Source organism: Chaetodon trifascialis, chromosome 3 (genome assembly GCF_039877785.1).
Source record: "Chaetodon trifascialis isolate fChaTrf1 chromosome 3, fChaTrf1.hap1, whole genome shotgun sequence".
Lineage (NCBI taxonomy): Eukaryota > Metazoa > Chordata > Actinopteri > Chaetodontiformes > Chaetodontidae > Chaetodon > Chaetodon trifascialis.
This window is the reverse complement of record NC_092058.1, coordinates 18,452,170-18,596,348: the sequence shown is the minus strand read 5'-3', so window position 1 is coordinate 18,596,348 and position 144,179 is coordinate 18,452,170. Positions and strand designations below refer to the sequence as shown.

Genomic DNA, 144,179 nt, shown 5'->3' with positions numbered 1-144,179 from the left:
GTTAGTTCAGTAACTCCATCCCTCCGTCCCTCCGTCTCAGTGAAGGACAGGAGAAGGAGGGATGAAGGAGGCCCTTGTCTGGAGAGCCAGGGGTTTTCCACATCTGTCCTCCGCATTGTAGCCAGCCTCTCTAAACAGCCCAGGAGTCTGTTATGGCTGGGGGAGACGCACACAGCACACACACACATAATCACACATACAGCAGCTATGTCTGAGTGAGCCTTGTGGAACGCTTTAACACTGATTGCAGTTAAGCGTTAAATCATCCATACTAAAGTTACCAGTGAGAGAAAACACATCAGGGCTGGTGGGCTGGGCGATGTCTGTGTTTGGTGCGTGTGTGTGTGTGTGTGTGTGTTTATGAAACGCCAGTCACGCAACATTTCCCTGCCTGCTGAAGGGATCCTTGTCTTTCTTTTTTTCTCATTTTTTTACCTCTGGAATGCTCTCTAAAGCACTCTCGTCTTTTCTTTCTGAGGGATATGACAGGTTGCCCCCCAAACCCCCACTCCACACCGTACCACCAGCAGCCTAGTACCTACCCACCCCCACTCCCAAACAGTGACGCTGTAGCCTGGCAACTCTTTCAAACTTTCAGCCACATAAACAGAGATGAGCACATTCACCAACATATCCTCCAGCATAACTCATGCATTACACTGGCTTCAGTTAGGCCTGAGGCATGAGCTGCAGGAAGGGAGGACTCATTCATACCTGCTCGTTGGTGCCCCTTGTGGTTGCAAAGGAAAATGACTATAAATGCTGTGCACTAAGTCAAAATGGGATTAGGCTCGGGTCAAGACGTTATCCAAATTCTCACTATTCAGTGTGTCTTTAAAGAGAATAATGGGCAGTTTTCAGCCAAGGAAAGCAATCACACAATGAATAGCATTCCTTAATGAGAAACCAACTCCAACTTCTGCATTTCCAACGTAAAGTTACACATTACAAGGTACAAGTAAGCCTTTAGTTTGTCATAACCAAAGGTTATTAAATGGTCAAGTACCTTACACAATGCAGGCCCTTTTATTTCTTGACTAGAATTTCCTCTGTGTCAGTTTTTAGCAAAGCAGTCACTCAACATTATTTCTTTCATTCTCTCCATTTCAACCATTTTATGCTCATCTCAGCAGGCTGACATGTCATTGTAGTGGGCGTTTGACAGTCAAACACATTTCAATGTAATTGCCACCTCATAACGTCATAATTACCATAGACGCTACAGCACTCACTTCTGTGAGGCTTGACAATAATGGGAAAGCTGTAATGATAGGTGTGTATCATGAAGCACACACACACACACACACACACACACGCACGCATGGGCCAAAACAGCATTGTTCCCACATGTCTACCCTGGCCCTGGCCCTGCTTTTTTTTTGCCATTTCTCTTCATGGAGATATCTCCCATTTAATTCAATTAAAACTTTTAAACAACCTAATTGGAAACAACTGCCTGGAAAAATTAAATTACATAAACAAAACTATTCTGACAGATTACGTCTAATATTAGGCATCTGGGCCTTATTAGGCTCCAGTAATAACACGGGGTGGACAGGGGAGCAAGCCATTTTCTGCTGTATTAGCTTTGACTCGCCACGCAACCAGAAGGTGGTTGTGTGTGTGTGTGTGTGTGTGTGTGTGTGTGTGTGTGTGTGTGTGTGTGTGTGTGTGTGTGTGTGTGTGTGTGTCTATAGGAGCTGTGCACCCCACAACAGAGCAGTGTTTATTTATCCTCTATTAGAGCAGGAGCAGACATTAAACCCAAACAGGCCCTGAGTAGTGCCCCCCCTCGTCAATTCTTTCTTTCCTCCCTCTGGCCCGATTAAGAACATATGGAAATGGGGCACGCTAAAGGTGAAAGAGAGGGGAGGGGAGCGCCTGTGAAGTACACATATGTAAAGAAGTGTCAGCAACTATGTGTATGCCTTGCTTGAGGCTCTAATGTAGAGCTTTGTAAAAAAAAAACAAACACGTGTTTCTTCTCTCTTATAGCTGTCATTGAATGTATTCTCTAAAAGGCTAACGCACTTACACAGTACACAGCCTGCATATCATCAGTGTTGTCTGCTACCCTCCCATACAAGGTGTTCCTGTATGCTGAATTTGAGTAAGCATTGGGTGGGCTGAGAGCTTTACAGTGGCAGGTAGCAACTTGTATGTTCTAACCATCATGGCTGTAGATGCAGCCCGGCATCGGTCCGCTTTTTTAAGAGCTGCTGCTGCAGCTGTTGTCAAGGTCAACTCTCTCTCTTAAACCCTCTCTCTCTCTCAAACTTTCCCTCTGATCTCCAACTGACCCTCAAGCTGCCACTTGCTGTCTGTCTGTCCGTCTCTCTCTCTCTCTCTCTCTCTCTCTCTCTCTCTCTCTCTCTCTCTCACTTTCTCACTCCCCTGCTGTGGTTTCAGCCCATGTCATCACATCAGAGTCGACAGCTCTAATCACTGTGCAGAGCGGACGGGCTGTAAAACATGGCAGGGACTGACAGCAGGGCTCAACACACACACCTTTCATCTTCCTTTACCAGCACACAGACTCTCACTTATACACATACAGTATAAATGCACATGCGCAAAAACACACACACACACACACACACACACACACACACACACACACACACACACACACACACACACACTAATATACACAGCACAATAATATGCACAAATACATGCACACACAAACACACACGGTGCACAAATTCAAGGAGACCTCATGTTTCAGCAGTGTGTCTCAGGTGTGTTGTAGTCACGTTTTCCCGCCTGTGTTCTTCCATAACCCCAAACACGGCGTTCCTCGACGAGGTGGAGGCAGAAAAAGGAGAAACTGTCAATCAATGTCTGATCCACCTAATCCTCAGGTAAGACATGAGCTTTAGGACGGAAGGCTGTCGCAGGCCAGACAGAGAAAAAACACACACCAACATCTGACCCTAGACAGCAACTCACAGCTTCTTTGCAATCTGAATTAATTTCATGTGTCACTGGTGAAAAGAGGCATAGGTGTCCATTGTTTGGACCTAGTCAGGCTTTTATCAGAAATGAAATCTGAGGCCCACAGCAGGCAAAATAAATTATAATATGCTTAACCACGCTGGCCAGCGAAGACATTCACATGTAAAAAAAAAAATCAGACTTTGTGTTTGTGTCTATTTACCATCTTTAAAAAAGTGGATGCTAGGATATAGCTAGTGCACTAGTTTGTCTGTGCCCCTGTATGCATGCACACACAATTTGAGTAATAAAAAGCAGCGAGTTCTTTGTCAGGTTGCACAATTGGTTTCTTCGAGAGGTTGGTTTAAACAGCTTCAATCTGCGGTGTAAAATAAGTCATAGCTGAATTTTAGAAAAGCCTTTTCAATGTTTATCTTTAGAGACAAGGTTTTAAAGGAGCGCAATCAAAAATGTTTGGGTATTTATCAGTTTTTGCCATTCAAAGCAAGCAAATTTTGTAGTTATATAGGTATTCAAATTATTTTTTATGCTTCGTTGAGGAGAAAGGACCAGTGCCTCTCAAGGTTGGTCTGATTGTAGTTGAAGTGGGTTGGTGTCCTTGCACTGTCCAGTCCTTGTATTCTCTCTAGTGTTTATGAAGCTGTGTGCGCGTGTGTGTGTGTGTGTGTGTGCATGTGTGTGTGAGTGCATGGCAGCTTGTGTGTGTGTGTGTGTGTGTGTGTGTGTGTGTGTGTGTGTGTGTGTGTGTGTGTGTGTGTGTGTGTGTGTGTGTGTGTGGCCACACATGTGCTTGCATGCATGCACACATTAATAAAAATTTATTGACAGCCACTGTGCTCCCAATACAAAAGAAGTCTGAACTCCAAGTCTGGAATTCATTAAGGACACTTTAGCATTCAGCAAGACAACAAGATCAAATACTGAATACAGGATGAATGCTCAAAAAGTTTAAACAGTTTTACTCACCCAAACTCAGTTCAGCACATAATAAAATATTCAGGCGGACACAAATAACTCCTAATTAAAAGCGGCTGCTATTATCTTGTCACGAGCACAAATAATCACTGCATACTCAGAACTTTTCTGCAACATTATTCAAAAACACTTCTCACAAATATAAAAGATAACTGTTGACAAAGAAAAGCACTGGTTAAAACACCTTAAATTGTTTGTCCTTGAGCATTATTGGAGTACAGAATAACATCGATACATTCCCTCCAAAATATAGCCATGAGGAAAGATTGAGATCTTTAAACCACCTGAGCACCAGACAGAATTTCAGCGGCCTTTAGTCACTAAAAATACATCACAACCTCTATTCAATGGCCACAATGTTGAAAGTGTCTCTGGTGCTTTGAAGGAAGGCTACTTTCCTGACTGTTAAAATGACATTTACTGACAGCAACAACATGTTTTACTTCACCAAGAGCAGCCATTATCCAATTAAAATGTATTGATTAAGAGGAAAAGGATAATGGTGAGAGTGAGTTTTATACCTCAAAAAAAAAAAAAACTTTTAATATGGGAAAAAAAACTGCACTACCTCCAGTGAGTCACAACTATAACATCTCTGCTGTAATATAATGCACATAGGGGACAGTTTAAGTGATGCGCGTATCCTTTTCAATGTCGCCCTAAGGGCTCAGTGGGTAAGAGGGAGTGAGAGGGTGGAGCTGTGTGTGTGTGTATGTGTGTGTGTGCGTGTGTGTGTGCGAGTGTCAGGAAACAGGATGGCTTCAGAAGATTTATCACTGCTTGATCAGGTTGCGAGTGAGTTACTGCTGTTACCCCCCCTCCTCTGCCCAGGGGCCAGGGTGGTATATCAGCCTCTATATGACACATGCACACATGCACACACATACACATGCATGTACACACACATAGCGGGGCAGTATATCAGCTTGTCTGCGACAGGCTGTGTGTGTGTGTGTGTCTCTCCCATCATCTGGCCATTAGACAGTAATGGCTGGGAGAGGAGAGTAGGGTTTCCCTGTGGGCTCAATACAACAGCGTTTATTACACACAACAGAAGCACCATCCTGGCCCTGCCACTCACCGGAGAGACAGAGGAGGAGGAAAGAGGGAGAAAAAAACAGGCGGTGATAAAGGGGAGGGAGTGCAGGCCATGGGTAGCATGTCAGGAGTTCAGGGGAACTTTGTGTACTCTCTTGTTTGGGTGTTTAACCACGTCCACCTGCGCAGTTGAAGCAGGCTATGTGGCTTCTGACAGGAGAAATAAGAGAATAAACACTGAATTTTGGTCAATAAAGCATCCTTTCCATGGCACACATTTCAACCAGTCACAGTAGGAAAAGCACATGCGTTATAAATAACATGAACAATTACTATTCACTCAAATATGCTGTCTTTAAAGCAACACTTCATGGGGGGAATTACTCTTATTGGCTTTCTTTCCAAGAGTGAGATGAATAGACTGATTGTGTTCTCTCACTTTCAAAAAGCCATCATATATGTTTTTCTTGCCTTGACCTTGTGCGACATATCAACTTGATAGTGCGTTCACTCATATGTAATCTGTGACATTTGTATTTCAATGGCTGTTTGTATTGGTTGTGTTGGCTATATCGTTTAATTCCTCTTAGAGAGGTAACACATTCCGAGGGTTGTTGAGTTGTGCTGATCGCTGGAGGTAAACTTGAGACTAGAAACGTGTCACACACTCCGGCTCCACATGCATTTCTTTTATCAGGTCGAGATCTACTTCTTTTCCAGTCTCAATGCTGCCTTCTTCTATATACTTCTTACATGAAACTTCAAAAATATTTTATCTACACAATGTCCTGCCCTCTCTCGTCAACATGTTACTGAGTCAGCTGGTGGATGCTGCTCGGCATATTTTTCTATTTGAACAGAGCCAGGCGAGCGGTTGTCCCCAGCAATCCTTACGTTAAGCTAGGCTAGCCATGTTCTATATCCTGCTATGTAGGCCTAATTACTGTACAGATGACACTTATCTTCTCCTGTCACTTTCAAAAAAAGGAAAGTAAATAAGCCCACTTCCAAAAATACTTAACTATACAGTTAAAGCAACTGATTGAAGGCAATCTTGGGAAATGTAGGAAAATTCAGTGCAGCCAGTGTGGCAGTTCTGACTGTACAGAAAAGTTGCATAGCTCAGCAAGGAAAATGAGGATGAAGACTGTAGAAGATCAGTTACATAAAAGGAAATTATTTAAAATAATGTAACAAAGCAAATTAGATGACAAATAATACATTTCTTCCTGTGATCCTGAAAGGTTCCCCTGAGCGAGCCTCCTCTGTAACCCCCACAGCAGGATTAAGAGGCGTGAAAAAGCAGGGTTTCACATGCGGGACACAGGGACGTACATCATGTTAGCATCGCACAAAACATGTGCGAATGGGCTGTAATTCCCCAGTTTAAGTCCCTTATTTCCATTTTGTCATGTCTGAGCGCTTGTCATGCTTTTGAACAAACATTGACATAATTAAAATGCAAATGCAGTTTGGTGGTGGAGGAGACAGAGAGAGATTTCTAAGCTGATATGCACACAGACACGGACGCACAGAAGGAGAAACACGCAGACACACACAAACACACACAAAACGCGACAGAAAACACACACAAGCAGAAACACAGCAAACGATGATAAAGGTTTAGAACAAATTCCCTGTTTGCGCAGAAAACTATTGAGGACCGTGTAAGTGGGTTTTGTGCTGATGAGTGCACTGTTGTGTATGTCTGTATAAGAGTGTATGTATACACACACACACACACACACGCACACACACACACACACACGCACGCACACACACACACACACACACACACACAGGGCTCCATGGGCTTCAGGCTCCCCAGCCCCTGGCCTTTATTAAGAGCAGTTGTTTGATGAGAAAAGAAGCCGGCCTTCACTCCAGGGCCTGGCAGAAGCCTGGGGAGTGGGTAAGTGGGTTAACCCAGAGGCCCAGACAAAGCCTGAGGAATGGTTAAGTGGGTCACCCGCCCTCAACTGAACACTCAAAGGATCCACTCTGACTCCTCTCCCTTTTATTATTAGAGCTGGTCTAATGTGTGAAGGGACCTCAGGAAGGAACACAGCACTCATCTCTGCATGAGCGAGTGAGCTTGTGTGTATTGGTATGTGCATGCATGTGTGTGTGTGTGTGTGTGTGTGCTCTTGCAGCTAAAGCACAGAAAATGCAGTGGTCCTTGAAGACACTGAGAAATTAGAAGTACCAAGTTCAAGGCTGCTACATGGGAACATGCGGCGCTGCTATAGTGTGAACAACACAGGAGAAAATGATACAGAAGAAAAGTGGCATCTAATGTGAAGGATGCTCACACCTTGGCCATGATGGGTCCCGGCATGTTGAGAGAATGTAGGACACTATGATGCTGCCATTCAGTCCAGACACGGCTAAAACACACTTTTTATGAGCAATGTCACACAGGGTCCAATAAATTCCTGTCATAAACATAAACACTCGGCTATTTTCCTCAAGGTCTCTCTGTAAGCAGGACACTGTCATTTGTCAGGACTATTCTCTTGACTGCAGGTCAAGTAAGTTTGTCACACTTTCTTCATGCTAAATTTAGCAACTTCTTTACAATTTGCTGGTATTGGAACTGGCTTACCTAGTTTTCTAATGAGGACGTTTTTACCATTTGCGCCTCTTTTGTTGTCTTTGAAAGGATAAAGGATGAGGTTTGTCTTAAATCTATTTTGGATTTTATCTTATTTTTACTTCAGTGTTTTCAGTCAGAACTCATAACTTTCTGATAATATTGTGCATAAAAACAAAACAGCAAAAGAGAGTCAAGAAGAGAGCTGGAAAAAATAAATTGAAAAGTTGTACTTGAATACACATTATGGTTCGGAGTAATATAAGCAGAGCTACAGTCTGTAAGAACATTTTGTGGACAGTGACACTGTAAGATATGAACTTAAAAGTTGTGAAGTGAGATTAACTTGGTAAATATTACTTCAGATTTAAGCGCCACCTATGGGTTGCTCATGACCACAGCTGTGTACTATGTATAACACATGCAGGAAGTAAAGCTTAACGACTTCAGTGCAAAGACCATGCTGCACTACAACATGGTGCAGCACACACACACGCACGCACATGCACACACACACACACACACACACACACACACACACACACACACACACAAGCATATATACTTCAGTGGGGAGATCAGCAGGAGGATCAAGTGTAAAGTCTCTTGTGTCATGGAAAGGCCTTTGATGAAGAAACACAAACAGTGAAACCACACCAACATAAACACACACACACACACACACACACACACACACACACACACACACACACACACACACACACACACCAATTCACTAATTTCCTCCAAACTGTAATTATGTTCTCACCACAGTCTCGATAAAGATTTACTTTTGTTCATCTGGTTTTTCCTTTATTCATCTGGCAGCATCTGGTTTCCTGTCATTTGTTGCGTTGCAAGATTAATGAATGACTTTTACTTCACTAAATCTGAGTGACATCCAACACACACACACACACACACACACACACACACACACACACACACACACACACACACACACACACACACACACACACACACACACACACACAGTTCCTACATAAACAAACAGAGTGGGTCTTTGTATTCCACTGCATATCACCACAACACAGATCAACAGTCCCTGAGGTAATGGCCAAAATAAAGATCTCATTACTTTACACTCTCTCCCTTTCTTTCTCTCTCTCTCTTCCCCTCTCTCTCCATGACTTGTCAGCTGCCAGACCCTGACGTCTCCTTTCATGTTGGCCAGGCCTCTGAGAGGAGCTGAGAGATGCTGAGAGGCGCAGAGAGCCTCCCAGGGCTTTGAGCAGCGTTTGATTCCTGCTAGATAATAGCTGGTTCACTGTCAGCCCCAGGATGATCAGTTAAATCCTTAATCACTGCCTGTCCACTTGCATGACAGTTATTTTAGGGCTCTTTTCTGGACCTTCTCTTCTCGCTTTCCAGCTCTCCACCTCTCTCCCTCCCTCTGTGAAAAGTAATCCCACAACAGAAGCAACAGAAACGACATGCTGTGGATGGGTTCAGGCATGGAGGGATAGGGGGTCAGAGGCAGCTTTATTTCTGCAGGTAGTTTATACAGTATGTGTTTGCAAGATGGAGAGGAGGATGGAAAACGCTAGAAACCTGCATCTGGAGTATTATATGCTGTGTGGCTATAGCTCATTCCTTCTGCATTAAGGGGGAAAAAAGAAAACAGAGACGGATGAAGGAAGAGGGGGCTGGCACCAAAAGAGAGAAAAGGAGTGAAGATAAGTGCAAAGACCAAACTGAGAGGAACTCGTCTTTGACATGTCAGCATGAGGACAAAAAGAGGGCGGACCGCTCTCCTTCTCCTCCACTCTCCTCGACCTGCCTGTTTTTAAAGGACATTCAAAGCCTGGCAGAGAGACAGTTAAGGCGTCGTCTGTCAGTCTGTCCTGTACCTGTGTCACGGGCTGAGCGGTGCAGGGAGATGAGCGTTCTCTGTTCATGTCCAATCCAGGGCCTTGATCAAGGCTGCTCCACAGCCAGGTGCTGCCACTGCTGACAGCCTCACCCCCACCCCCACCCACCTCCGTCTGAAAGACGATGGGCATTTCACTCTGACAAAGACAGAAGTTTGGGGGTCGGCGGGTGGGGTTGGTGGGGGGATGCTTGAAGTACAGTTTGACTACAGAGGAATCACAGAAACTTTTAGACAGCCTGGACGTTGACGTTGTTGAGTGTGCGCAAAGTAATCAGATCTTTGAAGTTCCTGTAGCCTGAAAGGCTTTAGGGTTACAGTTGAAGTAAGTTCAGAGGTGTTGGATTTAAAGTATGAAGAACACATTTTTTTACAGGTCACTGCTGATTCATGCAAAGAATTTGTTGGGTTCTTGAGCTATGATTTGGATTTTCAGAAGATTTTACATTGCATTGAGTTTTATTTTGTTTCTGCCGTGTTTGAAGTGTTTTATGATGAAAAGGAAGCCTGGTGGCTTTGGAGAGCAATAAAGCGGCTGTTTCTGGTTAAACAAAAAGGATGTTTCTCTGGTCTTTCTCTGTTGGGAGGGATTACATTGGACAAATCTCAAAAATTGTTGTCTTCATTAGTACTTGGGTACAAATACATGGGAAAATAAGGTCCATAAACACATAATATTTAGAAACCCTGACTGGGGAATGCAGTGCAGTCAGTTCCTCAGGTCAAAATATACTGGTTAATTACTGGTAATTACTGTGTTGAGCTATTGGCAGCTAAATTAACCAAAACTGACGTCCCTTGTTCAGATGTTCATACCTGTTTTAAACAGACCTCCAGGTTAGTCTTTGTTATTTTAGAGACAAGACAAAGATAAAGTCTAAAATGAATAATCAAATAATGCAAATTAATTACAAAAGCTGGCTTGGTCCCATCTCATGGTTATGTCACTAAGGTTCCATTCTGCAAAAGATCCTGATGAAATGTCTTCTGCTTGTCTTTCTCATAAACTCTCCCGTCTGTCACTCTATTTCTCCCTCTTTTCTTTCATATGCACTACTATGAGCACAGAATGATGGTATTGTGGCCGTTCTGTAAAAGGCAGACCATACTCCATTGCCTCATTTCCACGAGTCTCAACCTTTGACCCCTTGATTCTGACTGGCGGCACTTTGCTGTAAGGCACAGGGAGCCTTTGAGCCAATAGAATCAGAGCACAGCTGGAGGTCAGAGGGTCATAGACACACCATGTATGGAATTCCATAGAGCCCGAGAGGTCAGAGGTCACTCTCAATCACAGTCAACACAGTAAAGAACCAGGAGGCTCCTACAGCCACAACAGCGACAGGGAGAATGAGACACAGAGGAGAACAAATGAAAGAGAGGGGGGGAGATAGGGGCAAATGATTTTAAGGATGATGACGTAAGAGAAGATGATCCATTCTTATATATGTATGTCTGCATTATCTGAACTGGCAGTAGGACATGATCTAAAATCTCCCACACTGGGACCACCATCTGTGGTGGTGGCGGCTTGTGTTTTCATGTTATCTTTTTTTGGTGATATTTACACTATTCTGACATTCTTGTATGTTATTCATAAATAACTCAGGTATTTAGTCTGTGGACTTGATTGCCATGAACTCCGTGCAACCTGAACTTAATTCAAGTCAAGAAATCAGTCCATATTTCTGAGAAATTGCTCTCAGCTGGCGTGTTCGTCCAACACAGACGGCTGTCTGCACACAGGTGCAGAACACAAGCTCACCTTTGTCTGCAACATATGGCTCATTGGTCGACTTTCATTACCATTTTCATGGTCACAGTTGCTCGTGAACGCCGCTTTCCAAAACATGACTCAAAACATTAGCAGCGATGCTAGCTCAGCGGCACCTGCTTACAGAAGAGGATGAGGAGGAGGGTTCAGTGGACGTGGCTGAGGAGTGTAATGCCACATTTCCACTAGCGCGGCTCGACTCGACTCGACTCTACTCTACCCGGTTGTTTTGTGTTTCCATTAGGGATAGTACCTGGTACCAGATACTATTTTTAGTACCTGCTCTGGCGAGGTTCCAAGCGAGTAGAAGCGATACTATATGTGTGACGTCAACAGCCTGTCGGCCACTGATTGGCCGGAGAGTGTCGTCACTGGTCTGCGACGTCCAACACCGGAAAAACAATCCCGCCCCCTCCATTGTAACGCCGGGCAACAGCAACCGCTGAATTTATTCTTTATTCTCACTCGAGGGAAATGGCTGCTCGTAAAATATCACCGTGGTCCGTCGACAAAAAGCCACAAACCAAGCAGCAAATACAACATCGCCTCAATGTCCTCCATTGTTTGTCGGCTCTGTTTGCGTCGCGTACAAATTGACGTCATGGCAGTTTCGCGCTGCCGTGGTATGACGACCCCGCCTACGTTGGGGAGGTACTATGAAGTACTCAATTGTAATGGAAACTCAACCAAACCAAGCAGAGAAGAGTAGAACCGAGTCGAGTAGAGCTGGAAGTGTGTAATGGAAATGCGCCATAAAAGAAGGCTATTTGTTTGGCAAATTTTACTTCATGCTCTATTGCAAAGTATTAATGTTTCTCAATTAGTCAGACATTTGCGTATGTGGGGGTGGTTATGGTGACAAGGATAATACCCCATATGTCTATTCTACCATTTATTACGTTTGTATATTGCTGATATGCTCAATAGTAGGGGTTGAAATAAAGTGTTCCTAATATTTTTAGCGTATTACTCATTAAAATTCACCATATCTAGAACACTCATTGGGCAACATTCATAAGATTTTTGTGGTACTGTTCAGCTTAGCAAGTAGCTGTTTGTGCTCCACAGTGAAATGATTACATTTAATGAAATCTTAGTCTCATTAGCAGGTGTGTTCAACACAGCAGTGTTTGTGATCACGTTCAAGGTTACACCAGGTGCCATCCAATAGTCCCTCTGTGATCCACACATACAAATTAAACACGATGTGTCTGACAGAACGCTGTGTAAGTTTGGAAGGTGTGTGTGTGTGTGTGTGTGTGTGTGTGTGTGTGTGTGTGTGTGTGTGTGTGTGTGTGTGTGTGTGTGTGTGTGTGTGTGTGTGGTGTATACATGTGTGTCTAAGTCTGTGAAGAGTCCCAGAGGTGCCCTAACTGCCTAAGCCACTTCTGCAGATCTGTTGAAAGATCATCAAGAGACTTTTTTCTCAATCCATGGGTGTGAGGGTGTACGTGTGTGCGTGCGCACATGTGTGTGTGCGCGTGCGTGCGTGTGTGTGTGTGTGTGTGTGTGTGTGCGTGTGTGTGTGTGTGTGTGTGTGTGTGTGTGTGTGTGTGTGTGTCTCTGTGGGAGCATGCTGGCTGTGTCTGCTGCTTAACACTCACTTTCATCACGCACACGCTCAGAAGTGACAGTCCCTGTCTCTACAAAGGGATTTAGAACATCACCAAGAGACCTGCCATCTCTTTCCCTCTCTCACACACACAAACACACACTCATGCACATACACAAACATGCAGAAATACCCACACAAAGCTTGCTACAAAGGGATTCATGATGTCACCCAGAGACGTAACTTAGTTCCACATAATTTCCTATTATTCCTCCTAATGAATCTTAAAACAAGATAGCGGCTGTTAAATTACTCTCCTCTTCCATCTTCTCCTCTCTCCTCACCTCTCCTCATCTTTATTTCCTGTCATCCCTGGCAAATCTCCCCTACATCCCACTCCCTATTGACACGTATCCCCAGAACGCACAAGCAACCAGGCCCACAAAGGCCTAAGCGCCTAAGCTAACAACCGATACACAAAAACACAACAACAAAGCAGTTGTTGTCAGGTTGTTAAGTCCCTGCCACTGTTTCCAAGGGTCGGGGAGACGGCAAGTAGACAGAAAGAGGGAGAACAGGATGAGATGGGCTTTGGAGAATAAAAGACGGCTAATCCCTGCATTTGGATATGAGAAACGCAGGCCCGCAGGAGAACGCATCAAAGCCGGCGCTAAATTAGCCTACATACAGAGAGTGAGAGGAGAGTAGAGTGAGAGAGAGGCCGCTGATTTGAGACAGTGTGAGAGGAGCAGGGAGAGGTAGTCTCCTAGGGCCCAGATTAGCAACACACACTCATTATTCTCCAGCATTGCTGCTGCACACAAACACACATGCACACCCACAGCCATGCACACAGATTAGAAACATACACTCATTATTCTGTCTCAGTGGGACACTAAACCCTAAAATCCAGCACGCTTGCTGGGAGCACTTGCGCAGAAACTGGCCGATGGACTAACGGGGCCCAACACATCCTTTGTAGCTGTGCATCGTTAGCCACGTTGGGCGCTAGCACCTCACAGGGGGGTGTGTAAGTGCATGCGTGTGTGTGTACGTGTGTGAGGGAAGGGCTGACGAAAGCAGGCAATTAGGACAAGAGTGTGCTGGTTCATTCAGCTCCACAAGTGGAACCATCCAAAGCACATTAAATAAGGAAGCTAGGCAGAGAGACAGCGTAGGTTAGGATGCCTCTTTGTGTGTGTGTGTGTGTGTGTGTGTGTGTGTGTGTGTGTGTGTGTTGGGGGGTGGGGGGGTGAGAGAGGAGAGAGAGAGGGACAGAAAAGCTTATCTGGAACATGAAGAATGGGCGAAGAAGAAGATGCAGAGAGAGAGTTCACAAAGTGAGTAAAGATTTTGAGATGAATCATGCAAGGTCATCGACACAAACTGTCTTACAATTAGGTAAACCACCGGTGTGTGAAGAGAACAAAACAATATTGAAGAGAATACAGCTAAAATAGGTGTTTTGTGAAATCTGAATGCATATATTCATATAACAGAAATCCAGCTGCTGATGAGGAATGTGAAACAAACTATAGACGTGTTCTGATTACTGAGACGTCAACATCACGATGAATGAGCGTGCACATGTTGAACACAGCTGAAGGACATGAAAGTGAACCAAGAGGCATCTCTCAAAGCGCTGCATAACTTCTCCAAGCTCTCTCCTTGAGTAATGTGCAGCAGGGCTTAGCCGGCTGGACGGGAGGATGTGGAGAGGTCACACCTCACACACACCAGCTGCCTCCATCAGCGGCAGCACCATCAGTGGAGAAAAAAACGCTGTGCAGAAATTATTTTGATGGAGACCACAACTTGATGCAGCCTATTTCAATTTAATAAACACGTTAGCCTGAGGGTTTATTAGCATGAATGAGTGAGCGACAATAATGTTTTCGGCATAATTACTTTCTGTCTGAATCCTTATATTTTAGCTCCTCTCAAAGTGAAGCAGGATGCTCCTTTTTTAAATAAGAATGGAATGCACTTAATTAGCAGCGTTTGGTGTCATTGTAGTGAGGCACGGCTCTGACTGCAAGCATGACACACTTTTTCTTCTTTTTTTTCAATGTTCATTTATGTCTTTTTTACATGAAGCATTTGGTGCATGTGGTTTCTTTGTTGTGAAGCACTCCAAGTTGCATTTCTTGTATGAGAGGTGCTACAAAAATGAAGTTTATTATTATTTTTATTATTATTATTATTATTATTTTAAGCACCTGATCTATTTGTCAAATTTGAAAAGACATTTTTGATGCCATAGTTTTACAGCCCACAAACTATAATTCTGTTTATACAACCTTTCCTTCAAGTACTCCGATTTTCTCTTGCATTAGAGTAATCTGCCGTATTTCATATGTTTCTTTTATCTTGTTGCCGTAGCGTGTCGCGCCTCACTTCAAGAGAAGATGCCGATCTTTGAGCATTTGCCGTTCTCAATTAGAAATTCAGTCACACTATTTTCCAACATAACAGATATTCTCCAGTGTAAAAAAGGAACTAAATAAGAGTGTCCATTGCAATGATCCTCAGCGCTATTATAGAAATTAAAGATCTTTACACATTTTTTGCCTCATGGATAAATGAGGAAAGCAAAATACTGGACATTCAACAGACTTTTTTGCAAAGCGTCACATCTTGTGCTCCAACATCCAAAAACATACATCATCTATTTGAGAATAGCACAGATTTCTCTCCAGCCATAACTTAATGATTTTCATGTGAGTTTTTATTGTTTATCATGAATTTCTGCGTAATTCCCGACCTATGATAATTTTAATCCCCTGCTTTATCGCTCTCTCTTTCTCCTTCCTCTTCCTCATCTCCTTTATCTTCTTCTCCTAATAGGATAGTGGTCCATGCTGAAAGCTGCCACGTTACCTAGCAGGTTGTACAGCCTTCCACTCTCAGTCTGACATGTGCAAGCAGACACACGCACACACACACAGACACACAGACACACAGACACACACACACACACACACACACACACACACACACACACACACACACACACACACAGTAGCAATTATGGCAATCAGCAAGCCGACCCAATTAGTGTTTCCTGCTTGTTAAGCCCTAGGGGTTGGCTGCCCGACCACCTCACTTTGCATAACTTAATCTGCAATGACAGGGTGTGACATCCAGACTTCTGACCCTACCAGCAGCTTGTGTGTGCGTGTGTGTGCGTCTGTGTGTGTGTGTGTGTGTGTGTGTGTGTGTGTGTGTGTGTGTGTGTGTGTGTGTGTGTGAGACCCTACTAGTTGTCCAACCCATGTGTGGTTACAATTTACATTCACCAAATTGCTCCCAGACTGAGCTCGCCTCAGCCAGGCCTAAGAGTTCTGGATCCAGGGGAGGAGCACTGTATCTGGGTGTGATTCTCCAGCTGCCTCCCTTCTCCTGTGGGTTTCTCTTCTGTCTGAGCTGGTTAACGGCTGATGGACAACTTTGTTAATATGCAGCTTGTGAGGAGAGGCAAAACATGGTCTTTCCTGCCGTCCGTGATGCACATCAGCACATGCATGCACACACATACCAGCATACCGCACTCACACTCATCGCTGTGGAAAAAAAAAACTCCTGCTGCCATGTTCAAACTCTGCTCCTCTAAGCAAGTGCCACGATAGTAAAATTTGTTTCATGGTCAAACACTTGTGCTGTTATGAAGTGTACCAGAGGCCCTCCCCTTCTCAGTGAGTGGTTGCCCCGTGACACATGTTGCTAGGCATTAAACCTGACAGAAACCATGGTTACTGAACACAAAAGAACCATTGTGGAGGTGTGTTTGATCTCAGCTTGTGTGTGCGTGTGTGTGTGTGTGTGTTTGAACTCAGTGTGAACTGCATGGAGTCTGCGGAAGCTTTCTGCGAGGGGAACAAAAGCACAGCGGAGTGTGTGAGTGTGGCCATCACCCTGATTGCTGAGAGAGGAAGCAAAACAACAACTTCTATCTCCTTCAGCTCTCCGAGTTTCTCTCCTCTCCCTCTTTTTAATTCTCTGTTTTGCTTTCCTTGACTAATTGTTTTTTGTTGGGTTTTTTTTCTTCTTGAGTTCAAAACTGGCGAGGAAAGCGTAGCGGGGTGTGTTTTGTACGAGTATCTCTCTGGTGCCTATTCCATTAAAGGCAGACTGATAAACAGGCTAGGATAATTAAAGGGGAGTGATAAATAGTGCTGCCTTAATTAAAGGGGAGTGATGAGGACACGTGTCGAAATGTTTTGTTAGCGGGCCGACGGACAGATGAAGGAGGAGAGTAATTGCTTTGGATTAATTATTTGGATACGGGCGGCGAGAGGGTACACACATCTCTTGAGGGCTCTTTCAGGATGGAGGGATGAGAGGAGGGGGAGATGAGGAAGAGTGTGGGGAGTGAAAGGCTGGTTTCAAGGAAAGATTCACTGGCATTCATCTCTCTTCAAGCCTAGAATGGCACTAACATGGACATCAACCGTGAGGGAGAGGCTGTTACCGTGCAAGGCTGCTGGATTTGTGAGATCATGAGATCACATAAGATCACGTGAGCGGAGAATCCATCTTAGCAGGCTTCAAGTTAAGTGTCAGTGGCCAAACCACCACAGCAGTTCAGACCAATCAGCGTCCTGTGAGGTACTAACAGCAGCTACATATGTGCTTTAGGTGTGACAACAGCGAATGTTCAAAAAGAACAATGGTGGCTCCTAAAAGGGGGGCTAGGGCTAGCATAGATGCTGCTCTATCATCATTTATATCACAACTGGAGAGATCTACTATAACATCATATAGTTGGTTGATCTGATTGGTTGAGGTCAGCTCGTGACAGACAGATGATTCATCGAATCACCCGCCAAGTGTTTTGGATGATTCTGTTCATCTCTATTCAACTATGAAGAGTTGACTGAATGAGTCTTTTCCAGTAACAAAAGTACACAAGCACACACTTGCAGACCTGGGAGCTGCCCAGTATAACCACATGCTTCAACTGGTGTCTACTGAGCAGCAGTCAGAGGTGAATCACCTCACCACATGAGCAGTTACTGCTGGATAAAGGCTTTTATTCTTTCACTTTTCCTTTCCAAGTTTTCACAGGATTTGGGAGATCTTGCAAGTGTATGTCTCTACACACTTGGTTTGGTTAAACCTTCAATCAGAATTACTGTCAAGTCCAAGTTCAGTAACAAATGCTCAGGAAATAGTCTGGGTAATTGTAATGCCTGGATATGACACCGATACCAATACCAGTACCTCACAACACAACATTTACTGTTAGGAGTAAAAACCATGCCCAGAGTATCACGGGATTTTTGAAGCCAATGCTGATATTAATTTTTGTTCATGTGAAAAATCCAACACTGGAGCACCTTGGGAGCTGAATGGTTACAGAGCAGGTACAATACCAGCTGGCAACCTTTGTTAAAAGTCATACCCCTCCCTCTCCCATTTCCTATCTGCTTCTACTGTCCAATAAGATGAAAAATGGTTAAAAAAAAAATCCAATATCAATCTACTGATATGGTGTCTTTACAAAACCCATTACATGTTTAATTTACATTAATTATTCATTCAGGTTGCTTTATATTTTTTTACAGTCGAAGAATAAACTTGACATGAGCATCATATGGAAAAACTATCAAACGGTAACACTGTTTCAAAAGATTTCTTTCACAAGGTTTTTCACAGGGTTCCTGAGTCCATGTAGTAACATCCTTCTCCTCTCCATCCTCGCTTGTGAATGACTGAGCCTTTCCAGGATGCCCCTTTCATACCCAATCATGATACTTTCACCTGTTACCAATGAACCTGTTTACCTGTGGAATGTTCCAAACAGGTGTTTTTTGTTTCCCAGGTGTAATTGTGGGCAAAAACAGAGATCTATTAGTTATTTTTCTGCCTTTTTAAGCTGTTTTGTTTTCTTCATCTTCTCAGGGAAAATATATACTACATAAAGTATGATCTTGGAAAGGTTATTCCTAAAATCTGTTGTTTTTTTGAGTGTGTGCGTAATTTGTCCATGTGCACACTCAAAGCCCTGGTTCCCCTAAAAAAGCCCAGAAGTCAAGCATGCGTGACCTCCTCTCTCAGCAGTGTGTATGTGCATCCCACTGAAAGGCTTGACTTCACCATTTCCTTTTTAGCAGCGGCAGTCGGGCACTAAAGCCTAAAAAACTAAAGTGCATACGCACACAGTTCACCACGCACGCACTCACGCACACAATGTCTGCTTTACTTCTCCACCTTCAGACTGTGTGTGTGTGTCTGTGTGCATGTGTGTGTGCGTGAGTGTGTTTGTGTGGATTGTGTGTGAGCAGGTAGAACCATCTGTGGTGTAGATCACAGCCAGATGTCCTGGGCTCCGCCACCAGCCAGATCACCTTACATAAATACTTTACCATGTGAGGGAATCATTTAGCCATATTAATTGACGGTAAACTTGCCCTGGAACGAAGGCCCCAGACTCCTGCAGACACACACACACACACACACACACACACAAACACACACACACACACACACACACACACACACACACACACACACACACACACACACACACACACACACACACACACACACACACACACACACACACACACACAACGCCACAATCCTGAATCACAGGTGGGTTCCTTCACTCACAGGAGCAGCGAGTGGGTAACCGGTGGTAACCGGACTCTGATCAAAAGGAAGATTGACATAAATAAAGAGCCTGCAGGAATGCATTGTGCAAACAAAATATGAGCTGGGCCCCAAAACATTCCCTGGAGGGGAGGGCTGAGGAGGAAGAGGAGGAGGAGGAGGAGAAGAGAGAGTGAGAGGAGGGGGGCAGTTGGGTAGTTTTCTTTTTTTTATTCCCTCTTGCACTCAGCTCTCCTGTCTTTCATTTTGGTCCATATAGACATGTGTCTCAGCATTCAAAAACAAGAGCACACCAGGTGAAAATAGCAGGACAAAAGGGAAAAAGATGCGGTGCAGGTTGACATCAGTGGCCTATCAAAATTAAACTGGAGAGATTAAAAAACATGTACTTCAGGGCACAGCAGACTGGGTTTCGCCCCTCTAGTGACAGTCTAATGTTTTGCCACCTATTGTTGTCACTTCTAAACAGGACCAAACCTTCTTGAGCGGGGGAGTGATATTTAATCCCCTGCTTACTGAACCTTTGATATGGTAGCCTTCACCCATGGGCCTCTAAGGTTTATGTACACACAGACACAGAATGACACACACACACACACACACACACACACACACATGCACACACAACAAAAACCTGTCTGGGGAACTTCCATGTAGCTTCTGGTGTCTGTTTGTCTCCATGTAAGGCTTTAAATCTAGAGGGGAAAACAAAGTGGCATAGCCCACGTAGACGTACACACACAGTGCTGTACACATGGTCATAACACTACCATAAGAGGAGTTTACAGCTGGCACAGCAGGGTCACTTCAAGAAGCACTGGGACATTTTTAGGCTTTCTTTCCAAAACAGAACCAGAGACTGTATCACTAAAAAGAGAGTTGCTAAAATCAGCCGCCTATGCACACAAACAGAAAAACACAGGCGCGCGCACACACACTAACACACATACAGATATTACTGTTGACTTTAAACAAAACTTCATGTTAAGTATTCTCTCCTGGGCTTCTGTCACAAGATAATGAGTATTAAGAGAGTACTAAAATAAACTTTTTGATTTACAATTGATATGTGCATGTAAGAGAGTACTAAAATAAACTTTTTGATTTACAATTGATATGTGCATGTTTCTGTGAGCACTTCTGTGTATACCATAAATGTGTGTGTGCTTCTGAGCTTTTTCTGTGTGTGTTTGTTTTTATATCCCAAAGCATCTGGGACCAGTTGATGAGGAGAGGAGACATAATGGAAGGAGGAAACAGATAAAAGGCAGCACAATAACAGAGATCACTACATCTCCCCTGACAGTAGGTTGCAACCTCAGCTCTGTGGGGAAAACACACACTAACACACTCTTTTAACTGCGCAGCAGAGACATCGTGCTCTCAGTAGGGACTGAGAGGGACCCACTGAGTGCCTGTTCAGCTTGAAATATAACTGTATGTTTGTGACCTAGGGATTCGTGTGTGTGTGCCCCACAGCAAGGTATCGCATCCCTCCAGGTGGGGTGAGGGTGTTGAGGGGCGGGGTGGGGGCAGCAGGGATCCCGCTGGCAACGCTCTGGGAGGAACCGCAGGGTGCTGCTGTTCCCACAGAAATCAAGGAGGCAGAGGACAGGTGACAGAAATGGGGGTGGGGGGAGCAGGGGAGGAAAAAATAGAACACAATGTAAGCAAGGAAAAGAGGTGGAGCTGGGATCCACCTCTCCTCTCTTCACTACCTTCACCCCTTCCCTCTGAGCAGGCCGCTCACGGAAGAAAAACAAGTTTGATGGAGAAAGAGAAAGCAAAAGGCAGGAAAGGGCTGCATGAAAGGAAAGAAAAACAGGGAAAGGTAAATCTAATTACAGAGGCCAGATATGGCTGCAACGTTAGTTAACACTGAGACAATAAACACCGCTCCCATGCAACCACTCTGTGAGTGCGCGCACACAGTGTGTGTGTGTGTGTGTGTGTGTGTGTGTGTGTGTGTGTGTGTGTGTGTGTGTGTGTGTGTGTGTGTGTGTGTGTGTGTGTGTGTTTTCTTATGAGTGATAGGGACCAGAAGAGGGCAACAGGGAAAGACGAGCCTATGTTTGTTTGTACATGGCTGTTTCTCAGGCCCTTGACACTGGCATTCCAGAACCGCACACATGCACACACACACACACACACACACACACACACACACACACACACACACACACACACACACACACACACACACGCTGACATTTCATAACCAGTGGAGGTCAGATCGCAGCACACACCCTGTAGGTAACTCAAGCCCCCGCTGCTGCACGACTTACAAATATATCAATACAACACACATACCCACAGAAGCATTTCCCACACACACAAGCGCTTATTCCTTGAATGACGGTTACCAGAAGTGTTTGTAGCTTGTAGTGACGGTGAGGAATCTCTGAGATGGCTCCTGCCAACACGGCGGCCTTGACACACAGCAAAGAGCATAAGCGGAGAAGGTCTGAAGGGTTTTGATTGATGGTGTGCTGTGTAGGATGAAGTAGCAGTGGTAGTAGTAGTAAGAAAACGAGTTAATGCTATCTTCACACATTATGATAACGCACATTTCTCTATATAGAGTTCATTTTTTCAGAACTGTTCAGGCTGTTCTCTTTCCCAATATGCCGTTCGGTTAAGCAACGGTTAATCATCCCAACTGCAATAATGCAACCAAAACACTTGATACACATCCCAGCTGCACCTATCCTCCTTCCTCACCTAGCTCAAGTCCTTCATGTGGCAAATCGCAATAGAACTTACAGTAATTTTGTGCTAAATCTAACAGTTTTTACAGCAAAATGCCACAAAGGACTGTGAAGACACAGAGTTTTGGTCTTGCTGAGTTTGAGTGAGAAAATATCTGACATTTGGACGATGTGGTCATTGACAACAAACAAAACCAGAAGTGATCCACAGTGTAGTCCACACTGGGTTTTGAAAACGTGAACTGAGTATTGAGAAATGTGCTATGAATTGCTAAAAAAAAGCCCTGTAATTAACACTGCATTGAGACATTTCCCATCCGTGCCCAGTGTGCCTGCACAAAGCCGTATGTCATCTCTCTCTGTCCTGCTCACACTCAGTCCTCCTTTGAATGCTTGGATGTGTTCGCAGCAGGTCTTACTCAATAACACCTGCCTGCTTTGTGAGTGCGTGCGTGCATGCATGTGTATGTGTGTCAGACATAGGGACCCCCAGTCTAACCTAAACACTTGTGAGAGGAGATTTTTATACAGCCAGACATTCAAAACAAACCTCTGCCTCAGCCACTATCTGTCCATGTAGACAAGTGAGACATTTTAAAAAGGCGCTTTTACCACACATCAGAAACTGAATGCTTCACAGACTTGGTGATCCCGTCTGTACACACACACACACACACACACACACACACGCGCACACACACGCGCACACACACACACACACACACACACACACACACACACACACACACACACACACACACACACTCACACACACACACAGTCCACCCACCCCTGGTACCCCATTTGGGAGGTCAGAATAAGGAGGGGGAGGTGGGTAACATACCGTTGTATTAGTGCACTTTTACCGTGGATAAAGAATGGCCATAAAAGGTAAAACCATCCTGCTCGGACCTGCTTACTGTAAACAAGCAGAGAGGAAAGTGGAGCGGGTGAGAGATGCCGTCTGGAGAGGTGCAGAAAATGAAGAAAGCAGCGAGGAGAGGAGGAGAGGGAGGGTGGCAGAGGACTGCGGAGGCCAGAGTTCCATATTTTGCTTGCGCTGCAGATAAAGATATTGTGTAAATGGTTATGAGTGCCAAATTTACAGACCGCACAAAGTTCTTGCAAAAATGGGTTATTTCTACTAATCAATCCATGAATTTTTTTTTTTTTTTAATTTTTCACGTCATATCTTCTAATCCGCCTATAAGCAGCAAATCGTAGCAAGCTCCTTCCCTCCCATTTTCTCCTTTATATCTCCTGTTACATGCGATCAGCAACTGAAGTTACAAAGAAAACTAAAATTACCACCACAGAAATGATGCCACAGTGAAGCTGACCTTTCACCTTTTGGATATAAAATGTCTTCATTTTTATTTTATAGGACATTTATGGGAAATTTTGTCATAATTAAAAGCGTGTTCGGTCACAGTGACCTTTGACCTTTGACCACCAAATTCTAATCAGCTCATCCTTGAGTCCAAATGAACATTTGTGCCAAACCTGAAGAAATTTTCTCAAGGCATTCCAGAGACAGAGATCACGTTCATGAGAACAGGATAGACAGAGGGACAGGCAACTTGAAAACATACTGCGTCCGGCTGCAGATGTCTTCAGTGTGGAGGCATTAAAAAAAAAAAAAAAAAAAAATCATGAACAGAGACGCGAAGACAAGAAACAAATAAACCTCAAAAGAGGCGGAAAAAAGAAAGAATTACATGGACCTTCCGTCTCTTGCAAAGTATACCATTATATCTTTATTCAAACGTGATCCAGGTCCTCTCGTACAACAAGATTCCGTGTATTACTATACATTAGATAATGAATAAGTGGTTTCCAGATGTATTAACAGGCTCTCCGTTTGCCTCTCAATGTCTGTATTGCTTCCATTCCCACACAGTCTGGTAGCACTGTGTGGGAATGAAATACATACACTGCATGGTGTACTTTGGAAGTGTAGCTTGGCAACCAAATCAGGCTTATTGGTCATTTTTCCACTTCAACGCAATAAGAGCTAAGCTATGGCTGTAGTATGAACATATCAATACACCTATGCTCAGTGGCCAAAGATCTTTTGCTCTTAGATAAGCCAGATGTAATATATTTGCATCTACCCACTGTCCACGGATTTTGTATTTTGTAAAATATTCTGTGTATATTTTCTCAGAAAACTACACAATGAAACTAACTTTAAATCAAATTTTTCCTATGAATTCTCATTTCAGGGCTGCACGGTGGCGCAGTAGGTAGTGCGCGTGCCTCACAGCAAGAAGGTTGCCGGTTCGATCCCCGGGTCAGGCGGGGCCTTTCTGTGTGAAGTTTGCATGTTCTTCCCGTGCATGTGTGGGTTCTCTCCGGGTACTCCGGCTTCCTCCCACAGACCAAAAACATGCTCATTAGGTTAATTGATGACTCTAAATTGTCCGTAGGTGTGAGTGTGAGTGTGAATGTTTGTTTGTCCTTGAATGTGGCCCTGCAATCGGCTGGCGACCGGTTCAGGGTGTACCCTGCCTCTCGCCCATTGTAGCTGGGATAGGCTCCAGCCCCCCGCAACCCCGAAAGGGATAGGCGGTATAGATAATGAATGAATGAATGAATTCTCATTTCAAGACAATGCTACCCGTCTTCTCCCGGGGAACACGTCGGACTCTGGTATCTACTTAATGCACCAAAAATCCAGTCGTCCAAACATTCCTTTAAAATTGCTCTTCTCTCTGCATGCAGTGTGCGTGCGTGCGTGCGTGCGTGCATGCATATAAATGTTGATTAAATTTGTCTGGCGTGAAGGGCGTTGGCTGCAGCTTCATGTTACTACAACATCACCTACTAGTCACTGACCAGAGCATGTGGCCAAAACCATGGAGAACATTCAGGAGCATGTCTCATACACACAGACTATATTATAGTAACATTTATTATATGTTTTACGATGTAAAAGCTGCCTCTACTACTGGTGGCCTTGGAGCTAGGAGGAGCGGTTGAATATAAATACTGAATAATAATAATAAAAACTATAGAATGAAATTGAGCAACATCCCTCACCACAGCACACTCTTTACGTCTTAGTCCAGCATGTGTTGACCCCAGCATCTGCTTTTTATTTATTTCAGGAAATCTGTCAACGCCTTTATGGGATTATTCTTCAGAGTATGTTTTTACATATGTTGAGAGACAGAAAGACATGTTGACTCAGGGTGAGGTGGGGTTGTGGGGTATTAATGTGTGCCTTTGTTCAACCAAGTCTACTTCACCTAATTCACTTCACAGGCAAAATTCCACCAATTTCCCCTCTTTGAATACAAATGAAAATATAGAAAGATAAATAAATAACTCACACTTCTAATAGTGAAATTGCATTGACCAAAAGCATTAAATTTCAGAGGAGTAATAGCTTTTAGGGTTTTTTTTTTCATCTTCTTCTTATTTTTGCTGCTGAAAAGGTCTGGACAAAAAATTTGTATATGCACACACACACACGCACGCACGCACAGGTTGGCCAGGGGCAGCGTAACAATGCAAAGTGGAAAAACATGAGTCGGTCTGTTAAGCGTGAAAAAAGATGTCATCAAATGAATAGAGTAAACCACAGCAAATGAAGAGATGCATCAAGGTGGAGGAGAATGAATGAGAGATGAATGGAAGCAAAAGGGTGAAACAGGGAGAGGCTGATTTGCGTAATCCCATCGTGGAAATTGACTTTTAAATGCAATATTCAATTTCCGCACTCCTGGAAGCGAGAGAGAGAGAGAGCCTGGCTTTTTTGGGTAATAATAATAACAAAATAATGTACTTGAGACATAAAAGCAAATAGAGAAATGAGAATAGGCGCGCTTTGGAAGGGTAGAGACAGCCTTCGCTAACAAGGTTGAGAGAATTAGTTCCACTTTGGCCTCTCAGGTTTCACAATCAGAAGCAGAAAACACTCTGAATTTCAATAGGAGCACAACAGTCACCACAGATATGCAGAATGGTCTATAAATGTAGCCAATTCATAGAGTTGCTGTGTGTGTTTGGCTGACCATACAAAGCTGAAGCTCCGCCAACATGAGAAAACAGGAAGGAGTGTGGAATAAACCTGTTGTCTGATTTAAAGGGCCGTGTGGATCAATCAAAAAATGTCTCTGAGCTGACCAATAATTTCTTATAAAACATAATCAGCTACTGAAAGTTAAACATAATCAACCTCTGATTACTGATGAACCTTTCTAAACACTCTATGAGCCCTGATTATTGTTTAAATAGTGTGTGTGTGGCACAGTATAGTTCCTGGTGTCAGACAATTGTTATAGTTTGCTAATTCAGTTTGTTAACGCGTATTTATAATCCGTCACACCTAAAGGCCGCAAAACATTATGCCTAATATTGTAATGATGGGGTGCCAGCAGTAATTAGTTTCTGCCACGGCGAACAGATCAGTATAACTGATCTGAACTGAACAGCGCAGACCAGATTGGGATGGAATGGAACCAAATAAAATAGAACAGAACTGATCAGAATTGGACAGAACAGAAGTGAATTAAGTGGAAGGGAATCACACGGAATAGACCAGAATGAAATGAATTGGAATGAATGGAACAGAAAAGAATAGAATGGAACCGCATACACAAATGGAATTGAAGGAATGGAACAGAAGAAAAAAACAAGGTCCTCACTGCACTGGTGTAAAACTGACCTTAGTGTCTGCCCACATACAAATGTGCAGAGTTTGCGTAAACAGCATAGTGCAGACTTTCAAATGCATATTACACTGTTAGTTGAATAGGAGTATCCATAATCAGCATGTCTGCTCTCAACATCTATTAAAAAAGAAGACAAAAAGAAAATAATCTACATATTTATGGGGGCAAGGCAAACGTGATGAGGTCAGAGATGCTAAGAGGTTAGTCAGGCTCATTTCACATTGAAGCACTTAAATGCTGTTTCACTAACACAAGACTTGTAGCAATAATTTCAAGTATTTCCACATACTGTGAATAAATGTACAGCTACACAATAGTGAGTCAACCTACAACCAGTCCATAAAAGCTTTAACAACTGCTGTTCCACACATGCAGCGTTGAAAAGGCGGAAAAGTCCTCTCCCACAGGTGATCATGGGTTTTATATCCCATCTATATGGAATTAACTGAAGAGGTGTAGTTTGTTAAGCACAAATAGAAGAGACAAAAAATGGAGTCTCCAGTACAGAAACAAACAGCACTAGGACTTTTTTTTTTTTTTCATTCGAAAAGTACAATACAAAACAACTCCACAGCAATAACTGCTTAGCAACAAAGATGTCATCAAAAGCAAAGCAGGCTTTCAGATTAACACTTAAAACTGCATATACATTTTGTGCCTATTTGACTGCTGCTCGGTGGAAAAGAAGGAGCTGTTACATCATCCTTTCTATGAGTTGGAGGACGAGGTGTAGAGGCTGCCCCCAACAACAGTAAATTGAACTGTGGTACAAATATGAATTTGGCTATAACTAAATTTAGGAGGCAAGGTTTACGAGAGAAACTGAATAGCATCATCACTACCCAGTGAAATTTGGGTCTCTCCATGTATGGTGCTTCTTATGTTTTCAATAAACATGAAGGATTACATGCATTTTCTTTGTCTTAAGAAATTCCCCTACAACTACGGCTCATAGAAATCTTGTCAAAACACAATGGACAACAAAAAATGCATCATTAGGCTTGAAACATGGCCGTTCTCTCAGTTCCTACAAAGTTGATGCGTGATATACAGGGTTTTCACGTGACATTCTGACACATTATCTGATAAAGGTATTCATTAAATGTGTTGAGCTGACCCTACAGCCTGGTTCACATAAACAGCGTCTCGATCACTGGCGTGTCCTGTACTTGCAACAATAATAAAGCGAGGTATAAAGAACCGTTGCAGCAAATGTTCCTGCCATTCGTCTTCAGCATTTGATGAATTCACATTCGCTGAGAGACAGTACATGTGACCATTAAATCTCAGAGGAGTATTAGCTTTTGGGAAAAAAGAAAGTTTTAAGGGCAGTTTGTACTCGGGCAGGTATAGTCATATGTTTAAGGCATCTTTTCTCAACAATAGACTACTTGTATGAACTACTTACATGAGCTACTTCAGTGGTTCTGTACAAAACTGTGTAGCATGTTAAGATGAAAATCCTCAGCATGGCACAGAATTAATTTTCTAAGGAGAAACATTTGATTCAATAGTTTTGACTCAGTTGAAAGAATGTTTCAGTATGCAGTCATCCAATCCATGTCCCAAGGGCATGTTGTCAATTCAATCTTGACAGTAATGGATATCAAAGGGTGCTTGGTGGGTGTATTTTATGCAGTCTTACGCAGTTAATTAGACATTCTTGGAATTTAACTTGGGAAAAATGTGTATCTGTGCGCATAAGCTCTTTTGAAAGAAATGTAATTGAATAGATGGGCCGCTGAAAGATGTTGCTGCAGAGTTAACACTTAAACACAGGTGCACATTAGGCATCAGTCACTTGCACACACATACACACAGGTCTCATAGCTCTATCCGTAATCAGTGTGTTTATATGGAGCGTCAAGAAACCTGGGCTGCTCTGACAAAAAGCACTGGGTGAAATGAGGAATGCCAAGACAACGCACTAAACAGCATAGACCTCATTATCTGTCTCTGAACTACACACGCATGCACGCACACACTGGCGCACACACAGTTGTCCGCTGCCGGTCACTGACGAGGACTGATGGAGTGAACGGAGACGGGGACAGAGGAGTCAAACAAAGGAGTGAAATATGAAGACAGGAGGAAACAGAGAGCCAAAATAAGAGGGGAGGAAGCAGAGGGATGGAGCACAGGATGAAGCTGACAGATACTAAAACAGCCAGAACACACCGAGAGAGCTTTCCCTTCCTGAGAGCTAATATACAGAGATTAGTGGGGGTGGGAGAGAGAGACAGGGAGAGAATGTGCGCAAACTGCACAAAAAAGAGAAACTTCTTTAAACTCACACCTGCCTTATCAGCCAGGCTTCCTTTGTCTCTCTTTCAAATTTTCAACACCTATTTCTAATTCTGATATTAAAAAGATGTAACATCCTGACTATTCAAGCAGCATTCAGCAGTGAAAGCATGTACTGTTAAGTGCATTTTAGGGATGACACTGCTGCTATTAAAATAGGCAGAAAATATAAATCACCGCACTGTTATTGCAATAGAATCCCTTTTTAAGCTGCTGGGAAAACAGGGCCTCTTCCACCCTACCTCCACCCAACAAATAAAGGTATAATGGATGTGCAGCGAGTTGCCAGTTAGTGGTTGTTTTATGTCTGGATGGGACGGCTGTGGCAGTGGAATCTCACTGACTATTTTCGCCAGTTGTGTAAGCCTAGAGGGGGACTGGAGGTGAATTTGAGACAAGCTGAAAATGTATCTTTTTTCCACTGTCTACATCGCTGCAACCATCCATAGATCACACACACACACATACACAGGCGCAAAAACACATACGCAACTCCTCTGCCTCCTCCAGCATGTGTGGGTGGGGGAAGGAAGGCGGGGGAAACTAATATTTCTCTTGAGAGAGATTGATGTGATCTGTTCGGCACTTCATTGTTTGAGGACGATTTGAGCGAGCTGCCTGTTGTCAGCAGGCCTGGCCGTCTGCGCGCGCGTGTGTGTGTGTGTGTGTGTGTGTGTGTGTGTGTCTGTGTGAGTCAACAGCAGACCATGAGCATTAAGGAAAGAAATTGCTCTATTATTTTAGCGACTGCAACAAATCAGTTGGTTCACCTTTGTCCCCCTCAATTGTTGGAGCGAACATGGACAAACTCAGCCAGCACACACAGGACTGGCTGCTTGTTCGTGCACTGCATAAGCCCAGCCGAGTGAATAGACCCTTTCACATCCAAAGATAAAAGGATGAAGGGTAATAAAATGTGTATACTTTATTCGCTAATACACTTGAGCTGTCCTTTCATGCAATTCACCCGAGCCATCTCTGGGGGAAACAGCAACACACTCACAATGTATTACCAGACTGACACGACAAAAAAACTTTACTCAAAGTGTTGCTGGAAATGTTTACTCAGAGTGCTCCCATTATGTAACCATGACAGACATCTTCTATCTAATCAGAATTGGCCACTCACCCAGGGAATGACTTAAGAACATCATCCTCAGAGCGGAGCATGCTATAAAGCTTTGTGCTAAATTGTGTCCTCATACTATATCTATCCTGTTTTTTTGTCAATCTCTTGCAAAATGCTCATTTGCAATATAAAGAAAGGAATAAGAAACAAGTTCAATTTAAAAATGTCTCCAGGTCTGGTGCAATAATGGAACAGTAAATATAAAATAAAGTAAAATAGTGGTTTGACTGATTACTAAAGCTAAGAGTACAGAGCTGACAGGTTCAGCTCTTAATTTCTGAAAGAAAACCATGAAGCAAGATGGCTAGCTGCCTCTCTGCTGTGTCATTCAGCTGGCATTGTTCAAAAATGAAAGCAGTTTGATGATAAGTGTCCTAGGAGCAGAGCAGAGAGTGCACATCTCTGTGTTGTGTCTGCAAACAGAGTTTGGCAGATCATAGGCATACCTGTGCAGGCCAGGGAGCACTCATACCAGTTTCTGTGAATGGTCTCTTTCCAGCAACTCATTCACTTCAAGTGAAACCTTGCCAATGAAACATTCATGAATTTATTTCCAGTTACAATGCCATTTTGTCTCAAGCTACAAATCCGCAGCTCAGACTTCACAATTGCTGAACATATCCTGAATAAATGCTATTTAAATGTTTTGGGGTTTTTTTACAGGTAACCTTGTGTGATTATAGCGTTGCAGTATAATCCTATTCTATACAAGCTAACACTGTGTAGCAGGCAGACCACAAAATGCAGCCTAAAAGCCAAGCAGCCTGCTTTATATTTAAGAAACATGACTTAGTATCACATGATGAATAACTTTCTCTTCTTGTTTTTATTTTCATAACACGGAAATCATGTTTGTAACTCACCCGCTGTGTCGCTCAACAGCTAGAGCTAATGCTTCAAAGACATGGTATCACATCTGCCTTTCTGTGAATAAAGTTAGTTGGACTGAATTCAAATTGGACAGATGTTCAGGCAGAGCTGAACATCATCTGGTTTGGCAATCAAGTGTTTAACTGTCCACAGATAAGAGGAGATAAAGTGTGAGGGTGTGCACACTGCATAATCCAGTGGTGAAATGGATGCAACTGCATGACATTTTGTGAGACATATTTTAAGATAGCACTGTTGTCTGTTGATTTTATGTGCTAGTCAAAGGGGTATCTGAAATTCTCCCAAATGGGATGTAATTAGGGGTGTGCCACATTACACTTGAAGTACCTTCTATCAGAGCAGAGGCTGGCAAAGCAAGTCTTTTCTATTACAGTCTGTGGTACTGGAATCATCTGCAGGCCAAATTCATATTGTGATAACAGCAATATTCCAACTTGCTGATGTTATAACATAATACCATAAGACACAGCAACAAGAAACATCACTGACAGTCAAGGTCACATTCCTAAAAGCTCCAAGGTGGAGGAGTTACTTCAACGACTTCAGTAGTGTGGAAGAGGTTTGGTTTGGTTTGATTAACAGATCAGATGTACAATAAACTACAGTAATATGTAAGAAGTGCAAGAAGGATGGAACAACAAATGGGGGCAAATACAACAAATTCAATTCACCATCTCAAGCAAAAGTACCCAGTTGAGGACCCACCTGTTCATAATCCCAACTTGTCACATACAGACACTTTTTCAGGTCATCTTACTTTTTAAAGGCACTGGGTACCCCTTAAGCATAATTTTTCAACATGCAGTGTAGTCTGACAGACTTCTATAAACAGCCCCCACTTATTCCAAACGCGTCAAATGTAGTCATATTAAGAGTGAGAAAAGTTTACGTGTGGAGAAGTTTGGGGTACTCAAGCCAGAGCCGGCCCAACACAAACTAAACACCCGCTTAGGTGTTACTGTCAGTGGTAATCATACAAAAACACAATATCATTTAAGTATTTGTTTAATATTGTGTGTTTTTTACATTTGCGATCATTTTTTATGTAAGAAGTAAACTTTACTGTGAGAGGTACAATTTAAGTTATTTGAGCTTTATTTTGAAAGTCTGACTGGATGTTGCTAAGCAGATATTGCATATCTATTATACCTAACTTGATCACGGAGCACTGCACATGCGAAACTGACGTTAGACGGGTGCTCAGAGTCACAGTTTTGCCTGTGGGGCCACAGACCAAGAGAGCCAAAACTCCCACAAGGAGAGCTGAACAGCTATTGCGTAAACCCAAAATATTTTTCAATGTTTTGTCATATTGCCAAGAATATCACTATTGCTGAAATACCCTCAAATATGGTGATATTATTTTGGGGTCCTTACATGCAACATTAATTTGTGAGGAATAAAAGCACAAACTAATGAGCAGATATCATAAAATGACAAAACATAAGATATAGTGGAGGTAAGAGAATGGTGACCCTCTTCCACGGTTCAAACGTCCTCAGTTTAAAAATGAACAATGCTCTGTAAAGAGGTCGCATTTAGTTTGTTGTTTCTTTTATTTTCCCGCCTTTCTTTCTCCTCTTCATGTAACAAAAGGCCGTCTTTATCTCTGGTCTTTTAATTTATCGCTGCTCATTGTGTGTGATCACAGTGGCACAGCAGTCAAATTTGCAGCTGCAGTGTGTCAGGAAAAAAAACCTGCTCATTCATGGGTCTCTGTGGCACAACAACCAGTGGATGGGACAACAACATATCAAAGCCTTATTAATTATCAACAAAGAATACAAGAGAGTATTGTACTGTGGATGAATCACTAACCAAGATGGAATAAAGAGTTGTGTTCAAGGTGGAATGCAAAGAGAAGTAGCTTGGTACTCAAAACTGCTGACATAGTACAAGTAAATAATATGGAAAATGCCGTCTTGGTTGGTCAGATCACATTTCTACAGCAGTGGATCTGAGTTTTTGGTGAACAACAGCACCAGCTTTCGCAACTACAGTCAAGATATTTCTCTATGAAAAACTGTGTAATTGTTTTCTATCTCTGTTTTGACATTAAGACAGTTGTGGTTAAGTGGTTGGTGATTTATTATTTATTATTATACGACTGTTGCCTAATACTACTAATAAATCAACAATGTATGTTTTACCTGGTCTCCTCTGTTTATGACTATTGTCAATATAAGTACATAATTGGTGACACTGTTTTGACAAATGTAAATAAAATGCACTATCTTGTCATTACCACTTCACTCTCTGTTTAAGTACTTTAACATTGTGGACCCAAATTGCAAAAGAAACATCATTTTTCTGCACTAAGTAGAACTGACATCAGATTTGCTCGCACTTTGAAAGAATCTTAAAATGTGATGTGTCACTTTCCGTCAACGTCCCCATGAAATGTGCTTAGGACGCTTCATAGTGCCTTATGAGCAGCACTTCAGACGAAGTGTTGGCACTTTGTTCTTTTCTCAGACGCGTCACAATAATGAGAAGCGTCAGGTTCCATCAAGCAGAAGAGGACAGGTCCACATTACAGATGCATACATCACTGCTCTCATTTCAATGTAATAACACCTGTCGGGCCTGATGAGGCAGGAGCCATGATGGTATCGGACAAACACACACACACACACACACACACACACACACACACACACACACACACACACACACGCACACACGCACGCACGCGTGCATACACACACAGACAGGTAAAGCAATCAAATCAACAAAGCACGTGTAACAAGCAACAGGAGCCACTGAACAGCAACATACATTTTCTGTTTAGGCTGACTCCACTGCATCGCTGTACAAATGCACATTAGATTGGGTTTGAGAGACTGAGTGTTAGCCATCTGCTATGCTATGCTATGCTATGCTATGCTATGGTTGCATCTTCAGTCTGTGATGATGCTGATATTTAGTAGGTGAAGCTTCTTTTATATCTTCTCCTGGTCATGTGTCTACGTCTATTATATCCTGCAACAACCACTGGAGAAATAAAATGACATGTCTGAGTTCTAATAATAGAAATGCTGTCATGTGGCTTGACAAAGTAATCTCAACTCATCCAAATTATGCACTTAAGGGTTTTTCTGATCTGACACCCCATATAGGCAGAAAGACATCATTTAGGAGTGCCTCCCAAAACCGAAAAATAAATTGGCTTTCTGATGTTTAGACACAAAAAAACAACTTGGTTAGGGTTAGGAAAAGATTGTGGTTTGAGAAGTAGTGGTTCTAACCCGTAAAACACAGGGGCCAGACTTGGGCCAGTTAAATTAACTCTTGAACGAAAGGCTCATGTCAGAAGCAGGATGGTTCAGAAACCAGATAGGTCATCCAAAGAAACAATGTACAAACAAGGACAATGTGTCACTTTACCAACCACGTCAGCATCCCCACCTCAGCAGTGCTGTTCTATTGTCACGCAACACAACAAACCACTTAACGTTCAATTAGGAAACAAGAAGTAGACACCAGTTTTACAGTTTATTGGGTACAGCCAGGGAGAACTAATGCAGTCTAATTTAACAGCCAGTAATCAAACCCTACATTCACAAAGGTTAAAATCTTCAGTTTTTGTTGAATCTGTTAAAGTAAGGTGCTGAGTCAGCTTCATGGTCATTTTGAGGCTGCAGTTTGAGGTGCTGCTGAACTGCATTGCTATGTACTCAGAGTGTTTCTATTATTCTCTCTACCGCCATCGATATAAATGATTTGGACGTAATATTAGAAACACCTCTCAGTGTAATGTACCAGAATTTACAGTATGCATACCATGAACTACAGCCTGCAAAATAACCATGAAGTTGAATTAACACCTCTCTAAAAAGGGTCCAAACAAAAGACTGATTATGACCTTCATGAAGAAGGTTTATCATATGCTGTATCAGACTGCATTTCTTTTACCTAGCGGTGCCTAATAAACTGGCAACTGAGTGCATGTTCACATCAAAACTAAAAAATGCACATATCATAGATACATGAGCCATTCACGTGGTCTGTGTAATCTCTTTGCACACAAAATATACAGTACTACAAAGCTTGTACTGTGACACAGGTCCAGGAACAGATCACTACCACTGAACGGTAAAAACACTCTGAAAAGGTTTATGTTCACATCAAAAAGGATCACTGCATGTATCAAATACACGAGGGACACAGTCTTATCTATACAGATGACACCACAACAGGCCAACAGCATAGTTACTGTAAGGAAACTGCGCCATATAGAGCACATCTAAAGACAAACAGGCGACCAGCAGGGAGGCGTTACCAATCACACACCGGCAACAGGTGACAGGTGAACAATCAATAACGAATAAATTAGAAAGAAGAAAAATTCAAATATTCAAAGCCCTTCAAGGCATTGCCCCTAACCAAAGACACACTATGAAACAACAGCCTCAATGTCCATGCCGCTAGGCGACATACTGTAATACGACCTCTGGCTTTTTCCACAGGGGGACACAGGTAAATATATAGCAAACACAGAGACAGACAGACAGACAGACAGACTGAAGGTGACATTTATTTGACTCACGTTATTTGTTGTCGAAGTTTACTCTCCTTTCTGTGATGGAGGTGAATCTTCCAGAAAGGTCCACTGCCTGTGTTGGTTATTTCGCGGTTAGCTAATTCTGACCAAATATCACTGGCAGCATCAGAAAACAAGCTAACTCTGGCGGTTGTTTAATTTAAATGACGTTGTTAACTATTTATTATTTGTTATGCGGCTACCACACTTCACAGCTCACTACAGTTTCTTTTCCAGCGCAACGTGTCCACACAGTTTCGCAGCGACCGCTGTAAAATGATACTAAACCATTTTTAATTAAAGTGACTTCACCTGTCTCCACTCTGGGGCTTCGCTAAGGCTGCAATACCAGAGAGCACCAGAGGGGCGCTGTCACTCATTTGAGGAAGCACTGAAAAAAGGTTCACATTTTGCTCATTGTTCAAGAAAATTACCAACCTGGATATTTTAAAATGGCAATAACTGATTTTTTTCAAGTTGTGAGCACAACACTTTTTAAATTGATAGAGCAAACTATGGTAAGAAGTAGAACAGTTGCTTATCCAGCAGCGTTCATGTTTAGTTGTGTTTGTGGCCTCCAGTAATCAAATTTTCACTCTTTTTTTTAGCTGTTCTTGGTCCCTACAATCCCCTGAAGGAAAGATCTGACTCTTAAGATATGCTAAGATAAGCTTAAGATAAGCTAAATATGTCATATAATGGTGTATGCTGTTTTCAAAACAGGTCCTATTTTTAAGCCCACCCCTTAGCCCTCAATGCTCCAATCACAGCAGAGCAATAATTTGTGCATCCTCACACCTGATTTTTCTTTTTTTCTTTTTTTTTTCTTTTATTTATTTTCTTGTTCATATCAAAAAATTAGACAGTCTTGGTGACAGTGAAGGGGGACCCAGTACGAGGAGATGCCAAAGTTTAAAAATAAAAAATGTAATCTTACACAAAAGAGCTGTGAAAGATATGCCTGACAAACGCTTCCATGTCATTTGAGCAGCTCAGCACAGATATAGTGAAATAAGAAGTTGTCTACAGCAGCAACAACAAAGGGTAAGGGGGACTCTGGAGTCAGGTAGATATTGTGTTGATATTGCAAGCTGTGAGTCAATATGGTGTCACTCCCAGTGTTATAGGTCAGATTATATACTGGAACACTTAAGTCACGGTTAAATTTCAAAATGCAACATAACTGAATCACATTTGTGAAAGGCAAAATAAAAGTAGTCCAGTCACCACCACTTATCCAGTGAGTAATCCTTTGGTTTGGTCTCCAGTGTATTTCCAACTTTGGAAATTAAGTTTAATGTCTCTCTCTCTCTCTCTCTCTCTCTCTCTCTCTCTCTCTCTCTCTCTCTCTCTCTCCTCTTTTTTTTCTTTTTTCAAACAAGTAAACATGATGAAATAAGACTTCAACAAGTTAATGGCAAGTTTAATAATGTGCACACATTTCCAGCAGCAGCGGCTGTCTCCAGCATGTGTTTAAAAACTCATCAAAGTCAAAATCAATGGAACAAACTTCTACAAAGATATAACACATATGCTTCATTATTAAGAGATCAGATCTTGCTGGGGTGGCTTCAAGTGAGGTAAATGGAATAAAGCAGAGTCGGTTTGCTAATGGACTTTGTGCCGTGGCACATTGGTTCATATCACTCAGTCACTGCTCGCTGCTGTCATAGACTTTAAGCTTTTAACCAGGCTGTACACACCAGGAAATAAAACTCCCCTCCAGAAACATCAGAAACCAGTCAAATACACGCAGTACTTTTTAGAAGAGCACATGCACACACACACACACACATACACGCACATACACACAGCAGAAGCAGTAGAACAAGGCATTACCATAAATTCATTAGAGTGGTTGGGCAGTATTTATAAACATGCAGAGATGTTGTTTACAATGTCTGACTGGATGGATTACATTTCTACACAGACAAGTGAAGGAAACACTCCCAATATACACACTGTTTACACTGGGAGAGAGAGAGAGAGAGAGAGAGAGAGAGAGAGAGAGAGAGAGAGAGAGAGAGAGAGAGAGAGAGAGAGAAAGGGGCCTGAGTCCATTGCTCGCTCTACAAGGCCCCTGAGTGGCATGTTTTACTGAGCGAAATAAACATCCAATAAAATAAACACCGCTCTGCTGCGCTCTGCTGCCATGTTCTGTCGTGGGACAGCACAGAGAGACTTCTGTGTGCCTCTGCCAACATTATATGTGGGCAAGTACAGAATACCTGTGTGTCCACAGGTGTGAGAGGAGAGGAGAGGAGAGGAGAGGAGAGGAGAGGAGAGGAGAGGAGAGGAGAGGAGAGGAGAGGAGAGGAGAGGAGAGGAAAATACACAGGTAGAAATGGCAGAAATAAGTTTTAATAGGATAGAAATATAAAGGTCCACTTACAATATACCTTTTTCAAGGATGATAATTATTTATTTAATAATATAGTTAGCCTTGAAAGGAAATATTCAATTGATATCAATGTGGATGTTAAAATATTTTTTGGATTAGTCCTGACTGTGACCAAATTAAAGCAATTGTTTGCCATACACATATTCTTTTACAGAGAATAAAATGAGAAGATCAATACCACTCTCATATCTGCATGGGAATGAAACTATCATCATCAGCCTGTTAGCTTAGCTTAAACACTTGAAAAAGGGTGAAACAGTCAGGCTTTGGCCGGGAGCAGTAACTTCCTGTAGTTCCTCCTGGTTGCCTTGCAACGGTGCAGCAAGACTCCAGAAAGTCAGTGGTCCCAGCCAAGAAATAGAGCAGCTCATAATCCACCGTGAAACCACAACATTTTAACACTTTGTCTTTTGTGCGGATTAAACAAACGAGATATAACATGTTAATTATTGAGCTTCTGAGGTGCCAGTAGGCAGATTCTGTTCCCTTAAAGCTGTTCCTCTTCTTCCAGCCTCAGTGCGAAGCTAAGCTAACTAGCAGCTGGTTGGTCATATATAGTATGAGAAAGATATCTCATCTCATCTAACTCTTGACAAGAAAGTGAATGATCGTGTTCTGAAAATGTTTAACTATTTCTTTAAACTCTTAATCAACGCCTTTTTTATTCGCTTACAATTATACATTGCTGTGACACTGTCTAGGTTTGTTGATTTAGAGTCTTTTTTTTATTATGCTGACTGATTCATGCATCCAAAGCTACATAAATAGTATGCAACCTCTGCTATGGTTGGCATTCCCTGTTAAACCACAGTGTTTTACCAAACAATGCAAAAATACAACCGTTTTATTTGAATCACTGGTACTGGCCTTGACACAAGCTGTAATAAACCATTTGAGTGCAAAGGTTGGCAGGGAGGATTTGCAGAAAAAGTGATAAGGGTGTTGACGGAGAAAAAAAGACAAAGAGATTTGGAGAGGAGAGGATGAATTTATTGCTCTGTGGAGAAGCGTATATAGAGAAGACGTGAGGAGGAGGAGGAAGAGGGGGAAGGGATGGAGGAGAGGGAAATCAGACAGGTTGGACTATGAGAGCACACACAGACGCACTCTGTTTAATGTCTCGCTGACATTTCTGTTCTCCATCTCCTCCCCACCAACCCTCTCTCACTGGAGACGAATGGGCAGAGAGGAAGAGCCAGGGGAGAGAGAGAGAGAGAGAGAGGGGGAGAGAGAGAGACAGAGGCAAAAGAGTACAGACGAGAGCCTGAGAGGAGACGTAACGCTCTGCCTGTACTGCCTGACTCAAGGTCACAAGTCCCAGACAAAGTCAAGGGTCAGGGTTCAGGGGAGGGCCAGCCAATCAGGAGGTGGGCAAGTATGGGAGTGATCAGGTTTCACTGCCTGCTGGCCCCACTCTGCCCAACTTGCTCCACCATCTTTTTTACGTCTGCGTCCTCCTCATTGACCATCTCGTCTTTTTGGTGCTCCTGTCTCCCAGTCTAACCTTCACTTTCTCTGCACACAGCTCTTTCATCCTCGCATACTGTAAGTCACAGTCTTGTTAGGAAGTTATAAATGCATTACAATGTGAAAAAAACTGAGCAGTGCTCTTGGAGTTTCTGCAGGGCAGTTTAGAGGCTACCTAATAGTTCACTCCCTGAGTCCTTGAGTGGATTCCTTCTGGATTCCGTCACTCCATTAACCCGTGCAGTCAGGGCTACGTGTATGTGTGTGTATGTGCATCATTGAGGCTTTCGTTCACTGTCACTGCTCTGTGTCTGGTGCTCATTTCATTGCTCTAAACCAAACCATCTGTGTGTTCAATAGCTGGAATGTTCTCCACACACGCTCTCTCACACACACACACACACACACACACACACACACACACACACACACACACACGCACACTGCTGCCTCCACACTTCCCATCCATTGACCCAGCCCTAAATGGTGGTGTCCATATCAACAGATGAAAGATGTTAGCTACCAGCTCCTTGCTGACCCTCATACACATTAGCACAGTCAGCTCCTTAGCTCTTTGTGCTGCAGCAGGTAGAAAGCTGGTGTTAAACTGGGCCCAGTCCTGTATAAAACATCCACAATGAGGCAGTAACGGACAAGAATCATTACTTCTGCCCTTTATTGCACCTTTACTGGTGATAGAGCATTTCCCCTGACTCGCTGCGCTGCTGTTTAGATAGTCCCATGAGCGGCATGAGCGGGCCAGTTTTTCTGGAGCCATGCAGTGCAGTGAGCTGGAGGGACAACAGGCAACAGTGTGTAGACTCCTGGCCAGGCCTGAGAACACTTCACTAACCTGATCAGCACCAAGACAAATAGAGGGGTGATTGCTTCCCCGTGGCACATCTGGCTTCTCTTAAAGCAACTGGAGGGGAGAAACAGGGGTGGGCGTATGTTTCTGTGTGTGTGTGTGTGTGTGTGTGTGTGTGTGTGTGTGTGTGTGTGTGTGTGTGTGTGTGCTTTAAAGGCTGCCACTTTACATAGAGTATTTCAAACACACTGCTGACTTGCCGACCAATTACAGCCAATCGGTGCTGTCGGCCCGGCTACTTTCGCCCGTCAATAAAAACATTTTGGTTGGGACTGCTCAGGCCCCTCTGGACCACAGCCCGGGCCCAAACAAACGGCTCACTCGGAGTTCTGACATTCCAAAACGGAAGCGGCAGAATTCCAGCGCCGGGGAATAAAGATTCCTGTAATTTCACAGAGGAAACGGAGGGGTGAGTGCAGTCCTGGAGGAGGTGAAGAGGGAAACGAGCTGACCATGTAGGTGTGAGTGGGTGTGTATGGTCACAGGCGGGAATGGTTTCCATACGGCAGGTGTGTGACTCGTGTTTCCTCGTAGTTATTTTAAGTGTTGGCCTGCATTCCCACTGCAGAGTGATAACCTGTGGCAGCCACCTAAAACCTAAAACTGAACCACGCAGGACCACCTCAGTTCTAGTGGGGCAGGCTGAAACTGAACTGATGAACCTACATGCTTCAAGCTGAAGGCCAATGTTGGGTCAAAGTCAGAGCAGGATGTTCGGCTCTGGGACTGACTGTTGCACACACCCCCACCTGGTGGCTACCATAAGAACAACAGTCAAATAAACGTTAATATCCCAGACTGTTCCAGACCATTAGCTGAAACATGTGTTTATTCTAATATAAGTCACTTTTTGTATCCGCTCAGACATGCATCTGCCGCTTGCTTTCTCTGCCTCTGCTTTCTGTCTCCGTTCTGTTACTCTGTCTTTAAGCTAATAGTAAACAGAGATGCTGTGGCCTGGGAGCTGTCCAAACAGCAGGACAATAATTACTGTTTGTTGTCACCACGGATACACACCAACACACACTGGAGCATCTGGCTTCTGTTAACTGTATCTAAGCATCTCCCAAACCTTTGATAAATCAGTGTGTGTGTGTGTGTGTGTGTGTGTGTGCATATGTGTGTGTGTGCATATGTGTGTGTGTGTGTGTGTGTGTGTGTGTGTGTGTGTGTGTGTGTGTGTGTGTGTGTGTGTGTGTAGTGTACACATCTGTCTGCAAATAATATTGATTGTTGGCTGACACACTCTCAAATCTAAGAGTCTTTCACATCCCTCAAACACACACTCGCACAGACACACTCAGGTTTACATATGGAAATGAATGGACAGATATCCTATAAGAGAGGGAGACAGAAGTTCAGGCTCTGACCACCACCTGCAAATTACAACACAGCACTTAAAGAGTTAAGATTGTGTCTCAGTTCTGTGTGTATGTGTGTGCGTGCGTGCGTGCGTGCGTGTGTGTACGAGAGAGTCAGTGAGTTTGTGTATGCACATGCATGTGCATAGGCTGAGGAATGCCCTTCCCAGTTAGGGAGCAGGGGCCCAGGCTAGGGGCTTTAGAGAGGGGCCCTGTGTGTGTGTGTGTGTGTGTGTGTGTGTGTGTGTGTGTGTGTGTGTGTGTGTGTGTGTGTGTGTGTGTGTGTGTGTGTGTGTGTGGGTGTGTTTGTGTGTGTCTGTGTGTGTCTGTGTGTATGAGTGAACCAGTGGGAGCTTAGCAAGGGGCCCTGTGTTTTGTTCTGTTCCACATCAATGGGACGTCAAGCCGGGTTTGGGCCTGACAGCACCCGGATTAAAGGTTTTCTACCAGACTCTCTCTACCCCTCCCCCGACACACACGCTCTCTCACACACACTCACACACACACACACACACACACACACACACACACACACACACACACACACACACACACACACACACACACACACAACACACAAACACCCACACAATGGGCTGAAAGAACACAGTCTTAACTCTTGGAGTACTAAATTGTAATTTGCAGGTGGTTACAGGCAGTAGGACAGGCCCTCCCAATAATGAGAGAAAGGGGTTAAGAATAGCGTGTGTGTGTGTGTGTGTGTGTGTGTGTGTGTGTGTGTGTGTGTGTGTGTGTGTGCGCACCACAACAAATGGGCGCAACTAAATCTTACAAGACATGGCTCCACTAATAAAAATCAGAGCAGCATTTTGTTTAAACTGTTGTTGATAATCTCCCAGCTGACTTGCTCCAGAAGCTGCTCATTCATACATAATTTGCTTTAGGATGCACAAAGAGTACATCTGTTGAATAACTCATTAATATAACAAAGAATAGGGAATTAAATAAGATAAACAGGGCCGAGAAGAGATACCAGCAACAGCATGTGTGCAAGTATGTTTTAAAAATGTTTTTTTCATACAGGAGTTGATGTTGGACTGGCTGAGGCCTTCACAGAAAATCAGTGAAAAAATATAAAAATACGAGGGCCATATCAGGCAGGCAGACAGAGTAGAAATGTAGAAGAAATACCTAAGAATGATGCATGTTGGAAATATGAGAGAACATAAAAGCCAGGCTCACACAAGCAAGGACAAATTACAAAACCAGCACCATGAAAAGAAAAGTGAAGAGAGGCCAGGACCAAATACCTTAAACTTTGTGTGTGTGTGTGTGTGTGTGTGTGTGTGTGTGTGTGTGTGTGTGTGTGTGTGTGTGTGTGTGTGTGTGTGTGTGTGTGTGTGTGTGTGTGTGTGTGTGTATGCATTGTCAGTCATTGTCGTCACTGACGTGCCATCACACAACCAGATTTGCATTTGCATATTACGGCATCCTTAAATCTCACAGTATGTATACACACACACACACACACACACACACACACACACACACACACACACACACAATTTTACAAGTTCATTCTCTTCAGTGTCTGCCAAGTTCGTATAATCAACAATAGTGGTGATGCTTCACGACTGGCTATTCAAAGCTGTGGTCATGAAGTATGTCACAGTGCCACTTAAACATATAATATCCATTCTATTAAATCTCCATTGATTTGTGCTTGAAAGTTAGCTACAACAAGCTGACACTGACCTTACAGACAGGTTCATACTTTGACAATTCGTCTGATTTTACAGAGGATATTAAACGTCCAAAGGTTCTTTCTGGCTGTCTAATTTTTGTTCTGAGGAAAATAAAATTAAAAATTGTTAAATCCGATTTAGTTTTCATGGTTACCAGCAAAATTAAGGTTAAACCAAAGGTTAAAAATATGTACTTTACTTTATTTCACCCTGTGTTTTATTGTATTAACATGTGTTTAGAGTGTGTATAGACCTGCCTAAGCTCACCTCTTGACGGAGAACCTTACGCCACTGAAACAGCGTAAGGAACTGAAACGCTGCTGTGTTTGCCTCAGACAGTGGTGGCATTTGGAGCAACTTTCTAAGCTCTGCTAGGGGCAGTGAGATGGAAGGAAGAAAAAAGGGGAAATAGACAAGCCTATCAGCACTCAGGCTAAGAAGCTGCAGCTTGGGCTTTTTTTTCCCAGGTGGCCTCACAGATCCAGCGGTTCATGCCTCAACCGGACATTCAGCTGACAGTAAACACGTTTGATGCTGACTGCTGTTGGGCTGTAAAGTTCCCAGTAAACCCCCACGGTCTGAGTGTTGGGGAACACATCCATGCCGACCGCCTCGGATCCCCCATGACTTAATTAGTGCTCTCTGATTCTCTGCATTAGTTTACTGTATAGGAACAACTTTTATCCTTAACTGTAATCAGCTTGCCCAGAAGAATAGAACACAATAAGAAGCCTGTTTGAAGTTTTCTTTGTGTTATCTCGAGCACTTCAACAAAAGCCCAGTGCAGCTTGCCTCAGAGTATAATGCTGAGCTAGTAGGCAGCCCATTTGTCGAAAACCTGCACTGTTGCGTATTGTGTGGCACCTGCTGTTCTGTTTCCCCAGACTAAGTATGGAAAAGCAATTGTTTTTATTACCCCTTAATTATGAAACTAATGTTCTCAAGCGTATAGGCTCATTAGTTCCTAGAAGACTTGTTGTTTTACGTGGTTAAGTGATCATATTGCATATAAAATTGATTTAGTCAAATTATTGAAGAATCCAAGCAGCCTGGCCTCCCAGTCTCAGGACAGTTTCCTCTTCTGATTAAAGGGATTATTCCTAAAGTGAATAAATTCAACCATTTATTACCATTTGCCCTCCTCACCCGCTGAAAAAAGATTTTTGTGATGAATTCTTAAGGTGTCATTAATATGCATAATCAGGCAAAGCTGGACATTAGCCTAGCCTTTTGGGTCTATTATCAGGAGATGACCATGACAGACTGTAGAGCTTTTATGAACCCTTTTATATTTCTTATAAGATTTTCCATTCCCTCTGATGATCAAGGTGACCGCTAATTTGATGGCAATCGTCCTCGTCCATCCTAATAATGACATCTACTTGGAATATTTAAATGCAAGATTATTTATTCCATGTGAAAAGGGAAGCTCGGTCTTTTAAAATGGCTGGCCTCTTCATGGAATAAGCTGGGATGGGATGTTGTTTTCTGTGCTGAATAAAATCTTCTCAAAAATATACAGACCACATAGTTTGCCTTTATCGGGATCCAGATGCTGCTGAGTTTTAATTTTGCTCATCAGTAAGAAATAAGTTTGTCCTTTGTAGGTTTTCTATCATCCCAGAAATAAAGTAGCACTAACAGAGACATGGAAAATATAGATACAAACAGTTAGTTTAGAGTAAATTAGTTGTCTTTATTTCAGTATGTTCCTTTGACACACAGGTGTTGTAGGTAGCTGTCCCTTTCCACAGACAGTCTGATGGTGGCCTCCATTCATGGTACAACTGCACCATCTAGTGTCAAGCGGACAAAGTTTTTCTTGGTTGTGCACAGTCCCTGAACTCAAGGAAATTTTAAGAAAACACAATTAGCAGCATTTTTCAAGGGAAAACAGCTGTTCTCATCATGCAAAACTAAGAACCATTCGCTTATTAATTTGTTTGGAGGCCGGAGCGTTTCTCATTTTTGCTTAACGAGCCTTAAAAGTACAATCCACGGTCCAAGCAAAGATTTAATTGGTCTTTTAATACAAGGACTAACACCAGACAACAACTAAATTAAATCTGTGCTATTAATGTTTTCTGTTCGTATCACTGGTTTGTTTGAATGTGTCATTTTGTCAACGATGCAGCGAAACAGGGAAACACTTTTAATTATGATCAGTTGGAAAACACACAAAAAGCTTACTTTGCATCTATGAGTCAAACTTTTAATATATGTATCTAGATAAATGTGTGATTTATGTGGTTCACAGGCTGGACCTTTAACGTGTCAGTACTGACGCACTCAGGCCTCTATGTGTACTTCCAGCCTTTATTTGGTAGATACTGATTATGATGTTCTCTTGGGCTATTTGTGGTCTTTATATTCTTTATTAAAGGATATACTTGATTTAAACTTTCATAAAGTTAGTTTATGTACAAAGACACAAGCACACACAAGCTGTTGATCCACCAGCATTGCCTATTTAGTCATCATCAGTGATATCATGACTGAAATAGGCTATAATAACCACTAAATCATACATTAATTTCACACTATTAGTTTCCAGATCTACTAATAGCAGCCAGATTCTTCATCCAGTGGCTGGAAATCTTTACCTCCACTGATGTATTGTCTCTTCTTTTATCTTAACATTCATCTGATTTTTGTTTTGCCAATAAAATGTCTGAAGGTTGCAGTCTCATTATTCTTTTACATATTTAGTTTTTTCCTGAGGGACTTCTATTGTTCACTGTTTGGTGTGTATTTATTTTTATATTTATTAATACATAGATCTCCACCACTCTTGGCCATCGTGAGCGAAGGACCAGGATGTTTGGGCATGTGTAACCATGACAGCCACCTTACTGTGCCCTGAATTACAGGAAAATCAAAGGCTGACATGATTTCAGTCTGATTATTTAATCATAATTATATCAAAACATCATCTGTTTCCCCTTGCAAATCACCACAGTAGCAATGGGAACCTAAAAAGCTGAACGTGCTGCATCTGTTCACAGGTTTCTCCCTTACCCACATTACACAGTACATCCAGCAAAACCAATGAAAACAAAATGATAGGTCACACAAGTGGATGCCCGGACTTTTCTCATATTTGGAAAATGATAAGAAGATCTATTTATATATGTGTGTGTTTACTTTCATTTAAAGCCTGATTCTACAGTAACGCTGGATGTTCAGTGTGTGTCATTGCACCTCACATCCAGCAGGGTGCGTCAGAGTGTTCTCTCTGAGCTCTTCCACCAAAGCATCAGGAGGTCAACTGCAGGTCTGAAAATACTTGTAATCAACTAGTTGTTCCAGTTCCTCTGGTTAAAGGCTCTGCACATCAAAGTCACAACCACACAGAAGTTATTTCTGGCACATTTGACTCACGGTTCATTCTGTGCTTCACTGACGTCGTCCTCACTCTCATGCTTGTAGCAGTTTTGTGCCCCCTGTGAGGGCAGGTCACCTGCTTCTGTCTTATTTGTACTTGGAGTCTTGTGAACTAAAGTGCCTCCAGCAGAACTCCATCAAACTTAATCTGAGGAGAATGAGCAACTGAAAACACCTATGGCAGATGTGCAGCACCTTTAAGAATGAGTTCTTCTTATAAGGAGTGACTTTGCTTTAATTTGGCTTAAATTGAGCCACTTGGCATAAATTGGGTCATGTTATTCTAACTGGGCATCCCAAAGTGAAGGACTTATTTAGCAATGTGCTCTCTTTGTTTACCCACACCCGAAGCACTGAATATTGTATACAATATTCAGTGCTTCCTCTATAGAGGCTTCTTTCACAGCAGTCATGCCATAGTAGGAAGCACAGGTGTGATGAATAACACACTGTGGATTACAGGGACATCTGAATGGAGCAGAGTCATTATTACGGTCACACCTGTGCTTCCTGGTCGGTCACAATGCTGCCATGTAAATGATTTCTGCATTTTCTTAATAAACTCATGAGTCTGTTTAACAGAGCTTTATTATCGTAACAAACAAGTGCTTCCAGTTGAATCATCTGCTCCCAACCTTATACTCACTGCCTGCTCACCTGGCTCCTGTGTGTTTGTGTGACACAGCTATGCACCTGGCCACTTGTAGCCACAATACAGAATGTTCCACACACCTGTCCACCATTCACACACAGTTCACTCAAACAGCTGCCATATTCACTCCATCAACTGTCTGGTTTCCTGCTCAGCTCCAATTTTAGCCCATTGCTGTTCCCATGGAAAATGCCAGCAGGGAATTTAGCCTTAAAAGATAGGGCACATAATAAAAGCTGTGAAAACAGATTATTCATCATCGGCGTGTCATGATCATGCTTGAGAAGGTGGCTCAATCAGGGTCTGTGTGACAGGATGCGATCTGTTAGACTTGTGTTCACATGCTGTTCTTGAAGCAGAGTGTGCTCGATTAACCAGCTTGGCTGTCTCTGGAGCAGAGGGCAGGACATTGGAGTTGTTTATCCTTTATTTGTCTAGGGCAGGCAGTCATGCACTGAAAGCTACACACACATTCTTTTATTCAGCAACACCCTACTTCACATGCTTTCAGCGTCTTGCAAACAGTGTCCTGCAGGTCACTTGAGTGTTTTTTTATCTGGGCAATGAATGGTTCTAGGAGTCTAGCTTCTTTTTATAGGCGAAAGAACATCCAAACCATGTATTTTTCCTGACCCCGACCTTTGGATCTGCGTGAGGAAGTCTGTGGGGAAGTTATCAAATTGCACAGAAAACAACAGACTGATACAGCTCATGGGGTGGTGTAAGATAAAACACAAACACAGAGCAGATGTTTGTGAGGGCACGATTTGTAACTTGGGTGGTTGCTACAAAAACATGTGAAAACAGGGCAAGCCACAACTATTTGTTTCTGATTTTTCTTGCCATCACTTCTTAAATTGCCCTGCACATGTCTGAACAGCAGCAGAGAATGCTTAAGAAGGAGGCATGCTAAAACAAATTACCAGCTCAGTCGGATCATTCTAAGCTGACAACCGCACACTCAGTTTGGAAAAGACCACAATGCACAGAGCTCCAAAATGAGTGGAGGCTTTTTTAAAATCTAGATTGCACATGACAGTCTTACTTTCTATGGGTATTTAAGGGTGAAATGTCTACTTGTAGCTAAGACCTCACCTGAATGAACATCAAAATCTGTAAATCTCATGAATTTTCAGTGCATCCACAGAAATGCTGCCCTTACATTATAAACCCGCTCAGCTTCAAAACAGAAGTATCTTTCCGAAGCTGCAAGTGGAGGAGGGCTCACAAATATTCAGCTAAAATCTCTTTAGCTAATGAACATCATAAATCTGCAAAGACCCATTTCCAGTGCACTGACAGAGCTGATAAACAAGTCCGCACCAACGCTGCACGTCAGAGATACCTGTCGGCTCCACTGCTTCACCCAGCAGAGCACTTTAGCGGTTTGAGTGACGTTAATGATGAATAATTCGCCAAACACGCACCCCTATACAACACAGACACATGGATACACTCTGAGGGCATCCAGACAGCCGCTAACCAGGAACACAAACATCATTTCATTGTTAATGTTCACTCATGTCTTCACCTGGTGTGTTGACACAAGCAGGTACTGCGTATTTCAATCATCAGGAGATTTATGGGATCAACATGCCCACCAAAGAGATTATTAATCATTTTTGACACTTTCACTGATAATCTGATGAATTTACACAAACTCTTTGATTTATCACATTTAAATTAACTTTGCACTTTATTTTATACTTCATGTAATAAATCACACATCTCACCTATTGCAGGCCTGTCCATCCTGGAGGAGGAACCCACATTTCTCTTACTTCACTTCTTGTTTTAAGATTCTGTTTTTCCTCATCTGTCTTGAAAGTCTGAGGATAGAAGGTGACGTATGTTTGCGGATTGTGAAGCCCTGTGAGACAAACTTGTGATTTGTGGTTATAAATAAAACTGACTTGACTGATAATTCAGTATCGGCCTTGGCAGTCATCTGTACCCAGTAAAAATTAGAGAGAACATCGAGAGGGCAAACCAAGTCCAGTACACCGCTTCACGTTTGGAGCATTTTGAACTGAAACAGGATGAGGAGTAATTAAAACCAGAAAAAGCATACAAATATGATTTGTGAGAACTTTTCCAAAACATTCTGCGGTGCCCCTCGAGTGTTTGAGACATGCAACGTCAATTTTGTCCACAGTAACTTTTCATGGAGCCCAGGATAAGCAGCAGATATCGGGGTAGAAGCTACATTAGGAGATTTTTTTTTAATGACAGCAGAGATACAAAACATTTAAGATATTTTGAAAAAAAAAAGTTTATTAATTTAACAAGCATACAAAACAACAAATCATCTTTTCAAACTACCAATGCAGTTTCAGTGCAATTCCAAAATATACATTTTTCAGCAGGGCCTGTTAATCAAAGTTATTCACGTCAGAAACATCCATTTAAATAATTCTTTTGATTATCATTTGACAATTGTCCTTGCCAGAGGAAGCTCGCAAGTGATACCCTCTTGAGGTAAAACTGTACACATCCAACCTTTAAACGTACAAAACAAAGCACTACATCACAAATGAAATATTGAAATACATGAACAAAAACAAAAGTACTATAGCACAATACAGTACAAACCAATGCATTTGTAAACAAAGCTTGTAAACAAAAAGGAAGTATGTGGTTATACGTATTTGGTTTGTGGATTTAATAAATACCTATCTGATGCGCTGTATCCTATCAGTTTACCACATAGACAGTATTTGGTGTGCAAGTGTAGCAGACTGTCAGTTATAACTTTAAGATGAAGGATGTGAAAATCTGGTTTTCCTCCAATGTGCATTTTTCCACAACTAAAGGCTATAGCATAGATAAACACCGAGGCCGATTTAAGTTAAAAAAGACCTACTTTCTTTATCCTTTTCCTTCAGGCAAGAAGTGACATTCTATGTAGGCTTCCTTCAACAAAGTTTGCCCACAATACAGGCAAATCTCATTCACTCACAGAAAGACTGTCGCTTTAAGACAGCACCGTCGTGTCAGCAGGGCACCGCAGTGAAACCATAACAAGAGCAGAAGGATGGCACTGCCAAAAAAGGGCCGACTTGAGTAAAGTCCCTCGTGACTGGAGGATGTCGAAGCACAACAGGCTGAGGAGAAGGCCTGGTCAGTTGCTGCTGACCAACTAATACACAGCATCAACCCTCCCCGAGTCCACAGCTTAACAAAAGGTCAATTGTCAGCGAGCACAGCATCAGTAAGGCCAAAAGAATACTGAGGACGTCAGCTCCACGGACTTCAGCTTAACTTAAAAATGACAAATTCAATAAAGTGGCCCAAAATGACGTAACTATCTCTTTTCGAGGGGCAGCCAGTCTGTAGGGTCAATATTGATATGTTCCATGATTCTTTGGAGTTGACTTTTTCTTCTCTTCAGATGCTACAATTTTGCTGCTACATAAAACTGAACAGTAAGGTAACAAAACCAGAGCATGGACACAGAAATCCACTCCCGTTTTCAGAATTTTGCTTAATGATCCGCATGGAGGAGTTACGGGATGCTGCAAAAGCGCACCTATCGTTAGTTCCCGTTCTACCTTAGCCTGTAACACCAATCTCCTAACAAACACTACACTTTAAATCCAGCTGCTCCAGGCCTTTGTGGAAGCACACCCTATGCATAAGTTAGTATGTTAGTATCAGATACTGCTACAGTGAGATTCATCTGGGTGTTAAACACATACCGCTGCTGTCAGGTGTGGAGCAAACACTGTATTAGCAAATCAAAACATATCACTGATAGAACATCAGATCATAAGGTAACCTAAATCAAATGTGCCCCAAACAAGCGAGAAACTCGTAGATATACAGTACCATTCAATAATTGTGCTATTTCTCCAATGCATGGGCATCAAAAAAGCACTCCAGCTTTCACTCAGCACCCAGCCACACAGAGAGCATGTAAGCCTTTAAGACATGACTGTTAATGGGAGTGCTTGCTTATTACGGCATATCCAATGCACAGATCATAACTGCCATTTAAAAAGAAGGTAGCGAATTGTGGTCATCTCGTCAAGAAGTCGGACTGAACTCAAACAGCGTGAAAGAGCACAGCGTTCACGGGTAAGTTCCACCGATTCATCACGGCACGCTCCCAGCTGCACAAAACGCCGATCAAAACAATGAGCTCAGCGGAGACTCAGGGGTGAAATGCGCTAGATTAAACAGTCTAGCTGTCTGATATTTTCAGGCTACTTCAGCCACAGGTTTTTGAATAGCCCACACAAATGTACAAAAAAATAAAAATAAAACAAAGACAGAAAGGGATGAGTGACAGTGTGTGCGTCTGTGCTTTTAACAGTGAAAAGGTGACGGGGAAAGGCATGGTCACGGGTTAAAGGGCAATTCAACACTAAATCATGTACAGATAAAACCTTTTGCTGCTCTGTTCTCTGTGGGTTCAAACTTTGGAGCGTGTTGCCTTTCTGGCCACAGTCCCATCAGTGATGTCACAGCAGGTGCTCTCTATCTGCTGATAGAGAGCAAATGAAAAACACCTGCTGTGACATCACTGATTGGGGTGTGGTTGCATGTGTGCCATGGTTTCAGCTTTCAAACCATGCAGAGCAGTAAAGCAGCATTTTTCTGCCCTATTTGATTCGGTGTTAAATTACCCTTCAAGGCTTCTTTTCTCTCTTATGTCAAGCATGGTTTGTACACTCTTTTAGCTCCATCTCTCAAATATTGGCGTCGCAGGTCGCTCACATTGTCCGTTTCCCCGTCTACCTAATACACTCCTCCTCTGATGGGCTTTCCGATTCTTCGTTGTCGCTGTCATCCAGCTCGGGAAGATCTCCCCACAGGAGCAGATTCAGACCTGCAGACATGTTGGAGGGTGACAAAGGCTCATCAAACACATTTTTAACAGAGTGAAATTGCAAAGGATTCCGGTATTATCCAGGGAGGCTTATACTGACCTGTTGCATCAAGTCTGTTGAGAGTAGATACAGCATCGCTATTGAACATCCAGAAATGGCCGTTGTTACAGGAAAGCAGGCAGGGTTTACAGGGGGCCACAACGTGATAGCCCACAACATTACCACTGGGAGAGGGAGAGAATAAAGAAGAAATGTCTGTCAGCACTTTACCAGAGGCACTTCTGAAAAGTGCTAACTCCACTAGTGGGTGTCTATTATCTAACACATGTTTGTTTTTGCCCTGTGTACAACAACAAAGGCCCGGGAACACAAAAGAGGTTCCATAAAGCTTCCCTGTGGCACCGAACGCTCCTTTAGGGGAATATCAGAAATAAATGGCTAAATTTCTATTAGTCATTATGTCATCATTGGAAAAAAAGTAATTGACAACTATTTTGATAATCGACTGAGGCATTTCTCAAGAAAAAACACCAAATACTCTCTGACTGCAGCTTCTCAAAAGTGGGAATTTGCCACTTTTCTCAGTTTTGAATCATGGTAAATCGAATATCTTTGGATTTTGGTCTGTTGGCCACACAAACAAGACAAAGATTTTGCCTTGGGCTCTGGGACCGTAACCCGTTTCTCACAATTCACTGTTTAATTTATTAAATCAACAATTTAATCAAAAAGATAACCATCATACAAATAGACAATGAGAATAATCACCAGTTGCAGCTCTACAGGTGTTTTCCATGAAACACAGCTATATGGGTAAGACCTACACTACTTGTTTGCTGTGCCAACTGTGGTGGTTGTGCTTTTATTACCATCTCACATCAGCAGATGGTCTTTGTAAAGCAAACCCTGCAGGCTACAGAAGAGCTTTACATACCACTTGAGACATGCGATGTCTCTCAGTTTGCATTTGCAGCTTTCAGTGGAGTAGCAGCTGGCCACAAAGTCAACAGTTCTTGGGGGACGGTACGTGTAATGAGAAACAAACATAGCAATCAAAGGTTAAAACCCATGTTATTGTCACATTTTCGTACAACAAACCTTATTAATAATACAATTGGTGTTAATATTGTGTCCCTCTACCCATCGAATGATCAGTTAGATATCAATAATCTTGTTTTCCCCCAAGCACACCTTGCCCTGGCAACAACAGCAGATATAAACAAAGGCTAGCAGCATCGCTAACCAGATTAGCACTTACCTATTTGGAGGTATGTCAGTCGAAAAGAGCTCAACCTCGGTGTCTGCAAGAAGCACTGCTTTCATGCCTCTTGTGCAGAGTAGACTGTCACAAAATATGCAGTTCACCTGGGTCACACACTTGTTTTTGAAATTAGCGTTGGATGTAGACATTGTTGTCCTGTTAAAATGGACGAACTCCCTCGCTCTCTCTGCCCCCACACAGCAAATGCAGCAGAAAAACAAGAATCGGATGCTGATGTCGCTCACTATCTGTTAAATTCGTAATCACAATATTCGATTTGACGCCAACTTCGCAAGCGTTAACGCTAGCTCTAACGTCCTTGTGCAAACGTTAGCCTTCCACTACCGAGAAAACGGAAGGCAGCTAACGTTAGCTTGCTGAATATATATATTCGGCGAAACGATCTCAATATAAAAGAAAATGATTCGCTGAATCACTGATACATACACGATATCGGCGAATAACTAGCCTGTTTTACACGACTGGCTCAGCATCCATTCAGATGTAGTTAACAGCTAACTAAATAGCTGTCAGCTTTGTTTACAACTTCCTGGTATTTAACGGTACTTCCTGAAAGTATCTTTAAAAGACCCTACACCTGACTCTGATTGGATACACTCCATAGTAACCGACGCCATTGGCCAGCTTCATTACAGAGTCTAAATTTAATTGGTTAGAAATTGGAGTTGAAACGCCCATGTTCAAAAGTTCTGAAAGCCGATTGGTTTGCTTATATGTCATTCAGCTTCCTTTTCGCCAATTGTGGTGTGGGAAGTGCGGTTCCTGTCCTATAAAATTAAGCGAGGTTGACTTTAAATCGGTTTAAAAAAAAAAGTTCATGCGTTGCAGTTCAGGTGGACTGTTGGTTGGTTGCTGGTTTTTCTAACAGACAGTTTAACGTTAAATTGCTCTATTCTGTATTAGAAAAGGTTATCGTCGAAGAACAAGACAAAGTTAATGCATTTCTATTGTGTTGACATCATGAGTGTAGATACTCAGAGTTATGGAATAGCCTGCTATCAAGCTAAAGCTAGGGTTAGACTTTTTGGCTAATTTTGGGCTGATGTTAGCCACATTTCGAGCTACAGTTGATCATTTGTGTTGCGTGTAGTACATTTACAGTCACGCAGTCGCTTAAATTCAACATGAGGACATATGAAAGACATCTTTTCTCCCATCAACGCTCATAACTCTGCTGGAATTATGTATAAACTGGCTAATAAACCCACTGATACTCACTTTGTAGCCACCGTGAAATTCTCTGTCCTCACCCTGCAACTGGCATCCTAGATTCTGCTTTTTTTTTTTTTTTTGAGTTTTCAAGGTGTGCCTTCTGGTGATACCTTCACTGCCATGCATGTTTTGAAACTAGGCTTTATAATCACCTGGTCAAACAAGACACACACACACCTATGAGACTTGTTACATGCTGGTAAGAGCTAGTGGTTTAAGTACTCAAACTCGTGCAGTCTATTGCATCCATGCCTGTCCTGCGCACTGGGGCTGACCAGCCAGGCCCTCCATCTCCTCTCGGTTCCTCCTCTCTCTCACTTCGGGGTGGGGGGAAGAGGAGAGCAGTTTAGTTTAGACAGGCGGACGGACCACTGCGAGGCCGATACCCAATGCAAATAGGGGGAGAAAAAAAAACTTCAGGAAGTGCTCATTGACAAGCTTTCAGTTTGTTTTTTAAGAGGGGAATGAATCTCCTTTCACTCGAAGTTGTTTGCACCCTAACCGGTTTTGAGGAGGCGGCGAGGCGCGGCGGCGGATGGGAACAGAGAGCAGCAGCGGCAGCAGCGCCAAACTCACAATGCGCCCGGAGTGAACAGAGGCAGGGAGACAATACAGATCCGCGGGCACGCTGAGGAGCTGCGAGCTCTCATCTGGCCTCTCGTCTTTTCTTTTCTAAACCTGTTCCAGAGTGGCATTTCCTCAGACTACGGCGCATTTATCGATCGTTTGAGACAAAATTGAATTCGCGACGAGGGCAAGTGGTTTGATCTCCAAACTCAGCCATGACGTCTCCGGCGAAATTCCGAAAGGACAAGGAGATAGTGGCCGAATATGAAACTCAAGTTAAAGGTAAAAACTTTTTAAAAGCTTCTCACGTGCTAATATTCAGCCCAAGATAAAGCAACGTGCGGTTTATTCTGTGCTTTCTGACTCCGTGGTATGTTTTCCCTGACTTGCCTGACTGCATGCTTTTCTGTACCCTCACCTCTCCTCTTAGGCGTAAAGGGGAGCCGACGCTTGCCTTTGTATTTCACCAATCATTTGTGAAGGTTAATTGTCACTATGCGAACGTGGCAGATCAATAATGTATATCAATAACTGGGATCATAAATAGACCATGAACAACGTGTCTTCAAGCGTGTGCCTTTAACGCAGCGCACAGATGGCCAACAAAGACAGAGAAAAAGCCCTGCTAAGAAATCAGTGTTGATGTCCAGATGTGGCCTCTATATGGTCTCGAAAGACGAGCTTATGTGAAGATGGTGTGTGTGTGTGTGTGTGTGTGTGAGAGAGAGAGAGAGAGAGAGAGAGAGAGAGTGTGAGTGTGTGTGTTGTGTGGACTACCCAAAGGGCTGGGGTTTCGACATGGAACAAGGCAGGGCGTTTTCTCTCCCTCTCTGTCTCCTGCGTGTCTGTGCTGCTGCTGCTGGTGTGCACTGCCGTCCGCTCGTGTTGCAAATGTGTGTGTGTGTGTGTGTGTGTGTGTGTGTGTGTGTGTGTGTGTGTGTGTGTGTGTGTGCGTGTGTGTGTGTGTGTGTGTGTGTGCGTGGCTTTAACGCGGATCAAATTTAAATGATCAATTTGTGCAAAGGCTTGTCCGCTGATCGCAGTTCACTGGTGTCGCCCCAGCCGATGATCAAGGACATGAGAGAGCAGCAGGGGTGGGAAAGCAGATTGTAGAGGTTTGAAAGGGGCGTTCAGATGTTAACTGTTTGGTGGCTGGTTGTTGAGTGTTTGTGTGTGTGTGTGTGTGTGTGTGTGTGTGTGTGTGTGTGTGTGTGTGTGTGTGTGTGTGTGTGTGTGTGTGTGTGTGTGTGTGTGTGTCCCCTCAGGCAGGCACACTGTATTCAGCTGGGCAGTGTCAGGCAGAGTGACAGCGATTGCTTATCAGATCTGTAGGTTTAGGTTTGTGGAATAAGGAGGAGGGAAAGCACAGAGGTGGCAGGACGGAGGGGAGAGGGACGTGGGAGCGAGGCAGAGAGGACAGGATATTGCCCTCCTCATGAGCAGCATGTTTCCACTGCAGCAGCAGATTAATTGGACAACCATCTTCCCCATCACACCCACTTCTCATGTCTTATTAAGAAGACCCGTCCCCATCGGCCTGCAGAGCTTCTGCCACCTGCAAGTTTGTAGGATGTATGGCAGCAAGTCAGTGACAAACAAAGCAGTTGTGGAGGGTGTTATCGTAAATGTCTGTGCTGTAAAACTGAAATTTCTGGTCTTGATGACCAGATGACAACATTATGTGTCCTCATAAGCTCCATGACAGAGATTCAACAAGTTTCTGGAACTCCACCTTAGGGATGAGCACCACTCCCCCAGAAGATATTCAGAGGTGTTCACATGAGATGAGATCCAATGATTGTGGGATCATGGCCCATCCAAGTTTTTCCTTTAATTTGTCTCTTGTCTCTGCATCTAGACACAGTCTGGGCCAGGGTTTGATTTGGTTGAGAACAGGTAGAGCTGTCAGTTAAAACAAAGAACAGAGTAATCCAGGATAACTTGACTTAGCTCGCTGCTTACCACCTCTTATGAGTCACTTCCTCTTGTTTACCTGCCTATCTGTGTATTCCTTTAGCTGTCACCACAGTGACATTAGTGTTGTTGTCCCAGTGTCCCGGTAGGCTGCTGTTTGTGCTTGGCAGCCTGTGTAAAGGCTCTCTGTCCGTGCTGCATTGTGAAGGCTGTCTGCAGTGTTTGTCAGCTTGCGGACTTAATGTTTGTCCATCGACCCTCTGCATCGATTCCTCCTGTCAGTTAGTTCACTGCTCCCTGGTGAACAACTGTGTTGAGCTCTCTCTCCTGTCCTCACTCTGTCCACACGTTTTTCCACATACCGCCATCCCTATCTGGAATTGAACAGATGAAAGGATGAACCTGTGCATCCACATAACTCTTTGAGGTGTGTGTATGTGTTTTCCCATCTGTGTAGCGGCGTCTCCAGGTGCTGTGTGTCTGCTGTGACATTCCCAGCAGTCTGCCCTCTCTGGGAGACGCTGACACTCTGTCATTACCCTGAACACTGCTGTTAGAGATTCTCTAATGAAGGGTATCAAGCGGCAAGTCATGAAGCACCTACACGTCACATTTCTGTCTCCCCATATTTGTTAACACGTGTCTGTCTTGTTTCCCAAATCTTTAATGTATCCTCAATTGCAGTCCAGCGAGCTGAGGGATCAAACTTGTCTGCCTCTGCTCTAATGCCAATTTCTGTCTTCTCATGCTGCAGCCATGAACTGCAGAATCATGGGGGAAATGAATGTAGATCCTACCATGGCTTTACATTCATAAGTCTGTGCAGCAGAGAGGAAGATGCATGCTGCAGACATGTGCACTTTCATGCATTCACATTCCCAAGCCAATGCATTTGTTCACTTTTTTTTTTTTCAGAACCCTCATCTGGCATATTAACTGCTTTTGTTTTGCATTTTGCCTGCAATGCTGGTGCAACATCATCATAGTCTGCTGTAAGACCACTGCATTCAAAATAGTGTTATGTCAGTATTCTCATTCAATTTTAGCATAACACCAACACTAGTCTATCATAGGGTAGGGCAAGTCTTCTTGGAATGTATCTCACCTGTTGACATGTGAGCTGAAGAATACTGCCATTATAAATGCGCACATTAATGCTTGAACACCACCATCGTCTTCCCAGTCTCGCTTATTTCACACAGCCAGGGTGCTGATACTCCAATATGGGATTCTGGCTGATGCAAGGAATGTTCCTACTGCTCAGGAAGAGGGTGTGTGTGAGAGAGAGATGCAGAAAGAGAGAGGGAGAAAGAAAGCGCTGACGAAAAAGAGGGTAGCCTGAGAAAGTGAGTGAGACACATTGAAAGAGGAATAGGAATGTTCTAACAGATGCAAATGGTTATACACAGCGCTGAAATGGAGTTAAGGAATGAGCTTATCACCTACCATTCGTAGTTCACGGAGCACTTACTTGGAATTGAATCCAGAAAGCTACTTTGCCTCAAGAAAGACTTCAAATTGCCCAGAGCTTTGTCACTATTACAGGCTCCATGGAATTCATCCAATCAAGGCCCATGGAGCAGCTATCACCATCGCTCGTTAACCAGTCAGAAAGCTCGCTTTGTCATTTATTTGAAAAAGGAAAGCTTTAATTCGGGCAATAGGAAACATTTTAGAGGAAAATTAGGGAGTGCTGAGTCTCTAAAAGCACATGACAGATGTTTCATTTTTCAAGTACATTTTGGCTCGGTGCTTCAGCATCTGTCAGTGCTTTACACATGTGGGAATGTTAATAAGTGGCTGCCTCTGCAAATATCTGCCACTGCTGCCACCAATAAAACCTATTGATCATGGCGGTTTTGGAACATGCATGGCCATCACATCTGATGATGTGCTGAATAACATTTATTGATCCTTTGACTAAATGCTCACACACCAAGAGGTATGCACCGGCTCCATCTCCAAACAGATGTAGACTATTATAATTTTCCAGACTGGCCTATAAACTCATTCAGCTCTGCAGATATGATGTTGAACCGTCTCCCTGAAGACGAATGAGTGCCTGTGGCCATAAACTAAACCGTGTGTCTGCCTACGTGTACGTTACTAAGCTGCCTGTTTACAAGGCAGCCAGAGAAACATATGATTTAGGATAAATAGCTGCTTTCACTCACACACAATAGGAAAGGTGGTGACACGGCAAGAGGTTTTTCTGCAGCGGGGTTGTGGGTTCGTGTGTGTATGTGAAGCTCTATGCCTGGGCTCAGTGTTTCTTTTTGGTGTGTGTGCGCTGTGGTTGATTGATGTATATTTGATCAGGAGGAGCTGGGATGTTGCCGAGGGGTCCGTCTCATTTATTAACAACCATGAAACAGCAAGAGGCAGAAGGAAAAGGCAAGCAATCAAACAGAGGAAGGTGGATGCAGCTTGATTGTTATTGGAACACTGACCTCTTTGCTGCAGTTGCCTTCACATCAGCCAGCCTGACGTGTGTGTGTGCAAGGATGTGAGAAGATGTCTTTAAGCGAATCAATTAGTGGTAGTTTTAGGGCTTTCTCCGTGGGATCTTTTTGACGACACGCTGTCAATTAGGGCCGGATTGTATTGACTGAGTCCAGTGGTGCATTTACCAACCACAAGTCAATCACAGCACTCTTAATGGTATTGTACAAGTGTGTGGATGTGTCTCAGAGTGTGCTTGCAAAATAGGAAAGGGTGTGCATGTGCATGTCCGTGCGTACGTACGTGCGTTCGTGCGTGTGTTCTAGATCTCTGTGTTTGTATGGTGAGCTGAATTAAAAATGCTAATGGAGCTTAAAATAATCAGGCAGGAAGGATGTTTGTGTGAAACCGAGGGTCAGGAGTCATGCTGGAACACACACACACACGCACGCACGCACGCACACACACACACACACACACACACACCGTACAGGGAGTGTGTGAAGCTTCCTGTTTGGTCCCACGGCTTTGTGTCTGGGCAAAGGAATCAACTGCCTTTCACGTAACACACACAGTGCGACTGATGTTTAGCTCTGCAGTCAGCACACTTGCCTCTCAGAGTAGAAAGGAACCGAGAGATTAAGGTAGGGTTTTTTTTTTTACGAGTGAAAGTCCTCTATTCCCTTTGATAAGTCACAATAGAACAATGTGTTCCATCTCGGGTGTGTGTGTGCGTGCGTGCGGAGTAGCAGTCGCCATGTGCTGTGTCAGCATCAGACACAACGTTGCTGAAAACACTCATTGATTTTTCTGTCCCCTTCCCTCTGTTCCTTACTCCTCAGTATACAATATGACAGTTTAAGTTACTACGGTGCTGCTGTGACACCTGAGAGAAAACACGCAGCATTAAATTTACCAACACTGTAAATGCTGAGCTGGCCTCCGTCAGCATGCACACACACACAAGTGCTGCTTACAAGTCAGTGAGTGTGTTATTGCAAAATGGATTGAGACATCTAGTCCATCCCTGCGTGTCCTCCTTCGTTCTGGATACAGTCGATAGCTGAGAGATAAAAGAGGAATGTCTCTGATCACCATGATATGCAGCCGAACCGGTTAAGACGCACTACTACAACCAACAGTGTATCAGATCATGCAGGTGAAGGTGGAGAATGAATTAAAAAAAAAAGAAAGAAACCTGTGGAGAAAAAAAGGGCAGCCAGTGAAGCCAATTGGGTAAGGTCAGAGTTCAGCTGCTAGATAACTGCCGTTCATTGGTGCCAGATGTTCCAGATGCTCTCATTGGGCAACAGATGCTCCATCTGCCCTGGTTGGCTAATCCTCTGGCCTCCACCCCTTTACTCGTCCTTCATAACTGAGGCATGTTGGGATTGGTTGGAATCTCCCCTCCCTCTTTTCAGGTGTGTGTGTGTGTGTGTGTGTGTGTGTGTGTGTGTGTGTGTGTGTGTGTGTGTGTGTGTGTGTGTTAGTTAACCTGATTTGTATACCCAGTAAGTGGGTTGCCTCTTGTACTGACATTTTGAAACACAAAGCTGATGTCATATTTATTCATGCAAAACACACACACACACACACACACACACACACACACACACACACACACACACACACACACACACACACACACACACACACACACACACACACCCCTAACAGCCTGACACACATTGTTGTTACTTTCTGTGGGTTTTTTGCATAATGTCCACTGTATCATTCCACTCAGACAGTTGGTTTCAGAGAGAAGTTGAGCAGTGTTGCGGTGGAGCAGATGTTACTACTTGCCCACAGCTAGTTCAATAGAGAAGGCTATTGAAGTTACAAGTTAAGTTAAAAACAAAAGTTTACCATTGAAGAAAAGGAAGAAAACTACCAAATATTCAGATTTTCTGAGCTGGAACCAGCGACCTTTGCATGAAACCAATAGTTGGTCAAAATTGCTGCTACTGAATTTACTCATTGTTTTAGCTCTAAAGTATAAATGGTCACATTTAAGCCTTTGTGTGTGACCTGAGGCCCCCTTGACCCCTTTTAGGGTGCCTCATTCATTTAAATTTCACTTTCTTTATCTTACACACACACACGGCAACAGCACAGCAACCGGTGAGAGTGTGTAAAAATGTAGAAAGCAGAGTTGTGCTCTGGCCTACCCCCTCGCTCACACACTCACTCTGTCTGTCAATCCCGCACTGCCTCTCCCACTTTTTCAATCTTTTTCTTTCTGTCAGCCTACATCCAATGAACAATCAGACCATTGTGAACAGAACTGCAGGTCTTCAACTCAAATTGTTTTTCTCACTCCTTCTCTCTCGCCCTCTCTCTCTTTCTGTCTCTCTCTCTTCCTCTCCCTAATGATGTTTTGTCAGTTGTGATGAAACGCGACACACACACTTTCAACACGCCTCCTATGGCAGCTTAAACCGCTAATCATCACTTTATGATTTCAGCATATGTGACACACATATCGTACTCACATGCATGAGCCGGACACTGACTCACAATCAGCTGAGAGAGAGGATGTTTGTGTTGGTGAGAACATCTTTAAGAGGGATCTATATAAAGCCGAGCAGGGCAGAGACAAAGCCCACGCATATCCTCTGTAAAACAATCAGAAGGAGAACAGACATCCAGCTGTAAATAAATAGGAGCGAGGCAGAAAGAAGGGAAAGAGAGAAAACACAACGGTAGAAAGGTTGGATAATGCTCCCCGGGGGACACCAGAGGAAACAGGTTGTGTTTGAACAGCCTTCATACGTGGCCAGAGAGCAGGAGGAGAAAAAAGCCTGACCAAGGAGGGAAGAGGAAAGGGGGTGCAGAAAGAGGAAAGGGGAAGGAGAAGAAAGAGGAGGAGGAGGGATCTGGAAAATGTGCAAGAGGAGGCATGAATAGAAGAGAATCTTTGAGAGGTATAAAGGAGGGAATGAGCCCACCTCTACCAGACTGTGACACACCTGCTCAGTTCAGTATGTGTGTGAGTACAGTTTGCACTCGTGTTAGCCTTTTCGCTCCCCGTCTCCGTCTCCCTCTTCCTCTCTCCTTCCCCCTCCATCAGCAGCTTCTCTCTGCACGTAGGCAGAGTTGGTTGCTAGGGTTACTGAATTGCCCCCATTTTTCTGGGTTTGTGAGGAGCAGAGGGAAAATGAGAAAGAATAATGTAGATTTGTCTCCCCTGTAGGGTCTGGCTAATCAGGTTACCACTATACATACACACACACACACACACACACACACACATGCACGGAGACTTCAATTCCATTTTGAATCCTTCATCTTTTCAGGTTTTTCTTCCCCTCTGCTTTCTTGCTCCACATTCCCGTTGTCCTGATTTGCTTTCGTCCGCCTCCATTATTCCTTCTTTTCATCGCTTTCTTTTTCCATGGTGTCACTGCTGTTTCCTCATCTCCCTCAGGCTCTGGGGTGGTATGCTCTGTGTGTGTGTGAGATGAAGGGAGTCAGGGTTTGATTAAAGGAAATTCTGAGTTGTTATTTCTTGTAAATAATTTGTCCTTTCATAGATTCTTTAAGCTTGATATGCTGAAAGCCTGAGGTTGCATTTTAAAGTTGCATCAGCATCAAACCGTGTAAATGGGAAGCAGGAGGGCGGGCTTTTCACTGGTATCAAAGAGAGAATTTCAGTATTGTGACAAGTTTGTGTGTGTGTGTTGGAACTGGGCAATCACTGCACGCTGGCACTCAACTCGGGTTCACACCTCTGCTAATGCTGTTTTAATGAAGCCATTCATCACCTCTTCTCAGCTGAATCTGCATCACTTGCGCACACTGGCATGCCTCGCCTCTCCCTCTCGATCCTCTTTTCTTCTGTATGAATGTGTGTGAGGACACGGTGTTCTTCCCCCTGGTTGCTATGTGGATGCACCAGTTCTATTTTCGTTGTTCCCAGCATTAAAGCTGCTCTGGTGGCGATTTCTCCCATTTTCTCCCAGCGTCTGTTGCCGCATATATGCAGGCAGAAAGGCTTGTTTTAAAGTGCTGAGTCCTGGCTTTACTTTAAACTGACTTTGAATGTGGGAATAGTGTTTTCTTCCCACAGTCATCTCTCTCTCTCACACACACACACACACACACACACACACACACACACACACACACACACACACACACACACACACACACACACACACACACACACTCATTCTTTGTGCAATTTGATGATAAAAAACCGGCACACACTCCTGTCTGGGTAGGCAGGTAGACAGCTGCATAGGAGCATCCTCTTCTCTCCCGTCCCTTCTTCCCCTCACTTCGCACTCAAACCAGATGCACTACTTCTACACACAACCGCACACATCGCCGAAGCAGCTGATCGGCTGCGTGGACAGCGTTTGGTTGTGTGTGCTGTTAACGTGCTGACCTTGGCTGGAGGTTACATTGAGGTCAATGCTAGCCAGTTATGTAGCAGTGGGAAGTAGACATGGAGATCAAACTTCCTCCCTTCGTCTTCCTTTTCACTCATCCATGTGGGACAACTCGTGATAGGGCCCCCCCCCCCCGCTGTGTACAAACAAGGAAGCAGGGCTGCATGTGTGCAAACTGCTGCAGTTCAAAAGCGAGAAAGGCTAAATGTCACACGTGCTTCCTGACACAATGACATGAGGTAAACCTGCGTTCAGGTTTTAGACTGTCTCTCATAATCGTCCTCCCGGCCTGAGTTGGCATGCTGTCATTCATGCTTTGACGTCTCTTTTAAAAAAGCAGAGCCCACTCACAGAGTGCAGGAGCGTGTGGAGAGAACTGAAACATAGCTTTACTGGGTGCTCGTGTAATTTAAATGTATGCAGCCAGTGATGCGTAACTGCATTTGCAGATACTCTCAACTGTGAACAAGAAGTCAGCGAGTGACAGCAGTTGTCTCCAGGTTCATATCCGTGCACGTTGGAGGGTGTGGTGGTATGAGCGTGTTGGCTGGCTCGCCATCCTGATTATATTTATGCATTTGTGGTTGCGTGTGCGTGTCAGACTGACATGTCAGTGCTGTGGTGTGGACGAACCCAGCCTGAAAATGTTATTTACCTGCAGCAGACACTGTGCTTGAGTTGTTTGGAGGCAGCAGCACATACCTGAGGCCTGATATTTATCTCCACTGGTTTGCAGGCGCCTGTTAGCAGACTCTCTTGTTCTGCCTCTCACTGAGCGTGGCCAGGGGGCAATGGAGTGTGAGAAGAACATACTGATATGTGCTCTTCACTCATGCATGTTTAAGCGTGTCCTGGGGCTGTGGAATATGCACTATGGAAGCCTCTGAACTTGTCATGTACAAACACAACAGATAGAAACTGTTTGGATCTTTTGTTGTCCTATTGCATTATACATTTCACTCAACTCACCCATCCATTGAGCTTGGGTGACAATTGTGACATGATCAACATGGCTCAGCTGATACTGAAGATAATCACATACACTGATATGTGTATGATAGGCTTTATTTGTATACCTGTACAGCCTAATGCCATGCAGTGGCCTTCGTGATGGTTAACATGTTTGGTTTTTGTTGACACGTTTTGACAAATATCTGCAGCGTGCACCGTGTCAAATTTTGAGAGGTATGCTTACCATCTTGCAAATTATTAGCTACGTGAGACTGGAGTCAGGTGGGGTTAGCGAGAATCCCACAAAACAGGAACGGGTGGATGTTCTGTGGTGTGAGCATGCGGCATGATGTGGAGTGCCAGAATGGCCATAGTCAAAGTATTTTAATAGAGTCAGATGCTGCAGTTTACCAAGCACTTAATGAATCGCCATCCAGCAGCGATTGTCATCACTGACAACAAATTGCACTTTTAACAATTGCAATTTTACTGTACACTCAAGGTTTGTTTCAGTGGCTGAAGTAAGGACGCTATCGAACTTTGTTGTTGTCATCAGAGTCAGTAGGTACATGTCCATATGGCTGTCCATTAGTCTTCCTCTATTCAGGCCTGTGATTGAAAGAGAAATCTTTGCTGTTGGTGTCCCTCTCTCTGTAGGCTGGGTCCACAGTGTATAGACCATGTGCTGGTCTGCGCTGTGGGATACCCCTCTCAGATTACTGCCTTCGCCTCCCTCCCCTCACCTTCCCCCTGCTGCCCCCCCTCACATTCCGCCTCAGTCCATGTGCTTCAAACAGAGTGGAAATGGGAACATCCCTCTCCTTATACATGCACACACATACTCATTCCTGTTGTGCAGTGGCCCATACAGGACATGGGGCTGCAGTGGAGCTGATGGGTGCTCTCCATATGGATCATATACAGTGTGCTACACTCTGTCTAGTCACTTTGTTTAGGAAGCAGGCCTCTGCCTAGACCTGTTGAGTAAGACTGAGTAGGTTTTCTTGGAAATGAACAGAGGTGAGCCTTGAGAATAAGGGTGATGGAGAAGTTGACAAAGAGAAGAGGGTAAGAGGAGGTGGTGCCCTTTAGCATAAAGAACCTTCCCATCAATCACCTCATCACATTCGTGGCATAGCTGCTTGACACAAGCATGTTCTGGTGCCCCATCACTCCTTTTGTCTTCCTCTCCCCCCCCCCAAATCCTGCCTCTCCCACTGCCTCTCTCTGTGATTTCTTTCTGTCTGAGGGCAGCGTTGCGTGTTAAAGGTTGCTGTCCATGACACATACGCACATACACGCAGGCATTCTCTGTGTGTAAAGGCTGCAGTGGGAGGCAGCAGGCTAAGTGGCCGAGTGTGAGTGGGGCTCTTGTCATGTGCTGATGGTATTCCCTCTGAGGAATGTGGAGGAGAGTTTCCCAGTCTGGAGTGGTGGATTCCCACCGCTGGATGAATGTACGCTTTTAGGGATCATTGTCATCCCATTTTGTAATGTACCGTCTGCACATCCATGTTGAAATCAAACAGGGTGAATTTGAACACCATGAGCCTTGATGTAGGTCTCACTTCAGAATTTAGGAGTCCGCTCTCGAGCTTGCAGCTGATTGATTTGGCGGCACCTGTGGCTGCTGGTGGTAACAGCGCAGCGCTTTGCTCAGACCTCTGTTCTAGATTATGTAAAATGTGCACACACACGCTGGTTTTTGTCTTCTGCATCATATCCAAGTTTCCTGTGAATCCCATGTGTGTTGGTATACAGTTTGAATCTTGTGAGAGAAAGGCAGTTTGCACCAGTAACCATGGAAACTACTTACAATTACAGGAAGCTATTACACTGAGTGTTTATTGCTGAAAAATGCTCACCACAAATAGCATTAAAATGGATTTTTGCAGAATCCATGTTTGCCTCTTGACTGTCCCGTGGGTTTGAGTTTCCAACAACATGGCAATGCTTTTCAGCAGCTGACTCTAAACTCCTGGATGTCAGAGCATCTCTGAGCAGACTGTGTACCCAAAGTCATGTTTAATACACACAAACTGTGGTCTGTGGGCTGAGACGTGCAAAAATCACCCTGGATTCCAGTGAAACAAAGAAAAACAAACTTGCAGTGATGTTTTGGCACAGCCAGCCTGTATTAGAGCAGCTATTGTATCTCCACACAACACATTGACACTTCATGGCCATTGTTTTCAGCGTCTTTGTTAGCGATAATGGCCAGGAAGGCTTACAGTATGTGTGAGTCAGGTCCCTGGCTGTATCCCTCTCCATTGTGCCCCGCTCGGACTGGCGGTGACAATGATGGCCACTGTCCTCTGAGTGAAATACATCGCTGTCGTAGCTTACATTCTACATGGTCCATATGCACACAGCACAGCTGGCCTCAGCCCAGCTTCTACAGCACAGAGGCCATTTTGAATTCATGAATTATTTTGTTGTCTTTGGTACAACAGGGAGAATGGGTCTGATTTCTGGCAAGGAGCGGAGGGAGGGAGATTCTGTGATTCTCCCCCCCGCCCCCCTTTTCTTGTCAAGAAGTGGGAGCGCGGAGAGGAAAAGGAGCGAGCTCTCTCCTTTTCAGTGAGGGAGAGAGGAGTGTATGCCTGATGTCTGGGAGCTGGAGAGCCAGAACAGCAGGACTCCGCAAGATCAAACAGGCTTCCTCTGCGGATAAGAAAGAGAGCCAGCCAGGGAGAGAGAAAAACACAGGCGGGGAAGGGATACGGGAAAGCATGAGGGGCGCTCTTTGTAGCCTTTCAAACTGGAGAGAACTGCTAAACAATAAACGGCACTAATGACTCTCTCACTTTACCTTTGTGTCTGACTCGTCATGATCTGTCTGCGTGAGTCCACTGAGGGGAGTTTCGAACAGGTGTGCGCCACATGTCTCCCTCTGGTCTGCTGTGACCTTTGACCTCTCCCCTTCCCCGCCAGCCACACACACTGTCGGGGGAGCCGATCGAGCCCCTCGAGAGGGCTGACCGCTGCACATCGTTGCGTGCGTGCTGGCGACGCAGAGATTCGACAGTGTGTAAAAAGAGTTCCCTCTTCTCGCCTTCAATACGGAGGCCGCATCAATAATTCAGCGACACATTGCAGAACACAATGCCATGCACAGCCTGGCTTTTTCTCCTTCCCTCCCTCTGGATGCCTCAGTATTTATCTGTCTCCTGTTTGACTGTTTTTATGCCCCCATTTTGTTTCTCTTACCCCCTCCCCCAGTTCTGCCCACTTCTCTCCGTTCTCTTCATGTCATGTTTCCTCTGCTTGAGCTGAGGATCTGTCAAACCTCTCACTTTTTCTTGCATTCATTAGTGTCTGTTTTTTCTTTTCGCTCCTGTTCTCCTCTCTCTCTAACTCCCGATTTCCTTTTATATGTATATACGGTATGCCAGGGATTTAATTCCAGGCGTGTCCACGCCCTCCCTCCCTCCCTCTTATGTCCCTTTCTTTTAAATCCTCATCAAGGCAGTTTTTGAGGGGCCGGAGTGGAGGCTGTGGAGGGGAGCGAGGAGGAAAGGGTGTGGCCGCCCACACTGCAGCACTCTATTGTGTTGCACTGATTCCACTCTCTGACACACACATCACATCACACACTAAATGGGACACACACGCTGTGTAGAGTCACTGACCTTATGTTCACTCTCTTCTGGATGGAAAGGCGTATTCTCTTGCTATCAGGGCCGTCCATTCCTGAGTACAGATAGCTTTGTTTTCCATCATGTGTCTCAGGCTCACTCCACTCCAGGCTCCCATGGGGTCAAAGGGCAGGGGGACTGCAAGAGAAAGACTTGAACAGTCGAATTTAAAGGGATAGTTCAGGTTGAAGTGGGTTTATATGAGGTACTTATGGGCAGTCCGTGTGTTACCTACAGTAGATGGCAGTCAGCATGCCACCAGTTTGAAGACCACCGCTCAGTAAGCCAGATAGACACTGGCTGTACTCAACCTCCAGCTAATATAGCACTAAATAACAATGACTTTCCAAACAACCAGTAAAGAAATACAGTTCCCACAGAAGTTTACCCTCTCACTCTTTCAGCTCATTCAGTCTCCATTTGCAAAAGTTCCTCCTCTGTGTCCTCTGGTTCATGAGGGTATCCTCTGGTCTCCACAGTGAGCAGCATTTCATCATTGTTGCTGTCATAATCGCTCATTTTTACTTTCTTGCATTTGACATCTCGTCCATAAACCCCTGAAACTCTGAAGTTCCACGTTTGAGAAGATAATGTGCCAAAGGAAAGTGCCGTCTGTTAGCAAGGTTATGTTAAGGCTATTCTCTGTATCCCCAAACTGAGAGCGTGCTGACCACCATCTACTGTAAATAATACACTGAGTATGCATAAGCACCTCATACAACCCCACTTCAAAAAACCCAGCTTATCTCTGTAACCACTGGGCCTACCATCAGGATGCCAGGAGGAGGAGGACACTCGACTTTTAATCTAATAGCCTGATTCTTCCAGAAGTTTGTGTCATCGTTGACCCCCCTCCTCTCAGAGGTCAAAGCTTCGAGTCAGCTAGAGGGCAGCCGCTCTCTATTCAGCATCATGCGCATTCCAATGGACGCTCGCTCGCTGTCATTGAGGAGTAAAGACAGGCTCTCTGCGTTAAGAACGTCCTGACTTAAGAACATCTAATTCATCATTTCGACTGTTCAAACTGATGACAGCGCTGTGTCAAATAAGTGCGAGCGGTTGCGTGGGCGTGATCGTGTTGTTGCAGTAAGCAGAGAGAAGATGATATATGAACCAGAAAGTCCAGTTTAAATAATACATCCGTGAGATTGAGGGCTTATCAGATGCCAAAAAAGCATTGCTCAGCAGGTTGTGCTCCTTTTGAGGCAGGGCTTTACAGCTAGAAATCAATCACGGCAGCATTTTTCTCTGTCTCTATGCGTAGGCGGAATTGGCACAATACCACAGGGTATTATAATTGGATTGCAGAGTCTGTTGCTGGCTGATGTTAGACTGTGCTTTGGCAAAAACTTGAGCCAGACTCATCAACAATGGGTGACTTTGCATTTGTTTGACGGAGCCGCGTGCGACGACGCCCCCGCTGCACCAGCATGGTGGTCTCAAGCACTACAGAACATGAGCGCCTCTTTGGATGGCTTGTCAGTGGAATCTGTCGTAGTGCCGGTCAGGAGCATAGCTGACCGTCTGTCCTCAGCCCCTTAGCTGTGCTGATCATCAGACTGTGAAGATGCTTGTTACGACCCATGAGATGTTGATATTTCAGCCATGGGGACAATCATGTGGCTCACTAGGCAGTTATGTGTGAGGATGCAAAACAATAGCGTGTGTGTGTGTGTGTGTGTGTGTGTGTGTGTGTGTGTGTGTGTGTTTGTGTGTGTTTGTGTGTGTGTTTGAGCAGCACAAGGCCTGTGTTCACTGTGTCTGGGCGTTCTCAGGCTGCTCAGGTGAGCTTTCCTCACTCTGCAGTGGTTGCACATCCTCTGAGTACCCTCTCAGTCAGACTTCACCTGTGAGGATTCTGGGAGGAGACAGTTCCAGTTCCAACATGTGTGCTGTGTGTCTACTTTTACTTTCCAAACACTGGAAGATGTGCTGAAGGCTTCCTTGAGTGTTCTGCACTGCGGAATAATGCGGTGTGTAACACTAAGCTATACGAAGACACAGAGTTTTATTTGGGCAGTGAGCTCAAGCTGACCCTGATTCGGCCTGCTGCAGCGAGATTAATTTAGTCTGATGTCCTAACCACTAAATGAGGGTACACCAAATCACACACCTGCTTACAGGAGGCTCTGCTGCTTGGTACGCAACCATCTGCATCATTTTGCCTACTTAGAAATTCATACATCTGTGCAGAAAAACGATCATGTTAAACTAACTCCTTGTCTGGTTTTGTAGTCTTTACTGACGTTTTACAGGCTCCAGGCTGTCACAGAATACCAGGGTTCAAAAAGTGTGAAAAGTATAACAGGACCCTGTGTGTCAGCACTGCCGGTCAGGTGTTTGTGCAAGTTCCAGGCCTTGAGCTTTGAGTTTTTGAATGATGTTAGTGGGTAATACAATCCAGCAAAGTTTAATAGTGTCTCTATGCTACAGCTCATCCTGTTAAAGGAATCGAACTCTTAAACCGGCAGCACGGTGGCGCAGCAGGTAGTGTGCGTGCCTCACAGCAAGAAGGTTGCCGGTTCGATCCCCGGGTCAGGCGGGGCCTTTCTGTGTGAAGTTTGCATGTTCTTCCCGTGCATGCGTGGGTTCTCTCCGGGTACTCCGGCTTCCTCCCACAGACCAAAAACATGCTCATTAGGTTAATTGATGACTCTAAATTGTCCGTAGGTGTGAGTGTGAGCGTGAATGTTTGTTTGTCCTTGTATGTGGCCCTGCAATCGGTTGGCGACCAGTTCAGGGTGTACCCGCCTCTCGCCCATTGTAGCTGGGATAGGCTCCAGTCCCCCGCAACCCCGAAAGGGATAGGCAGTATAGATAATGGATGGAACTCTTAAACCCAGCTGCTGCATTAGCATCATCATGCATCTTTTCAACGCAGGACAACAAAGTCAAGCCCATTTGATCAGTTGTTTTATGGTCACATTATAAAGTAAAACATACATTTTATGCACGAATTAGTTATTTAATGTCAGAACATGTTCAGGTTGATAATGAGTATGCAGTTTGTCCACGTAGCATGCAGACACTGATTAGTGTAATCTGTCTCACTCTCATAGTAAGCCTGCTGAAATGAATGACCTGGCTTATGCATCTTCTATAAGCTCATTTTCCAACTTTTACTAGAGGCCCAAAATATTCATTAAGGGGCCAAGCGCTAATGAAAAAAGCATGACTAGAAAGTGGGCTTTGACCTAGTAGTGTGCTGAATTGAATAGTGATCTGAATCGTCATTCAGACCCCTTTTACACCATGTTTATCTCACAAGGACCTGACCCATCATATCCCAGTGACACGTGGATCAGTGTATATTAGGGACTGTCATAATAGCTGCACCTACAGGCTACGACCACTCAATGATTGCTTCTGTCTGAGGATTACTGTGGTCACTTTGAGTGGCTACATGTGATCAACACTCGATATTGAGATGAAGGACTCAGTCTTGGTATTTTGACATGAAAGAGAGACTGGAAACATTAGTCAACAGTGGTAGATATAACAGTAGAACAAGTGTATGTATTTACTGGTGATCAGATAACACAGCCCACTTGTTGCTTCATGCGTCTCATCGCCAAATTCAGAAAATAGTGCAAACTGGGAAGGAAATGGAGACAATTTTCATAGGATTTCTTTTCATTACATTTCATAGATGCGCCTAGCCAATGCAACGCCCGTAATGACTGTCTGACTTAAGTCATGGTGTAGCACTGTTCCTCGTGGGGGAGGATGTGGAAGAGCAGCTGTCAGAAGCAGGAGAAGCAGCAGAGGTCGGAGTGCAAGTAGTTCCCCTGTTGCTGCTTGGCCTGTGTACAAAAAGCTTTTTTGGGAGGCTGTGAGGACATATTTGCTGAATTTGACGAAGGTGTGTTTGATCAGTATTGCTGAATGCACCTTTTTTCGCTTTTCTCACCTTGTTTTCGCTCCACCAAGAAGCTGACCCTGATCTCACCTTGAGCCGTGACTAAGAGACAACCTCCTTACTCTGATTCTTGGTGTAAAAAGCACTACATCAAAGAAAAGAGCGATAGCGAGATGAAATGTTGCTTGTCTTTACATGCTACTCTTTGTCAGTCTACCTCAAGAGAGCGGAGTTGTTTTTGTTAGTGTGAAAGTAACTAAATGTAAAACCAGACCAAACAATGCTGCAGAGAAGAAGAAGGAGAGGAGCAGAAAGAGTCTTTCTCTCAGCCGAGTCCCCTGTGCTGCTCTTGTGCTGCTCAATAAAATTCAGTTGCAGCGGTTTGTTGTGCTGAGGTGTTGAGTCGTCCTCCTCCCTGGGAGCCTCTTCATGCAGCTTGGCCCACTTTCCCTTCCTCTCTCCATCTCCCCCATGTCTCTGCAGCACTCAGACAAAGCCAGATGGGGGGTTATGTGAGCGGGTGGGGAATGCTAGTGAGAGAGAATTTAACTAGCTGGCTGAATGTGATCTTTGCTGTGGGAAAAAAGTCAATGAGTATACTGAAATCACACTCATGGCTCTGTAACACCCCCCCCCCCCCCCCCCCCCCCCCCAGTGATGATAGCATATACCGCAATGCTACATTCTCCATGGGGCGAGGAGCAGGTAGGGCGGGGCTCTGGTCTTCTCACACACACGTCGTAGCTTTTCCTCACGCGCCCAGGCTTGGTGTCTGCAAGGGTTGTTGTGACAGTCTGCCGCCTGGTTGAAATGGGAGCCATATTTCATTGGCCGGCCTGTCACCGCTGGCAGCCCCTGGCTTTCTGAGCTGTGCCTCTGCAGGAGTCATTACACAGCAAGGCCACTTCTCCGCACACATACATGCAGACATTAGCCGGCGTGAGAATGAGTTATACCTCTGGAGCAGCGGGTTGGAGAGAAGGGTGAAATGGGGGGGGGTTGATGGCAGTTGCTGCATAGGCTGATCCTGATTCAGCTTTTTCTGCATTCAGTGATTAAGGGATGAGAGCCAAACGTTGTACCTCTCTGTTCTCTGATTATGACCCAGAGCTTTTACCCCCACATCCACCTCCTCAGCTTTCATAGCTGACACTTTAGGCGGGTCTTTACAGATCAGTGTGTATGTTAATCTCACATTTTTTGTTTTTTTTGTTAATCAATTAATTTGTTAGTCTATTAAATGTCAGAAATAGTTTTAAAAAAATTATTGTGATCATAAATTACACAGTCTTCATGTTGCTCATTTTGTCTGTCAATTTGCAATGATCTGAAACTGAGAAAAGATGGAAGTCCTCATATTTCAGAAGCTGCAATCAAAACTTTTTTTTCTCTCTATCAAATAATCAATTCTCAGAATTGTTATCGATTACTTTTCCTGTTGATTAACTAATCGGTTATCCACCGAATCATTTCAGCTGTAATGGCCTACGTCTGCATATACCTGCTCTCCTTCCACTGCATCCCTGCATCTTGTACATCTGCCCCATAATCTCTCTCCCCAGCCCTCCCGGCCCTCCCCTCTCTCCCCGGCCCTCCCCTCGTCTGTCAAGAAGGTTGTAGCTGTAGCCAGAGATCGCAACGATGTGACCGAAAGGTGGATGCAGTGATATCATCTTGTGTTATCGACTGCTGTTCTCGGTCTCATCCTTTCTCTGATGAAACATATTCCCCCTGCTCCCCCCCCCCCCCCCCCCCCAGCCTCGCTGGCTTCCACTGATAAGCATCGGCAGCCATCAGCAGATAGGGCCCTTTAACATGCCCCTCACCCGCCCCTCTCCTCTCAACTCTCACTATTTCCTCACTATCTCCATCTCTAACATCTTTTCCTACGGCCATTTTCAGCATGCCACTGACGTCTATCGGAATGCAGTGATAAGAGTTTGCTGCGTAAGGACATACATACCGGTCACGTACACATGTTCAGTATCATGGATCTTTGTCCCATCCCATCTGGTGTGTGTGTGTATACAGTTTGCTGTGTGACAGAGGCTGCCATGCACGACCATTAAATGACAGAGTGGAGGCGATTACACACTGAATTAGGCATCAAAGCGCTGATGCTTCCCTCTGGGATGGGGGGGGCTTTGAATGCATGCACACAAAGCCGTCAAGGTCTTTGTGAATCATTGGTGCTGACCAGACTAATTCTGACAGAGGAGTGAAAGACAGATGAAGAACGAATAAGAGAGGGGGTGACTGAACGATTGATGACTGTTTTCATCTAGAAGGAGCGAGTCATCACACACCGTCAGTCATTCACTGGAATTATGACAAGTGTCAACCTGCTAATAGAGATGGGAATGAACCTTTACCCACCTGACGATGTGTCTGCACATGAAAGAAGTCCACGCCCAGCCATCGCTATTTCAAAGTAGTCCCATGTCTTGGATGATTCTTGTAATGCTCGATGCTTAGAGAGAGCGCTGTCCAAAATCATCGAGGCTGATTTAACTTACTACACACACTGTCAGACAGACCCCTCGCGCAGACACACACACACACACACACACTCGGCGGGCTCCTTCCCATGCTTGTGTTGTGGATTATTCAAATCCCCAACTGGCTGCTAAGCTGATTAAGGGGGGTGTTGTGCGCTGGTCATTTGGAAACACTGGAAAGAGTGTATGCCACACACACACACACACACACACACACACACGCAATCAGTGGGCCATCTCAGCTTAATATTGTCTCTCCTGCGGGCTCAGGATGGTACACTATGTGTGTGCGGTTTTGTCTGATACCTATCCATACCTCCTCAAACAGATGGCGTAGATCACTATACTGTCATGGTTTGCATCCCTACGGCGCAGCGTGTGTGTGTGTGTGTGTGTGTGTGTGTGTGTGAGCGAGCGAGTGAGTGAGCGAGCGAGATGGAGAGAGAGGGAGACAGAGATGAAGGCTGTTGGAACAGACTGAGGCCCAGATGGCTGTGTCCGGCAGAGACAGGAAATGGAGGTGACACCAGGTGGATAGTACCCTTGAGGATGAACTACACACACACACACACACACACACACACACACACACACACACACACACACACACACACACACACACACACACATATCCACAAATTAGCCCAGAGGCCTGTCTCAAATCATGGGAATTGATGAATTGTAAGATAGAGTGTGACCTCATTTAGTGCTGAAGCAGTTAGATACCGAAATGATTTGTAGGAATATAATCAACAACAGGTCAGTAATCGATTTCTTTTTAAGTAGTTTACAGACGTCACAGCTACAGCTGGGCATGGCTGATTGTTTTCCTTATTGATGAATTGGCCAGTTACTTTCTTGATAAATCAATAGTTAATTTAGGTCAATAAAATGCCAGGAAATTGGAAAAATGCCCATCGTTAATTTCCCAAAGCAACCAACAGTTCAAAACCCAAAGAATTTCAGTTCTTACAATTGAGAAGCTATAAATGGATTAGTCGAATGCCTAGTCAATGGTCAAAATAGTTGCTGATTAATTGATCACTTGATCACTTGAGCTCTTGGCTAAATGATGAAGCGACTAATCGCTATTTTTAAATGAATAAAATAACTGTTGCTTGCAGTCTTAATCTCATTTGAAGTCTCTTCATTAATCCTCAATCCCTGCATCTGTGTGAGGCGCACCCCCTCCCCCAACACACACCCACCCTGTGTCTCGGCGCCTCTTCCAGACTGGGTTAGTAGAGCAGGCAGGGGTTGTAAATGGACGAGGAGCTACTTAACTTTTGATAAGCTGCCTTTTTCATTATGCATAGAGACCCCAGCCCCCAACTTCCAACCCTACAACCCCTCTACCACCAGGAGAGGAATCAGAGCATGTGATGGCTGGAAAGGCTGCTGGTGTCAGGAAGGGCAAGGAGTTACAGTGCCATAGAGAGCTGGAAGAAACTCCTGCAAGGATTGATCATGTTGTAGTTTAAAGAGATGACGACTCGGCTGAAGAATAGTTTCAGGCTGCAGGATTAGTTAAAAATGACTTAGTCAGGCCTGAAATCTATAGTTCTATTGTTGGTGGTTTCCACTGGTTGGTTGACGTGGGAGACTGGCCCCCTCCAGTAGCCTTGGGACCCCTGGCCCCTGACCTGTGCTCCCAGCTCACGGAGTGCATGGAACCCTGACGTTAGCACACACACTCACCTCTCATCTTCCACAGGAGTCCGCCCTCCTTCCTGTCACTGGAGATAAAGCATCTCACCAGCTAGTAAAGGGTTAATGACTTCCCGATCTGAGTAGTAGTGCAGAGGAATTTACCCCTGCTGTGTGCCCCCACCCCCCATAACCTCCCTCTGTCCTGTCACCTTCTTTTCTCTCTTCCTCTTCACCAAGCCTCCTCCTCTCCCTACTCCCACCATGAAGGGTGCAACATGGACAGGTCATGGTTTATCCACACACAGGTGATACTGAAGGGGGAGGTGAGGTTTGATACATCTCATTGGATGCCATGTCTTATCTAACATAACTGGGTGTTTGACATTTTGGGAAATTCGCTTTGTTGCCGAGAGTTAGCTGAGAAGATTGATATATCTGAGTCCAGGAGAGAAATATTCCTGCACATAACCCCCTATAAAGCCTCAAATTGCCCCTTTTAAACCTTGGCTTTTGTATTGATTAGACATAAGAGGTATAATGTGTTAATTAGCTAGCTTTAGAAGTGCTGGTAGATGAATGTTATTACCTGGTTCGGACATAGGCAGCCGAGCTGTTTCCTGCTTTCCACTCTTTTGAAAATGAGGGAGGAAAAAAGGCTTTATATAGAACGGACAGACATGAGTGGTATCGCTCCTCCAGCTCATCTAGCTTTCTGCAATGTCGAGCTGTTCCTTTACGGAGGCCTGCTGCTTATTCATCAAACTTTGCTCATTCATTGTTAATAAGATGTTTACAAATGATGGTGGGAAATATTTCCCAAGAGCTCGTATTATGTCAGTGAGTCCTACTTTCATAATGCATTTTTGTATTTCCTGGGTCACCAGTGGTGTAATTGGTGCAGAAGTTTTTGTTTGTTTTTGTGTGTATCTGTGTGTGTGTGTGAAAACTAAAGGCTGTGAGGTCAGCGGCGTGCTTCCTCGCTGGCTGAAAGCATCCTTCAGTACTTGCCTCTCCATTATAAAGTTGGACCAGAAGTGAAATTTCTGAAGTACCGAAGAGACACAGATAACTTTTAACCCCTCTGAAATCTCCTGTTCTTTACTTATTTATGCTCAGGCACAGCACAGAGTAGCTTTCATTTCTCTCGTGTCCTCTGTGCCCTGCCTGTCTCTCTGCCCGCCTGTCTTCCTACACACAGAGCAGGTCTGCAGTGGTTTGGCTTCTGCTGCGTTTTCCATGTCTAAAACTCACTAAGCTCGTTAACTGGCCTCCTTAAGACGACACTGCTTTTCCTAAAGGTTTCAAGCTCTGGGTGAGAGAGGAAATGCCTATATAAGTTTTAGAGAGTGTGTGTGTGTGTGTGTGTGTGTGTGTGTGTGTGTGTGTGTGTGTGTGTGTGTGTGTGTGTGTGTGTGTGTGTGTGTGTGTGTGTGTGTGTGTGTGTGTGTGTGTTTGTTTTCAGAGGAAAGTCCAGACCCAAGGAAAAGACATTGGCTGGAATCTTTCCATTCCTGCAATAGTTTTCCCTCCAACACTTACTGTACTGTAATTCTATCTTTTCCTCTACTCCCCTCCTCACTCACTCCTGCCTGTGTATGTATGTGTGTGTGTACAGTGAAGCAGTATTAGGCAGGCATGTCTGGAACTAATAGATTCCACCCTGCTGAAGAATCTTATTAGGAAATAGTACCTGCAACCTGAGGCTACAGACTACCAACTCAATCAACTGCGTAGAAGTCACGTCCCATAGCCCCCATCCACTCTCTCCCTCTCTCTCTCACACACACACACACACACACACACACACACACACACACACACACACACACACACACACACACACACTGCTTGCCCCCCTTCAACCTGCAAACCCCTGGCCCAGTTTCAGTCAGTCTCCAGTCAGTCTCTCTCCCCTCTTTTCCTGCCTGGTTTCAGGTTCGGAGGGTTATATTGGTGAACTCCGCAGCTGCCTGTTTTTCTTCAGGCCCTTTCATTTGAAGAAACAGACACACACACACACACCTCAGTCCAACCCCCCATCCTGCTGCACCTCGTCTTAACACACACGCACGCACGCACTCACACACACGTGCTTCCTGTGGTTGTTTTAGTATGACCCCCCCCCCCTCGTGTGCTCCCTACTGGCAATGAACCGGTCCGACTGACTTCCTGTCTCTCTGTCCTCTCTTCCTGTGTGTACAGGGATGAATGGACATATTATTCACAGTGACGCAGTGCCCCCCCCCTGCCCCTTACTCACCCGTTTACACTGCTTTCTGTTCTTTCTCCTTCTCTTTCTGCTTCTTTCATTCTTCTGAGGACAATAGTATGAGCTCACAGTGGTACAACTCAAAACCATTTCTACCCCTCCTTCTGCTCCCCCTCCTCTTCTCCTCTGCACTGTACTGCAGTATCAGCCCCTGGGGCAACAAAGACCAGGCCTCGCTGCATAAACACAGTGTGTACGTGTGCTCACACACACACACACACACACACACACACACACACACACACACACACACACACACACACACACACACACACAAAATGGGTAATAGTCTGCCTCACCAGTAACTAGATCTCCTGGGTTTCTTCGAACTAGTTAACTGATGAGTGTGTTCCTGCTGTGTTCACTGATTACTTGGTGCAGGTTGTGTGCACTAAACCTGGCGGGGGGTTATGTTTAAAGGATTATCCCGGTTTGCACAACTTGTGTCTCTTCTGCCTGGTTTGGACCTGTATTTTATGGAGGCACCAAAGTAACTCCTGAGGTCTGACAGACAGACAGGTTGTAACCTGTTAAACCAGATTATCTAAGCACATTATTATGAGGTAAACCAGAAACCAGAAATGTCAATAATAATTGATTAATTCACATAACAACTGTGGTCAAAGGTCAAAGCTGAACAGGAAGTTGGTCTGTAAACTGTGATGTACGTTTCAAGTGGACAGTTTGAGTTGATTTTACCTTTTTCCTTAACCCTGGGTTTGTGTAAAATCTCTCTGATTCTTGATCCCAATGAACTCTTTTCAGTGATGTTGCCATGTTCCCCGATCTCTGTAACGGATGCATTGATCTGATCTGCCAAATAGCGTCTGTGCCGATTAAGCTGGTTGAGTATCGGACATGGCACAACTGATCCACATTTAATGCAGTTTATTCATCGTTGTCGTTAAAAAATTCAATGTTTTTGGCATCAGTTAACATATAGTCATAATGGGCCTCTGACTGAGCAGGCTTCGGCCTCACGTTGACTGATTTGGGAATGAATCCAGTGAATCTGATGCAGTGAGGTACACACAGATTTTAAATTTGAGAAAAAGGGAGCGCCGGTATTGCTCAGTATCAGGAGAGAAAACTTGGATCAGTGCATCCCTAATCCCTGCAATAACTTGGTGAGCACAGTGTTATATTTAGCAAAATGTATCACGGTCAAAAACTGCGAGAATCAGACTGATCACAGTGAACCAGAATCACCCTTTAAAAGAGCAGACCTGCCACCCATGTCTGTGTCGATCCTCCTTTGTTTTGTACCCTCTACATCCAGCTCAAGCCTCGTCTCGAACACCCATCACATCTACTTGTAAACAGTTCCCATGTGCGTGTAAGTGTGTGTCTGCGTGTGTGTGTTTCTCTACAAGCCAGCAGTAATAGAGGAGGACAGATCTGGGGTGTGGCTTCTGAGAGCGGGGGCTGGACAGCAGCCGTCACAACAGCTCAGAGTGACAGCTCGGACTCGCGGTGTCACAGCACTGTCAGTGTGTGTGTGCTGTGCCCGTGGCTCAGGGTGATTTCAGGTATAATGAGTGCCTGCAGCAGTGTGTGTGTGGCTCCTGTATCTAGGCCAGCTCAGAACAGCATCCAGGGCACCCATCACTCCTGTCAGCTTCCAGCTAAACACACCAAAGCTGGTGGCATTTTACTGCAAAAACAACTTTGGCCACAAAAAGTAACTTTCAGGCTCCTTTTGGCAGCGTCTTCTTCATGTCCTTTAGTTTTATTTCCCTCTGAGTATTCATCCACACATTTGTATGCGTCAACATGTCCGAGTCTGCCCTCGGCCTCGACTGTGGCGGTAATGTCATTGCTGTGCAGCTACGCTGTCTCCATCCTTCATCTGTTATTTTGTCTCCCTTTTTCTGTGTCAGGATAAGCAAACCGATCAATAATGGATGATGAGGAGGGGCAGGTTTGGGTAAAATGGCTTGAAGGAGAAAAAGACGCAGAACTCCGCAGATTTCTGCCATTTCATGCTCACTCTTTAATGTGCATAGGTAGCCAGACAGAGAGGGCATGCCTCACTTACACTGAGAAAACAAACCAACAGGTGGTGACGGGGTGGAGACGTGATAACAGGAGGAAGACAAACCTTGAGAAAGAATCAGAATCAGCATTAATCTGTACAACATGTGTGGAAGTTAAATCACGGCCAGAGAGGGACTTTCATAACATGTGTGAATGTACTTAACTATGTTAATGTGTAGCTCTACAGCGGGGAAGTGATGCTACACTATACAAATCCTGAAGGGGCGTAGATGCACGATCTTATTTTAAAGCCGGATTTCTCAGCTTGTTCAGTTTTTTCCCATGTGTGTTTCCAGAGCTGCTTCAAAGCGCAGCAACCGCCCCCTTCTGCCAAGTTGTTTTGTGTTTGGTGGCGCTGTTGGTGAGACTGGTGAACAAAGTGAAAAGTGTACGGACATAGCTCCCACAGGCAGAGCCAGACGGCCCTCAGCACTGCAGACAGAGGAGGAGGAGGAGGAGGAGGAGGAGGAGGAGGAAGAGGGGAAGAAAGAAAGAAAGGAGAGCATCAGTAAAGTAGAATCCCAGAGCCTGATTACAAGACCTGCTCTCATCTGCCTGGAAAATGTGACTGGGCTGTCTGGAGGGGGGGTGGAGGCGTCACATTCCAGTTCACATCCCACTTCTTGCTGGCTCAAGGGGATGATGACCGTTACAGAGGGATGAGATGGAGAGGAAGAGCCGCATCCATCTTTTCTGACAGCATCTCTCCTCTTTGCTGTTTGCTGGACCAAGCTCCCTGTCTCTCAGCACACATTGATAAAACCCCCTTTTTTTTTCTTTTGGAGTCCCTCAGGGAGATTCTGCTCAGCGGCCAGTATCTACAAGGCGTAGAGTGGAGAGCTCAGGGTTAGCCTGGGATCGAGTCACACATCCATACATTTTGTAAATGGAGCATGCTGTCCAACTCACTCCATCCTAATGTGACTGTTCTGGGTCCGACAGGGGTTTCAGGGCACGGCATCTCCATTAAATTAATTTGAGCCCCATTAAACCTGCTTTCTAAACATTGGGGTCACATGGGACTTATGTTGCTCCGTATCTCCCACCCCTCAGGCTGCCTCCCTGTGGATTACCTTACGCTTTCCTTCCCCTTCTTACACTTCTGGATGGGTGTGCTTATTTTCAGCTGAGGTGTTTGTGTATATGGTGTGTGTTGTTGTGTTCGGCTAATTACAAGGCTGCCGTCTCGAGGTTTTGTGTGGCAGCCTTGAGAGGCGGGACACTGACTCACTCCCCGCCATTGACAGCACTGTGCAATGAGGAAATTGCGCACACACACACAGACAGACACACACGGACACAAACCACGAGTCAATAACACATGTTGTCAAAGCAAATATTCACACCAGGTCATTAGCGCAGACACAGACTGTGTGTGTATGCATTTATTTGGTGCATGCGTGAGTGTTTGCAGCGTAGCGTCATGATGCCACAAAGCTCCTCCGTTCTGGCCTTTTAATCAGTAAAGAATGACTGTGAGTGGACAGAGCGGCCGGCTGGGGGCACAATGTTTAGGTATGTGTTTATGAGAGAGAGAGAGAGAGAGAGAGAGAAGTGGGAGACGGGGGAGGCGTGCGGTGGCCATAGACACATTTAGATATCCCACTTCTCTTTGTGGTAATGAGAAACTGCACTCTCAGCTGTTAAACACAAAAGCAGCATCAACAGTCGCTGTCGGCCCGACGGACGGCTGACTCTCTGCCTGCCTGCGAGTGTGTGTGTGTGTGTGTGTGTGCTTATTGTGTATGAGAGGGGAGTCTATACCGCACCGAAGCTGGAATGGAGGCCAAAACCATCCGCTTTCTCTTCAGCCAGCGTTGTAAAGGTAGGACGGCCATGGTAGACAAGCCATGATGCAGCGGCACAGCCTAGAAGTGTGTGTGCAGTTTCTTAACTCTTTAAAAAGGATGCATGTGCGCCCTGCTCAGCATTGGCTGGCAGCTATGAGAGCATAGCATTAATCTGTCAGCTGTCAGCACTGATCCAGCTTATCATCATCATGTCCTTGGGTGTGTAGATGTGTGCATGTGCCGCTGTGGACGTTTCTCGTGTCTCAGTCTCTAACTGCAGTGGGCAGGACTCTCCAGAGGACTTCTCTGTAGCCAGTGATTGAATATGGTTACTGAGTGTGTCTGCACTGAGTGCACTCTATTAATTTGAAACCAGACTGGAGAGCAGCATGGAGGAGGGAGAGGGGAAGGAGGCAGGAGGAAAATGAAAAGTGATAAGCTGGGATAAATGACTGCCTCTGGAGATCTCTCTGTGTGTGGAAGAGTATAGCTGATAGCACACACACACACAGATGCACACATGAATATGATGGTGTATACACATGCAGAGCCGTCTGTGCTTTACGGACTGGTGGGAGGGGGGGTGGATTTCAGCCATAACTCCAGGCTGATGTGTCAGTCCCCCACCAGGTGTTTCCACCAGAGCGACGCTTCATCCACTTCAGCTGTAAAGAGGAAACTGTTTCAGACTTTAATATCTTGCACATTGTTGTGGCACGCATCTTAATGATAGCGCTGCACTGCCAGCAGTAATGTATGCAGCTTACTCCCCACTTGTTTGGATAATTGCATGTTTTTTAGAGAGGAGAGGCCTTTGATTTTTAGAAGTGTGCGGTAACAAACGCTCTCTGAAGGCTGTCCTTTGTGGCTTCACTATGTTGATTACACCTGGGCTGTGGTTTGTATAATGAAGTTCATAAAGAAGCTCAACTCACCACTGTCTCTCTATCCCTGTTCCTTTCACCCCGGCAGAGATCCGTGCCCAGCTGGTGGAGCAGCTCAAGTGTCTGGACCAGCAGTGTGAGCTTCGGGTGCAGCTTCTGCAGGACCTCCAGGACTTCTTCAGAAAGAAAGCAGAGATTGAGGTGGACTACAGCCGCAACCTCGAGAAGCTGGCCGAGAGGTTCCTCACCAAGACACGCAGCACCAAGGACCATCTACTCAAGTATGGGGACATTCATAGCTAATCACACACACGCAAGAAGCACCACCGCACGGGGCAGCAGGTTGCTGAGATGGTTCATATGGTTTTATTTGTTCAGCTCATTTAGCTTAGACAGCCAACATTCGCCCTGCTTGAAGATTCCAAGTGAAAAAAAAAAAAGTTTTCCTTATTTAGCACTTTAAATAAAGTGCTAAGTCACTTGAAGAGCAGTGACTTCCTTCCTGAGAAAAGAGAAGTAGAGACAGGAAAAAAAATGAAACTGAAGGAAGCCCAAGAACGGTGACGGAGGTCAATGGTCATGTGGCAGTCTGTAAAATACTGACTTACATCACATACTGCTTCCCAGTTTGATTTAATGAAGCACCACATGATTTACCACTTACACATTTCATTAGGACACTCGTTTCTGTTAGCACTGAGGTCCTGTGTGTGTGTGTGTGTGTGTGTGTGTGTGTGTGTGTGTGTGTGTGTGTGTGTGTGTGTGTGTGTGTGTGTGTGTGTGTGTGTGTGTGTGTGTGTGTGTGTGTGTGTGTACACATTGCCAGAAATGGCCAGGTGGTGATTTTGTGCTCTGACTACTTCGCTGCATCCTCCTGTGTGCATAACCTTGGCCAAATGGGGATTCACTGCCTCCCTCTCGCTCCCTCTCTCTCGTTCTATGCCACACTCTCTTTCACACACTCATTCGCTCATTGACTCATGCATTCACTCACTGATACATAAGAGCCATACAAATACACACTGGGACTCATCAGCTTTAGCAGCGGGAAGTGTTCCTGTATAATTTATCTGGCAGTTTTTGGTGGGAGAGAGCAGTCTGTTTCCCTGTGGGGAAGGATTCACTGAACTGCTAATCTAACCATAAACCACACACACACACACACACACACACACACACACACACACACACACACACACACACACACACACACACACACACACACACACTCACTCTGTGGAGAGGCAGAGGATGCTTTCCATTGAACTAATTATGCCTCCTTCCGTCCTCACTCCTCCGTCTTTTAGTTCGGGACTTTGAAATTGACCAAGATCCTCCATCGTTGAGGATGTTTTAATACTTCACATGCATCCTGGACGAGGGAAGAGCTTTGAGCAAGACAGCACAGGTGTAACCTATCCAGAAGTGTTAAACCTTTCCATGGAAGTGTGTTTAATGACTGATCTCTGCTGCTGATCTGGAGGGGCCGCAGGGCTCTGCGATCGTTAATGCAGTATCGTTAACGCATCATTACTGCATTATTTTTCCAAACATCTCATAGGGACATGAGTCACTTCACTGAGTGTGTCATGATTTGTGGGACAGCTCTGGGTCATCAGTAATTGCTTACTCGTGAAAAATGGTGGTATTGGATTGAACCAAGATGGCCCCTTGTGTAGAGCCCATTCTTCATCCTTTCATTCATCTCTCTCTTGCATCTCCAAGAGCCACGATGCAACTAACAGATGCAGGTGATGACAAGGGGAGGCATGTTCAGTGGAAAAGTGTCCACAGTTTTATGGTCCAGCTTTGGGTTGTTTTTCAGCTTGTGCCACTGAAGCTATGCTTGTAGGAACAGATAGATGTAAGCATTTTAATAAAGCCAAAAGCATTACTTTAATTTTCACTCTTTGTCGTATCTACATAGCAATAAATAAGACTTCATGTTTGTCACTATTGATGTGAATTCATCCACCAGTGATTAAAATCAGAGATCAGTAGTTGTGCAGCAGCAACATCATTTGTTTTAAAATGAATTGGTATATATTTCTAAGAGAACAAATAGGAGAAACTTTGATGTTTATCATTAGATTTTTCTTTACAGGTGTTCTAGGTAACACTAGAGGAACCACTGTTAAGACTTTTTTTAGGCTGGATCTTCCAAAATGACAGAAACTGTTGAGAAGGACTTGACTCTTTCCTGTACTGCTCATCTTCCTTCTCTTGCTAACTTCCTGTTAACCACGACCCCCTCTACTGCCACCTTCCTCTTTTTTCTCCTGCACTCTTCTTGTTCTCGTTTCTTCTGTGTTGCACACTTTTCCACAAACATTCATTTCTCTGCTGGGGGCAAACCCACAACCACTCTGTGAGGCGCAGACTAAGAGAGATCAATAGGGCCTCTAAACGAAACTCAATTCCAACCAAGAGGACATACCCCCCCTACACACACACACACACACACACACACACACACACACACACACACACACACACACACACACACACACACACACACACACACACACGGCCTCCAGCTCAGATCAATACGGAGACAGTTGCAGAGTGTGTGTTTCCCTGTGTTGCATACTGGGAGAGGGAAGGGGGGAGCACAGGAGGGGGAGGGCAGAGGACAGAGAGTATAACATCTCATTGTGCAGGTCAGCATGTGAAGTGTTCAGTCTTTGCTTTTCATTTCTCTTCCTGCTCTTCTTCCTCTCTCCTTTCTCTTCATCCAACATCTGTGTGTTTAACAGTCTCCCTGCATCTGCTGCTGCTCAGTCCGGGTGCCACGCTGGAATTTCAGCTATTTTCCGGTTATGTGTGTGTATTTTTGTGTGTCTGGATGTAGGCGTTGATGGTGCTCCAAGCAATGTGGGGTGTGTGCGTGTGTGTGTGTGTGTGTGTGTGTGTGTGTGTGTGTGTGTGTGTGTGTGTGTGTGTGTGTGTGTGTGTGTGTGCTGATCCCGTGGAGACCCCTGGTATTCCTGCTATTTGGCAGACTGTGTACAGCAGTGGTGGGGGGTTACATGGTTTAACTGTATTGTGAGCGTGTGTGTGTGTGTGTGTGTGTGTGTGTGTGTGTGTGTGTGCGTGTGCCCTGAGGCTGACAGACTGATTGGTCACATGGAGAAGCCCTGACAAGTTGCACACTGATTCAAAGCCTGTCCTTATGCTAAATATTAGGCCAGCTTTGCTGTTAATAAGCTGCAGCCCCTTCTACAACCCATGGCTACGGGGGCATATTATTTCAATGTGGTTTTGGGGATCGGACTCTAAAGATCACATGGTCATATGACCACATGTGGACTGAAAATTGCTGTTCTGCATGTGTTGTGTCTGTATTCATTTAAGTCAGTTCTGTGCTGTGTTATGCTCTCCCTGTCTGTCTGATTACACTGTTAATGATGCTAACAAAGTCACGTGTCATAGCGGTTCCAAATTTATAAGAACTGGGTTCATTAGGCAACATCCTTTTTGGTTAAACTTGAGATGGGACTTGAAGTAACTAAACTTCACTCAAGACTTTATTAATTACAGCAAATTACAATCACTGGGTGAAAATAATGTCCTGCAGGGAGGGAGTCTGATATAGCACAGCGCTGGCAATTTTCATGTCCCCAGTCAGCTGTAATGCCTCAGGATCAGGAAATACTGCTATTACCAACTTAAGTGAAAGCAAATGTACAAGAGTACATTTATCTTGATCAGGGTCAGATAGAGAGCATCTTTGTATTTTTTATTTTTATTCTTTACCGGAGAAATAATCACAAAACACATCCTGATCCACATGATGAAGTGCTGCTGGTGACATCCCAAATTTTTGACATACTTTGGTTTCTTTAATTATTAAAATATTGCACCAGGAATTGCGACTAAAATTCCAAAAGAGCTTCAATAAGCTTATATCTTATGTCTTCAATATTCAAACAAAGTAGGAATATGAAACCATTTATATTTAAAGATTTATGAAACATGTCAGTATTCTCCCAGCTGTAATTGTTGCTTAAAATCTAAATTGTTTGTGTTTTGTGCAGCCAGAGCTTTTAATAAAAACCGCCTGCAGTGATGCCCTCTTTAATGCTATGCGCCTTGATCCTGAATGTAAAAGAACATTTAGCATTTTCTTTGCGACGTGAGTCACTGGCAGCACCTGACCTGAGGTCTGACTTCGTTTCCAATGCGCACCATGTGACCTTCGGAGGGCCAGTGACATTTGGTTGTTTACCTTGTGATAGCTGAGGGTCAGAGAGGGTTTGGTGATATTTCACCCAGGGCAGCTGTGGCATTACCATAGCGATCGCTGGTTCACTGAGGGTGACATGTCAGATGGAGGCGGAGGGGCCGGGCGCTTGAGCAAATAGAGGAACTGCAAACCTGTTTCAGTGGAGAAAAGCATTGTGCAACCAGTGAAGACAGACGTGCCGGAAAAGACACAGACAGCAGAGAGAAGCTAGAGCAGAAAGTGATACAAACACACGCATATGCACATGATCCCTGTTCAAGCTGAGCACTCGACACGCTGAGAGTTTCAGTCTGTGGGCTTTGTTATATGTATGGAGGAGGATTTTTACATTTCTTTTCCCTGAAATGATTGTTGTTGTTACACTCAGTTAGTCATCTGACCATCTGACCAGTGACAGGCAGTACCAGCATATCACATCACATCTATGACTCATCTCCTCAGACTACCCCCCCTACACACACACACACACACACACACACACACACACACACACACACACACACACCTCCCCATGCACACCATCCCCCACCCTGTACCCCTTGGTCAAAGACTTTCTCTGTCTGTCTGACCTTGTGTATGCTTGGGTCACTGCTCTACTTTTCCTGACCCCCATCTGTGTGTGTGTGTGTGTGTGTGTGTGTGTGTGTGTGTGTGTGTGTGTGTGTGTGTGTGTGTGTGTGTGTGTGTGTGTGTGATGTAAATGCCTTGCAGCTCTTTGCTGTCTCTATCCAGTTAAAGCTGCTTTTAAACTGCACAAAGACCTTCTTTCATCCACTTACACTCACTCATAATCCATTTTACCCACTAGATCATCCATGGATCATCCATAACACATACTGTACACACACACACAGTCACACATATTGCGTTCACACACTCTCAAAGGACCTGTGTTGTCGTGTAAGCAGGGCATTGACAGCCTTGCATTTGTGTAACAGCTTTATGGGCACTTGAAGCAAAGACAATGAAACAGTATTGAGCCATTAGACTGTTAGTGAACTCATTGCAGTCTTTAAATCTCTCTCTTTCTATCTCTTTTTCACTTCTCTCCCTCCTTCTTTCTCTGATTCCTTTCTGCAACAGCTGTGCTTGTGGGGGAGTCTTACCTCTTCCTGCTGGGTTTTGTACCCTGGCTGAATCCCCTGTTTGGGCTGGCTCACCAAGCCTCTGTGTGCATGCGTGTGCGTGTGCGCGTGTGTGCGTGCATGTGTGTGTGAGACAGAGGGTGGCAGTTTTGTGCATAAATCTCTCTGGGCATTAATTCCCTGTCTGCATTTTATCTAAATGCCTTGTCTCATTTTTGTGAAAACACTGTCTGAAGAGTGTGTTTTTGTGCGCCCATCTCTACATTTTACATGCGGGTAAGCCTGTGTGTGTGTGCGCACATCTATCAGCAGGCTGAAAGGGGGAAGTTAAAAGATGAAAGAGACTTAATGTTAGTCATTTATCTGAAAAGATGCTTGGAGGTCCTTGAATACCTTTTTTAAGGCTCCCTGTTTCTCTGTGTGTAGGAAGGAGCAGAGCATTTTATCACCAGTCAACTGCTGGAACCTGTTGCTGCTTCAGGTGAAGAGGGAGAGCCGAGACCACGCCACCCTGTCCGACCTCTACCTCAACAACATCATTCCCCGCTTTGCACAGATCAGCGAGGACTCAGGACGCCTCTTCAAGAAGGTAATACACTGGTTTATGGATCCTCGGATCCTCTTGGAAAGTCTTTGTTTTATGTTGTAACACTGGAATGGACATTTTTTGTACAGCTCTAAAATGATGGGTTTGTATGTCACAGTAGCAACTGATGCGGTGAATCCATGTCATATTTTAGCCCTGTCCGTCTGTCTCTCCAGCATCTGTTTTCTGTCTTGGCTGATTTAGTGACTGACAGCACGTCAGCCGAACTTCAGGCCTGCAGAGTTTATGTTGCCCGTGTTTCTTACAGTAGACTCATTCTTGGCTCCTCTGATCTCTCTGCCTGCCTCGTCTGAGAGAAAAGAGACAAGACAGAGTGATACTGAGAAAGAGGAGATGTGGAGGAAGATCAGAGAAAGCGAGAGCTGACAAAAGGAACGAAGGGAGGGGGCAACGTGAGAGGACGAGGGAGACGAGAGAGAGGGGTGAAGCGATTCCACTGGAGATCAGAGCTTGTCGAGCAAATAGCGTGGTTGGGAGACATTGCTCATCTCCATGTAGGACATTAGACCAAACGTTCAGGCTCAAAACAGGTATTATGTTCTTATACTTAACAACCGGCTTTTGTAAATATGTAAACATAAGACTTTCATTTTTGCTTTTCATTCGTCCTTTGTCTTCTGCACGACTTTCAGAGCAATCGCATTTTGTGCGAGGTGAGGTCACTTTGGCTGCCCGTCCCCTCTTCAGAGGATGAGCGCCTCGGCCTGGATTTAAACTCAGAATTGGGTTGAGGTTAAAATATTACGGGCTAAGTTTACGGTAAGGATAGGGTGTAAGAAAAGAATGTGGAAAGGACCCTCACGAGTATTGTAAGATAAGTGCGTGCGTGGAAGGCAAAGTGAAGCAGTCTGTGTCTGGAATGTCATGGTAGAGGCTGCTGATTTCCAACCTGATAGGTTGTCTTTGAACCACACGCACAGTCTGATTGCAGGCAATGGGAACACACACAAATCTCCCTCTGCCTGTGTGATACCCCAGAACAAGAGAAAACACACTTTCTCTCCTTTTTTTCCCTCGCTCTCGGTCCTGTCGTTGGGCATTGATTTCTATTTTGATTACACTGGTTGCTCTTTGGCACGAGAGGTGCTTCCATCATGTCTGCGTCATAACAGGCTGCACACATCCACACATGGAGTGCTCTGATGGCCAATTAAGTAGATAATTAGTTCATTTATAGCCTTTCCCGTCAGTAGCATGAATACCAGCACTGCCAGGGGCCATGACACACACACACGACTCATGGAGAGGAACATCGCGATCCATTTTAGACAAGTCGACACTTTTAATCTCAGCCAGTGTGGAAAGTAGTGCAGAATGATACTGTCAGCACCGTGGGAGTGTGAGATCTTGTCACCAAAGAGAGGAAGCGCTAATGAGTCAAACAGTATTAATGAGCCCTCATTCTCAGCCTGGACCACAGACATCAGGGCTAATGAAGCGTGCCAGTTGCTAGTTTTTGCTGCGGTGTTGCTGCGGCAGACAGACGACCACAGGCAAGACGAGAAGTCCAAAGGTCAAGATCCACGGTTGATAGATAGGAGGGCTCAGCCACAGCTGATTGCTTTTAGATTGGCTGTAGTCTGGCTGCTTGTCATCTAATATGAGCCTCCTGCAGCACTTTAAAGAGCGAGGGCGGGACAACTTAAGTTATCCTGTTACCTCTTTTCATCTGCTGCGCCACCTTAAATCTCCTCCGTGTTGCTTCCTCCCTCTGCAGCATAATATACCCCTCTGTTCCTGACCTTTCTGCTCTCTGCAAGTCCCCCACAGACATTCATCACTATGATTTCTGTTTCCTGTTTCTTCATAAACAGCTTGTTCTCCCCTCACTTTTCCTCCCATTTCTCCTCCTTTACTTCATGACATGACTTTCACCTCACCACCCTTCACCTTTTTGTTCACCTCTGAACCCCCGCTACGCTACCGCCCGCCCCGCTCCCGCGCCCTCGTCCAGAAGAAGACAGATGCTCAACATGCGCTGGCGAAATCGGTTCTTGCTTTCATTCTGCATTCCTTCACCTTTTTTTCCCCAGTTGACTTTCTTTGCTTTTTTCTGTCTCCTCCTCTGTCTTTCCCCCATGTTTTCTCGTCCCTTGTGTGCGTGTGTGCGTGTGTGTGTGTGTGTGTGTGTGTGTGTGTGTGTGTGTGTGTGTGTGTGTGTGTGTGTGTGTGTGTGTGTGTGTGTGTGTGTGTGTGTGTGTGTGTGAATGAATCCGTGTGCACACATTCGGTTCACATGGTCGATCATGGTCTGATCTGCGGGCTGCTGTGAAGTCATCAGTCACTAGCCGCTCTCGGCACTCGTCTGGAGAATGGCACTGTCTGTATCAGTCTCTGTCCTCCCTCTTCAGTCTCTTTTTCGTCTTTTGCAGCTTCGTCATCGAGCCCTCTGTCTTAGGCGCTGTCGTCCTTTCACCCTCTCCTCCTTGCTCTTTTATCCTCCCTGCCAACATGTAAAGATCAGTATCCTTAGCTTCCTCCTTTAACTCCAGCAAGTCCATTACTGCCCTGCTCATTTATCTGGACTAGCAGCTCTTCCACTCCCGTTTAGCCAGATAATCTAGTCTTGATTGATGATGGGGTACTTTGTGGACTACATGACTGAGCCAGGTAGACGGACAGACTGTAGAAGCTGTAAAGACACTGAGCTAATGGTTGAGGCTCTTTATTCAAGTTAATTTGCCTTCTTCTGTGTGTCTCTTCAGAGCAAAGAGGTCGGCGTACAGCTGCAAGAGGACCTGATGAAAGTTCTTAATGAGCTTTACACGGTAAGAGAAACCACAATATGTGGATACATTACTATGTGTTGTGATCTCCTACAGCTCAGCGGGGACAGCATTGCACTTGTCATGTCAGCTGTTATGAGATGCCGCAAAGTGCTTATTGATTTTTATTAGACAACACAAAAACATGGAGGTAAGGATTAAGGATTTTTAGCTAGCTAGCAGCTTGGCTCGAGGGATAGCTGTCGGTCCATCCACCACTTTGGTCCAGACTAAAATATTATTCACCAATTAGTTGTTGGATGGTTTCCCATGAAATTTCATACAGACATACATGGTCTCCAGAGGATGAAGCATAATGACGGTGATGATCCCCTGACTCTTCCTCTCGTGCTAGCTGCAGCAGCAGGTTGACATTTATGGTTTTGAGTTAAATTCCTCACAACTATTGGATGAGTTGATTTAACGAATGACACAAAATACATACTGTACAGTCATGCTTCTTTACGACACTGTTGTGAACAGCCTGATTTGATCATTTATATTACAGACCTCATGACTGTCTGTTGTTTTGGTCTTCTCACGCTGTCAGGGGCATCGTAGCGTCTGGTTACACATGTCCATGGTACTGCCAAAAGGACTGAGGCAACCCCAGTGTGTTTCACTCTGTTTGTGTGTGTGTGGGCAAAGTTTCCTTCCACAGCACAGCTCTGAGCAGCAAGCAACAGTATCGCTTCAGCTCAGCCAGGCCCATAAAAGCAGGTCTTACGCTGTAATTATAGTATATAGTAAGAGATAGAAATAGATCTGGTTTGAGTGACGCGCACATGCATGCTCATAGACAGTCAGCCAGTGTTGTGGAAGGGTTTGAGCAGAATAATGATGGCTCTGGTGGTGGTCACTGGAATAAGGCTGACACTGCACACACACGTTCGTTTCATGTGTTTAACTCTTGATGTCAAACTCATACCACCATGTTCAAGCACGGTTGTGTAGTACAGTGGAGGAGGCTGGTTGTGTGACTCATTCGCTGCAATATGTTTGAGTGCCAACGCAGGAAGTTCATTCCAAAAAAATCTTTCTGTGTCTTTGAGCCTCAGTGCTCCGCTCTGCTCATTATACTGACTGGCGTAATCCCACTTTTGATCCAGAGCCAAAAACTGAAGAGACACGCTGGGACAGCGCACGCTTATGTTTGCCTGCAAATCTCAACCCTTGTTCCCAGGTGATGAAGACATACCACATGTACAACACGGACAGTATCAATGCCGAGTCCAAGCTGAAGGAGGCGGAGAAGCAGGAGGAGAAGCAGATGGGACGCTCCGGTCGACAAGACGACCGCCAGACGCCGCGCTCCCCCGACACCTTGGCCAGCATCAAGAGCGACGAGAAGCCCGTCCGACGCTCCAGCGTCAAAAAAATCGAGAAGATGAAGGAGAAGGTGAGCGGGGCCGTGGGGTGGGGAAGGGGAAACAGAGGGCAAGAGTGGAGAGAGGAAAGCTGTTGAGAGTGCTCCACCTGTTGTCACACTGGCTTAGTATGTGTGTGTCTCATGAATGATTTATGAGTGCACAACTGGCTTATTGCTAACCTTGTCTTCTACAGCTGGGGCCTGTCACAGCAACATGGTTCTTCACTTCGTATTATCCGTAATCAATACTGAGGCGTTTCACTCCAACACCTGCTATCTCTCTCCCTTCCCTCCCTCTCTCTACCTGTCATTACCCTTCTCCTCTCTCTCTCTCTCTCTCTCTCTCTCTCTCTCTCTCTCTCTCTCTCTCTCTCTCTCCCCTATCAGAGACAAGCTAAGTACACAGAAAACAAGCTGAAGGCCATCAAAGCCAGGAATGAGTATCTGCTAGCTCTTGAAGCCACCAACGGCTGCGTCTTCAAATATTACATTCACGACCTCTCCGACATCATTGACGTGAGTATAGACACACTCTGTTGCTCTGTGTGTGCAGTCAACATGTGCAGACATATTGTGTGTGTTTGTGTGTGTGTCCCTGCCTTCTAGTCAGTGGTGGCCCCCTCGGTCAGTCTCTTCACATTAGCCTCAGTGCTCCTAATGAAGGCAGTAGACTGGTCACCCTCTCCGCACTTTCTTGTCTTTGCCTCCCGACACTCCTCACATCACCCCACTCCACTGCATCCTCCCACAGACAGCCAGTGGTCAAAACATGTAGACTGTGTGGAAGCTGTTCATTTTCTGCAGGATAAAACCACCAGCAGCCGGTGGTACACTCTGATACAGGGCTAGTGTTCACTATATTAGTTTGTTGCATCATAAATTTGATCTGTTGTAGATTATTTAGGTAAAAACAGATGCAAGTTTAAGACAGTTTTGGAGCAGTCTGACAGCTAACAGCTGGAGACAATTACCAACAGTGTTTGCATGCCATGCCATTATCTTACTATTTGTGTGTACCTGTGTGTGTGACAGTGCTGTGACCTAGGCTACCATGCCAGCCTTCACCGCGCCCTGAGGACCTACCTGTCTGCAGAACAGAACGTAGAGACGTCCAAACACTCCGGCCTGGAGACGCTGGAGGGAGCCGCAGAGAGTCTGGAAGCCAACGGGGACAAACAGAAACTGATGGAGACCTACAACAACGTCTTCTGCCCCCCGGCTCGCTTTGACTTCCAGTCCCACATGGGAGACACGGTACCGTTCCAGTGCTTGAGTCATTATTGTAAGCTGTGTGTTTTATTCAGTGATGAAGGCCTATCGTTGAAGTCTGAGCACTGGGAAGGACAGGATTTTTTTGTGATGCTGTTATCTCAAACTGTCTCTTTCCAATGTGTTCTGTGTGGGTGTAGATGGGCGTGATGTGTGCACAGCAGCCGGTGGAAGGCGATCTGATCCAGAGGTGTCAGCAGCTGCAGTCCCGCCTCTCCACGCTCAAGATTGAGAATGACGAGGTCAGACATCTTTCTGCTTCCTCCAGTGTCACTCATTCGTCTGGTTCATCTTCTGTTACGTGTTCATTACAGTTTTGTTATTTTTCTTCTCCTCAGGTGAAGAAAACCATGGAGGCCACTCTGTCCACCATCCAAGACATGGTGACGGTGGAGGACTACGACGTCTCTGAGTGCTTCCACCACAGCAACAGCATGGAGTCGGTCAAGTCCACTTTCAGCGAATCCTATCTGAGCAAGCCCAGCCTGGCCAAACGACGGGCCAACCAGCAGGAGACAGAGCAGTTTTACTTCACGGTCAGTGCTTGTTGTGGTCATCAACAGTTTCTCAGCAGCATTAGTGGGATCAGGCCTCTGACTGACAGAACAGTGAGCTTCCTGCAGCTATAAATGAGCACACGTGTGTCTTTTGTGTGTTGTAGAAACTGAAGGAGTTTCTTGAAGGCAGGAACCTGATCACTAAGCTGGAGGCCAAACATGACCTCATCCAGAAGACCCTGGGAGAGAGTGAGTGGGACTGTCGTAGTGTCCTTCATACCTCTTCCACATTGTCCTTGTGTGTCCTGTCTGTCTGTGTGTACTGGGAGCTCCCCAAGTGGGAGGGAGATGGATTCAGGAAGCGCCTGGTGCCCAGAGGCGGAACAGGGAAGCAGATCAGAGAGATGAGTAGGGTACATTAGGGCCCATGCAGGGAAGCAGTTTGATATATCTAATAATCACAAGCTGTGTGTGTGTGTGTGTGTGTGTGTGTGTGTGTGTGTGTGTGTGTGTGTGTGTGTGTGTGTGTGTGTGTGTGTGTGTGTGTGTGTGTGTGTGTGTGTGTGAGAGAGTGTGAGTGTGAGTGAGTGGAAGGCTAGGTCACAGTGACAGTGACCATATGTGGATGCAGCTGTGTGTTTTAGTGTGGGGGGTGTTCCTCAGGGCTGAATGTGTCCGTATTTCCACAACCTTACAGGAAAACTCTGTGTGTGTGTGTGTGTGTGTGTGTGTGTGTCTTGTTTGTCTGTTTCTGTCCATCTGAAGCTGTTTCCTTGTGTGTCCTGGTTCAACTATAACTGTCTATTCCTCTCCCCTCCCCCTCTTCCTGTTTCTCCCTCCTTTAGGTCAGAAGACTGACTGTTGCCTTGCCAGGTAGGTGTGGTGAAGGAAGGAAATATGTTCACACACACACACACAGACACACACACACATGCATACACACGTACTTACGCTTACACCATAGCGGCGTTTAAGCTTGATTTCTTGGCAACTAGGGGTATTATTTTCCCTGTCACTGTTTATAGATATTCTCAACACGTGCACATGTGTCTGTGTATACAAATAGAGCGTTACCAGAGTTGTGAGTATAAATAGACTTTCTCCAGAGACATAATGACAGACTGCCGTTTCTTTCTTTCCCATCTCTCCCTCTGTGTAGTGGACGGAGGAACTCGTCGGTACGGAAACAGGTAATTATCTGTCATAATCGCTTGTGTGTTTGTTTCTGAGTGGCTATCAGCTTCTCAGTTAGAGCTGCTGTAGCTTTGTTTTTAACTGGAGCCATGTGTTTTCTGAGACATATGGATACCTAGAGGATGAAAGCACTGTTATCACACACAAACCAGTACAGTAATATATATGCATTTCCTCTCAGCAGTTGAATTTGTGCAGCCTGTTGGTGGACTGCACAGCACTCTGAAACAACACTGAAGTGATCAAAAGCAACTGCTCCACAAGGGGAATCTCATGTTTGTGGCTCCCCCTTGTGGGTGGCTTGTGTTTTCAGCCATCAGCTCTCACTTCAGAGAGAAATCAGTTGATTGTTCATTTGAAATTCTGTTTTTTTGTTTTAAACATATTAAACACAGCGGGGTTTGCCTAACAGTGGGTACATATATCCTCCAGTGTGCACTGCACAGCCTTCACCTCCCAGAGATTTCTGGAAACCCCAAACAAACAAAGGGAAAAGGAAAAAACACGGTCTCCTAGCAACAGCTGGGTAGTGCGCCCACCCTCTCCCCCATGCATAAATGTGTGCACCGATGCATGTGCGTGTGCAGACGTGTGTGCGGAAATCCTCCTGACAAGATGTGCACTGTGTGATTTCATTTCCACGCCGCTCTCCCATCTTGTCTTCCTCTATTGGGAGTGACTCCTGTCCCCCTGTTTCAGGACTCGGGTGAAGCCATTCCTCTGATGGTCGAGAGCTGCATCCGCTTCATCAGTCGCCATGGTGAGTGGAATTCTCCAGCGAAGTGATAGGTTTAGCATCCGCTTTTCCTGCACACTGATTGGCTGCATTGTCATGTCAGGCGTGATTGGTCCTGGTTAAAATTAAACTGGAGATTTTTACAAAACTTCTTACCTAATTTAACACCTCTGTGTGTGTGTGTGTGTGTGTGTGTGTGTGTGTGTGTGTGTGTGTGTGTGTGTGTGTGTGTGTGTGTGTGTGTGTGTGTGTGTGTGTGTGTGTGTGTATGTGTGTGTGCATGTAGGTCTGCAGCATGAGGGTATCTTCAGAGTGTCAGGCTCTCAGGTGGAAGTCAATGACATCAAGAATGCCTTTGAGAGAGGTAAGACCATCATCCAGCAGCAAACATGAGCGCTTTAATCAGTTTTGTCCAGTGTTTAATTATCTTTTCACTCCCTTGTCCTTCCACTTGTCTCCGTCTACTTCTCCGTATGTAGGTGAGGACCCGCTGGCAGGGGACCAGAATGACCATGACATGGACTCCATTGCTGGCGTCCTGAAGCTCTACTTCAGAGGACTGGACCATGCCCTCTTCCCTAAGGAAGTCTTCCATGACCTCATATCCTGTGTCTGTAAGTCTCCCGTCCTTTGGCCTGTTTTGTGTGAGTGTGTATTTATGTGCTTGATTGTGTGAGTAATCTCCTGGGTGTCATGGCTGTGTTATGTTCCAGCAATGGAGAGCCTCCAGGAGCGGGCAGTCCACATCAAGAAAGTTCTGCAATCTCTGCCGAGCAAAACCCTCATCATCATGAGATACCTGTTCGCCTTCCTCAACCAGTGAGTTGCAGCACACACACACACACACACACGCACACACACACACACACACACACACACACACACACACACACACACACAACTGAGAAATCAACAATATTAAGTTGCTTTGAGAATAAATGGTTCCAGGTAGTTGTTGAAATAAGACAGATTTTTGTTGAAGTCGTTATGCCTGAATTGTAAACTGTGTATTAGATGACATGACAGGAGACAAACCAAAGAACTAATTCACACTTACAAAAGCAAAGACACACTGAGCTGCAAGTAGCAGTTTGTCAGTAAAACCAGTTTGACAATATGTTTGAGTTTCGATATATCTTCAAGCCTGAGGCATGCACTTCAAAAGACGGCAGATGTTTGGTTGTTGTAGTTTCAGCAATGGTGACAACGTAGTTGCTTAACGCAGACAGTCTGTATCAGTGTAGAGGAACACTGGTGGTAAGCGGATGACGGATGAAGCTTGCAAACAATGCGAGATGGACGGAGACATGGTAGCGGCAGAAACAGCCACTGTGACACGGACTTTGGAAACAAACTATGATATTAAACAAAGACAGATGATCACATGCTAAGGAGCTTGTGTCAATATTCTTCAAACATCCAGGTTCATTAAATCACACGTGCAGCTGTGTGGAAAATGCATTTGGCCTCAGGCTTCCTCATGTTTGCTTTACAGTGATCTCACACAAAGAACACTAAAGAGCTGAGCACCCGACCTACATCAGCCTCTACTGTAAGCATGTCACAGAGTGTAGGGTGAAAACGACCGCAGCCATTACTCTGACCACAGAACCAAATGTATTGACATGACAGCCCCTTCAGTCAGTGCTAATATGAGTTACAGTATGATACCACATTCACAGTCATTTGCTTTCAATCTCAGTCAGTGTACTGAAACGTCTTTCAGTATCCAGTAGTCCAATGACTATAAAAACAGTCACTATAAACCACAAAAAGGAACAGATGAGCCATATAAAAGGCTAAAGGGAAGACAATCAAATATGCTACATAAAACTGCTGAAGTCCATGATTTCACTGAATGCAGCATCCACGAGTCCACTATGATGACTTTGTTAAGCTGCTACTATTCTGAGTTCTGAACAGTGATACACAATTTGACATACAGAGCACAAAACCTGAAACTTGTGCAGTGATTTATAAAAGTAATAAGCTCTAATAAGCTGCCTGTCAACAGTTAAGGGGCATCCTTTACCCCCCACACACTCATAAACTCCACAAATAAACACCAGAATGAGGCTCATTTGGCCTCCTCACACCAATTCTAAACATCCTTTAACCTTTGTCAAGTGTCAAGTGTGGACTCCAATGAACGTCCAAAGTGCAAAGAATATTTCCGCCTCTTCATTCCTCAAGGAACTGGAAGCGTCCCTCCTTGAGGAATGGTTCTGTTTTCCACCTCAAGTCAAGTTTATTTGGATAGCCTAGTATCATATACAGGGCCAAGAAATAGTAAGAGAAACCCGTGGATTTCCCTGCATTTTTGTGTTGTCATAAAATGTGTTCTGATATTCTTCAAAGTCACATCAATGGATGAGCATCTGCCGGAAATAGTCACGTAAAAACAATTGCGTGCTTTGTTGTTTTTATTGAATTGTTGTTTTTTTTTTATAGCATTGACCTCAGCCAAGTGTCTCCTGCATGTGTTGAGCACATCTCCACATTCGCCAGGAGAAATTTGGAGCATTTCGCTGTTAAAAATTGTGTAATTATGTTGTCATTTCAGGAATGTCTTTCATGAATGGCTCTCTTCAGTTCATGTCACAGAGTCTTAATTGATTTGAGGCCAAGATTGACCTCAGCCACTCTCAAGTGCTTCTCTTATGTCTGAGCCAGCTTGTAGTTCATTTTTCACTGTGTTTAGGCACATTTTTGTGTTACATCTCCCAGCTCCTGTTCAGCATCACATGACTGACAGCTACCCTGACAAGTGAGCTTGTGACTTTGAGGTATTTACACAAGTCCTTGAATGTAACCCAGGCATTCTCTTCCACCTTTTTGCCATCTTGCTGCATTGGAAGTACTCTGAAAGCACTTGTGAATGAGGGATGGTTCTCATCAAAGGTCATTTACGGAGGACTCCACATACTATTTACTTATTATGATGGTTTTATATTCGTGTATCTGACATACACAGATAAAGAGTCACAGTTTACTCTCAGGCAGGGAGGGTGATGTAGGCTATAAATGACATGTCATGGTTGTTTGTGTGCGTGGTCAGTTTTGTATATCTTGTATGTTTTAGAGAGAAGGATGAGGTAATGCCCTCTAAATGACTCTGCTTTCTCTTCCACCCAGCTTGTCTCAGTACAGCGAGGAGAACATGATGGACCCCTACAACCTGGCCATCTGTTTCGGCCCCACCCTGATGTCTGTCCCAGAAGGCCACGACCAGGTCTCTTGCCAGGCCCATGTCAATGAGCTCATTAAAACTATCATCATCCACCATGACACCATCTTTCCCGGACCGCAGGACCTGCAGGGCCCCGTCTACACCATCCCCGGAGCTGGAGATGACTTCTGGTGAGTGTGTGTGTGAGGGGAGTTCAAGGAGTCATAAGCAGGGTAGGAGCTTGAACTGTTGAAGCCAGTAGGAAGCAGGGAATGTCTTGTCCAGCTGGTATCAAACAATAGGGGGCTTGGAGATGACAAGGAGGCCAGAATGGCGGGGGGGCAGATGGTTGATTTAGGGGCTGCTGTGGAGTGATGGGGTTCTCAGCCTGTCTGCTCCGCTCAGGGCCAGGGGGCCACAAGGATCAGCTTACCCTCCATCACACAGGAGAATAAAGCACCACCTGACCACATCTGCCTGGGAGAGCACAGCATGCACACACCGCAATGCACACAAGGACCAACTTTCAATTTTACTGTAATGACAAGCCTCGGCACCAGTTATTATGATTACTGCTGCCAGTCAGCGCTGTTGTTTAGACTGTAAGTCACACTGGAGGAACAGCTCTCAAGCTCTGCTGTAGGAAATGTAGACAGAAAATGTTAGCACACCGGCATGGCTCGGCTTTGTTGCACCCAGGGCCATAGCTGCCATTTAGGTCATGTGACTGATACTGTACTTGCACTTGGATTTGGGAGGTTTTCGCAATTTGGAGTCTACATTTAACAATTAAAGCAAAAGTTGCTATATTTTAAAATGCCTGATAAAGCATTCAACATTTTCCCTTCATTATTTTACTCCTGGCAGTGTAGAGTTCTCAGTACGCATAATAAAACTTGCCAGAACAACACTTCATTATGTGCATTGAGAACTCGATATTCCTGGCAGTGTGGAGAATGATCGGAAAAGACATTTACAGAAAATATAATTGAACAGTTGAGAAAAGAAGAAAACTCTAAATAGGGCAGACGGACAGCACATTTTCAACAAGAAATGTTATTTGAAGGAGTGTACAAGTTTCCAGTGTGTTTCTAATCTGAACAGCGAGCGGTGGCGTGGTGCTCACAGTATGAGTTTATGTGATTTAATGGAAGAATATGAGGTCAGGCTGTGAGTCATCAACATGTGTTGCCTGTCTGAGACTTCTGTAGTTGTGTCCTCTAACCTCATCTGCCCTCTGTCTCCACATTAGTGACAGTCCACACTGTGAGCCCCCCCTGGTGGAAGAGCCTGCGCCTGAGACCATCTCTGTTGGCCACAACAGCGAAGATGGTGCATAACACACACACACACACACACACACACACACACACACACACATAGAAAGACATTCTTTTCACCAGTTTATGAGATCTCTTCATGCTTTTCTCACCAGTTACTGTGGCTCTAACCATTTAAACCAGCTCACATTCTGCTCCCAGTGACCTGTTAGTCATGCTGCTTTGTTACTGCTCAGCAATTTTAACTTTTGTGCAGCCACCACATGCAGCAGTACTAACCTGCTATGCACTAATCTGGCTTCCCCTCTCCTCCACCTCTGTTTTCTCTTCCTTGTTTGTTGCTGCCCCCTGCTTCTCCGTCACTTCCTGTGTCTGTCCACCATCCTCTGAATCTCAGGCTCCTTGGCTGTTTCAGAGTCCGACCCGTTCGAAGCCATTGCTCGATTCGACTACTCTGGCCGGACTAGTCGGGAGCTGTCATTCAAGAAGGGAGCATCTCTGCTTCTGTACCAGCGAGCCTCCGATGACTGGTGGGAGGGACAACATAACGGAGTGGATGGACTGGTGCCACACCAGTACATTGTGGTCCAAGACACGTAAGATGTGTTCCGGTCGCTAGTCTTGATCAAATTGAACATGTGGAACAGAGCATGTTAATGAAGAAATTACAGTATTACAGTACACATACAAAATGCCATTTCCAAGCACTGTCTGCATAGATGTGCAGTAAAACTGGTCTCCTGGATTGACTCTGACTGTGATGTTTGAAAGACAAATTCTGTCAAATGGTGTTAAATATTCAACCACAGTGAGCTTCGACAATGGAGATAAGACGAGAGGCAGTTTTATTAAATGTTAAAGCCTTTGATGAGGTGCTCATATCATAAAAGCAAAAGATTTCTCTTTAGTCATTCCATCGAGTTGTCCTTGACATTCTGGGTTGTATCTTCTCAGATGTATTATGGAAATTTTCACGTAAGACTGTAAAGACTTGCCCTTGTTCACCTGCTGGTCTGCTGGGAAATCTGGGTCTTATTCTTTCTGTTGTGACTCAGCTGTCTTATACAGGTTTGGGAAATGCAATCTCTGGCTATGACACCTTCTCCGAAAACCAGAAATAGAAATGACACTTGTTCTTTGATCTGATCAAAAGTACTGTAAACACAGAAAGTAGCCCAGTGGAAATCCCCACAGCTACGGAAGTTAACCTGCTACGATGTGTAGTGAACTGCAAATCATAGCACATCAACGTCCTTGTCATCTTTGTGGACAAAGTCAGCTTTTTCTCTCAGAAGTAATTCATAAGTGTGACAGAAAGTTCCTCCTCTGTTGGCTTGGTGCGAGATAGAAGCACAGCAATCATTTCTGAACTGTTTCTTGGTTGTTTCAGGGCTGACGGGGGCAGGGGAAGTCCAAAGCCTGATGTGGACAGCAGGGATCTGCTGGAGGAGAGGGTGTCTACTCGAGGCAGCGCTGCCTCTCCGACTGGAGCTCATGTGGCTGACATCTACCTGGCCAACCTGAACAAGTGCGTCTCATGTGCAGAAACAGACTATTTACAGTGTATCAGAGATTTTCATTTGCAACTTTAGCTTTCAGTTGAGTGAAATTAATTGTGAGGAAACCAACAACAACAACAACAACAACAAAACAAGATTTGGAAGTGGAGTGATTTTTGATGTTGTTGTTTTCACTTCTTTGGCCTGAGGTGTCTGACTCCTTGAACCTAATCCCAGCAACACGGTAAATAATAGAAAAACATAACTGAAATATTTGTCTCACTCAGGATGAGGAAACGTCCGGAGTCTGGGAGCATCCGGAGAACATTCCGGGGCTCAGAGAGCGACAGTACCAGTCCAGGAGCCAGCGGAGGTGGAGGAGGCGGAGCAGGAGGAGGAGGAGGCGTGAGAACCGCTTCTCTTCCTGTCGGTGGGGCTCTGGTGAAAGAAACTGGAGACAAACGACCCGTCAGTGCTCATAGCATCCTCAACTCAGTGACTCGCCACTCCTCTCTCAAAACCAAGGTACTGTAGCATCTTATCGGCTGCATTAACGCAGAGAATGAACAGCTTTTTTAATATTTGGCTTCATGAACGTTTAGGTGGAGAGTCCACAGTTACGCAAGACAACTACAGCAGGGCGCTCTAAGAGCTTCAGCAACCACAGACCACTGGACCCTGAGGTCATAGGCCAGGTGGAGCACAGCTCGCAGGTACAGATCAGTTACATCACCGTGTCCTACTCTGAGTATTTAATACACAAGCGAATATTTACTTGAAGTCTTCCTCTTGTGTCGCAGGACATTGAGGCTACAATGAGCTCTGCCCTGAGTGAGCTCAGTAAGTTGGAGAGACAGAGCACCTCGAAGCACACACACACCCCTGACGTGGTCCTGGACACACTGGAGCAGTTGAAAGGAGTGGGTGGTGGAGGAGGAGGAGGAGCCTCGGAACCCTCCAGTCCGCTCCACTCACGTCTGTTACGGGACAACGAGGGGGGCTCCTCGCATACCCACCCGCTTCAGCGCAGCGCCTCCTCAGCCAGCGACGTGCCCTCCTCCTTCCGCCCGGCCAAGAGCCAGCCGCGGAGCCCCCTGCCCTCTGCCACATCCCCCTCTCTCTCTTCCTCCTCCCTCTCCTCATCTGTACCTTCTTTTAGGGAGCTGCGCCCCCCAGCAACAAGGCCTAAACCGGTGGTGTTCCCAAAGAGCGGAGGAGGAGGTGGCAGTCCTGCCATGGGTTCTCCGACATCTACTGTGCCCCCTACTCCTCCTCCTCCACCTGTAGGCCACACACACTCTCTCCCTCACACCCCTCCTCCTCCACCTCCACCCCAGTCTAACGACAAATCCTGCCCGGCTTAGGACCTCTCAGTCTGATCCACGATACTGATTCTTACAAACTCTTTAATTCTTACAGCTCTTCTACCAGGTGCGGAAAGCACTTCACTTGTTTTACACGAGACCTAACCCACTACTCATGTGTAGCATTCACTTGTTGGTGTCCTGGTGAGTTCGTAAGACGCCATGTTCCCTTTAGAGTGTCAAGAGTTACTTCTGCCCTCCCCTGGCAGCTCTGCGTACTACAGGTCAGCTATCACAGGGCGCAGCTTAGTGAACACCTCTCAGAGACACTTCTTTTTCTTTGCCACCACAGAGATTCCAGGGATCACTGGATTTAAAAATCTTGTACAAGGGAACAGGACTCAGGATGGACACCTACAGACCTACGGCTTACATACACTAGTTTGTGACGTTTGAAATTGTGTTTGAGTGGGCGTGCAAGAGTGTTACTTGCCTTTACACACAGATCTAAGTGAGGAACAAAAAGCACTGTTTGATTTTTGTATAGTAGACATGACAGCTTTTCCTTTTCTTTTTAATGACCCATGACTAGCGGACTGGAAGGGAGTGTTTGATTCCTGAGAATAGACTGTGAAATGCTAAGCTCTCTTTCTGTGTAGAAATGAAGCTCACTGACTTGCTGCTTCAGAAGTGGAAGAATGCAGATAAAGGTGGCGTTTTGGTTGATGATGAAAGGAGAGAAAACTGGGCCAAATATCAGTCTAAGTCATGTGATCAAGAGCTTTATTTTATCTCTTCCTCCAGTGTTTGATATGTTGGTGACTTTTTTTCTTTTATTGTTGTTCAGTACTAGTATCACAACAGGAGCATAGCAGGAGCAGTGTTCTCCACAACATAACAACAGTAATTCTAAATCTAAATATAGCAATAAAAATAATGAAAGCTGGTAGTTCGAGGCATTATGCTGCTTCCCTCTTGCAGCTCTGTGTATGTGGAGGACCACTGAAACCCAGCATTTTTATAGGTAATGTTGGACTGTACACACACAGACACACATTTTCTCCAAATGTGTGTGTGTGGTGGTGTTTTGTGGCAGCTAAACGCCTTTCAGGTTTTCCTTGCATGCTGGGGCCGTAGACAGCAGCCACGGTGGCGAGCTGGCCGATTGCATCAGTTTATATATCTGCAGTACCAGCTTCAAGACAACTTCAGAGTTACAGCTTGCTCCTTTAACTATATGCTTCAGACGTAACAGTTAAAAAGGGTTTTATTATTCTAATGGTGTGTATGTATGTGTAATAATCATGATAACTGGAAGCATGGAGCTGAGGATCCTCCTGAGTGTGTTTAGAAAGAAGCACAACCAACCACCTCATCCAATGCGTTCTTAAGCAAAGTTTGCTTTTATATTATTATTATTTTCCAGTTGTTTATTAATGCTCAGAGTCTGTAATGGTAAAATGTTGAACTGTGTAGCTGTCTGGGTGTGTGCATGTGTGTGCGCACCTGTGTGAACATGCGTGGATGTCGAGTATGTATGCGCCCCACCCCTGCCCCCGCCTATCATAAAGGGATGCCACCCGACAGCACCTGTCTGGAGACACACAGGAAAACACTTCTCCCATATTCTGGAGTACCAGAAGCCTTCGTGCTGAGTAAATATGCACTGTGTATGTGTGACCAGATAAAAAATAAACCTGCAGGGATACATGAACTGTTGTCTCGTCCTCAGTCGCTGCTGTAACAACACCAGTGGCAGGCTAGCTTTAAGTAGAAATAGGATGAGAAAACCCAAATCTAAGGACTTAAACGTTTCTTCTTTCTTTTTTTAACATATATTATTTGCTTAAAATGTACCGTTGCAAAAATTGATCTGATGATGAATTAAGGAATATGTGAATAATTTAGCAAACACTGACTTCAAAAGTGGACACATGCCATTCAGAGCAAACTGAATAAAGCCTTTTGTGTTGTATTTCACCTTCTTGAAAAAGTATTGAAGTCATTTTACATAGGCGTCCTCATATTCCCCTCCTCCTCAACCCTTCTCCCAGAAATACAGCACATACTGCATTCCTGTATGCTCTCTACCAGGTAAAGAATTATAATTAAGGTTTTTTAATCTCTGTATACTGTTTGTGTATTACCTGGTGTATTTGTGTTGCTCTTACCTCATCGTGACAACTGGAGGGAGTGTGACCGTGTGTGTGTGTTTGTGGTGAGAGATGAACTCGCCTTATCAACGCGCACACACACTTTCACACATACAGATGTGCATGTGGTTGGTTGGTGTGTTTTGTCCCGGCTGTGCTGTTAAAGGGGAGCTGGGACTCTCTTCGATCTCAAATCAATCATCGTGCACTTGAACAACTTGGCTTGCGTGTGGACTAACTGTGTGGGGATGATTTGTCTGAATTGAATATTGTGAAATATGCATTTTTGTGTCCATTTGAAAACAGCAGAACTAAAAAAAAAAAAAAGACTGTAATGTCAAATCTATTTATAGTTGTCTCTGTATTACTGGAGAATCCTGTGTTCAGATGTACTTTGTATATACAATGTTGTACATTACAGAGGTACACTCTTTTTTGGTACAATATTGTACAGTAATAGCAATAGTAGTTTAATCAAATAGGCCTTATATAATTCTATGTGTAGTTCTTGTAGTAGATCTGTTTTTTAATAAACATTGCTTGCTATAAAGATTCTTGAATTCTTTGATGTTTTTATAAGTAAAGAGAAAATATTACACATTTCATTTCAGAAAATCATCCACAAGAATGGTGATAAAAAGAATGATAGAGGTGCTGAAAAGTAAGTACTGTAGTTCTGAAGCATGTTGAGAGAGACCAGGAATATACAACACGGAGACACAAGTGAAAGACAAGCTGAGGGGTAAATCGAAACCGTTAGATGGTCCATTGGAAACAGAACTTAATGGGGTACTCCAGTGTCACACTTCTGTAAGGTTGAGAGACTCACAAGAGGCAGATTTAAAGAAAGACCAGTCAAAACCGAAGCTGTCTGTTAAAAATGTCATGTCCTGTAATCCGAATGACATCATCAGGGTTATTTTTTCGAACGTTGGAAAGCTCTCACAGGCTGATTAGTATTCATTGTGTTGAGTAACTTCATGAGTACAATCTGTGCACATTTATGCAAAACCTTCTGCCTCTCTGCTGTCCCCTTCCACCAAACCCACATGTTTGAATGACAGAAGCAGTCTTGCTCAGTCGCTCCAAATGCGGCTTGTCTTCTCAACGATGCCCCTCCTGCACTTCATGGCTCTAGGGCAGAATGCCCCAGGCTTCAGGTGCAGCGGGATGAGAGGCTAGTGCACCACACACCACCAAGGACGCACCACTGTCCCCCCTCAAAAATGATTCCCTACTGTTTTTTACCATGCCACTTTGGCACTCATGGATAGGAGTGACAGGTGTTGAGCTGGGACCTGTTCACACACATGCTTTGTTGTACACACTGTAATAGACAAAGTAGGTGTTAGAAATTAATCACAAGTTCCAGGAATTTCCACCACTGAATCTTTCATCACATGAAGGGGGACAGCCAAAAGGAACGCCCTCCCTCAGATATGAACTGTGATTGACCCAAGTCTTCCGTCACAGGATAGGCTTGAAAACAGAGCCAAGAGGACATGCAGAAGTCACGAGTTTCTCTCAGACCACTTGAATTACAATATGCTGATAGGTTTTTAATGGAATTGTAGGCCAATGACAAAAAACAACAAACAAAAAACTGCCTACCAAAGCTTTAACAGAACACAGCTACACACAAAGCCAACTAAGGCAATTAAGCAGTGACATGCAGACCAACCTTAGACACATTAGAAAGTGTCTGTGGCATCAGATCAGACGGTGGACATGGAAAGGGGCAGTCAAATAGTAAACCATATATAAACATTTCATAGTATGAATCTACATTATGGTTTTAGTTATTGTAATTAAGAAAATCAGTTCACCTATGTGACTCACAAGAAATTGCCTGACTGAAATAAGGCAGCAAGATGAAAGATTTCAATCAGTTCCAAACGTGGATGTGTGCAGATGTTAAATCTTTATGTAATAAAACAAGAAAAAGAGGGCACTGCTATCAGATTGGTGCTCAGTATCAGCAGATACATTGATATGAGGCGCTGGAATCAGTGTCAGGAGGGAAAAACTTGGATCAGTGCATCCCTGCACCAAACACTGAACAGCCTCAGAGAAAAATGTAGTAAACTACAAATCCCAGAGGTCACGTGTCCAGTCTGTGTATTTCCTCATGTGTCCTGTCCAACTATTATATGACAATTGACAGTAGAGGGTAAATGTACTCTAACTATATTTGAATATCACCACTAAATTCAGTGTTATTTCAAATTATATTTTGCAGGTCAGATTTGTGGATTTGTCTCTCAAGCTGAACAGCAGACACAGACTGCAGCGACCCGAAGAAATGCTCCATTGACATGAATGTATTTTAGGGAGACTGGTTTGCTGATATGCTGACTGTCCGTCCTTTCAAATAGACTGAAATGGTAAGGTGGAAATTCAGTTGGAGTTTCCCGCTTTACCATCGTGTCGTAGATCCCCCAGGACACCACAGTATATCTGACATGCCCCCCTGACTGTCGATAAAATATGGTCGGAAGTTGAGGCAGAGAACAAAACTGTCAACTTTGCACTCGGCTATATTTCCGCTTTCATCTATAGACCAGAGTCCGCCCTGTGTGAAAACCACGCTTCCTGAATCTTATAAGGCTGGCTCAATGCAATGCTGCCAGCTGCTGACAGTGCAGTAACTTTCTCTGTCCACATTAACAAGAAACAGAGGGAACCTATTATTGTCCTCACCAGCGGCCGCCTGCACTGTACCTGTTCACGGAGCAGCCATTAGGCAGGTATACAGCTGTTTCTGGCTCTCGCTACGGAAGAAGTTTGTCGCGTTGGCGTCTGTCGGTTTTCATGATTTACAGCAAAGCCTGGGGACGGTTCGAGCTGTAACTGACACTAACGTTTATTTTGACGCCATATTTCCCGGGATAAACGGTCGTGCTGCGGGCGCGTGCGTAACCAGTCCAGGCAATCACGGACGGTTAATTTAGACCAGAGCTCGGCTAACTACAGCAACAGTCCAGGTAAGCTAACATTACCGCTAACAATTCAGTTAACGCAAGTTAAGCGAACTTGTTATGTAGTTTACAAAACTAAACTGGCTTCTTCTCAGCTCTGGAGTTTGTTTCGAACAGAATTAAGGTTAGTTATTCATTGTTATGTCTGTAGTACGCAGTCCACGAGCTGCCTGTAAGTTAAATTAGCTAAGTTAAATACCAAGCTAACGCTAAATGCAAATCAACTGTGCACATTAGCAAGTTAGCTATGTTACTGTAACTGTTTAAGTGTGTCTATGAGTTATGAGTTAACTGAATTATATTGTGGTGTGTGGGTATTGGTTATTACTACCAGTTTACTAATAGTTATAGTTAGTTGTTACTGTGTAGAGTTAGTTATTTTAATCTGTAAATAATTTGTAGATTAATGTTTTTTGTCCCCTGAAGCACACAAAGAGTGCTTGTCTGTCTCTCCGGAGACTCTGTTAATGTTTTCTTATTCTCTGTCTAATCATTTCCTTTGCCTCTTCTGTCCAGCATGTCAGGGATGACAGCCAGTACAGCAAACTACCTGTGGTCATTACAAGATGTCCTCGGCCAAGGGGCTACTGCCAATGTCTACAAGGCACGCCATAAGGTAAGGTAGTCAGCCACATACCCCTGTCATGTTGTTTGTCTCATTCGCAGCACAAATCACATCTCTGCTGCTATTACCTCAGATGTTTCAGCCTACTTTTTGACTCAAAAGCACCACCAGGATGTGTGATAAGAAAAAGTTGTGGTCGCAGTGCTGATACAGGCTGTTCTTGACGTTCCTGCATGACGCTTTGATGTGTTGCGCTCATGTTGCATTAAACTTGTGTGTGCAGAAGTCGGGTGAACTGGTAGCCGTCAAGGTGTTCAATGTGGTGAGCTACAACCGCCCCCATGAGGTGCAGATGAGAGAGTTTGAGATGCTGAGGAAGCTCAGCCACAGCAATATTGTCAGGCTGTATGCTGTGGAAGAGGTAAGGCCATCGTGAGAGGAGGAAAGACAAAAACAAGGGAAAACACAGCTATGTGTTGGAATGAGATAATTATTGCTGTGTTGTAAATCAGGGCTGCAGTTTTATTCCAAATTAATCTGGAACATGCAATAAGATAGCATTTGTACACCTGGTCCTTTGCTATTCCTTAAAGCATTTCTATAGTCATACACACATTCTCAGAACACACACACAACTTTCCCCAGTCACAGTTTGGCAATTTGGGCAGTTTTCAGTATCTATCTTGGAATGATTCACTACGTTTACATGCAGTCAAGTAACCCTTTCATAACCGGAATATCAGCAATAACCCGGTTGCGCACGGCCATGGAAACACCAATAACCCTTTTGAAAGGGTTTTTAAAAACCCGAAAATGACCCCTGGGTTACTCCTTTTCTAACGCAAATTTTTGGTCTTGTATAGCCTATCGGAATATCCCCATTGAGCGGAACATTAATTTGTGTTCTGCGCATGTTCTATTCACAAGGAATCTTGGTCTTTTGAGTGCAGGTAGCATGGATATGGATGCCACAGCTCCAGCTCCATTTCCTATTTCTTCACGTTCTCGCCTTCCATTAAAGAAAGTGAGACAGAATAGTGTCAAGTACTGGTGGTGGGTCAGTACCAGCACCAAAGCGCAAATAAAGGCGACTGCTACCGCAGTTGTTGTTTTTGGATACAGGAAGAAGAAGCTGAAATGGCGTGCATTGCATCATGACGTTCTCCTTGCGTCGACACGTTGTCCGTGCGTCGCTGTTTTGATCGGGATATCCCAATTGATTACCCCTGTTTGCTCACGCATGTAAACAGGTTATTCCGAATGTTTCAGGAACCAGAATATTGACCATAACCCGAATATTGACTGCATGTAAACGTAGTGGCAGAGGTAGTAAGTTTTCCTAACATGTATATGTTTACAGTGTTGAAAGAAGTGTAGTTCTTCTACTGATGTCTTTCTCTACAGCTGCCCTCTAAACAGAAGGTGCTAGTGATGGAGTATTGTTCAGGAGGAAGTCTGCTCAGCCTGCTTGAGGAGCCAGAAAATGCCTTTGGATTGCCCGAAACAGAGTTCCTCACAGTTTTGCAGTGTGTAGGTGGGTGTGTATCTTGGTGTTTCCCTATAATTTCATATACCTAAGATGAAGTATTCCTCCCTGTCTTTTCCTCAGTGCAGGGAATGAACCACCTGCGTGAAAATGGAGTGGTACACCGGGACATTAAGCCGGGCAACATCATGCGGCAGGTTGGGGAGGACGGCAAGTGTGTTTATAAGCTGACTGACTTTGGAGCAGCAAGAGAGCTGGAAGATGATGAGAAGTTTGTGTCTATATATGGAACTGAAGAGTATCTGGTAAGATCACAGTCCCACCAGTAAACTTAGTGTGTTTGTGTTATTTGGGTACATGCAGTCAGAAGTGATTTTTTTATGAATATAGTTTTTGCGGGTCATCCAAAGCTGTGCAGAATAAAAGATTGATTAAAATGTGTTGCATTAGTTGTGACAAAGGTGTTTTCCCAAAAATAAAATGGATGAAAATCTTAATGTGCAGATATTGGCAGGACTATATGTATCAGATTGATTTACTTCAAGTTAATAAAAGTTGGGGCGGCACGGTGGAGCAGCAGGTAGTGCGTGTGCCTCACAGCAAGAAGGTCGCCAGTTTGATCCCTGGGTCGGGCCTTTCTGTGTCAAGTTTGCATGTTCTTCTCGTGCATGTGTGGGTTCTCTCCGGGCACTCTGGCTTCCTCCCACAGACCAAAAACATGCTCATTAGGTTAATTGGTGACTCTAAATTGCCCTTAGGTGTGAGTGTGAGCGTGAATGGTTGTTTGTCTGTATATGTTGCCCTGCGATCGACTGGCGAACGGTTCAGGGTGTACCCCGCCTCTCGCCCGTTGACAGCTGGGATAGGCTCCAGCCCCCCTGCAACCCCGAAAGGGATAGTTGGGTGTAGAAAATGGATGGATGGATGGATGGATGGATGGATGGATGGATGGATGGATAATAAAAGTAGTATTTTATATATCCTGCTAACGTCACAAGAACCAGGTCTTAGAACATAGCCCACTTGGTGAAGGTAGTAACCAACAACAGAAATGCCCTTAAGAAACACTGGTGGAAAAAGTATTATTATTTTCATAACTGCAGTAACTAACAGTTGTGTTATGGAGATTTGTTTCCACCATGTGATGTGCACATACTCCCTTGTATCATCTCTACTACAGGTAAAACCTGCAGGCAATCTTAACAGTCTGTCCCCTTCACTGCTTTTTAAAGAACATGAAACAGAAAGTCTTTGTTCTGCTTCAGTGGAGGCAGATATTGATGAGCATGAATGCTCATCTAATATCCTGGATAAATAAAGACAAAAAGTTGGGGCGGCAGTTGGGGTGGCAGTGATAAAATTATATTGCACCAATAAAAAGTATACTCAATGTTCCCCACTGATGGACAGTTGTACGAATTTTACACAGCTTTCTCTATCAGTTCAGTTTTCCTCCAGGGAAAAGCTCTCAAGGCTTGGTTGCAGAAACAGTATTGTCTTTAGTGTTATAAAACCTTGTTCTTGAGGGGAGATTTCTTAACAGTATCCACTTCTTAGGTCAAGTGTGAAATCAATATAGTCTTTGTTATTGCCACTAGTTCAGTTGCTTCTTTCATACTCTAGTCATTTCCTTATGGACTATAAGCTGTCCTTTCTCTTCTAATTATGTTTTTTTTACTGCTATAAAACCCCCATTTCCCCATGAGGATGGCTTGCCCCTTAAACTCTGGTCTGAATTTCTGTGTGCTGCATGTGTTTTTTACACAACCTCCCCCCACTCCAGCTTGATATGCAAATTCTGTATTACTGTGTAATGCCTCATGGAGCTCAGATCTTGATACCTAAAAGCAACTCATATTATCAAGCCTTGGTAGCCCTCTTGTGGACACATTTAGAAGTGTATTAGTTCCATGTGTTATCAATAATTGAACATGGAAATGCTGCCTATACATAGCAAGTGGATAGACCAACAAGCAGTGGCCTATGTGATCCTCAGTGATTGTATATATTTGCTACAATATAATTTATACTTCTGACTAATAACAATATCTGTCACATCGGCGTATATGTGCAACCTGTAAATACCTACTGATGGTGTTCCCTGATAAAAAAGAATAAGACTGCTGGGGAAAGAATACATGTTAGGGCACAACACCACTTTCACTTGGATAATACTCAAGATTAGATGGTAATCTGAACTGCTATTAACAATGACGTACTGTTTATTCACATCTGCAGATTTGCTTGTGTCTTTCCTTCTTACTTTGTGTGTATGTGTGTGTGTATATAGCACCCAGACATGTATGAGCGTGCTGTGCTGCGTAAGCCTCATCAGAAATCCTATGGAGTGAGTGTGGACCTGTGGAGTATTGGTGTGACATTTTACCATGCTGCCACCGGCAGTCTTCCCTTCACACCCTATGGAGGACCCCGCAGGAACAAGCCCACCATGTAAGTTAGTACATTAATTGTGGAAAAAGTGAATCATAGGCGTCACATTTCTGATAATTACATTGATTTCCAAACCTCACCCCTTCATACGTAGCTAATGTAACACTACTCAACGATTTTAATTGTGCCAAATTTTTAGATTTCCCTACAGTGAAAGATGTTTTTCTGCATGTGGTTTCTTCAGGAATCGTTGAGTATCAGGCAGAACACGAGCTTCCATCAATGATGCATCAGCCTGACTTGTGTGTTTTGTTGTGTAGGTATAAAATAACTACAGAAAAGCCTATGGGAGCAATAGCTGGAATACAGCGGGTGGCGGACGGACCTATAGAGTGGAGCTACCACCTACCTCACAGCTGCCAACTCTCACAGTATGTCACCTATTAAAGAGCATTTGAACATGAATCTCAGTAGCCATGTTTCCATTAACATGTTTCTATGCACATTTTGAAGTGTCACGTTAGAAAAGATCGATGGAAACAGCAAAAAAAAGAAACTTCCTCAGTTTTGCAAAACAGCTTTTATGCTAACTTGAGATGGTTTTTGCCTTTTTGACAAAGACTCAGTGTACCAAATGGGAGATAGAAACACCTTTTCCAAATAAGCTCTGGGGGAGTGAACATTGAACTCACATGACTGACCAAGAGAGGATGAAGATGAAGAATATGTTCCTGCTGTTGAGAAATTCCAGAGGACTTCTCTTCATTTTTCTCTTGTAGATGGCCAAGGCGACTGGTTTTGTTTCTTCTTCTTTCTCTTCTGTGAGATTGTTTGGCGGTTAGCAAACAGTTGGTTTTGTTTCTGGTTCGTGACCTCTGTCTTCTATTATTTATCATAGCCAGTGAAACATAGCCTATACCGCCCACTTCTGACCAAACAGCACTTTGTGTAGCCTGGTTTATTCACTCACCAGTTGATAGAAACACACCTAATTCATCCTCTTTTATCCCCTTGTTTGCTTCATTTCAAGTTTAATTTCAATCATTTTGTCTTGATTGTATCAAACTAAATCTCTTCTGTTTTGTCCCTCTCTGTCTCTCATCTGCCTGAAGGGGTCTTACGGTGCTGTTGGTTCCAGTACTCGCAGGTATACTGGAGGCTGACCAGGAGAGGTGTTGGGGCTTTGACCAGTTCTTCACAGCCACCACAGACATACTGCAGCGGCAGCCAGTTCACCTCTTTTCTTTGCAACAGGCCAAGGCACATTGCATCTACATACACCACCACAACACGTAAGCCTGCACAGCCCTGTCATTGCCCACATTTCTCATATCAAAAACAAATGAAGCAGTCCACAGACTACAGGACTGTTTAAATGGAAACAGACATTTTTTTCCAATTGTCAGACTTGAGCAGATTTCTAGTCTGTCTTGCATCTGTGACATACTTCAAGAGTCAGCAAACCTTTCATGGCTGCACAACAAATGTAGCATATTTTGCTATGCAAGTTGTATTGTATTTTGACCTTTGCATGTGCTTTGCCTGTTTACTTGTTTTTGTTCACTTTACAGCATGACACAAGAGTAGGTGGATCCATGTAAATGAACTAGTGCTAGGTGTGATGTAGGGAATTTGGTCAAATGTTACTGTAGTTCTCGACAGCATGATTCTTCTAGGTGATGATTCCACCCACTGGCCAAAAATGTGAAGCAGTTGCAGAATTATGCAGTATAAAAATTGTTGTTTTTACTTAGGGATGGGAATCGAGAACCGGTTCTTTTTGAATACCGGCTACCAGTAGCTCAATTCCTTGGAATCATTTGCCTGCCTGGTTAACGATTCTGCTTATCGATTCCGCCTGTCTTGCACATGCGCGATAACATCACACACGCTACATTGTTTTGGTTTGGAACGTAGCCTATGGAGTTAGATCAGTCTCATAATTAATAAATGCACGCAGAAGGATTCACAAATGTATATTGGGATTTATATATTGTCGCTGTCCGATAAAAAACACGTATCTCCACTTTTAACGATTTTGACTTCACATTCTCCCCCAGCAACAGGTAGCATTGGGGATCCAAGTGACCAATGGAAAGACGTTTTATTACATCATATATTTAACACGTATCTCCATTGGGTGTCAGAAGTGTCCATCAATGCGCGTATCTCCCGTATGCGCGTATGTCAATCTATTGTATGACAACTGTGTTCAAGTTTTCGACTAGTTAACAGACATTCACGATTGTCATTTGCACGCAGTATTTCACATATTTTCGTTCTGTACAACTCAATCCTGAGGGCTAACCGCTAGCTAACCTTAGCCTGTATATCAGATGATTTGTCATGTCCGTAAACACAGACTGTATACCATCAGTACTTGGCAGACTTATTATAGCATCTAACGCTAGGCTAATGTTGTCCTTGCATCGAGCGATGCCAAATGTATCTGTTCAGTCACTGTACACGTAGGCCGAAAGGTAAGTTTCTGCAGTAATTTGTGTGGTGCAGTGTTACGCAGGAACGGAGAAATTATGACAGGGGTTTAGATGATATCTTTGGGTAAATAACGTTAGGTTTTAAGCAAGGGATAGACGATAAACTCTGTGATTTCCTTGAACCGAGTCAGACTGATGCATGTGCGTTAATACAGTATTAGATGACTCTTGCCTATATGGACTAATCTGATTTCAACACAAAATACCAAAAAAATCTTAGATTAGGGTAATGTGCTATGTGGAAATGTAGGATAGCCTGCTATCAATAGTTTACGGATTTAGTGGGACATGAACGGGAGACTCGAGGCTTGTAAATGACCGGACATCATTGGAACGCAATATTTAAAAAACACGTATGTCCAATGTCACTCACAACAACGCACGTAAATCCAATTAAAATACTAAACGGGTTGCTAATCACCGTGTAACTATAGGTTTTCATTTCGAGTCCTAAGTGTGTCTAATTACTGTGTTTTGGGTTTAATTTGTAAGTTTATTGACGAGTAAAACACTTTTTTCATGCTCCTGAAAAAAACGAGTTTTGGAGATACGTGCTTTTTATCGGACAGCGACGATATAAATGTCTCTCAACACACAAATATTTTTCAATGCACACACAAATATTTCTCATTCTATATAAATGTAAAAATAATCCACATATAAATTAATAAAGTTCACAAATGTATTTTTGATGCACACACACAAATATAACTTGTTTTAAATATATATCACGGAAATCCACAAATATCTTTATCTAAAAACATTTGTAATTTTCATCTAAATCATATATGTACATTGTGACATTTATTCACGAACTGTCGAATCTGCATTTGCGAACCGCTCTCCATTTGTGAACTTCGCTGCATTTGTGTGTGAATGTTTTTGAGACTCCCCTGCCGTCTCTCGATCCACAAATGCATTTTTTTTTTTCACAGGGAAGTATCTGTAGCCAATCAGATGTCGCTCTCTTTTCAGCCAATCACAAGAACGTGCCCCACATGGGGGTGGGATGTACTTTTCAGCCAATCATATGAACGCGTCCGCACAGCACTATAAATGCCTGCCACAGCCAAGGACAGGCCGTCGTTGACCATGAACATGGCGTCCGGCAGTGGTAATGCGGAAAGTGTAAGTGAAACATTATACAGGTTTACTTAGTTTTCCTAAGTTGTGAGGTTTCCTCATAGTTAGAAAATTTTATGAAATATATAGTTATGTGGTTTAAGTGTGTAACTAGTTTCATGAGCTAGCGAGCTATCATAGCATCAGCTAGCAGCGTATGCTAGCGGGCTATGCTAGCGTTCCCGCATGCTAAAAAGGTTAAGTTAACATCTTGCAATTAAATTGAAGTTATAGTAAATATAATGACTGTTTGACAGGGTCTGTCAGGCAGCAGCCCGGACATTTGTCCAGCTGTTGGCCTGGCCTTGGCATGCATGATTAAGTATGTTTTAGTTATGAATACTTGGGACATTATAGATGTGACATCATGGCTAGCTAACAAGTAAGCTATACAATGCTTACAGACAACCAAGGATCATTAACTGCCTAACATCAGCCATTATATGATCCAAGTAACATTAGACCAAAATTACCCAAATTATTTTTCTGGGGACCCACCTTTTAAAAATGGCAAATCATTGTGAAGAGTTTCCCAATAGCCTGTATCTATAAATGATGAGATAGCCAAAATGAATGTTGTTCATCATTTTTACCATGATTCATAAATCATATGTTGGTTTTATGTAAATGGTATTGAAAACATATACACTCGTTAAGTGCTTTATGAGACAAACTTGATAAGAATACATGAATTTAGGCGGAAATAAGACAGACTGTTGTTATTTTTATTTCCTTGCACCAGTAAAACTATACACACAAAAATACGATATAGAGAGGTTAGAGGTTAGCGCTTCAGTAAGTAAACATAGCAACTTACCTGGCCAATATACTTATGTCACATTCGTAGCAGAAAACTTAGCATCAATTAGTAATTAAAATTGCCTTCTTAGCTGGCAGCTAACAAAAAGTCATTGTGCAATCCTTATTTGCTATGAGTCAGTTACTTATTTTTTCCCCTAGGAATCACTGAAGCATGACATCCTTCAGAGATTGCACGACCGACTGCTACACATCTTTTTTTTTTTTTTTTTTTTTTTATATAGGTATGCCTTGTACAATATTGTACACTATATGCTTACCTCGTTGTGTTTCAGGTTGTCTGGGAGAGTTAACAACCTCTTCCCGAGGCCAGCATGAGCAAGTTGCAGCTCTTCTGAGCCTTTTGGTGTTAACTGATTGGGTTCTGGAAGGACATACATTTGAAAGTCTGTCGTTTTCACGATCCAAGGTGGGGGGGTCAAGAACCTTCTTTTCCCTCTTGGCTGGTCATTGGCGAACATACTGGGAAACTGCCTGATATGGGAATGACACAAACATTTGTAATGGAAACCAGCAAGTTTTTGTTATTGTATTGTTTACTTCATTTTAAATATAAATGATTCGAGAAGTATACAATATGCCAAAATTATTCATTACAGACATAACCACAATGACTGCAGTGTTACAGAGACCAATACTAAATGCTAACAAGAGTATGGGACACCGTAAGTTCTTATAGCAGCATAAATACAATTAATCACATTGTCATGGCCTGTCTCACCCTACCATAATTTACAGGCCCTGTAGCACTTCCTCCAGCCCTGACTGATGTGCTGCTCTGTGAAGATGTGGTTGGGGCAGACAGCTCCTGGGCCAATAACTGGACAAAAGTCCGGGCTGCTACCTCGGCTTGAGGCGAAAGACCCTGTCAAACAGTCATTATATTTACTATAACTTCAATTTAATTGCAAGATGTTAACTTAACCTTTTTAGCATGCGGGAACGCTAGCATAGCCCGCTAGCATACGCTGCTAGCTGATGCTATGATAGCTCGCTAGCTCTTTTTTTTTTTTTTTTTTAATTAAACAACGTTTCATTTACAATCAGAGGCTTGAACATTGAACAAAACAGGGTTGGCATCTCACAAAGGGTTAAATAGCTCGCTAGCTCATGAAACTAGATACACACTTAAACCACGTAACTATATATTTCATACAATTTTCTAACTATATGGGGAAACCTCACAACTTAGGAAAACTAAGTAAACCTGTATAATGTTTCACTTACACTTTCCGCATTACCACTGCCGGACGCCATGTTCATGGTCAACGACGGCCTGTCCTTGGCTGTGGCAGGCATTTATAGTGCTGTGCGGACGCGTTCATATGATTGGCTGAAAAGTACATCCCACCCCCATGTGGGGCACGTTCTTGTGATTGGCTGAAAAGAGAGCGACATCTGATTGGCTACAGATACTTCCCTGTGAAAAAAAAAATGCATTTGTGGATCGAGAGACGGCAGGGGAGTCTCAAAAACATTCACACACAAATGCAGCGAAGTTCACAAATGGAGAGCGGTTCGCAAATGCAGATTCGACAGTTCGTGAATAAATGTCACAATATACATATATGATTTAGATGAAAATTGCAATTTTTTTTAGATAAAGATATTTGTGGATTTCCGTGATATATATTTAAAACAAGTTACATTTGTGTGTGCATCAAAAATACATTTGTGAACTTTATTAATTTATATGTGGATTATTTTTACATTTATATAGAATGAGAAATATTTGTGTGTGCATTGAAAAATATTTGTGTGTTGAGAGACATTTATATATAAATCCCAATATACATTTGTGAATCATTCTGCGTGCATTTATTAATTATGAGACTGATCTAACTCCATAGTAGCCGATATGGTGTCGAGGCAGAAATGCTCCAAAGTATGGCTACATTTCACACAAAAAAGTTTCCATTTCTTCAAAGGGGGGAAATACCTCCAACATGCTAAAACATTTGTCCACACAGCATGCAGTTCATTTGCAGGAATGTCACGTGTTTGATACGCCACTTAGTGACGCTTGTGAATCTAGCGGCAGAGCAAACACGAGGGCGTCATCTGTTATTAGTGCCGAAGGTAATGTTGAACTCTTATAAGCCGTGTCTGTTGTGTTAAGCTTAGCACCATTTCACTGTGTAAACTGCTCGCCATATGAATCATCGCCATGTCCTTCCATCAAATTTAGATGACGATGACTGCCAGAGTCAGGCTGGCTCAGAGGCCAGCTCTCACACTGGCTCAGAGGCTGCAGCGGGCACCGGCAGGTCTCGCGCACCTCTATCCACTCCTTTCACTGAGGCAGGGAAGAGTAAAATGACCGAGACGAGGATAAAGGAATGTCACTAGATTCGTGGTGAAAGTTTTGCACCCTTTTGCCACTGTAGATGCCCCTGAATTTTGTTCGGTTCATTCGTTGCATTTTATCTGGCATATCTTTTCAAATGAAAATCAGAAATTTGAGTTCTGCCAGAGTTGCATGTTGTTGTTTTAACCAGTGTAATTCTGCTTCATTCATTCCCTACTCTGAGAAGTAGCTCACCTACTTTTTAGGTTTGTTCTGAGGTTACATCACACATCATTTGTGCATACTGTATATCCATCCATCCATTTTCTATGCCGCTTATCCCTTTCGGGGTCGCGGGGGGGGCCCGGGCAGGGCACGCTCGCAGGGCACAAACACACAACCATTCACACTCACACCTAGGGGCAATTTAGAGTCACCAATCAACCTAATGAGCATGTTTTTGGTCTGTGGGAGGAAGCCGGAGTACCCGGGGAGAACCCACACATACACGGGAAGAACATGCAAACTTCACACAGAAAGGCCCGACCCGGGAATCGAACCGGCGACCTTCTTGCTGTGAGGCACACGCACTACCTGCTGCTCCACCGTGCAGCCCGCATACTGTATATTCAATTCAATTCAATATTCTTTTATTCATCCCGCGAGGGGAAATTCCAATTCACAGCAGCACCAATAAAGTGGATAGAATAGTACAACAAGTGCATGCAAGTTAAACAAAACAAGTATTTACAAAAGGGTGGGATAAAAAGTATATGTTATATATTCTGTGCAGAGATGAAAATATAAAAGACAGGTAACACAAACAAACCTATTTGTACTCTTTTATTTCCTCACCCAATGAGAATCGATAAGAGGATCAATAAGCAAAATCGATAATGGAATCGGAATCGTTAAATTCTTATCAATTCCCATCCCTTTTTTTAATCTATCTATCTATCTATCTATCTATCTATCTATCTATCTATCTATCTATCTATCTATCTATCTATCTATCTATCTATCTATCTATCTATCTTTTACTGGTGCTGCTGTAAATTGGAATTTCCGCTTGCGGGACTAATAAAGGTATATTGAATTGAATTGAATGAGTATAATGCTTTTAATGTGATAATGACAATCATTCCAGTATAACAGATTCTGTGGTGAGCTCTAGATTATATTTGTAATCCACAGCTTCCCCTGAAGGCCTTCCCTCTGAGGTGATTGAATCACTGAGCGAGTGTATGTGTGTGTTGTATCTGCAGTTTCTAATTAGAGACACATGGTGTGATGTGAGCTGAATCATGGTTTGTTGGGTAATTTTTACTTCTATGTAACTACAGGTACTGATGGTGATTTTGTCAGTCACTTTTGTTGTGCGCTTTGAATATGTTGATGAACATAGTATGTAATGCATTATGGATGCCCCATCTGTGCAGAGAATCACAGGTATAGCAGTGGCTAAGTATGCTGACCCGGATCTTGAAATTTAGTCAGGATGTAGCATCAGACCTGAAATTTAAAGGGGTATCTTCCTCTGTCCCCTCTCAATCTTCTCAGGGTGTCAGTTTTTTTCGAGGAGGTGGCATCTCAGACAGGTATAGGAGTACAGATGCAACATCTGCTATACCTTGGTCACGACCTCCCTCTGGAGGGCAACATGAAGGTGGTCAACCTCCCAAGTACGTCACCTGCGCGACCCCTCATTCTGCTCAGCTACAGCCTTGAAGCAAATACCAGCCTTCCCTTCAGAGAGCGTAAGACAATCAAAGACACATAGAACACCTTTGATATGTTTCTGTGAAGCCTTAAGCTTTCCTCTTCTTTATTCTTGGCCATTCCCCTGTGGAGGTATGAAAGAGCTTTGATATGAGGCATATCCCAGCATCACACTTACGCATACGTATCGTTGTGAAACAGCTCTTTTGTCTTATTTTGTCGGATAATATTTATTTGAATGCCAGTCCCAGATACACACAAGATGACTGCATAATAAAAGTTGGTTAAATAGCAAAGAAACACTTTCTATGCAGTAAGTCACATGTTCTTGGGGTGTGGGGGTCTTTCTTCTCTGTAGCGGAGACTCCAGTCATCCCATCCAAGTTTGATGTGATGGTAGACTACAACTTTTCCAAGGTACTGCTGCACCACTGATTTTTTTCTCCCACCCATGGCTAATGTTGTGTTCATTTTTTATTCTAATTTGGTGTCCATCCATTATGTATTATCTCCGTTAACCCTCCTGTTCTCTGTAGGTAATAGTAGGAGTGGTCCACCAGTATCTAAGGATAGTACAATTGCTGCACACACACCGAGAACTACTACTGCAAGGATACTACAGCTACATGTGAGACGCACACATGCTGAAATGAAGATTATTTGTTTCACTCTACTGGGTGATGTGTGACTCTAGGTAATGACCCCTGTCAAACTCTTCTCCCCTCCATTTCTCCTCCTCTCTCATATACTTATGGTTCCTCAGGATGAGGTTTCGAAAGGAGTGTGGAGAAGCAGTGCACAGTATTGCCATGATCACCATTAGGCTGCAGTCTTGCTTCAATGTAGAACACAGGGTTCACACACTGTGAGTTTGTCACTTCATGCTTTAAGCTAAATAAAGGGGATCTAGGATTGTCACATTCGGGGCCTCTTTTGATATTGTCATAATCTAATCTACATCCTCCTCATTTTTTTTCAGAGGCCATTACGCTTCAGAAAACCAAGGTTCAGCTGATAACAGTCAAAAGCTGCAGCTGGTGAGTGTTGTCAGGGAGCATCACAGAAGCCATCTTGACTGCTTTGCTTCATGAAAGTGGTGCTGAAAATGCATTTTTTGTATATTATTATTCCTTCATTCATGAATGCAGAATGACAAAAAGAGTGACAAGGAAAGGGTTGGCATGTGAATCAAAGAATTTAGCCAGAATTCCTGTTTTGATGGCCAACAACTGGCAGATATCCACCCTGCTGACATTTAGTTAGAGGCTAAATCACTGTATTACTAATCCAGGATAATGGACTGTGAAGCATTAAATCCTTTAGCACACTTGTGATTTGTTGATTCAGGTGTGACTGTCTGTGGCTGCTGTCTCTACAGGTCCATGAGCACTTGCCGATATATGCTGCTGGCATCCAAGAGTTTCAGAACCGACTGGACCATCTGCAGATTGAACAGGCCAAGCTAGCAGAGACACTGGCCAATGACAAGAGGTACTCAGGGACTCAAAGCTCCAGGGTGACCTCATGGCTTTGTGGTGTTTGAACTCTGACCTCTTGTCTCCCACAGCTGTCAGAAAATGGAGATGCTGCTGCAGAAGATAATGGCAATTCATCAGCATTATCGGAAAGACAGACTTACTGGCGGTATGTGTGTTAATTTGTTGGTATATGCTGTGTATTTATTGCTCTTTTTGTTCATTGTAAAATTGACAATACCTTATTTTCACCTCAGAGTTGGCATATAATGATGAGCAGATCCACAAGTTTGAGAAGTGAGTATGTGTCCTCACAGCTGCTGCCCTGCTCACCCAGCCTGTGAAAGCTTTTACTCTGAGCTCTCCTGTAATCTGCTTGTCACTCTCCCTTCCCAGAATCCACCTGTCGTCCCACATTAAGCGAGTGAAGTCACTCTTCAGAGAGGACTGCGTGCAGAGATACAAAGAGCTTTTGGCCTCAACGAGGACGTGGAGTAGGTCAGAGCAAGCCCTCGAGTCTGATTTTTAAACTCCAAACACAATGTTGACTTTAGGCCACATTCACCACTGTTGTGTTATCCCAACCACTCTTGTTTGCAACAAGATAACTGTTGACAGCCATTCACACAGATGATGAAAGCTTATGGGAAGAAGATTAAGACAGTTCAGTAGGTCCTTGCTACTCAGCAGTCCCTCTCAAACAGATTAAGTTGATAGTCTGCATTATTAATCCTCGCTTCACATTTGTTAAGCAAGTGACTTTGAAATTGTACATTTGATCACATTTAAATTAACATTTTTAATTTTGATATATATGTTGAAGTACTGTTTAATTGATGGATATCACTGTTTCAGTCTAACTAATAATGACCTGTATGTGCGGCCTGAGTCAGTCCAAAGTCTGGTTGCACATTACAGAGAAAACAAAGTTTCCCAGACAGAGTGGAGCATGTGATCAGCAGGAGTTCAGAGGAGTTTTCATTTGTGAACGTGTGTGTAGATATATACAACCAAAGGGGTCTCACGCAAACATTAACTTACAGATTATTGTGAGGATTTGATGACTAAAGCATGAAATCATGATGAAAATATATCCTTGAAATTAAAATCTCAGAGACTGAATATAGAATGTCCTATTAACCAGTTATCCAGATCATCTGTCCTCACATTTTTTGCTCATTTAAAGTTGCCATAGTAGATTTCCCTCTTAAAATTGAACAAATTTCACCATTTTAGGATTTGTCTCATTTTAAAGATGGGACTTTGGCTTGTCTGAAGTTTGTCCTTTCTGTACTCTGCTTTGCAGTGTTTTACTGGAGATGCAGACCCGACTTCAGGACTTCAGCTCTTTCTCCACAGGCTTGTTAGCAGACCTGGAGATGAGTGAGCAGTGCCAAAATAAGGTCAGCATGTCACTTTCTCTCCTTCTCTGGAGCTCAGATCAAAGATTGTAATATACCACAATGCGGGAAGGTATTAAATATGTTGGGTTTTGTTTTCATGAGATTGACATTAGTGATGTCAGTCATGTAGCATGTCAGTGATGTGATGATGTCATGTCTGATCTGTCCTCCTTAGGCTCTGGATAGAATCCTTTTCAGTCTGCAGTCCAAAAGCGCAGGACAACAGCCTGGAATCACACCCACGGACAAGGACCAGATGGTCTCAAGGTTTGTGTCTTTGTATGTATGTATGTATGTATGTATGTGTGTGTGTGTGTGTGTGTGTGTGTGTGTGTGTGTGTGTGTATAGAGACAGTTGTCCAGTTGCCCTGATAACATATCTTCCTTTGTTCTAGGATGCACTGTCTGAAGGGGGAAATGGAGATTTTGGTGAGAGAGCTACAGTGTAATAACAGCATTATTGAGAGGTCAGTTTAGCGACCAGTTTCCTCTCCATACATCTGCTCTATCAAAAACCTCTCCCCCATAAAACAGTAAGTGAGGGAAAGTGATGCTGATTGTTTCCATTTGTCTTGTCCTGTAGCCTGGGAGCAGTGAACTCTAGGGCAGCTCTGGAGCCGAACTTGGACAGACCTTCTACACTGTGACGAAAGTGCAGCATCGTTGGATCTTAACTCACAAATTCACATACACTCTCCCTGACAAGCACCTGCCACTGAAGAACAGTAATGGACAGTGTACTGGATCTTCTTTCAAGCACTGGCTGCAGCTCACGGTGCAGGAAGAGGAAGCAGCCCGAGACAATCAATACGATGTGAATCTCAATTTAGAGATAAGATGCACAGAATGGAGGAGGAGGAAATGCCATTGATGGATTTTTACTGTGTGTATGAGGGGGTGGGGACTGAGTATAGCAGTTCAATATAAACCTCATTTATGTCTTTAGTGTTATTGTATTTCTAATAGGCAGCCACAGCGATGTCAGGGTAAAGCACGATGTTTGCCAAGTCAGCTGCTGTGTTTTTTTTAAGGCCGTGGATCTTCTTTGTCCCACAGAAGCTCTGTGACATCTGAAATGACTGATTTAACCTGAGTGATTGCATACCTCTCTCTGTCTGTCTATGTCTGTATGTATGTGTGCTATATTTATGAATATATATGTGTGTGTGTGTGTGTGTGTGTGTGTGTGTGTGTGTGTGTGTGTGTGTGTGTGTGTGCGCGCGTGTGTGCTGAAGAAAGAGCTTGTCTGCTATCCTTTTGCCTAGTGGTTGATCATTCAAATGGTTTCACATGACTTCATTTCTAGGCTGACCTCAAGTATAACATTGTGAGTTCGATGAATGAATGAATAGTGATTGATTATATCATTGATTGTCTGCTGATTGTGCTCTCCAAGCACACAGCACGTTAGTTTTGATGTTACATTTGTCTCTTTCTGTTGATTTTTAACTTGAATGCTGAGTTATTTCTCTGTATTTAATCGTAGGTTTTACTGTAAAAGAGAAGTAAAGTCAGGGAAACTCAACGCTCACCACAGCATCTCCTTTTTAACAGAAGTACATAAAGCCAACACAGTCCAGTGACATTACAGAAAGTTAACAGGATGAAATGACATTAGCCTGTGTGGTTCAAATGCTGGGGAAATCCCAGGGTTTGGTATTTGTTCATAAAGGGGTCACGGGTGATGCATGAGAAAATTCTTACAGAAAGTTGTGATATATTTTTGCTGTACTTATAAACATTTTTGCATGAGAAATGGTATTATCTCTGTGAAAGCAAAAAACATTTCATGTCCTCTCCTGCAAGTTTCCCGTGGCAGCATAACTCTGTAAAGATGAATCACCATGTTCTGAAAATAAGGTCACAGATGACTGAGACAACTGTACTCTTTCATATTCAGTGTGTGCTCGAACTGCTCGAACATTAAATTTGGCGTGGGTAGGTGTAACTGTGCTGGGAAGATGAAAGGTCTCAAACAAAACAGAAAACAAGTGAGCTGTTGTGACACTGCAAAGTGTAGAGAATGAAAGTGAAAGTTTTTTACTCACTCTGTTGGAGTGGTGTGGGTGTCCTCGGGGGCTTTCTCGACTCAGTTAGGGGGACGAGCCCAACTGCGTGTGGTTTTGCGAGGTTCACATGACGTGCTCTTGGCGAAGTGGAAAATTTGATAACTTTCCTGTTCCTAGCCTACACAAACAAATGTGACATTTTGTTTTTATGGGTATGATAATTATTATTCAGTACTTCTTCAGTACATACTGTCAGCTCATTTATTAAATCCTGCTGTGGCAGTTGAGTCTTATAACTACAGTCAGTTGTATTAGTTGTTGTATTTTTTGTTATCATTTATTGATCCTTGTGTATTTTCAACATGGATGTAACACATCTGCCCAGTCCTCTTCAGCACCTACAAAAGTATTAAAAAACTGATTACAATCGATGACTTACAGTTGTCAAAACAGGTCTTTAATAGTTTACCAGATATTTCTTTAAAAACTTTGGAATAGTACGGACAGTTTAAAAATAGGGGACCTAAATGCTCATCATTATTATGTTTCATGTGTCATACTTCCTTATCCAGTCTCTGAGAGCTCTCTACAGACTCTTCATCTATGATTGTGGTTTCTGGTTGATGCCAGTCTACTTTCTGTAGTCTATACTTTTAGTAACAGTGGTTTCAGAAGATTATTACTCTAAATGTATTTATAGTAAAAGTCTGGTAGCAATAGTAGCAAACAGCTAACAAACTGAAATGAGTCATCAGAAACAGAAGTGTTGTTATCCAGTGATAGCTTTTAATAATTCACTAAGTAGTGCCAAATCAAACCTACAGTATGAACAAGGGATTAGCGCGCGCCCCTGTCGCTTTAAATGAGGACGCGCTCGCGGCATTTAAAGCCGCCAGAGTCCCTGCGTCACTACTACAGGCTGGTCGCGGGCGTGAGTTGAGTTTACATTCACAGCACGGACTAAAACACGCACTAATACACACTCCAAACAACTCGAACACACACGCATTACAGGGGAACAGGACAATGGCGTCTGCGAGTGTGGTGGGACAGCACCCGGGTCCGCACAGGTTGGACTCGGAACCACAGCTCCTGCTCTTCAAACTGGCGGGCGGCAGGAAGAAAATCACCCTACCGAGGAAATCATCCTGGGAGAAGATGATGTTCAGAAGAAGCTCAGGGAGCAGCGGGGAGTCCGGGTCGATAACTGCAGAAGTCGAATCGGGAAGTCATCCCTTGTCTCCGGGACCAGCGGGTGAAACAGCGGCTAGAGGAGGAATGATGCCCGGTGAAGGATGCGGGGCTCCGGCCGCCCCTGCTGCGCCACGTAGCCTGGACCGGGACAGACAAGAGGACAGCTCGGACTGCGATAGGCGCACCGCAGCCGGGACTCGAGGAAGTGGAACCGGGCACATCACCAGGGACTGCAACAGCAACGACGGCTCTGACTCAAACCGTAACACAGGTGGTCGGAGGGGGACTTCACTCAAGAGGCCGGGAATCAATGTCATGCCCAGCGGATCGGTTGAACACAAAGGAGCGCACCGGCACGCGCCACGCGGGAGACGAGACACCTGGAGCGGAGACAGCCGACATCAGAGCATCTCCTCCTCCGTGCCAACACAAAGAGACAGCAGCGGTCTCCCGCTGGAGCGGGTCACGCAGGGCAGGACTGGAGTCGTCAGGCTGGCCCGCACCGAGCCTCCCCGGAGGGAGGCTTGGTCCATCTTTCCTCGCGGGATGGACCCCCGGGTGAGGGCAGAGAAGGGCGAAGGACACAGGTTCGAGGCCAGGCCCGTTACGCAGGACTGGTGTGACGCCTGTAACCGTCAGATCACTGCACAGGCACTCAAGTGTCAAAGTAAGTAGCTGCGGACCTTTAAATCATGTTTGTGCGTGCCCGGTGAAACTGAGAGGTATTAGTACCCACTGGCCCTGTTTCACATGCCGTGAATCCAAAACATTTATTTTAATACCTACACACTTTTATTTTTTCGTTTGAGATGGTTCATAACAGGCTGGACCGGTGAACGCAGGTCATTAGGTGACCTGGTATAGGCTACCAGATTAGATTAGATTTTTTTTATGAAGGAAACAAGGAGCTGGATGCTGAACGCTTCCATGCTGGTGCTTGTGTGTTTATACACAAAAAATGTGCGTGTGCCTTTATGAAGGAGCCAGCGTGACAGGGAAGGGCATTTCCAAGCATTTGCTCCAACGACAAAGCCAAAAAACCTTCCATGGAAAGCCCATTATCTTGTCCTTACAGCTTGGCCTCCCAGAGTTCTCTGGCTGTGATTTGCAGCCTCAGCTCAAAGAGCAAGGCAAAGACAGTAAAACTGATAGTGGTGCATTGGTGGAATCCAGAAACACAACAGAAATGTCTGTAACAGGGATACTTATGTACTAAGAATTTGTCCCAGGGGGCGTACACATGTAATGGAAACACTGGAAACAGCATTTTTCATTGATTTCCTATTGGAGTGCCTATTTACGGCCATTTAAAAGTTTACACGTTCACTGAGCCTGATATCTCTGGAGCCACATACCTGGCTGTACTGCTGACAGCTGCTCAGGATCTGATGACATCACTCACACCTGCACAGCTCTGGGCACAGAGAGTTTGGGCCAAGCCAATTTGACCTGGCAGTGTGGAAATTAGTTTAATCTGCCTTGAGTATGTACATGTACACACACACACACACACACACACACACACACACACATACATTTTGCCAGAAACATTGGAGTTCAGCATGATGATTTTTTTTTTGTGTGGTGCATATACTGTACATGCATGCTGCGTATGCATGTGTGAATGTGTGTGTGCTGCTGAGTTGGCATTGTGTCAGCAGCACTCCGTCACTGGGACGCTGCGGCTGCAGAGCAGTGTGAGATAAAGCAATTGAGGAGAGGATTGAAAGTGAGGCAAGAAAGGGACCAATAAAGACGGACCGGCTGAAATAAAAGAACGGAGCTGAGGACGACAAGGAAGGGAAAGGATGGCAAGTTGTTGGAAACAGGGATGACAAAAAACAGTGGAAAGAGTCAGAGGAGAGGTGGACGGAGGCAGGGTGATAGGAATGAGTGGAGACAGAGTGCTAGAACAAGAGCAATGGGGAGTAAAGAGAGCCAATGCGAGTGCAGGATAGGGGATAAGAGCAAGAGTTTGTCCAGCACTGCAGAGCTGTCTAATTTAGTGTGCTATCAGCAAGAACTCAGTGGAGCGAGAGCAGCGATTACTGGAGCCCTATTCACACACCCACACACACACACACACACACACACACACACACACACACACACACACACACACACACACACACACACACACAGAGTCATGAGGTTCTTTACAACCTCAGAACTTCACTGAGTTTTTTTGTCCTCACCAGTCTCTTTATGGATCGGGCTAATTAGCTGTAGTTTCATGCTGCCAGCAGCTCTCCTCTGGAGCAAACTGCCCTCTTTTCTCGGAAAACATCAGAGGTGCGTGCGGTGTACAGTCATGGGGGTCACCAGGACATTTATGACAAGCAATACAAATTTTAGGCAATTCAGGGTATTTTTGTGGGGAGAAACGCAACCAAAACTGCCAAAATAGAAACAGCACACACACGCATACACATGCATGCATATTCTCCTTTCAACTACACCCAGCAAATGACAGGGAGTGAGAGACGGAGGCCTCGCAACCATAAACAACCATCATTCTGCGTCTTTGTCTTGTTGTATGCCTCCATCCTTCTGTCTGTCTTTAATTTATCACCGTCCCTGTATCTGTGTTGGCTTTGTTGCATATGAAGCTTATAGAGGCAGCAATGAAGCGCTTCTCTCCAGGGACAGGGACTGTTGTGATGTGGCCTTGCCCTGCAGAGGAATCTGTCAATCCAGCCAGAGCTCCCAGTCTCATAGTCTGCTGTTCTGTTGTTGTGTATGTATTCCTATGGCTGGCTTTGGTCCATGTTCGTGCATTTTTTTTATCGTTATTGCTCCTCTTGGGATTTTGATGGGAGTTTGATTTGTGGTACGTCCATGCTGTACAGCAACCCCCCACAATATGTGTGCATAAATACACTGCACACATACAGATGAGAGCCATATGTGATGTCAGTCCCTAATGAGGGATAAAATAATGAAGCCAATGTGTCAGTCTGGACATCTATGAGCTCTGTCTGCTTCATTGACACTAATCTGAGTTTAAATTTAGAGTAAACTAAATTTAAACTCCACTGACATTCATCTTCTCTGGTGTCCTCTCTTTTGTTATATTGTGTAGTTGGATGCACAGAAAGCACACACACATACAGTATATACACAGAGAAAGATAAATGCTATTATATATGGTTTTTTTGGGGGGGGGTTTTTTGTTAGAAATGCCTGTGTAGAAAAGTCCAACGTGTATCAGTTATATACATTTGTACAGAACATTTGGGTTGTATCCTGTTAGTGGCTGTTTATCAGTGATCAGTGATTTAATTTGTCATTTCTCCATGTTGTGCTGCTGGTCAGGGAAGGCGGGAAGGAGGCAGGGAGTGAGGGAGGGCATTGGCAGCCTCCTTAATCCCAGCTCTGGGTGTCTCCTGCCTGGGATTATGTCTCAGGGATGGAGAGGTCGGGATTATAGACTGGCAGACAGAGTCAGACGTCAGATTAATATTTAATTACAGCTTTCAGGGAACCATGCTGTTGTGGCACCAGTACTGCGACATGCTGGGTTTGGTCCCCTCTTCTCCTCAATCTCTGTCAAGCAATAAGACATGCAACTCTTACAGTATATACACAACTTCCACTCACACAGTCTCCACTGAAACCTCATTAGGGTGTCCTCCCAGTGTAGCATCTAACCAAGTATTGCACTTATTAATGGTTTATAACACACAGATTTAAGGACATTTTCATCTATAACACATTTAAACCCCACTGGAGGATTAAAGCTATGTTATACTCTGTTAACTCTTTACAAGCAAGTAATGTATTGAAGAATTTGGAACTCATTATAAACACCTAAAATTGTCCTTATATTTTCTTACCGCTACATTAGTGTGTTGTAAACCATTAACTATTTGTATATGCTGCTTATAGATGCTAAACAGGGATACAAAATGAATGCTACCTAATCAAGAGAACCTCGGACACATGCACTTTCAGCTCTACAAATCACTTGCCAGCTAACTTAGTACAAGCTATAACAACCGTTAGCAAGGTACTCGAGAGATTGTTCAAAGTGACATGTTCATTTGCACCCTCCCCCTGTGTACTTTGGTTTGTTTCTGGTCCTGCAGGTTAGCCTGTATATCTCTGCTCTTTGTGTCAGAGCACTGTAGGACAAGGTGAATGCTCCAGAGATCAGAGCTCCTCCAAACACAATTGCACAAGAAGAGAAAAAAGCATTGGTGAACTGCTAATGTGAGCAATGTTAGCTCCTATAAACGGACGTGATGAAGCCCTCTGTGCTTCAATATTTGCAAGTAGAGTGGAGATGCTCGTTGTTACGGCGCATATGCAGCAGCAGATGTGGGGTTGTGTGCTGGTCACAGTGGAGACAGGGAGGCATACTCGCATTGACACATGGCTGCCAGGAGGCCCCACATGCACACACCCAAACACACACAGACATTTGCCACAGACCTCGACAGTAAGCCTCCCAGTGTATTCTTTATGCCCCATGGCATTCCTGATATCTCTCTGGAGGATATCTCTCTTCCTTATTTTACCTCCTCCCCGGTCTACAATGCAGACCTTGTCGTAGGAAGCCGTCAGCTGTTTCACACTGGCCCTCTCAGAGCTCCATTCTCAGCAGAAGAAGAAAACATCGAGTAGGGTTGTGTTAAATGGCTCATAACCTTCTTCTCCCGACATACCAATGCTGCCGCTCTGCCAGACCTGCGATGAATATAGTTTTAACTAGACTTCAGCCAAAACATTCCTTCAGAGCTCAAATGTCTTAAGTTGAAAACGCACAGAATCTGAATACAAGGCTGCATTGAACATTGAAGAAAGCCATTTTGTTCAGTTTCTTAGAAACAAACAACATACATGGAAATACACGCACGCCCACTGCTCAACAGTATTTGACCTTGATTGAAAAAAAGGAAGCCGATTGGATTTGATTTAGATTCATTGGTCCTTTTGCAAGGAAAAATGTTTCCACCTACCATACAGCCTCAATAATGCACAAATACACCAAACTGGACAGAATACAAACAACATGCACTCAAACTTTACATGCACAAACACACCAACTCTGCATTACAGTCTGGATGTTCCATTCAGTTCAACAAGATGGAGCAGGCGGATGAGGCTTCTGTTTTTGAAGAAAGACCTGCATGGTGTGTTGCCCTCTCCTCACTGTGCATCGGTGCTCAGCTGTATGTATGGCAGAACAGTAGGGATTTTCATCCAGGCTATATTTAGGTTGCCCTTGGTGGATAGTGATAGGAGGACTGCAGAGGAAGAGGTGGCTAGGGCAGAAAGGACGAGACAAAGGCATTCTTAAACACATTATTTGAGGGTGATTTGGGGATTTTGGATGGAAAAAAAACAGCACATGATGTCATCCTCAGGGCTGCAGTGACAAAAAAGTGACATCAGAGCAGAAATCTTCTTATGGCATTTCTTGTGATTATGTCATACACTTGTGAGTGAAACTGGTGAGCACATCCTGTTCCTCCAAACTCCATTTTAAAAGTAGGGCGGAAAAACTCCCAGTAGCCCTCTCTTTATCTTTTTTACAGTGCATATTAATAACTGCCGGACTGCGCATCACCTTAGCCCACACACACACACACACACACACACACACACACACACACACACACACACACACACACACACACACACAAGCATCCATAAACACACTTGAGGTGATGCTTGCCGTTGATAAGATATGTCACTGTTGTGGGGTTATATGGGATGCCTGACTCACTTCCCCTCCATCGAGCTGTGGCGTTTCACACCAAGGAGACATAAAAGGGGAGCAGAGAGGAAGTACTGTCGGTAACCACCTCTGCAGTGGTCTGTGACGCTTCGGCTTTATTGCACAGTGGTCCCACCATGTTCTCTGCTGCTGAAGAAGTGTGCGCAGTCTGCCGCTGAGGGAACAGAAAGGAGAAAGGCTCCTGTTGCTGGAAATAGAGAGGTATAGAGACAGCAGGATTGTGTGGGGGTCTCTGTCTCTTTAAGCTGGCTGTTTGTTACTGCAGAGTGTGTGGGTGCTGCAGTAGAGACAGAGAGAGAGAGAGAGAAAGAGGGGAGAGAGGAAGAGAGAGGATGAGGGAACATTGATTACACAGAAACGCCGGAGTGGAGCAAGTTGTGCAGCAGAGATTCAGAGCTCATGTCCGCACGCTGAGGTGTGAGGAGGACCGGTCAGGTGCGGACCAGAGGAGATAAGTGTGAGGCAAGCAGAGAGGTGAGAGCATTAGGGAGTGTGTGAGGAGTACAGGTGGAGGGGTGGCAGAGCGAGTGGAGAGGGGGCTGTTTATTCGGAGCGTGGCACCGGTGGCAGAGTGGCTACGCTGGGATGGCAGAGGGGGGAACTGGGGGGGCTGGCGCTGGGGCAGTCCTCAGAGGGACAGGGCCAGCCGGGGCCAGGACAGGAGGGCCAGCGAGGATTACGCGCACAGGACAGTGCCCGCCGGATGGTGCCACCATGCTCCATCCGCGGCACAGATAGCACCTCTGGACCCTGGGCGGGAGCAGGTGAAGGGGGAGGCGGGGGTAGGGGTCGGGTCAGGGGGAGTTGAGGGCATTGGGGTGCGCAGGATGTTTCTCGGCCAGGTGTCACTGCATCTGGAGGAAGTCAGGGGCGATTCGGAGGGGGAGGCTGGCAGCGCCTGCTTCGGACAGGTGTCACGCCGGCTGGGACGGCTCCTGAAGAGGCTGCCCAAGTCTCGCTCATGGAGTGACAGCCTGCGGATCCTCCGACGATCATCCTCTAACGGATCTCTGCTCACCACCTCAGGTATGGAGAGGAGAATTGAGCTTGCACGAGTAATAAAAACTGGGATCGGAGATTTAGAAATTGGACACTAAATCCTGATCAGTTTGGCTGTGATCGAGGTCAGTATTTTGTAAAAAGGGAAAAATGATGAGTAGACCGGTTGAGGCTGGCCTCAAAGGCCGCCTGTGGGCCAAAATATTTGGGTATTGTGTGCATCAGTCTGTCTATCTGTGAACTGCAATGCCCTCAAGCCCTGCTCCTCTTTGTCTATATACCCCCGCTCTCTATCGGCTGATCTATCCCCCTCGCTTTTGTCTAAGAGCACATAGTGTCTGTGTGTGTAAGATAGTGTGAACAGCGAGGACACAGGCTGCAGATTGGCTGTAAACGGCAGAATAGTCCAGTAAACAGGTCAGATGAAAACAGTTGGATCCACAGTTTATTCTTGATCCAGAAACACACACACACACACAAACACAGAAAACCAGCACAATTTGCAACTGTCGAGAAAAGCCCAGGTAACAGGATTATTATATTGACTTTCATATTTGTAGCAGGAATTTGAGATAAGAGCGAGCCTGCTGGGGGCTGCATGGTATTGATTTTTCCCATGTTTTTGCCAAATAGAGGACTGGTTAATGCAGTTTTTCTTTTTCTTTTTTTCTTTTTTTTTGTTTTTTGGTGGCGGGGGGGTGAATACATAATGTAACATTAGCACAAAGTGTGGCTGAGCTAAAAAAGAGGCAGGCAGCAAAATGGCTGGGTGCTGCAGAATTATTGATTTCATTCACAGAAAGAGACAGCTGAATTAAAAAAGATGTTACTTCAGCTCTTGTGTATGTGTGTGTATTTGTGTGTGTGTCCTCCTGTGTAAGCCTGATAAGACCCTGACCAAACATGACTCAGGGAGCCGCTCATCAAGAGCTCACCACTCCACCTGAGTGACGTCATGTTGCAGCCTCAAAAGCTTCAGAAAGAGCATCAACAGCACGAGCTACCGCAGACAGATAATGGGTATTTTTAGATGGTGTTCCCTGTAAGGAAACCCAGTTAATCCTTGTAAGCATGAGCTGGCCCAAACCAGATTTCTCAGTTCCTCTTTTGCTGCTTCTTCTATCTATTATTATCGTCTGTCTATGTCATAGTCTTTGATGGTGCTGTCTGGAAGTTCCTCTCAGATTCTCTAAATAGCTAAAAATATAATAACTTGGTGAGTGTAGTCTCACTGTTGGATGAGATAATGTATTTTAGGAGAGGGGGTTGTGTGTGTGTGTGTGTGTGTGTGTGTGTGTGTGTGTGTGTGTGTGTGTGTGTGTGTGTGTGTGTGTGTTCAAGGCCAAGGTGAAACTGTACTGATTTACCCATAAAAGCCAGTTTACTCATCATGAAGGGTGCTACTTAGCCTTAAAAAAAACAGTTGTATAATGTCTCCTGTGGCTCTGAAGGAGCTTTCCAAAGCCTGAGGCCATCTTGACTTGAGCTTGGAGACTGAAAACTTCAACAGTCTGTATTACAAACATGGAGTGTGAAAGACGTGGGGGGTCAAACAAAATGATGCGATCAATTTGGCAAATGCAGGATCCAGTAGTTTTGGAGCTTCACTCAGAAGCTCAGGGACTAAAAGTCAGTGTGTCTCATCCTCTTCATCAGAGCATTTGACCAATCTTTAATCTGTCTGTTGTGAGTCCCCAGTTTCATGTAAGTGCAATACTAAATTGCTGCAGTATGCCTTTAATTCGTGCTATAGTTAAAAACTACTTGGGATTATTAAGGTTTCTGGTCCAGACATGTGCCAGAAAGCTCGAAGCTCAAGGAAACACCTGCTAAATGTCCCATATTATAAACAGTATCACATATGCACCGGTATCAGAAGAAGTCTTGCTTTATCTTGACAACACTTCTTTCTTTATTATCTAACTGACCCTGAAAGTTTCATATGTCCTCTTCCCTCAGCCTTCAGAAGAGCAATTAAGTAAAATTATGGCATAAAATCACTAAAAAACACACTGAACAAGCACAGTAATGATTTAATGCCCAGCCACAGAAATATCCTCATTAACCCTTAAGCTATATCCGTTTCCAGCTCACTGGAGAGAATAAGCATAAAATTAAAGTAAAAACTAACAAAAAAACAAGTGAGACCTGGTTCTTCTCTTGCTTGTTTGCTTAATTCTGGGGGCATCTGTAGCTTGACAGATGGAAGAGGGAGACTAAGGGAGGGGGGGATAGAGATGCTGCAGTGATGGAGATGAAGAATGTCAGTATCAAATATGAAATTGTTGTTTGGGCACAAATACACACAGATGTCAAAGTGAACTGGGGCAGGTTTTATTTATGTTGGGGGAGATTTGATTGGTCATGTCTGATAGGCCAACATATGAAATATGGATCCTGGCAGCTCGTTGAGTCAGAGTGTGTTCGAATGAGACAAAAGCCAGATATTTGGATTCATAAGGATGCATGAAAAACAAGATGAGTATGAGTGGCATGGTGTGTGTACAGTGTGAGCTGCACAGTAGGGGAACATGGATAACTGCTCCAAATGAGCTATGATGGGATCAGACTGGCTAAAGCCCCCCAAAGACCCCAAAGCTGCTCTTAATTCCTCTGTAAGCCCTGTAGAGCTCCCTTTAGGTTCATTAGTGACCGTGTTAATATCCTCACCCCTACATTATCGCTGCATTACCCCTATTTACCCCCTCCTCACCCAGACAAGGAGTAAATACAATGTGTCCCTCCCAGTGTCTCTATCTGGTGCCATGCAGACATCCTCCATGACCTGCTAATCTGTGTCTTTCCCCTCCCCTGCCTGTCACACACCCACTGTCTCACAGAAAAAACAAACCGCCCACATCCCCTATCCTCCAAAAAGTTACAGGCAATGATGCAGAAATGGGACATTTTTCTGGTGCCTTAGACTTCCAAGAACGATGGGAGTGGAAAGAGAGCACAAGACAGAGATTTGAGGAGACAGAAAAGAGAAGCATGACCGTGGAAATCATTCCCTCAGCAGCCAAGACAAGCTAAGACAATATGAATGTCCCCTTTGAGAAAAGACTTCTAGTCATTTAACAACTGAAGCTCCTCCTTTCCCGTCTTCCCTCGGTCTTATCGACCCGAGTGCAGCAGTAGAAGTTAACACAGCCACCACATATAGATCTTTATGTGATTTGCTGTAAATCCAAGCTCCCTCATCTCTCTCCACCGCGCTGATGGAGCTTCTTAGTGCTGTCTCTTTCTCCGTCTCTATCTGCATCATCGCTCCGCTCTGTCTGGAGGCGGTGTCAGTTTAGAAGCAGTCAGACTGGAATGATGGGATGAGAGACACAGAGGGGAGTCCGTTCACCCGTCCCCTGCTGTGGAGGAGCAACCGAGGCCAGTCTATCACGGTGACACATAACACCACAGCCCCACTTCTTGTTGAGACAACACACTTGCACAGACTCTGTGGCTCTGTGCAGGAGGAACACATGCTGATGAGTGTTTATGACTCAGCGTCATTACAGTCATCTCTCTGTGTCCTGTCCCCGCATGCAGGTGCGCATTTATGTGGGTTCGCTGTCATCAAAGTGTCTAGATTTTATATTAGCTTTATTTAACTAGGAAAGGCCAGTACATTTAATATCTTTTACAGGATGTTGAATCTGGCAAAGACTCACATACGCATGGTTACAAAACATAGAATTCAGACCTAAAATATGAAGAGATCAGAAGGATGATGTAAAATTTATACATTACAGATATATACTATTGCAAAAATGGAACCCATGTGTTATAATTCCCAAAATATAAAGTGGAATATAATAAAGACAGTAAAGTTTGATCAGCTGAAAGGGATAAAAGCATCAAAGTGCCTGAAAAGGGCAGCCAAATAAAACACTGTAGGAGCACTGACAGCTGGATTAGCTTGCCTTCAAATCATAGATACTTTTAAATATTTCAATGAGACAAGTTCTTGAAGTTTTTGTGTGACTGAAGCACTTTCCAGTCAAAGGGAGCAAAGTACACAAAGGCTTTTCTTTCTTGTTCAGTACAGTTTTAAGAAGAGAAAGTAAATATAAGGATTAAAGGGTATTTTCCAGCCTGATAAATATGAAAGATAAATGGCACAGAAAAGGAGTACCAGTGAATGAATCTAACAAAACCTGTTGTTGCATTTCTGTAAGTGGACCTGGACACAACTTCTCCTAAAAAAAAAAATCACTCTTGCTGTCCTAAACTTAAAGAAACTTCCCCCTTTGATAGTCTGCGCAACAATGTACTTTCCACATAAGAGCAAAAGGGAAACCCCTGAAACCCCCTTACATGGATGCCAGAGGGAGTTTTTTTCTCAGGCATTCAAACGACATAAGAAAGTCACACAAGAAAAATAGTCCTTCTTGCTGACTGCTGCCTTCTCATGCTTTCATTCTTCTCTTTTCTTGAGTCTCTGGGATTGTGCCTGCGTCAGCATGCCGGCATGACCTTCAGAGCCCTTCTGTGTCACTGGATCACTGCTGCAGTTTCTCCAGCCCCTCCTTAACACTCACATATGCATGCCGCAGCATCCATCACCTAAATAGCACGCCCGCGCACACATCCACACCTGCACAAAAGCAGCCACACACCTAGAATGCATCAATCACTTGAGTTCGCATTTAGTGGCCGTGAGTCTGCTGAGAGCAGCACCTCGCATCTTTACTGTAACACCTGTTCTGTTAGTTTAGAACTGTGCAGCTGAAATGCTCATTTCCTTGTGTGTATCAACAGCACTGGGAGTGAGAGACAGTGTGTCTTATCAGTGTGGGAATGATCTGGATCCCAGGTGAACTGTAACTTGCTGACACTGGTGTATCTGACTTTAGGTGTGGAACAGGGAGAAGTTTCAATCTCCTCCCATTTTGCTTGTCGTTCACCCTGCAGTAGTTCCTGTCTTCTGAATCAATTATCAGGAGAAAGACAGAGGGCAGGGTCTTGTCTGAGTAAGCACCACCCAACACAAACACTGATTTCTGTCTTAGGCGGAGGAAATTTAAAGGTCCCCTGTCTTTTAAGTATGACCGAACAGGGAAGCAAAAGCACAGTCAGTAATCTGGAGTGAGGATGGATGGAGTGCATGTCGAGCTGCAGGACAGGAAAGGAGTTTCTCTCTTCCCTTCCCCTGCGTGCTTCCTTTCTTTCACTCTTTCTGCGTTGACCCCTAAACTGTTGTGAGCAGAGTATCCCTTATCTCAACTCTGCTCTTTCCTCAACACATCCCTCCTGTCAGCCAGGCATTGCAACCCTTCCCTCTCACTCCCTCTGTCAACCTGTCCCTGTTAACACACAAACACATTATGACATCTATCTGCCTCTCATAATACAGTGACCTCTAAACTGTCATCAACAAAGTCTCCTTTATCTGAACTTTCCTCCTCGCCACGCACATCCCTCCTGTCAGTAAGCCCCGTCCTGCCTGCCTTTTCTCTCTCCTCCTTGCCCCTGCGTCAGTAATCAGGCCTGTTATATTCCAGCACCATTGCATTTCATGGAGCATTTAATTTCCGAACAAGGTCTTTTGAAAATAGCTCCAGTTCCTGGCATGAAAATGAAAGTCAATAATGATTAATCTGAGCTTTATAGCTAATTAATAACTGAAGAACCTCCACACACACTGCCTTCTCCCAGTGTGACCTCAAGTAAGAAGAGCTTTTCTTGCTCTACAATGGTCATCAGGAAGCTTGTTGCCATGGTTACGGTGCTGATGCTGACTGTGAGCGAGGCAGTGATGTCCTTCTCTTATCAGGATACAGACAGAGCCGCTAATATCAGCAGACAGAAAACCACCCAGGCTTAGCTGGGCTCACTCATTCAGCACCGACTGCAGCAGAAAACGTTGTTGGCTTCCAAACATTGTTGAAATTGTATGTTCTTGTTCAGTCTGACTGATTACATGTAGCCTACTGTATAGTGTTTTATTTAAGAAGCTTTCCTGCATAAAAAAGGATCTGACTCAGTCACCCCCCCTCAGCTGCGGTCCCCTCTTTGCCTGAGTGGTTTTAAAATCACTCTTTTCTTTAGCATGGATAATCTCACCAACACAGGATAAGTTAGATGTGAGGCTATGCATCTCAGTGGAAAACCCTCTGACCACAATAAAGTCAGCAAGGCACAAACAAGCCATGGCCGTCATATGTGAAACCAACTGAAAATCAAAGAACAGTGGACTATTTTGGGAAGTTTTGGGGGGAAGTACCTAAATCCATTTCTAGCTGAGCAGGGCTGCTGCACTGCTACAGTTTGTTGGCCTTGGATGTGTAAAAAGAGCATGTCCCTCCATTATTATGATACAGTCTGACTCTATTACATTATGTATTTGTTTCTGTTATGATCTTTGCTGGACCTTGCACAGTATATCCATTGTAGATTGAATAATGTGTCTGCACCAACATATCACATTTCAGCAGTGGTACTTAGCAAAGTATTTCCTGTCACCTGATGGCTTAATGAGATGTATAGGACTGGATATTCAATTTTAAATCAGCCCACACTCAAACATATACTGTCAGTACCTTTTGTTAATGAACGCTCTCCCTGCGGTCCAGCACCTTGTACGTGTGTGTCTGGCACTGGCCACAAGATGGAGCTAATTCTCTGTGTAAAGGTAGGTTTTGCATTATCATACATGTTGGATTAAATCAGAAATAGGCTTCCTCTTCATTTCAAACTCACACTTACAGGTGACTAATCAACATTATGCTCTCTGACATGACATGCCGTTCACAGTGTTGGATCAGCGCTTGATGGCATTTTATACGCTGTTTGTCAGTAGTTGATCAGTCCTACGTCCTTCTGTCTCTGACTGGTATGTTTTTATGTTCACCAGACTGCAGCTACACCTGTCACCTGGAGTGTGAGAGGGAGGTCCAGCTGGACTGCAACCAGAGGGACAGAGAGCCCGAAGAAACTCCGTCTCCCAGAAGCCACTGCTCCTCCACAGCCCCTCAACACAAGGTGAGCGTTTCGAATGCAAAGCAAAAATATTACTTAGTAGAATCAAGAGGAAATAAGATGGTGTGGAGAACTATTTGTGGCATTTTTAGGGGCACTGCTGAAGAACGAATGCACTCACCTCAGATTGAGTGTGTTGAGCTATTTATGCCTGTTGTTTTGCAGAGGTGTACGTGAGTCATGATTGGGTAAAGGCAAGGTTCATCCTGCAGCATCTCTCCAAGCCTACACTTTTACATAACCATCCTCCTCTTTCACAGTGCGCTGTCCCCCCTCTTCCTCCACTGTCTACTTATGAATTTATTTATATATGCGCTCATTTGCTTTTTTTGGTCACAGAATGTTCCCTGGACAGAGTATGTTATGTCACCAAAGCATCTGATGAGCCCCCCTCTCCCCCTCACCTGCCCTGTTGCGCTCATGGCCTCTTTCCTGTAATATGGGTTGAATTTATTCAGTCAGTGGTGGATCCTGATGTCCTCACTTCCTCAACATCTCTTATATAAATACAAACTAATTATGTTAATCACTACGCTATTCTACCAGCTGTGTTAGCTCAAACTATTCTCAGATGTTATTGTGCTAGTGGAATATATTTAGTTGTCCATTATGGAAACATTTTGCATCAAGTTAAACTCAGAATATGTAATTCTTCATACTTGCATGCTGTATGAGCCACAGGCCATCCAGTGATACAATAATTATGTAAAATTCATCCCAAAATAGTGCTTCAGCCACTCTTTCTGTGTATGTGTGTATGAGCACCTGAGGGAGTGTAAGCCTGCATGCTGCACTTGGCATCCCAGCCTCAGTCACCCACGCAATGTGGTCACACACACACACACACACACACACACACACACACACACACACACACACACACACACACACACACACACACACACACACACACACACACATGTCACACGAGAGAAAGCTGGATAACGCCACAGGTCTGCAGCAGAATGTTGGCAGCTACTCTATGCCCGGGGGGCAGATGACACAAAATTAGACCCCTGGTAGTGTGCCAGGTAGTACTCCACTTCTAGACAGCGTGAACAAATACACACAATCATGCTGCCCTGAAACCTGTTGATGGGTATGCTGAGAATTGGAGCGAACGAGGGAGGGAGAGGGATAACTCAGATAGATTTTACCAAAAGCCAAGCAGCAACAACTCAAAATGTGGTTCAGGCTTTTACTCCAAAAACATGCCAATTTCTTGCAATGTTCCACATCTACTGGAACAAAACAACAATGTATATAATTTTTTGTCGAGTCATATTTAGAATTACCACTAGTTCTTCTTCTGTCTGAGGTTTAATGACTGTGTGGTTAAAGATAATAAGCTGAAAGTCAGATTCAAGTGAGAGATGATGACGTCTGTCTTGGAGGTATGTGAACTCTGTGACTACGGCTTGCCTCTCTCCACACTCTTGTTTGGTACATAGAGAACACTAGTGCTGCAGACAAGAGGAGATATGACAGTTCATTTCCTGCAGTCGTCTTTCTCCCCTTTTGCTCTATTTTATAACTGCAGCTCTGTGTGAGTGTGAGTGTGTGTGCTTGTGTTTCCTTTCCCCTCTATCTTTACAGCTCCTTGTTGTGTGTGCATCAGCAGAAATTGATCCCCTT

The 144,179-nt window shown here is 44.2% G+C and overlaps 4 protein-coding genes across 10 annotated transcripts in view; 3 read left to right on the top strand and 1 right to left on the bottom strand.

Annotated features, from left to right (window-relative positions):
- Window positions 1-49,739: 49,739 nt before the first annotated feature.
- LOC139329435 (protein FAM72A) lies at window positions 49,740-54,141 on the bottom strand. The gene is made up of 4 exons (XM_070959757.1): window positions 53,580-54,141; window positions 53,256-53,333; window positions 52,421-52,545; window positions 49,740-52,320 (listed from the first exon to the last, which is right to left on the bottom strand). Exons 1-4 carry the CDS (start codon window positions 53,729-53,731, stop codon window positions 52,226-52,228), a joined length of 450 nt encoding a protein of 149 aa, XP_070815858.1. The 5' UTR covers window positions 53,732-54,141; the 3' UTR covers window positions 49,740-52,225.
- Window positions 54,142-55,131: 990 nt separating this feature from the next.
- srgap2 (SLIT-ROBO Rho GTPase activating protein 2) lies at window positions 55,132-107,433 on the top strand. Of its 4 annotated transcripts, none has more exons than XM_070958537.1 (23): window positions 55,132-55,664; window positions 83,797-83,989; window positions 89,466-89,628; window positions 92,352-92,414; window positions 93,595-93,810; window positions 94,168-94,296; window positions 94,813-95,034; window positions 95,190-95,291; window positions 95,388-95,585; window positions 95,711-95,795; window positions 96,392-96,419; window positions 96,706-96,736; window positions 97,440-97,500; window positions 97,763-97,840; window positions 97,956-98,090; window positions 98,190-98,295; window positions 100,612-100,836; window positions 101,898-101,977; window positions 102,341-102,521; window positions 103,316-103,453; window positions 103,712-103,949; window positions 104,027-104,137; window positions 104,225-107,433. In XM_070958537.1, exons 1-23 carry the CDS (start codon window positions 55,598-55,600, stop codon window positions 104,786-104,788), a joined length of 3,414 nt encoding a protein of 1,137 aa, XP_070814638.1. In that variant the 5' UTR covers window positions 55,132-55,597; the 3' UTR covers window positions 104,789-107,433. The 4 variants fall into 4 exon arrangements, with proteins under 4 accessions (XP_070814638.1, XP_070814637.1, XP_070814640.1 ...); XM_070958536.1 differs by having other exon boundaries at window positions 102,323-102,521; XM_070958538.1 differs by lacking the exon at window positions 55,132-55,664 and adding an exon at window positions 82,663-82,859 and having other exon boundaries at window positions 102,323-102,521.
- Window positions 107,434-109,494: 2,061 nt separating this feature from the next.
- On the top strand, window positions 109,495-126,655 carry ikbke (inhibitor of nuclear factor kappa B kinase subunit epsilon). 3 transcript variants are annotated; one of them, XM_070959734.1, is made up of 21 exons: window positions 109,495-109,865; window positions 110,376-110,475; window positions 110,708-110,845; window positions 111,829-111,958; window positions 112,034-112,215; window positions 114,201-114,361; window positions 114,622-114,732; window positions 115,414-115,593; window positions 122,588-122,784; window positions 123,105-123,163; window positions 123,283-123,374; window positions 123,510-123,611; window positions 123,726-123,783; window positions 124,125-124,237; window positions 124,314-124,390; window positions 124,479-124,518; window positions 124,618-124,719; window positions 125,528-125,624; window positions 125,800-125,891; window positions 126,020-126,091; window positions 126,208-126,655. In XM_070959734.1, the coding sequence occupies exons 2-21, from the start codon at window positions 110,377-110,379 to the stop codon at window positions 126,269-126,271; spliced, it is 2,166 nt and encodes a 721-aa protein (XP_070815835.1). In that variant the 5' UTR covers window positions 109,495-109,865; window position 110,376; the 3' UTR covers window positions 126,272-126,655. The 3 variants fall into 3 exon arrangements, with proteins under 3 accessions (XP_070815835.1, XP_070815836.1, XP_070815837.1); XM_070959735.1 differs by having other exon boundaries at window positions 109,496-109,628; XM_070959736.1 differs by lacking the exons at window positions 109,495-109,865; window positions 110,708-110,845; window positions 111,829-111,958 and having other exon boundaries at window positions 110,380-110,475.
- Window positions 126,656-128,547: 1,892 nt separating this feature from the next.
- The window catches only part of rassf5 (Ras association domain family member 5), a 27,837-nt gene continuing 12,205 nt past the window's right edge, over window positions 128,548-144,179 (top strand). The window contains exons 1-2 of one of the 2 annotated variants that reach the window (XM_070958540.1): window positions 128,548-129,494; window positions 142,420-142,547. In XM_070958540.1, coding sequence (XP_070814641.1) covers window positions 128,660-129,494; window positions 142,420-142,547 — 963 coding nt within the window. In that variant the 5' untranslated portion in view covers window positions 128,548-128,659. Of the gene's footprint in view, window positions 129,495-134,885; window positions 135,597-142,419; window positions 142,548-144,179 lie in introns of those variants that run through there. The other variant, XM_070958541.1, reaches the window with a different exon arrangement.

Excerpts from the sequence above, each read along its gene's own strand:
- LOC139329435 (XM_070959757.1), bottom strand. The coding sequence starts at position 53,731 with ATGTCTACATCCAACGCTAATTTCAAAAACAAGTGTGTGACCCAGGTG. Across the intron at positions 53,334-53,579 it reads ACTGACATACCTCCAAATAG|AACTGTTGACTTTGTGGCCA; the intron begins GTAAGTGCTAAT and ends CCGTCCCCCAAG. Across the intron at positions 52,321-52,420 it reads CAACAGACTTGATGCAACAG|GTCTGAATCTGCTCCTGTGG; the intron begins GTCAGTATAAGC and ends ACATGTCTGCAG.
- srgap2 (XM_070958536.1), top strand. The coding sequence starts at position 55,598 with ATGACGTCTCCGGCGAAATTCCGAAAGGACAAGGAGATAGTGGCCGAA. Across the intron at positions 83,990-89,465 it reads ACCAAGGACCATCTACTCAA|GAAGGAGCAGAGCATTTTAT; the intron begins GTATGGGGACAT and ends CTCTGTGTGTAG. Across the intron at positions 100,837-101,897 it reads GGAGCTGGAGATGACTTCTG|TGACAGTCCACACTGTGAGC; the intron begins GTGAGTGTGTGT and ends TCTCCACATTAG.
- ikbke (XM_070959734.1), top strand. The coding sequence starts at position 110,377 with ATGTCAGGGATGACAGCCAGTACAGCAAACTACCTGTGGTCATTACAA. Across the intron at positions 111,959-112,033 it reads CACAGTTTTGCAGTGTGTAG|TGCAGGGAATGAACCACCTG; the intron begins GTGGGTGTGTAT and ends TCTTTTCCTCAG. Across the intron at positions 114,733-115,413 it reads CACAGCTGCCAACTCTCACA|GGGTCTTACGGTGCTGTTGG; the intron begins GTATGTCACCTA and ends ATCTGCCTGAAG.